This window comes from Cololabis saira, chromosome 20, assembly GCF_033807715.1.
Source record: "Cololabis saira isolate AMF1-May2022 chromosome 20, fColSai1.1, whole genome shotgun sequence".
Classification (NCBI taxonomy): domain Eukaryota; kingdom Metazoa; phylum Chordata; class Actinopteri; order Beloniformes; family Belonidae; genus Cololabis; species Cololabis saira.
Genome location: NC_084606.1, coordinates 17,235,574 through 17,379,752, shown reverse-complemented (window position 1 = coordinate 17,379,752; position 144,179 = coordinate 17,235,574). Strand labels below are relative to the sequence as shown.

The window sequence follows — 144,179 nt, the reverse complement described above, 5'->3', positions numbered from 1 at the left end:
AGTCACTCCAAAATCTTTTTTCCACTGATATCCAGAAGTCTAACTTGTCTTCAATTGTCCATGGTAACCAGTAACAACGCATTAGACTCTCTTCAGGGCCGGTGTTTGGTTCTGCTCTTCAGGGAAACTGAAAATACGAGGCAATGCAGAATGGGAGACTCAGAGAAGGAGGGGTTTCACCAACTGTAGATATAAGCTGCAAATTCTGAGGTAAGGAGAACAACACGATTCCAGCAGACACATGAAAGCAGCGATAGATAGCACCTGTGCTAATAACTCTGCTTTTGAAGGGAAATATGTCACACTATGGAGACTGGATGAGTCAACTCTGATCTGGACCTGTGATGTCACAGTGCCCTGCTAATTCATACAGCTCATTAAAGGATTCTCAGCCTGAAATTGTTTCACATGAAGTGACAAAGGTGTGTTTTCATGTAAATATATCATATATATGGAGCAACACTGACTAAAACAGTAACTTTGTATTGATTTACTCATAATGTAATCGAGTCTGTGATTTTCTTGGAAGTCATAAAAAATGTGGATCACTCTTCCATTTCTTTTTTGGCTTCCCATAATATCTGTTTCCAAACATCCGTGGACCTGATGCACGATGCTAACCGTTGCCTCCTCAGGCCAGCGGCAGTGGCCAATGGAAGCACACTTTGTGGGAGGGACAATCTCCACAGCTTCAACCTCAGATGTGCTGAAGTGATTTATACTTGGATAGCAGTTTGATGTGAACGATTTTTGGTATCAAACATGCTCAACTTTGTTTGGACTTTAGAAATTCATGCAGCCAGACTGAGATGACTAAATACAATTTATATTGAGAAAGTAGTATACTTTGTTTATTGTTCTTGAGATGACCTTTAGTTCAATGCATTTCAGCTATATGCTAAATGCTTCAGCTATTCTTTTTCATGAGCTACTTCATTGATACTGATCACTAAAAAAGCTTTAAGTGTACAACGTACATTCATTTATTTTGCTCCCTCAACACCTTCACTGCCTCCTACCTTTTAAAGGGGAAATATTATAACCTACTCCCAAAAGCAGAAACAGTTTCCTCAGATTTAGATGAAATGTCCATCACATATTTTTATCAAAAACACATTATAAAAGGTCCTTCTTTAACCATGTCTTTACAGCTCTGGTGATAGAAGATGGTTTTGGGAGGTGGAGTCAGTCAGACTCAATGTCACCCCCCTAGGAGGTATTGTTTTGATGTCAGTGTTACAGTTGTGTGTGAAGTGAAATAAAGGGAGCATTGATGGAGGTGGGTGAAGGTAAAGACCTGTTTTTTTGAAATTGCCCCTTTAATGGGTATTGATTAGTCTCCTTATTATAGCACTTTGTAATAAGATCAATATCATGACTAATCTATTATAACTGACATATATGTGTTTTCTGGCAGTGATAACTTCCTCTTGGGTTTGGATCTTACAGGGTTTTTTTCTGCTAAATCAGGCATGATGCAAACCAAATCCCCAAATATGAGCAAGTGTCATTTTTTGTGTCCCCACCCTGTTCACCGCAGTTGCATCCTCACACCTTCAGGGCTGTTCCACACATCCAGCGCTACACCCACCCTTCCCTCTTTTATGTCTCATTTTCACTCTATATTCCTTCTAATCTTTTCTCCGTTGCACCTTGTTTCTCTTTATCTGTTTTTGTTAAATGTATAAGCCGAGGGATAAAACCAAAATACTGTAGGAATTAATCTTTCTTTTGATACAAACACACACTCCTCCCTTCTATGTTTTTATTTATTCATTTTTATGTGAATAGTGTTGTGCGTGACTCACCCGACGCGATAAGAATACAGATGAAAAGCGGGTGCGTGTATTTTCATTGACTCCCTCGTCATGTCCAACTTCATTCATCTTTTGAGCAAAGCACCCTGGGTAATTGTAAGCTGTTACATCATCTTGCTATTTTGTCTTACTTTGCAGCAGAAAAGACGCTCCGTCTCACTCTGCGCCCCTCTGTCTGTCTTCATCCGACTCCGTTTCTGCGGCACACACACTTTGCTGTTTTTAGTACAGTGATGACAAAGCACACCAAAGTCAAACTGCATTACATCATCGATGCATTCCAGCACGAGCCTCCGTTCTGTTCCTCCTTGACTCCACCGGGATGAAAGTCACAGGAGGACAGACAGTTTACCTTGAGGAAACGGAGTGGCATGGCCCTTTCATATTTAGGGCAGTGTCGCATGATTATGCCGACGTCTCATGTCATCGTGATGCGTCTTCAGCTGCTGTGAGGATACGTACAAAGAGACAGAGAAAGCGGCATTGACAGTATATATGTGGGCTGGATGGTGCTGTAAAGAAGATGATGAGTCGGCTGAGTTAAATCCCTCACACACACTGCTGGAAACATCCAGCAGTGAGAGTGGATGACTAATACTACTCCTACCCTTTCAACCCCCACTTACCACGCACTTCCATGTATATCTGTCACACCCACTTGTCTCTCTCACAGAAGAGCCATACAAACATGTAAAGATAAGTTATCTATTGCAGTTATGATGAAGGATTTTTAATTTCTGCCATCATGGCATCATGGCATCTATGGAATGCAGGATGCAGGAGATTCCAGGCGGGAGTTTGTGAGTAAACATGTTTTAATAAATCAAAAATGATGCAACAGGCAGGAAATCTGGAGAGAAAACTCAACCAAAACATCAGATTCAGGCTAACAAAGAAACTGAACCAAAAGAACAGCAAGCAGGGCAGGACACAGTTCGGAGTAGCAGGGAGGAGAGAGAGATCAGACCACGCGTTCTGGTGGGTACTTGTTCTTGTGTTCTTATAAAACGCCCTCATCTGCAGCCAAAGTACTATTTCAATTCTCCAGAAGCGCCAACCTTCTAACTTCTGGGTTGAGTCTCACATGGAACCAAGATTCATTGCAGTTCCTCGACTGGCCACTGAAATAAACACGTACAGCCTGGTTCTGAAAAAAAACCCCTTTTAGTCTCAATTGTTTGATTTCACACCCAATTTGTTTTTCACCACACCAGGAGAGTTTATATGGGGCAATAAATTCCTGTCTAATATGATTGATCAACAATCGGCTAACCCGGGGTCAGCGTAGCACGGCAGTATCTTTTGATTTCATCACCAAGTCAACATGTTAAACACAGTGTTCTGCTATAAACGCCTGCTGGCAGCTCCAGAGATATTTGGGCAGGGATCAGCTGAAAGGGCCGGTGGCCAAAGCTAACTTTGATTTGCTTACAGTGGGCGTGTTCGTCATGGCTTCCCGAGCAGCATGGCTGCGCCCCGCATGAAGAGAAATGGGCTTCAAAACCACATGAACTTATGTGTCATCCATTGTTCTTTACAGCCTATGATCTGATCAAGAACAGAAGAAATACCATAGAAATACCAGAAGAAATGCATTCAGTGGAGGCTTGAGACAGCAAGGTGTCCCAGAATGCATTTCATACCAACAAGCAAAAGTAATAGAAAAGGAGAGAGGAGTAAATATAAATGTATACATTTATTTTTGCTTTACAGAATATAGTTTTAAGATGTTTTCATGCATGTTTATAGTTTTTATAACCTTATATTTGTGGTAGAGTTAAAGGATCTATCGTAAAATTTCCTCTGATGCTTCAGTTTTTCCTGCTTTTACCTCAACAAAACCTTTTTGATAATACTGCTGGCTTACAAAGGTGCAAAATCACATAATATAAAATAATGGTTATAAACACTTAAGCCAGAGCAATATATGGCCCATTCTCGGTTGTTTTAATGTTTATGGCGTTTAGTTTTATAACCAATCAAACTGCAGACGTCACGCATACAGCGCAATATTTGTTAGGCTCTTACCTGAGCTGTAACTTCATGAAGAAAGCAAATACCCTGCTATTTTAATTACAGAGAGAGAGATTTCCTCCAAAGTACGTTTCCCTGACTTGTACTTACCAAGTACAGACTGGGAAGTGAGAAAAAGCACAACATAGTGCACTTACAATGTACTGCAAACGTGACTGGCTGCTGTTAGTATGTACTATTCCTCCGTAAAAACACTCCAACTGGCTCCATCTGTAGTAACATTTACAGATGTTTACCTTTGTACGTTCAACCAACTGTACAGTTGCATCACAGATGGGTTATTAGATGCAGAAACTGATATAATGGCAACATGGAAAGCAAGATATCAACAACAAGAAAAAAGGCGAGAGACCCTTGGAGAACATAATATTAGAACTATGTTTTTGTTTTGTTCATACATTTTTGCTGCAAGCATTAATCAATGTTTTGGTACTGAATTCCTGTTGCACATTTTAGACGATCAAAGGCGATGAAAACAAAAGCAGTGAGGAATAAAATCACAGAACTCTAACTAGAGTTAATGGTCTGAAGCTGCTGAATCACTGGCCTGATAAACTAGAGCCATGACGCATATTTTGTCACACTGAGAGGCTTCCAGCATCATTTACAAGCTTTTAGTTTGTGTTTTTTACTTGTTTGCTCTTGTTGCAACACAAATTACTCAAAATTGAAGTGGATGATGCTGAATCACTATGAATCACTGGTGGCTCTGTGGTCCCTTTCCCATGAGGAAAAACAACGCCATGCATTATTCAGCAGGCAGCTGAAGGATTAAGACGTATATGGAGACTTTTCACCACCAAATCACTGCAGCACCGGTCAAGACGTGTGATTCGGTTGTTAGCAATAACTCCAGGGAGCCATAACTGTTCTGCCATTAAAGGTCAGTGAAAGGTCAAGAGGGACAGGAGGCTGGAGGAGTGCGAGAGAGCAAATGGAGGGACTAGACAGAGCGTTTGGTTGATGTAAATGTCACTCTTTCCTGTCAAAGCAAAGCTTGAAATAAACAGACACACTGCTGTAATCTTCTGATTCAAACTGAGTGGTCTGGTCTGAAGGGTTTGAAATTGTTGTTTTTTCAACCTTCACTTTCTAAAATGTCTAAGAGTTTTGTCTTGTTCAATCAAAGCAAACAGCTAACATGAAGACGCTGTAATCTCAGGCGTTTGCCTCGGACTTCCCGGCCTCTTTATTCCCATTTTCTTCAGACTTTTCACTTCTAGTTATGATGTTGTGTTTGCGCAGCCATCATATAGAGCTGGATAACCGGGTATACATAATAAGAGACTACACGACTGTGTTCTTTGTTTGACTGGGAGAACTGGCACAGAGGAAGCCATCCATAGACATATATAAAGGCTAGATGACTCGTCCGCGCTGCTGCGACGTCGTCACACGGCGGCCATCTTGCCACAGGAGAGCTCGCTCACTTTAACATTGTGTTTAATGGTGCCTGTACTGCAAAACAACCATAACTTGCTCAATTCTCAACAGATTTTCAAACAGTTTGGTTTGTTATAAACGTCAGAGATGTATGCATACTTGTGAATAACTATAAACATTGAAAAACGTACTTTTATATGAAAATAACCAAAACAGATAGCTATGACATGGTATTTATATTTAATCAATATTTCTATAGTATTCTAAGTAACATTTATATTTACATTATAACATATATACATATATATATATTATTACCATATAACATGTATATATATATATATATATATATATATATATATATATATATATATATATATATATATATATATATATATATATATATATATATATATATATATATATACACAGATGTCATAATGTCATGATATAAATACATCATAATGTAATAATATATAAACATGTTATGTCATATAAATACATGTTATAATGTAATAATAATAATATATATATATATATATATATATATATATATATATATATATATATGTATATATATATATATATATATATATATATATATATATATATATATATATATATATATATATGTTATATGGTAATAATATATATGTATATATGTTATAATGTAAATATAAATATTACTAAGAATACTATGGAAATATTGATTTAATATAAATACCATGTCATAGCTATCTGTTTCTGGTTATTTTCATATAAAAGTACGTTTTACAATGTTTATAATTATTCACAAGTATGCAGTGTCATACCAACATCTCTGACGTTCATAACAAACCAAACTGTTAGAAAATCTGTTGAGAATTGAGCAAGTTAAGGTTGTTTAAGCAGTACAGGCACCATTAAACACAATGTTATGAGTGGCGAGCTCTCCTGTGGCAAGATGGCCGCCGTGTGACGACGTCGCTCTCCATTGGCAGCAGCGCGGACGAGTCATCTAGCCTTTATATATGTCTATGAAGCCAACAGTCATTTATTGTGATGAGGTGATTAGCTTCACCTGGTGCACTGGTGTCAGCATGGGGCACATTCAAGAGCAGTAGAAGACATTCTGCAACAGTTTAACATGTTGTATGATGTTTGATGATGGTCTTGTAGTGTGAACACCACGAAGACTCCAAGATCAGCACAGGGATTCAGAGTGCGGTTCAGATTTAAAGGGTACCTCCCAGTTCAGAGTATAGTCTTCAGGCATGTTTATCCACATCTCCAGGTGATCTTGAGCCACAACTTCTAATCATGCTGCATTTGCTGTACCTCACAAGTGGAAAGGTCTTTGTGTCTGGTCTTCAGTGGAAAGCTTATTTCTGGATCTGTCTGCCCTTTTTTCCCCCATTTCATCCAGCTCAGAGTCATGGGGGGGCTGGAGCCTAGTCCTGCTTCCACCCATGCAGAAGGTAGGGTGAACCCTGGACAGGTCAGGGGTGCATTACAGGTTCGTTACTATGTTAGACGCTAACATGCACCATGCAGGCTCACTGTGAATTGAATTTAAGTTTAAAAAAAAAAGAGCTATTGAAGCTTCAACAGTACTTTCCAAAATGATTCACGGGGAAGTTAAATCTTCTGTTGGCATTATTTTTATACTTTTTTCTAACAGTTGGAGGTTGTTACCTTGTTTACGGTCCTTTTTGAGTTTTATTTCAGACACTGAAATAGATGCTCTCAAGGCCAGATGTTTTGTTTTTGTTTTTTCACTCCATCCTATGTCCACTTTGATTTATGTCCTTGTTTTTTGGTGAATAAGTAGTTTGAGTCATGACAGTGATGCTGCTCTGCTCTTGTGCCTTCCATCGCCGCACCGTCTGACTAAATAATAGTCTGTTTTAAAGACATTACATTTAAAATTCAAACCAGCTCTTGTTTACTACTTTGTTTTTTTCTTAGACTGTAAATTGTCATTTTACGTTAACTGCTTTGATTTGATGAGTCATCGTGTAAATGTGCAAAATGTTACCGGTCGTTGGGGTTATAAGCTGATCTGCTGCAGCAGGTACCAGTGAGTGCTTCTGATCTTTTATACGCTGTTCCCCTGCTTGGTGCAAGAGAGCTATGAACCTAACGTTCATTACCTCCTAGCATTAGTAAAAAATGATTCAATTAAAGGTAGAAATTATAGAAGAAAAAGAAGACGGCCATTTTTTTAATCAGAGAATGAGCTGTGGATCAAAGTCACATTTTTCATCTTATCCAATCAATTTCCCATGACAAATCTGGACAGATTGCTCGTTACTGATGAGACAGCTGGCTGTTGAGAGAACTGCAGTCGAGCAGTCGGCTGTTGCTTACATGTGCTCGTGCTGCGTAGGTAGAGTCGTGGGGAAAGAACACATCCTCTTTCAGTTCTTACATTTTTACGCAGCCGGGTTTCATAACAATAAAAGATCTGGAATTTAGAGGAAAACAATCCCAAATGCACAACACTCAACACATTGTGTCATCATTTCTGTTAATAGCAGTGTGTGAAAAGATAAACACAACCCATGATTCAATAGCTTATTGAACCACCATTGAATGGTATTGCTTTGAAATATCAATAGTATTTGAGTATTTGAGAGTGTTTGACATTGTTGTTAAGGGGTTTTGCACCGCTCTTATTTAAAATGTTGCTTCGGTTCATTGAGTCCTTCACTCGCAGAAGGGTTATAAAACTCTGGAGTCCATTGTTTCATGGGAGGAAGACTATTCTCAGGTGGAAGCTCCTGGGAAGTCCAATCAAGTTCACCCCAAAAATCAGACTGTACAGTATTGAGAGGAACTCGAGATATCACAAGAACCACTTCTTAGACTCAAAAGACTTCAGATAACGTGTTGAATGTTCAAGTTCATGAATGCATGTGTAGAAAATCAATGCTGAAAGAGTTTGTTAAGACTGCAAAAAGAACTCTTTTGACACAAATGAACATGGAAACACATCGTAAGTATGGAAAGTTACTTCTGAACAAGTCCCAGAGATTTTTGACCATATTACGCAGCATATTAACACAAACTCCTCATTTCCGTTGTAAAGTACACTAGTATTGCTGCCGAAGGACCTTGCAGTCACCGAGTCCAATAAGAACGTATATCCCAGTCTAATGTGAGGTTTCAGACAGGTAAGACTTACAACAGCACAATGATCCAAGCTAATCAGCAAGTCTGGGCATCAGCTCAGTTCATGTTAGTTTTTTTGCACCGACTCTACATTTTGGCTTAGGATTTGTCAAATAAATACAATCCAGCTCTGTTCTGTGTTCCCATGTTCATTTATGGTTGTATTTAATTAACTTTAAGCTAAGGTAAAGACCAGATTTATTATTGTTATAACATTTGTTTTCAGATTTACAGAGGATGTACTTCCCTCTTCACATGACTTTGGTTATCAGAGAGCAAATCTGGGCATAAAAAAGTCGTGTGTGTGATTTCCTCCATCATGGACACGGATGAGATGACTAAAGTTAGATTGTTTGATTTGGCAGCAAATTAGGAAATGAGCTATTTTTAACTCTTAAAAAATATATTTTAAATAGAAAGTCCCCTACTGATGCTGATTTCCATTTGGCCAGAGGGGCATCAGAGGAGTTTCCTTTTTTTGGGGCTTGGGTTATATGTGAGAGTTGACTTTGAAGTTATTCTCAGTCACACTCCTATCTTTTGGCACCCTCGCCCATGCAGCATACCCTCTGTTCTTGGCCCACGGCCTCTTCCTGTTCCCCCGCATGTATCCCCTCCATCGGCCCCGTCATTCCTTAGTCAAAGCAGTTGGGCTTCAACCCGGGCATGTCAGCGCCTGCCCTCCAGTTTCTGGCAGAGCTCCTCTGGATGGAGCCCAGGAGCCGCGGGGGGGGCAGATGCTGCTAAGCTGCAGCAGCTCATGTCTGCGCTGCTCAGGCACAGATGGCCTTTAACCTCTGGACAAATGTTGCCTTCAACATCAGCCCAGCTATCCAGGACTTTTATTGGGCTGATTATTTTCCGCCCATGTGCTGTTACCGTATTACGCAACGCAACAAACATATATTTATATTTTAATCTGAGTCATAATACCTAAAAAATGAGTAACAACTATCAGTGTTTAATACAGCAGCTAAAAGGTATAAACTGATCCAAGTTGTATCATTTGTATCAACTGCTGAAAATGTCATATCTGTCTTTTTTTACCAAAGACACTTTGGTTTAAAAATTAGTTATTCAGTATGCTCTAACTTTAAAAGCTTACTATAATCTCAGACGGGGAATTTAAAGGTTCTCTTTCACCTTTGATGTCGTACAGTCTTAATTCTGTCGCTAATCTTAGTCTTTTGGAGGGTGTCCTGAAATAGGAACGTCTCTTTATTTTCATGCATACACTTGCAGATTGTGGTGCAGAAATATTGTGTGTTGCTGCATTTTGCAAAACGTGAACAAAATCAAAGCATATTAGATTAAATAGACCACAAAGTCAAAAACAGTTTGGTAGTGTGGAGTGGCACACATGACTAACTAGCAGCAGATCCAAGTTTCTCTTCCCTACGACCCTCTTTGTCCTCTAAACTTAAGCTGTTTTAATTCCCAGCCTGGGATTTGTTTTCAGTTGAACATTTCTGCATGAAAACTGCATCACTTTAATGTTGGTACAAAGACAGAAACATCTTCACTCTTTAAAAGGCAAGGCCAGTTTATTTTTATAGCACAGTTCAACAACAAGGTGATTCATACAACCTGGTGGTCAGATTAAACATCTGATTGAAGAAGTTGTGAAATCTGACATTTTCTAGTGACATGTTTTTTTATATACATTTATAAGAGTATAAAGAATTATTCAACCTGAAACTCCAATTTTTTTCAGATTTTAAGTCAATAAAGACTTAAGGAGGAGCTACTTTTTCTGTAATTTACATCACACCACGGCTCAAAGTGAACAAAACCCTATATGACTACACTGTACTGACAGAAACGGCATTAAAAACTAATTTCTGCAACGTCTTCGAATCCTACAGAGGCCCAGAGAGGCCCATTTTATAAAAATAGAGAGTAATTAAATCGGCATCTTAGCAGTTCTGACTAAACTACACAACAGACCTCTTAGTTCCAGGAGTCACTCCCATAAACGAACAAGCAATTCCTAATAAAAGTCAGGAAGAGTAGTGTTCATGAACTATCCTCCAGCCTGGGGGTGCCACTATTCCCACTGCTTCCTTGTGGTGGAACAGAGCCTGTCAGAGATGTGTCCAAAAGAGCTGTCCTGCAGAGGTGTCTTGTCGCCTGCTGAGGAACCCGACAATGTGTGTGGGTTAGCGAGGCAGTGAAGGTGTGAAACACTGATAAAAGGAGGAAAGGGTTGTTGAGGGGAATATGGCTCTGAGCAAACCTCTTTTTCTTGTCAGTCTTCTGTCACCAGGCCCTGACATGTACCTCAGGCCTTTGGGTGTGTGTGTGTGTGTGCACACCAAACAGTCCCAGACCCCTTCGAACGGTGGATTTCAGTTCCCTTCCAAATGAATGAAATCATCTTTCCAATCAGGTTGTGACCTTTTTCTACCCTAACCCCTAACCCTCTGGTGTGGATTATGATCCATCCAAGGCTGAAAGTCCAATGCCAAATGTTCCAGAAAGTTTGACCAAACCAAACTAAATATATAATTTTTGTCTTTGGTCCAAAGTATTGGACCAACCCTTGAATCAACCCTTGGATAAAAAGACCGTTCTTTGTCCCTATGTTCTAGTCAGTTACAGACCCCGTGTTTAGCCTTTTTAATCCCATATATCTCTCTGTAATGTCTACATAGTGCATATAAAGTAATAACCACATTTTTTAAACATAACCTCTCTACTATTCCCCTAATTTTCCTCACTCATCCATTGCTGTGTGTGGTCTTAAGACTCGCATCCTCTGCCAGGGACCCGAGAGCTTAAGGGTTCTACACAATATCGTGGCTGTTCCTAGGACTACACTTTCTATGTTGTTTCTGGAGTCACCTGGAGACAGTCTTCCAGTCATTTGGCAGAAGGGAAAGGACTCAGATGCAAGACTGCAGTGACAAAACTCAATAAACCTTCAATACAGTCCAGGGTCGGTACACAAAGTAGGTTTCAGGGCTGAGGTATCCAAAAAGAGAGGCAAGTCCACAATACAAGCTGGGTCAAGGATCACTGGAAGATAAAGAACGAAGGCCAAACTGCTTGGCACAAGGGATAAAGATGAACTGGCAAAGGGAAGCTGCGTGTGGTGAGTTAATAAATAGACACAGGCTATAAGACACAGTTGGATAACATTAAGGTGTGGCAGAGGTTGATTGAATGAGGGAATCTCCAGGAGGGAAGTTGTCAGTGCTGCACATGACACTCCCAGTCTGGAAGATTCACAGCCCTGAGTCATCCAATTACCACTGTTTTCCTTCCTTTTTCAACCTTTGGTAATACTTGGTAATGCTCTTTATGTTGCCTTTCCCTGGAGTCTGTCGACCACTACGAAGTTCAGTTGGTTGGTTATGACCAATTTATCGGTCTGGATTGTGAAATTCTACAGGATCTCCGGTCTGTTCTTCTCTAACATCCTTCAGTTAATGCCAGTCGTGGTTTTAGTAGATGCCAGCCAACATCACTCTTGTGCTCAGGGCCTCGTCTCTCAGACAAGCCTTTTCTATCCACTGTAGGACTTCCTGATATCAGCCGTATCTATAGTCTGCTGCTGGTACAGATGATGGAGGTGCTTTTACTCCCTTGATGGTTCCTCTGGTTTCTATTGTTTTGCATTGGGTTTCTGATCCCTAAGATATTTATTTAGCAGTTTATCATTTGGAGTCATCTTACAGATTTATTTCTGAATCGTTGTTGCGTCCCAGTGAGGTGGAATAGGAAATCAATGTCCTGCTTGTTCTTAGCATGCAGTTTTCCGTCCATCCATGTTGAGGAGGTGGTTGATGATTGCTCCACTTTAGAACCTGTATCCCTTGCCATGATCTGGCTTGAGGGAACAGCAGTGGAGATGGAACATTTCTTATAGATCTCATTACTATTAATTTGTTGATGCCAAGCCACATCCTCTCCATGTTGTAAAAACCCAGTCCACAATATGAAATGCATATCCATCCTCAGTACACATGAGCACACAGATGTCTCGATTAATATTGTTCTTCTTATCCTTGTTGGCAATTACAGAAATACAGACTCTGGCTGCATAACAGCTGCTGTTTAAGACAACAAGGTCAGTGGCGCTCGCTGCTCTGTCTCAACAGTATTGTTTACACCATCATTAAGATGCATCTTTGTGTTATTTTCAAGAGTTGGTCAAATGATACATGCTTGACGTATTAAGGAAGGATACATAATGACCCTAAAAATGAAACCATGAAATGATTCAGTGCTGCTACGCTGTCGTTTGTTGTCCCACGTTAGACTGAAAACACCTGCGACTACAAACTGAAACAGAGTTTACGGCGGATTGTTTTCAGAGGTCCAGTTTGCCTGAGATGTGTGGATGATGATGATGATGATGATGATGATGATGATGATGATGATGATGATGATGATGATGATGATGATGATGATGATGATGATGATGATGATGATGATGATTAGTCATTCTACAATGAAATTTCATTCAAATACAGCCCGTCCAAAGCGAAAACATTGGTAGACAGGTGCATGAGGCTGCAGCCGATGGGTCAGTACCACCATTTCATTAGGTGAGAAAAAAGGGTGACACTAGGAAAGAGGAGAGAAAAAAAAGGAACATCTTCACACCGTATAAATAGAGTGTGATGGTGCAGAAAAACCCCTCAGCACAAAAAGCAACATACTTAAACAGTTTAACAACATCATGACAAAGACACACGCCGACAGGCCTCGTAAATTGCATGCTGGGGGGGGGGGGGGGGGGGGGGGGATGACCAGTGAAGGCGGTGGAGGATGTTTAAAGGGTGTGTGTTTATAGTTGTTAACATGTGTGTGTGTGGGTCAGTACTCATAGTTCAGTTCTTTCAGCCAGGTCTAACATTAAAAATTATACATGTTAAAATAAAAACATACTGATATGAACGCAGTCTGGGTTTCACATTCACACCTAAGGACTGTCTATGGTGTGCAGAGTCTGTAGGATGCCCCTTACTGGAGGGCCGTTGGTTTAATTGCCACATTTTCAGTCATTTCTGCTGAAGCTCATCGTCACTTTGGCTGAGTGTCTGGTTTAGTTTACTTCTTTTTTACAGATAAACTTAATATGACCACACAGTCTAGGTAGCTACACAGCTTGGTTGGGTTTAGTCATGACAAACTACTTGGTTAAGTTTAGGATAAGATAGACTCCCTCAAAACTTCTATAGCGCGTTAAAAGTCCATATTAACTTATCGTAGTTGTCTTGCCTAGTACATGTACAAGAAAAAGAGAGATAAATGAAATAGGAACGTGTGCGATGAATAGCAGTTACTGAGACAAATAAACAGTTTGTTGTTTTGTCTCTGCTTATTGATTTTACCACCTCGCTGGTTGCTGTTTTCTTTTCTTTTCAGTTTTATCTATAAAAATGAAGGCTATCACAGCCTGAAGTAACTTTTTAAGTCCTCAAAAGAAAGTAAAAAAAGTCTTCACTGAAAATATGATTAATTTAGATTCAAATATGGCTTTTCAATCTTCCATTCTTCTGAATCATTGAGATTTTTTTCAGAAAGACTAAAAGTTCAAATGCAGTGAGCTAATGACATTGTGATGAATTGTGGACAAAACTTATGATTGAATGAGAAAGGTTGATGTTAGACACATTTCTTTCTTCTTCATTTTTTGAGCCACCCCTTCTTGGACACCAGTATGTTGCACCTCTGACTCAGCTTCCTTTTTTCAGGCTTATGTTTTAGCCTGTGGTTTCAAGGCTTCTCTGATATGTACTCTCATTTAAGCTGTCCTTTACTCTCCACCATCTCTTCAGGGAAATATCTTTCTGTTCAGCCCCTCAAAGCCCTGTTATGGTCACCAGCTTATCACTAGCATTGTCTCTCTGCTGGGAAAGCTAAATAGTGTATATATTAAAGGGATACAAAGAAGTTCTCTGGGATCTTTGGGGAACGGCAAACTGACTGTTATTAAAGGAGCTTTACACAGCCTTAGTTGAAGCTAGTGGCTGAGCCAGTCGGCACATAAGCTGGTTATAGACGAAACCTATGGTGCTACCTTTAATCGTAGGATTTTATATCACACACATAACTTAATTATATAACTTATATAACTTAAATAACTCAACTTTGAATCACAGAGCGCATAAGCTCCTAAAAGATGGAAGGAGATGCAAATAGGGAAAGTTTTCATAAATGTGGACCGATGTTTCGATCAGGCTGCTGTCACTCTGAGCAGCTGTAGGTTGGGACCCCACTGTGGCTCACTGCTGCTTTTAAACACACACACACACACACACACACACACATGCACGCACACGCACGCACACGCACACACACACACACACACACACACAGGCCCCTGTCAGTCCATATTACTGTTAGCATGTGTGACTTGAGAGCCACACCGGGGTGTCAGATGGAAATAGCTCCCTCTTTTTATTCATAGAATGAACAGCTTTGATGGTGATTGAAAAGGGCAGCGGACGCTCGTGTCGGTTTGCGGGAGTATGCGTGGGCATTCGTGGCTTTTCAAAATCATAGTTACCCGCATGTCTGTTGCCCAAACTTTGTGTCACAGCTCTGAATGGCATGACAAGGATCCTAAAAAAAGTGACAGGCTTTGTTTACGAGGACTGATATCACAGCAGGAGGTTTTGACGCCTTTTAATGGAAAGTGTGTAATTAAAAAAATTAACTATTTCAAACTGTTAACTAAAATGCAAAGAAAAATGATGTGTTAAAGTATTTTCAACATATCAATGTAGTCTATAAAGTACGGTAATAACAAGGCCCTTTGTCTTTGCCTGTTGCAAATTATTTACATACATATTACAAAAATGCTTTACAAAAAAAGTAATAATAGTTTTTGAGACAATTTTATTTTAAGCCATTGGCCATGCCATTGAAAAGGGCATTACCTTATTAAAAAAAGGTAACACATCTTTCTGATGTCATTACTTAAAATCTCACAAAGATACAGTAAAACTCCCTTTCCAACAATGTGTTTACTGCTCTCTCCATAGCAGCTGGCTGCAGGTTGTGGGTCATCCACTTGACTCCACTCCACCTCACCTCTTTTGAACCTGCTGTACACTTCTGGGGGAAAGTGAATGCAGCATGATGGGAAAGCTGGATACTTCTGCGCTGATCTGGGTCAAGTACTCTGCAAATTTGATGCATCCATTTAAAGAAAGAAGCGTCAAGATGGAAGACCGAAGCTTTTGAAAAAGGGCTGGGATAAATGACAGGCAACCTGTCCAGGGTGTACCACTCGCGTAAAGAGATATGTGCCATCAGGGTCAAGGTAATAACCAAAGGCTTGAAGCAAGGCACCTGGGCTTCCTTTTCTTGGTTCTTGAAGCTGTTTCGTCTCCCATCGAGAATGCATCATCTTTTTAGAATTTTAGTGGGTTGAAGTTTCAAGATTATGAGCTGTTGGAGCCTTATGTCCTCTCTAAGTTTTGACCTGGTTTTGGTCACATGAATTGAGGTGCAAGCAGAGCCGGATTAAATAAATGGACTACACTTGGCAGACTGTGATTTTTGGGCCCCCCTCCATCGATGTTATTTATGAAATCTTAAACTTACCAAAGTTACTAATAAAACTTAATTCACATTTTACATAGCATAGTCATAGTCAAGTTGGTTCTTTGTATTCCAAAATAAGTCATGTGTTGTATATTAAACAGTCTATCAGACTATTTTTAGATTTTTATTATTTATACGTTATTACAACGCTCTATTAAATGCTATTAAATTATCCTTATCTTATCGATTGTAAGCATTTTGCAGAAAATCTTAATTAAATGTGTTGATTAAATTGAATAGTTAAATAAGAAGTCAAATCTACAAAGACCAATACAATTTGCAGTAAGACAAAAAGTGTGCTGTAGTATGTATGTCTGTATGTGTATATGTATGTATGTGTATGCAGAGCCGTTTGGGAGATTTGCAAGGCCCTGTGTGAAATGGCTAGGAGGGCCCTCGTGCGTGAGCGTAGCGAGCGCGCGCAAAATTTTTGGGTTTTTCGGGTCGGATCAGGTGTCTATATGCGCAATTTTAACTCTCCAATTAGCAAAATACTGGATACCTTCCCCTGCCTCATCATCATCATCTCTTGCCTCGACGCGGGGCCCCACGGCTGCTTGAGACCCGGGCGGATCGGTGATTTTTGTAACAAATTTATCAAACGTGCCTTTCAGAGAGGCATTACACTCTTCCATTTTCTTTCGTCTTTTTTCATCCCCTGATGGAAATTTCCTGAATCTGTCTCGTTCTCTCGACATTGTGTGACAGTTTGTTCCAACTCCACCGTCTGGATCAGACTAGCTTGTGTCCGCGCTTGGTCTGATCAGTTGTATTGAACAACAGACACGCGTCATCATTGCACATATATTTATTGATATGCACAGACTAGTACATATTTAGGTCTGTAATGGAACGTGACTGTTGATATTTATAAGGGAAAAAACGAAAAAAAAAAAAAAAAAAAAATTATGGAAAAAAAAAAAAAGGGCCCATAGCGCCAGACCCCTAGGGGCGCGAGGCCCTTTGGGGCATGTTATCAGCCATTAATATGTGTGCAGACAAAAAAAAAAAAAAAAAAAAAAATTGATTGACAGGGCCCCCCCTGTCAATCGGGCCCTAGGCACATGCCTAGTTTGCCTTGCGTTAATCCGGCTCTGGGTGCAAGTAGTTCTGAAACCAGTTGAAACCTGTCCATCTTCTTTCAAACCATCTGTTTTCTCTGTCCAAATGCAAACACTGTTGTCCTCAAAAGAGTGTCCCTTATCCTAGAGAACCAAGTGATACATCTTGACCTAGTGAGCTGGCTCTCCTGTGTTGTCCCATGCTGTTGTTGAGATGTTGTATAGCTTCACCAATGTAAAGATCTGCGCTGCTGCGCTGGACTGCGCTGGACTGCGTATACAACACCACTTCATTTATTTTTGGGTGATAAGATGAATCAGTTTTTGTCTGAGGATGGTGTCGTTGGGTTTGGAGTTTCTCAAACACTCATTTTTGCCCTTCTGTTACCTTGCTCTCTGTTTAGTGCCGTGGTATTTTCCCCAGACTCTTGGCTGATTTGAAAAAGGCCTAGAGTGGATATTTACAGGTTTGGAAAGCTTTATTGGTATACCAGTGTACTGTATTTCCACAGCACACCAGTGGGAGTGCCCCAGTTCACGGGCCTAGGTATACGTAGTATACTGTAGGTACTTACACTTCAATGGAACATAATTTAAATTGGTGAACCTCTGGCCATCTTTACTTTTTAGAAACTGTCTCTTTAAGACGGTCTTTTGGCAACATTAGAGGCAGTCTTAACCAGAGCGACTGTAGTCCTAGAAACAGTTGCTCTCAGATCATTGGTAGAGGACCTGAGTCTGAAAAGGCCTTATCTAATACAGGAAGTACCCCAGTCTTTCCCTCAAGGAAAGGTATTATAGGCTCCAGCAGATCCCTGTGACCCTAAATCAGACTTCCTTGTCAACAAATAATGGGTTAATGGATATTAAAGCCATATTTTATTCACAATAGAGAATAAGAACATATCAAATGTTGAACTAACAAAAAAAGAAGATAACATTTGATGCTATTTAGAAACAGTTGGGATAAGGCCATGTTTACTTCTATGTAACACAGCCACTTCCTTTAACTATGGTCCACATACATCTGGGAACAACGAAGACCTCTTACTGGAGTGTTGGGAGAGGGATGCAATCAAACAGGAATGTGATTCTCGTCTGATTTGAGATTTGAGCTGCTGGGTCATCGTCATATTTTCATTCTATGATGTGCCAGAGTTTTAAACTGGTTGATTGTTTCCAGCTGCCCAATTCAGCATCCAGATTCTTTTACTATGAAGTCGTGCTTTCGTAACCATATATGTTTTGCAGTACAGCACCATTGTCATGCTGAAATATTCAAGGCCTTCCCTGAAAGAGAGGTTGTTTAGATTGGGAGCCATGTTTTCACAAAAGTACTCAAAATGTTGATTCCTCTGACCACAGGATAGCTTTCCATTTTGTTCCATCGCATTTCAAATTTGGCTCTGAGAAGCCTGCAGACATTCACATGTGGCTTCTTCTGTGTATGTTAGACCGCTACCCTTCATTTGTGGATTGCCTTGTGAACTGTGTTCTTAGAAGAGTGAATTCCAGTAGTATTCCTATTCTTGTTCCTATTCAACATCCTACTTTTTTTTTTTAACGACGTGCTGCATCAAGGCCAAAGGTCACATTATTCTTTGTCCTGTGAATACAGATCGGATTCTTGGATTCCTTCCATGATGTTATGTCATATAGATGAGATATGCAAAGTCTTTAATGCTGACGAACATTATTCTTCAATTATTTGACAATTATTAAAAGCCAGTTTTGATAAAGTACTTCTGAGAGACTTAACTTCTTTAGAATGGCCTTTCTACATCCAGTCATGTCACTCACTCATGTGATGTCACCTGCTTATTAACAACATGTTCTTTCAAGTGTTTCTTTTTAGAACTATTTACTATCCAGCCTTTTGTTGCCCCATGAATCTGGGTTGTTTTTAGATGTTTTCAAGATTTGCAAGTCGTTTCATTGTTTTAATTTTCATTTTACAAATTTTTCTTTAAAGTGGGGTTGTACATAGAGCGTAATAAAAGACATATTTCAGAGGGGATCTCACATTTTGCCTGGCATAACCAGCAGTGAACTAATTAACCTCTGTGAAAGCAGAAAAGCCATCGAAGTTATGGTCTTGTGGTGTTTAGTAAGGATGCAAACTCTCCGTACTCCTCATTTTTTCTTCCAAAGCAGCAAACAGCGAGCGGATTTAGCTGGCTGGGAGCTAGTGGCTGAGTCAGTCTGGCTGTGGTCTGCATTTTAGACTGGTGACAAATGAAAGGAGAAAATCTTGACCCCGGAGGACACGCAGCGGCTCTCTTTCGATGTTGGGGGGTGTTTTTTTAGGGCATCGCTTTGGTCCATTTGCCCCCTAAGGTGGAAGGATCACCACGAATCAAAACAAAGTTACTCTGAGTGATCATATTTATAATTGGATAAAACATTTGTGTCCTGATGTGAGTGGTCTCGTCCGGGATGGCGAGCATCGTTCCTTAATAAAAAAGATGAACTAATTCATACAGTAACTCATTATCTCCTCAAGCTCAGCCATGTCAACAACATTTAGAACTCGTATGGACCTACATGCACTCTCCACATCACAAAAGCACGGCATAAGGAGAGTCTTTCTTCCGTAAGAATTTTGTTAAACAATCATTTTCCCAGCTTGGAAGTCATTTGTCAGAATGATAACTTTGCTTTAAGGTGAACATTGTTCAGGGAAAAACCTTTAAAACCTTCACACAAGGAGATGGATGATAGCAAATGTCTTCCAGAAGAAGAATATTGTCTGATTCCATGTGTACTTGTAACAGATAATCTCACAAATTAATTTATCCAGTGATGTCATAGGTCTACAGTTGCACTTTTAAACCCAAACACCTGGCAAAACGCCTTTGAATGACATGTCTTTGGCAGGAAGGCTCTTATTTTGATCTGTACAATCCAGCACCCCAAATCTGTTGATTGATATATACCAGCACAAGAAATCCACCAACAGTTTTGATCAAACAAAAATAAAACTTTCATCGCCACGCATTAAGTTTTTGTACCCAACAAATGATCTCAATAAGTGTTTTCTTCTCTTTCTGTTTGAGTTCACTCATGAGTGTGTGTGTGTGTGTGCGTGCGTGCGTGCGTGCGTGCGTGCGTGCGTGCGTGCGTGCGTGCGTGCGTGCGTGCGTGCGTGCGTGCGTGCGTGTGTGTGTGTAGGAAGGTGTTTTCTGCAGTTCTTCACTGGTTTGTGTCACGCATGCCTCACACACACAGACACACTCAAAACATCCTAAAATATTGCTTATATAATAGGCCAGATGTTCCCACAGTGGTTGTGGTATATGAGTATTGTTGTTTTAATTACCAGTTCCCTTAATTAGTGCGTAACATGAACACACACAAACACAATAACTCAATTGTCCACGGTTACGTAACCAGATGCATCAACCACACAGCACACCTACTGTACCACTGTGTCTCTCTTGTATAACACAAACTTGTTTTGCTTCAAACACAAGTTTCACCCCGCTGCAGTGACCCCACAACTTTTAAATGCAGATGACTAATCATACGCAATGATGTTGTTGTTGTTGTAGTTCGGTTAAATTGCTTGCCCGTTTGGGGTCAAGGGCGCAGGCTCAGAGTGAGCCTGGTTCACCGCGGGCATTTAACGGTGCAGGATGGAGATGATGTCCTGCTCTCAAGTGCAGGGCTCTTGTTGCCATGACACTGGAGGCCAGTTGTTGTCCAAAGTGCTGCTCGTTGTGGGTTTTTTTCAAAAGTAAAACTGCAATCTGAGGTCAGAGAAACCATTGACAGGGTGCAATCTGCAAAGCATCTACAGTGACTTTTGTGTCATTGCAAAAAGGTAAAATCAACGATTTATCAGAGTGTGAGTGGAGCCTATTATGCAAAAAACAACATAGCTTTACAAGCTCCAAACGCTAGAGAGAGTTCGGATGGAAAAATCTGACACGTTTCTTTGTCACGCTTCAAATTAGAAGCAAACAGACTGGATTACAACAAAAATGTTGGAGACAATGTGGAAGCTATGATGCCAACTACAGTCATATTTTCTGGTCATGTGTCGAATTACAATCTTTCTGGGATGACAGTATTGGGCTTTAGGTCATTTTAAATAATAAGATTCCCAGGGAGCCACGGGTTCTGTATCTGGGATTGATCCCAGAAGGAGTTGTTAGGAAAGAAGAAAGGTACCTCTTCAAAATAATGACTGTTGCCTATAAGAAGGCTATTACAAGAAACTGGTTGAAAAGTGACGCTCCACTAACAGGACATTGGATGGACATTATGGAGGAGATCTACGCAATGGAAAAAAATGACCTTTCATCTGAGAATCAAAGCAGGTGACTTTACACAAAACTGGAGAAAATGGACATTATTCAAAGACAAAGACAAAGACAATGCTCACTCAACTTAATGAGAATTGGTATGCCCCCTCTTGTACTATTTTACTTTATTTTATTTTATGTTATGTACTGTTACATGTGTACATATACAAAAATAACTAAATAAAGAGTTTTTAAAAAAAATCAACGATTTTATGTTTCGTCTCATACTTTCCCTCTGTGCATTGCTGGCCTCCAGAAACCTTGCAAAACAGTTAGAAAAGGCCCGATTGAGCCGTCTTTGCAGTATTTGGTGTTTTTATACCAAACCTATGTTATTCGGCTCTCTTTAGCTTGACGTCTGGGAAGATGGATTGCGTTACTATTTTGAGCTCGTGAGTCTCATTAGAATTCAACTACACTGCAAGCAAAACAATACGCCGCCTTGAACCCCTAATTCAGCTGCTAACCTCAAACAGACATGAGGAATGTGTTGCAGGGGTGTCATCAGATGATGCCGCTGGAAGCAATAAACAGACTCACTTTTCTTTGGAAAGACTATTGCTTTCCCTGATTTCGTTTTTCTTTTAAATGTTAGAATTACTTCCAGTATTTTCTGCGAAACTTCAACAGTCTGTCAACCAAGTTCCACTTTAAACCTTGCATACGTCAATGATCTTGCTTACAGTGTGAAACTTTGCTTTTCAGACTCACAAGGGTTTTATCCAAAGCAGCTAAGTGATTAGTGACACAGTCCTCGATTTAATTCCCTACATCCTTAAAGATTTACTTGAGTGTCATACGAGACACTTAAAGCCCGGTGGCTGCAGGGACGCTGTTCTGTCGTCAATCAGCAGAGTGTTTACATTGGAACGAGGAACTGAACAATATTCAGTAACAAATCATCGTGTGGGCTTGTTTTATCCTGGCATTTTAAGCGATTCTCTTCACGAAAAGCCTGAAGGGAAGTTTTATTTCCACGGACAGATTGTGAGTGACTGTGAGTGACGATGTAAGTGGTGATATTCAATGTGAACCGAGGCCACTGACACATCTAATTGATTGCATGTTTAGATCAATGTCAGCCAGTTTATTAGCCACCAATCGACATGTTATAAAGCGAGGAAATGAGGGAGATGTCAATGAATTTGAGATCGGAGAGAACAGGGAAAGGCAGTCAGGGAATTTACAGACACGGTATCCAGAGAGGGAAAACAAACTGTTGCCTGATAGGCAAAACAACTTGATGGCTTCGAACAATGGAAATACCCGGACTGCTGTCGCTCCTGCTCATAAATATTTGAGCTACTTGTTAAGAATTATACTCCTCAATTATAACTCCCCAATCAGTTTTTGGAAACAGTTTTGCATTTTGTCAATACTACATTTTGAGTTGATTCATCATTTATACTTTTCATTTTTCTTTCTGCGTATCGTCTCAGCATCCTGCCGCTGGTGGGAGACGAGTGGCGGCCGTGGATCAGCAGAGTGGGCCGTTCTCCAACTGGAAGGTCGGCGGTTTGCTTCCTACCATGTGTTGAGGTGTCCTTTGTACGCGATAACTCCCACCTTGGTCCTGACATGCTCATCGGTGTGTGGTTATAGGAAAAAAAAAGGTGCGACAGGCTCGCTCTCTCTCTCTCTCTCTCTCTCTCTCTCTCTCTCTCTCTCTCTCTCTCTCTCGGTAAAAGCCAGTAAATTAGAATATTTTGAAAAACTTGATTTATTTTAGTAATTGCAGTCAAAAGGTGTAACTTGTACATTATATGTATTCATTGCACACAGACTGATGCATTCAAATGTTTATTTCATTTAATTGTGATGATTTGAAGTGGCAACAAATGAAAATCCAAAATTCCGTGTGTCACAAAATTAGAATATTACTTAAGGCAAATACAAAAAAGGGATTTTTAGAAATGTTGGCCAACTGAAAAGTACAAAAATGAAAAATATGAGCATGTACAATACTCAATACTTGGTTGGAGCTCCTTTTGCCTCAATTACTGCATTAATGCGGAGTGGCATGGAGTCGATGAGTTTCTGGCACTGCTCAGGTGTTATGAGAGCCCAGGTTGCTCTGATAGTGGCCTTCAACTCTTCTGTGTTTTTGGGTCTGGCATTCTGCATCTTCCTTTTCACAATACCCCACAGATCTTCTATGGGGCTAAGGTCAGGGGAGTTGGCTGGCCAATTTAGAACAGAAATACCATGGTCCGTAAATCAGGCACGGGTAGATTTTGCGCTGTGTGCAGGCGCCAAGTCCTGTTGGAACTTGAAATCTCCATCTCCATAGAGCAGGTCAGCAGCAGGAAGCATGAAGTGCTCTAAAACTTGCTGGTAGACTGCTGCCTGCGTTGACCCTGGATCTCAGGAAACAGAGTGGACCGACACCAGCAGATGACATGGCACCCCAAACCATCACTGATGGTGGAAACTTTACACTAGACTTCAGGCAACGTGGATCCTGTGCCTCTCCTGTCCTCCTCCAGACTCTGGGACCTCGATTTCCAAAGGAGATGCAAAATTTGCTTTCGTCAGAAAACATGACTTTGGACCACTCAGCAGCAGTCCAGCTCTTTTTTTCATTAGCCCAGGTGAGACGCTTTTCGCGCTGTTTCTTGGTCAACAGTGGCTTGACACGAGGTATGCGGCAGTTGAAACCCATGTCCTTCAAGCGTCTCTTGGTGGTGGATCTTGAAGCACTGACTCCAGCAGCTGTCCACTCCTTGTGAATCTCCCCCACATTTTTGAATGGGGTTTTTTTCACAATCTTGACCAGGGCGCGGTGATCACTATCGCTTGTACACTTTTTCTTACTACAGTTTTTCCTTCCCTTTGCCTCTCCATTAATGTGTTTGGACACAGGGCTCTGAGAACAGCCAGCCTCTTCAGCAATAACCTTTTGTGTCTTGCCCTCCTTGTGCAATGTGTCGATGGTCGCCTTTTGGACAGCTGTCAAATCTGAAGTCTTCCCCATGTTTGTGTAGGCTTCAGAACTGGACTGAGAGACCATTTAAAGCCCTTTGCAGGTGTTTTAAGTTAATCAGCTGATTAGTTTGTGGCACCAGGTGTCTTCAAAATGTAACCCTTACACAATATTCTAATTTTGTGACACACGTAATTTTGGATTTTCATTTATTGCCACTTCTAATAATCAAAATTAAATGAAATAAACATTTGAATGCATCAGTCTGTGTGCAATGAATACATATAATGTACAAGTTACACCTTTTGACTGCATTCACTGAAATAAATCAAGTTTTTCAAGATATTCTAATTTACTGGCTTTTACCTGTATATATATATATATATATATATATATATATATATATATATATATATATATATATATATATATATATATATAGTGGTGGACAGTAACGGAGTAAATTTACTTGAGTACTGTACTTAAGTACATATCCAGAGGATTTGTACGTACTTTACTTGAGTATTAGATTTCTTTGGTACTTATTACTCTTACTTGAATACATTTCCAAGACAAATATTTTTACTTTTACTCGAGTAAATTTCTAGGAAGGCTGAAAAGTACTCGTTACTTTCAGGTCTGCTCTTTTTTCTTCTTCCCTAAATCCTATTGGATACAAGCTGTTTTTGTCAAAGGAGGAGACCTATCACAGTGCACGCTCTCCACTGGGATGTACGTAAAGCGGAAATACATCAAGCCTCCTCAAAACGATACCGCCAAAGTAGCCTGCGTTTGTCAAGACAGAGCCGCAACAAGTCAAGACCGCAACAATGGCTACGCCTGCGTCAGGAGAAGAAAGACAAAATCAAAAAGACAATAGGATGGTGCAGGTTAATTTGGTTTCAGTTCATGATTGTTAATAAACTCTGCATCATCTGCTGTCCTCTTATGATCCCATTCATTTGATTTGTTTTTGGTGTTTCTGCAGGTTTTATATAACATTGTGGTTCTAAAAGCAGCACATCAGTGCAGCTGGTTTCAAAGAGTTAATTCTCAGAAACAAGAGTTAAAGATCCTTAAATTAATTTAGAAAAAATATAGTAATTTAAATGTGGAAAATAAGAAATTTACTCTTACTCTTACTCTTACTTTTACTTAAAGTAAACTTAAAAGCATTTACTTTTGGATACTTAAGTACCTTTAAAAGCAAGTACTTTTCTACTCTTACTCGAGTAATATTTTGACTGAGCTACATTAACTTGTAACGGAGTAAATTTTGACCAGTAGTATTTGTACTCTTACTCAAGTACTGGGGTCGAGTACTCCGTCCACCTCTGTATATATATATATAGAAGTGCTGTGTGGATGTGTGAATGACAAACACATTGCAAGGAACCTACACAAGGTTAAAATGGCACAATATACGTGTGGATCATTCCTACTGTATATTGTGATGGAAGATGTATTTTTGTGCACCCCTCACAGCACGATGCTTCATTAGCAACTGCGTATTTGCACGGCACGTATGAAGCCTGATTGCAAAAGGTAGCAGAATGTGCTCCTGTGCTCTTTGAGGTTACCACCTGTTTGCTCGCTCGGCCTCGTGTTCTCATGGAAACCAGAAATGGTGAAGAGCTGGACCAATCAAACGCACAATGGCCTCTTTGTTTTTGCCGTTGCGTGCGTCTGTGTGTGAATGGGTCACGTGACTCACGTCCATCTCTGATGTGTTTTTCTCCTTGTTTTTTGCGCTTATGCTTGCACCACATACTGCATAATTACACTTCCTCTCTTTTTCTGATGCGTCAGACTATAAGTCAAAAGGCAGGTGACTCAAATGTACCCGAACAACGTATTTCACAGAAGCCTCAATAGATCAAAGAGGGATGGAGAAACCTATTTTCCCGGTTTCTATCCATATCCTCTTTGTTTCCTACCCTAGATCCAGTCTACGCCATGTTTGTTGTGTTGCTTTTTCTTCATTCTTTAGCCTTTGGTAACGGTTCTTTTCTGCAGCCAATTATCATTCAGCGTAATTGGCATTTCAATATCCTGTGTCATTGAAGCTAGCACACCTGTTAGACATCCTTCTGAACTGGCTGACATAGATGGCAACATTTCAGACTGAAAAACACGGGTTATCTCCATTGTCACATAAAAACAAGCAAACTCTCCATTTTCACTCCCTCTCGAGCTGATTTATAACTTCAGCATTCATTCTTCAAATAGGGTATATCATGAACAAAAAAGATCACTTTTTCTGAGCTTGACACCATCTTTTTAGGTGCCTGAAGTCACTACCAACTAAAAATGCTGATACAACGCAGCCCTGCCGCTGCCTTTGTTTCCACCAAGCAGAAAGCTGCAAACCAATTTGAAGAGAGGCATAACCTTTGGAAGAGGGGGATTGAGTGGAACGAAAGGGTCTGATTTCACCTCTTGAGAAAACAGCTGTCATGAACGATCCAGTATAGACGTGGAAGAAAAGTAGGCTTTTGTATCTCTGGTATTTCGACCTAAGCATATCACAGACTCAGCTTTTGGAGAATATCCTAACATGCCTGCTTTAAACCAACGGTGAATCAGATTTATCTGATTTTATTTCTAACAATGCAGCAAAATGAGCACAAAAAAAGCAGTAAGGGGCTGTTATTTGTTATACAGGTTACCAAAAATAACCAAACAAATGGCTGTAACTGTCATCAGACAGATTCTGATGGTGGATATAGAGAGATTATTCTCCCTGTTTGTTGCCATCACCTCCGTGCCAGTTACTTGAAGGGACTCCTTCTCTCTCTCTGGCTTGTTTCGCTTATGTCTCTCCTTCTTCCGCTGCTCTGCTTCCCCCCGTTTCACCCATCCTCCCAGCCCCGTCCTCATTAGTGGTAATGATGATTATCCTATTCCAGAGATCAAAGGGAAAATTGCAGACTGCGCTTAAATAATTTATGCTCTTAAAAAGCTCCTGTTTGAATCCACCACCGCTTGTTATGCCTCCAACAACTGGTCATGCTGTCCCATTATCTCTTCTATTTGTCTTTCTTTCTCTCTTTTTTCCATTTCGTCTGCATGCCAGCTCTGTTCCTGCACACTCCGAACCCATTTTCTTGATCATTTCTTTTAATGGAACAAATCACTAGGTGGCAGCACAGTTACACGTGCAGCATGCAGCAGCAGCACAGCCGACTACACACCCTTAATGACCTTCACTCGTATCATGGAAACCGCGGATAACCTCGGATACAGCTTTTACTCTGACCACGTTGAATTCACATTAATGAAGATCTTTAGAAACTGCTGTGCCATTTGTCTTCTTAATTCATCTCCTGCGGTCCTCTAATTACATGATCAATACGGCCGGCATTGATTCGGGATCAATTGAGATAACGTTCCCTTAACCCATTAACTACCTTTTATGACCTTTCAAAAGTATCCTGGCGCTTTGCCAAGTGTGTTAACCGCCTGATGTGTCGTGAATCAGAAAGAAATGCGTTAAAACAGATAAAACTGAAGGAATTGTATTAAAAGGCCATTTGTGTTTGTCTGTTTTAGAATTTTGAACGATGAAGGGAGCCAGGAAGGAGACGTGTTATCTCTGTGATGTCACTGACGTTATCATTTTAATCAGCTGCTTCCTCCGCCACCAGTCTGACGTGACTCATTAAACACTGGACGAGTCTTCACAAATGAGCAACTACTGGCCCCGGTGCTTAATTGGCAATGAAACTGTCTGAGAACAGACTGGTGAAGAGAATGAGTGTTCTTTTTCTTCTTTTTGTACATATGTTTTATGCCTTCTGAAGATATTTTTGGAGTACCGGTACACTTTAGAGGAGATTCAAACAAGTAGAACACAAAAAAAGGTTCAAAGGTGGAACATGTTTCATAGGAATGGGTATTTTAAATAAATCTACTAATGCTCTGTTACAGGTATAGGTCCTCCATAAATAAAATCTAAATAAAATCTAAATTTAATTTAAATTATTTTTCAAAGTATATATATATATATATATATATATATATATATATATGTATATATATATGTATATATATATGTATATATATATGTATATATATATGTATATATATATATATATATATATATATATATATATATATATATATATATATATATATATATATATATATATATATATATATATATATATATATATATATATATATATATATATATATTATTTATATATATATATATATAAACATTTTTTTAAGTATTTATAAATATATATAGATACTTAAACATATATATGTGTGTATATATATATATAATGTGTAACAATGTATGTTATTATGATATAGCATGAAGTTTAATTTAAACTCCTGAGATGTGGTGCGTTGCAGTATAATTTACATTTTTACGGTAATTTTTTTAAAATGAATAGATATGTTTTTGGTTTTAAAGCAATAAAACTGTGTTCTTCCCCCTCTTTACTGGCGTCTTTGTTCATCTGTAAATTAGTAGTTTTTGTCTGATTTGAACTTGTGCACTCAACGTGCGCGTGGGGGCTTTTGGTTTAGCTGTAGGTGGTAACAACGCGAATGGTGGTGGGATTAGGACTGGGATTATGGCATTCCCCACCTGAGACGTGCACCACCACATATGTCTAAACCATCAAACAGGCTTTGCTGATGATGATGATTCTCGTGTTAATTTAACAATCATCGTAGAAAGAATGAAGTATTTCGGCTGTTGGACAAAACCGATGCCGAACAGTGTTTTCCCTGCAAATAGATTGTAGCCATGAATAAAAATAGCTCGATAGAGGGTATCCAGATAACTGCAAGTGAAAGATTAGCACAGGATGTGCGATTTAAATGTGTATTTGTGTGATGTTAATGACAGTGCCGTGATTTGCTCTCAGTTTGATATGTAAAAGGAGAGCCACTAATTATCTCTCCGTTAGAAGTTTCTTTAATTGCACAGCTCTAGTTTCCTCTCATGCTGCGCCGCAGTTGGATGGGGAAGAGAGGAAATCTGACAGCCTGTAAGCAGCTCCCCAGGAGAACCTGAAGGACGTCAGCACGTGCCTGCGTGAGCTAGAGTGTTTCATGTGTGCTGAAGTCGGGAGGATCTCATCTACTTCCTTATTTTTATACCTTTCCAAACCCTCTAAAATCCTAGTCAGGGTCATGGAGGGTCATTGAGGTCCTGGAGACCATCCCACTTGTCATCAGGCAAGAAGCAAGATGCCTTCTGGGAACTTTATGGAAAATTAAGAGGATTTTATTTATTTATTTTTCTTCACTTGGATGCCCTTGTGCAATGCTTGGAGAAACTAAAAGCTGCATGCCAGCCCCGACCAGCCTCACTGAGCATTTTAAATGTTAAAAGTTCTTGACAAGACAATCAGAAAAACATGAAACAAGTACGCTTTGGCTTGAAATTAAACTTTTCTTCCATCTTTAAAAAATCTCAGCTGAGATTTACTGAACTGCATCTGAAAAAACTGCAAGACTTCGATTCACAGATGAGTTGTTTGGTGAAAATCCAACGGCAGCTCAACAGAAATACCTTATAGGCACGGTAGTGGAGGGGGAATGATCTGGACTTGTTTTGCTGCCACAGGATGTGGGCTGTGACCCTGTAGTCTTTGCGTGAGCATCAACTCTTTGTTTAAACCAAAAATATTTGAGAGCCAAATGAGTCACACTGTCCAGCATCTACAGTTTGCTCGATCCTCTGTCACGCACCAGGACCACGCATGCCAGCAGATCTGCTCAAACAGGAAAACAGGACAAAAAAAAAGAAGGCGGCTGAAATGCAGTAGCAAGAGCTTACGAGAGCTGTCCGTAAACAAGTGCCCTCAAACCTCAAAGAACTGAAGCTGTGTCGTATAATGCTCCAAGTCATGAACTCACAGACGCGTTATTTCATGTTACCGATTGCTAAAGGTGGTCTTAAAAGCTTTTGAATCGTGGGGTTGACTTTTACACAATGCTTCTGCAGTTCAGCTTGGTTTTTATTCAATAAATAATTAAATGATGCAAAGTGTTTTGTGGTTGACTTTTACTAAGTAAAGAAGGACTTGCTGTCTTTTTTTGTGTTAGTGGATGAAGATGGATGGATGGTATTAGTTTGATGTATAAAACCTTTGGGATTCTGTGAGGAGTGCTTTCTTTATTAATCTTTTAAAAGGTTGGACTCTTGAATTTAGGATATTGTAGGAGACCGGTTCAATTATGATTATAATTACTGATATTGCTTATTGGTTGTTTGTGTTGTATTTATTTATTTTTTGTTATTTTGTCTTTTTCCTTTCTTTTCTTTTCTTTTCTTCTCTTTCTTTTCTTTTAATTTTATTTAATTGTTATAGGTTATATATGATATGATATTGTGAGGAAGGGACAGGACTAAATAAGCGTTCTGCTTCCTCCTGTTCCCTCTCGAACACATTGTTTTGCTGTGTGTTTTATTTTTGAATGAGACTGTTAAATTGTTTTGATTTTTTTAAATATTTTGATGTTTTTAATTTGATTGGGTTTTGTTGTGTTCGAAACAAAGCCAATAAAATAAAAAAAATAAAAAATAAAAGTAGCTTTTCTAGTGTGATTATGTACAAAACAGACTGCACACAGCAAGGCCTGTGACATGCAGGTCCTCACATTTCAGGAACAGTTTGATTGTGAAAGTAATCATAGGTGATAATGTACTAATGATCATTGGTCCCCCCCTGTGGCATGGTTCCCCTCCCTCGTCTCTCCAGTCTCTCTCACTTCCCTCCGTTGCCAGGGGGAACCGGAGGGAGGGGGCGAACACAGCTGCAGCATCACCTGCCTGTCAGGCGGGTCCCTCAGGTGTGACTTGGAGCCTGTCGGGACGCACGTGTCAGCCTCTTCAAGGCTACTTACAGACAGGTACAAAACAAACAATCAATCAATAATTACATAAATATCAGCAACCAGACACAGGTGGGAGAGGGAGGCTGGGGAGTTCACACACACACACACACACACACACACACACACATAGGGTGTAAATGAAGTGGCTGTTGGCAGGCTCACAGCTAATTCAGCATGAATATTTAATCAACTGTAAACAAATTACTGTTGCACTGATTGGTGCCACTATCCGTGTTGTGTCAGTGCATGTGTGTGAGTGTGTGTGTGTTTCTGCCTGCCTGCGTCTGCGCCAGTGCGCTTGCGTCTTTGTTTGGTGTTAGGACGTCGCTCACACTCATTAATGCCATCGAGTCTCGTGGAGCTCGAGTTCTCTGTTGTAAATATCAGCTCTATTGATTGAGATGAAATTTAATCTCCAATCAGCCGAAGAAAAACAGACCAAACAGTATCAGGGCCACCAGAGAGTTACGGGGACTGATGAACGTGTGCACTGACAACATCATGTTTGTCTCTCTCTTCTGTACATTTTTTTTTTCATTTCTTTCTTTTTCTTTGCAGCAATGGATCCTGAAGCTGTGTGTGTTGGGTCATCCAGTGAGCCGATGAGAGCGGTTCTGTGAACTAGATGTGTGCAGACTGAGACCCTTCACAAGGACCGTGAAAAGTTTCCTGCTGTAGGAAGACACGTTATGAACACGGTGAGAGTTTCTCCAGCATTTCTTAGTAACAGGAAGGCCAGCAACTGGACATTTTTTTTTCCCTCTCTATTATTCTAATGTAGTTGCTTGTGATTTCTGCACAACCTATGGTTAGAGGTTGCACATGCAAGTTATGTTTATTATGTGGTTTTCAGGTTTTTAGGAGGCCTGAAAGAGAGATGCTGGTGGTAGACATACTACTTAATTGTATATGACATTTAATTGTATGTTTTGTGTAGGATTTCTTACATAATTAAAACTTTATGAAACAAGAAAATGTAACCTTTTTTCCCTTTGATTTATTTATTTAGTCACAGTGGACAAAACGCAACAATTGTGTGGGCAATACTAAGTAGTCCCGCCTATTGCTTCCAATGGATTTAAGAGGGTAGTTAATGTTTCCAAAACAAGCAAGGTTATTGTTACTAGGACATTGAAAATAAGACATTTGTGATTATATGTTAGTTAATAACTTAGTGTCATTATTTTTTTCTGTATTATGATTTCATCAGAGAGAATGAAGAACAGAGAGAGGAGAGACACAGACACACTGTCAGCAGTCATTGGTGGATCCATCAATCGTCAGCATGTGTCCTTGATTAAAGGAGATATTTTGGCTTTGGTCTGTAGTATTTAGGTGTTTATTAGAAAAAAAAACCAAGAGGGAAGCACATAATAAAAAAAGATTATAAGACGATTTTTGGCCATCTTTCCCAAATGTCCCAAAAGTGAATATGAATGTCCCCATGTGAATGTCACAAAAGATTTAACCCAAAATATATATATATATATATATATATATATATATATATATATATATATATATATATATATATATATATATATATATATATCATCACTTTTTACTTTTCTACTTATTACTTATTTCTCAATTATTTTACATTACATGTCAAATAAGTGAGGATGTATGTCCACACACATACATCATTTGATTGAAAGGGTGAGTACTAACGTTTGCAGGTGATAAATATCTCAAACCATATATCAATCACATTGTTTAAACATAAATATCAATCAAACACTGGAGGAGGTATGATGCATGATATTTGAAGGCCTTGCAGGACTGAAAACAGCAGAGCAGCTGGCCAGCACGTGTTCAGCCAACTACAACCCACCCTGCCTCTTCCGGTAGCTTGTAAATCCACTTGTCAATAACTGTATTGATTTAATTGAATTTGACTATAAATCCTCTCGCGGCACACTAATCCACTGGATCGTGTGCTACTCTCCTACACTCGGGGGGACTTTGTCCACATGTGTGCAGCATCACGCGCATGTTCCTTTTTCCATTCACGACCCTGTCATATACACACACCTGCACTGAAAAAAATAAATCTAAGCGCAGGTAAATATAACATACTTAAATCTGTGATATTAACATTTAAAAATGAAGTTTGTTGCTTTACATGAATACATCTAGTTTTGAACTTAATCTTCATTTGTTCAAAAAACAAGACATTGTGCATTTTTTCCTTAACAAGCAGTATTTATGTAATCCCAGGCAATCTTTTCATTTACACACAAACAACAAGCAATGGTCTTGTTGTATTTACTTTTCCTTTAACAACTTTAATCTATTGGGCAGATTGGCCCACGTTTAGATGAAACATGCTTTATTTGTTTAAGTAGAACACCACAGTAAAAAATATCTTGCTTGATCTACTTTTAAAAAATTAAGGCAACTTTTTCGCATGAGATTTTTATGTAGATCAAGAAAGACTAGTCTTTGTATAAACTACTTAATTTTTAGTATGTACAAAATTAATTTGCAAATAAAGTGCACTTAATTTTGATAAATAAAGTACACAATTAAGTTGACTGTACTTGCAAAATGTATTATTTACATACAAAAAATTAAGTAGTTTATAGACTATTCTTGATCTACATAATAATCTCATGCAAAAAGTTGACTTATTTTTTTTATGTAGATCAAGCACAATATTTGTATCAGTGTGTGATAAAGAGCTGATCTGATCGTGCATCAGTATTAACAGTCCATTTCAGCCCAACTTCAATGTGACCACCCCCCCCAGTTTTTACCCTCCACCTCATATTACATGTTAATGGTGTCTCCATGCGGCCCGTCGCTGTCCTGTTATTTGCTCTCCACTTAACCTCGGTTAAAGGCTGATTTATGGTTCCGCGTTACACCAACGCAGACCCTACGGCGTCCCCTACGGCGTAGGCCTGCGTCGATTTAACGCGGAACCATAATTCAGGTTTAAGTCTCGAGGCGACTCCACACGGCAGCTTTCAAATCTCTCTCTCTCTCTTTCTGTCTCTCTCTCTTTCTGTCTCTCTCTTTCTCTTTCTCTCTCTCTGTCTCTCTCTCTTTCTCTTTCTCTCTCCCTCCTCCTCCTCCTCCTCCCTCCTCCTACCTGATTCAGAGCAGCGCTCCGACGCTATGCGCAGGCTATGACCGCGCGTCTCCCTGCGAGGCGAGCAGCACCGGAGAGGGACCAGATTGCCGACCCGCCGGCCCCCCACTCCCCCTCCAGCCCCCCCCAGTCCCTCCAGCCTCCAGCCCGCCTGCGACCGACGCCACGCCGCGGAGCAGCTGGCCCAGGCCGGGCAACAGGAGCGCAGCGCCGCCACTTCCCTTCAGCGAGCCGCGGAGGAGCAGCCGGCGGCTGAGGAGCGGAGGTAAATATTAGGATTTATTTATATAAATATATATATAAAGAGAGAGACTATATATATATTTGATATCGAGAGCGGGGGCTTTTTTATTTTTATTATTATTATTATTATTATCATCATCGGTGCGCGCGTCGCCGGGTCTCTGATGAACGCGGTCTCGTCTGTGACAAGAGCCGGTCCGAGCCGTGCAGGCGCACCGCCGGTGCGTCCTGCAGCAACATGGACGGGATGGATGGATGGATGGAAGGAAGGATGACCGGGCAGCCTGTTGTGCATCGGCGTCCGATTATCCCGCTTCACAATAATAATAATAATAAAAAAAAGGAAAAAAGAAAAACCCCACACACGTGAGCCGCAGATCTCCGCTGTTACTGTCACATTGAAACCCTGCACGCATCAGCGCCCAGTGTGTCTGTTATTTGTGCGTGTAGTGTGTTTCTACTGAAGAGAGTCATAAACATATGTGCGGTCAAGTTCGCTGTCACCTCACCGCCTTAGGGGGGGGGGGGGGGGGGGGGGTCTTTTTATAACGTCAACCAACCGATGTGCACGTTTTTATAATCTTTCCACCGAAAAGACAAACAAACAAAAACTGTGTCTGAAGTAGGAATGGGCGGTATGGACTAAAAAATGTATCACGATCATTTCTGGCATTTATCCCGATAATGATAAAAATGACGATTAAAAAAACCTAAACTAACTAAACTACACCAATTCAATTGAATTAATAAAAAACAATTAAATTAGTACACCTGTACTGCAAAACTTCTTTCTTTCTTTCTTTCACGCTCATTTCTTTCTTTCTTTCTCTCTCTCTTTCTTTCTTTCTTTCTTGCTCCTTCCTTCCTTCCTTCCTTCCCTCCCTCCCTCCTTCCGTCCTTCCTTCCTTCCATCCATAAATCCGGCTTTACACAAAAACTTCATCAACAGGAATTTATCGTTTTTTATCGCAAGACGACAAATTTTTATCGTGGGGAATTTTTTTGACGGTTTATCGTGAACAGTAAAATATCGCCCATTCCTAGTCTGAAGGTTGAAAGAGACATGAGGCATGAGGACTCTCCCACATCTCCCTGTGAGGAACACTTTATCACGCAGAGTTGTCTGTCTGTAATGAGCCATATCATCCTCATCCTCATCATCGTCATCATCATCATTATCATCATCATCATCATTATCATCATCATCATACTTGCACAGTCATCATCACGCTTCCCATCGCTTTCATTTGACTTTTTTACCGTCTATCATGGCTGGATCTTGTGCCTGTACAACAGGCATCAGCGAAGCTGTTTGAGAAACACAAGGTGGGCTGCAACCGCATCACGCTTTTACTCGAACTCGGGAGGAAGTGAAGAGGAACTGAGAAAGAGAAGTGCCTCTGGTGGAGTTTGTATCTCCAACTGAAAGAGAGCAGTGGTGGACGACAGTTGTTTATATGTTTTGAACTTTCAGCGAAAGGAGGTGTCTCCAGAGAGAGGGGGGGGGGGGGGTCTCCAGAGGGATTTTCACTTCTAATCAATAATTCATCCCTCCATCTTTTTCAGAGTTGGACTCAAATAGAGAGATTGGGACGAGGAGGAGTGTGGTGTCCCGATCACGATCCTTTACTCTCCTTCTGTACCAAGCTTCCTCCTCCCCATCCTCCGTCCCCCTCTTTTCTCCAGACCTCCTGCTCTCTCACACCCCGGACCCATCTCCTTCCTTTCACCTGTCTGACTGTTCTCCCTCTCCTCTGCCGTCCGGCTCCAGACTCATCATGGCGTCCAAACTGAACACCAACATGCTGTACGTGTCGGGGCCCGGGGAGCCGCTGGGGTCACCGCAGGGGAGCTCTGAGAGGACTCACATCGTGAGTATCCGTTCGCCTCAGCACTTGCAAGCAAAACTGTCTCTCCTTCGTGTTTCAGCAGCTTCCCCGTACGATACACAGTTTATGTTGGATAAAATGGAACTGCTTAATTTATCCCTTTAAGTGCAGGAGGCAGAGAAAACACGCTGAATCAAAGCTGTAATTATTTTGAATGTGCTTAAGTTTAGTACGCACAGGATGCAGTGAGTTCACATGATGTCATCAGCGATGAACCTAGATGACCTGAAATATAACTAGCTACATCTGTCTGTCACTTTTTCCCCACAACTGCTCATAATATCTTTCCAGATGAACGTGAATGATGAAAATGGCGTGTTTTGCAGAGATTATTAAAGCTAAAACCAGCAGAAATAGGGTGCCTCTATGTGTCCTTGCGTTATAAGCAGCCAAACCCTCTCAAACAGGAAGTGATGAAATCTGACCACGCCTGTGCTGACGCAAGTATCAGGAAGTAGAATCGAAGACGGGTCCATTAATTTCCGGTGAAATCAGTCAATCAGCGTGAGAGAATGACGTTAGCAAAGATATTTTACATCATATTTCTGGGCAATTTAAAAAAAATCCTGTCATTTTAAATGTTTACTCTCATCCTAACTGTTAAACACCAAGGACAGAATATTCATGCATGTAAAATGTAGAGATAATTTAGAGACAGGCCTGTAGTTCCTTCTGCAGAAAGAAAAAAAAACACGTTCATTATTTGCTAGAAGTGAGAGCAGAAAAAAGTGTGAATTTCACGTAGTGTTGTGACACTACAAACATCAAACTAATGGAAAGTCGGTTAGCAGCTTTGCAGCTGGCACATGCAAATTCCTTCATTTATATAAAGCAAGAAAAGTATGCACAGAAGTCAAAATTTGGCCTCATTATTGAGTATTTTTTAAACTATATGTCTTTTTTTCTGCTTGGCAATTTTAAAGCACCAGGTCTGCTAGGTTAGGTTTGGGAAAAGATCATTGTTCGGGCCATTCGAATGACGACTGATTTATTTTGTTGGTTGTGGAACTGATGTGTGTCCAAAATCTTGGATGGGACTCGTCGCCCTGGTAACCAACCCAGTGCAGGAAACGTAATCTTCTTCTAGGGTTTTCGGTGCGTAGTTTTACAAAAAAAAAGCAGAGTAATCGATGCATTTGATGCAGCAGATCTGTAAACACTCAGCTTCATCACGTCAACAAGGGAGCTACCGTACGTCTGCTCCATTTCAGTATGAAAAACCTGCTACTTTTGTCTTCCTAAATGATTTTCTAGTAATTTCCCCCCATTTTTTTATTTTATCACCTGATCCAGACTGGAGAAGCAGGAGAAGAGTCATCGGACAGCGAGGGGGAACAAGAAGAGACGTCACACAAGTTGATCCGCAAAGTGTCCACCTCGGGACAGATGAGGGCCAAGGTAAGAACGTTATCTTTCACAAAGGCCTTCCCTTACGTTACCGCATTTCTAGACCATAGTTCAGTTCTGAGAGGGTGATACTAAACATAGATAAAAGGTTGATATCCGTGTATTCATTTGCCTTTTGGACGTGTATTTAATTGAATGCGCTTTCCTGAACACTTTACATACGAAATCCTGACTTCTCGAGTGTTAGAGGTTTTATGATCAAACCGCCACCGGGGAGCCATAAACTGTTCAGATTGAGGAAATGCTCCTCACTTAGTCGGGGAATCTGTGTCCAGTTTTGATGTGAAACATTTCCTGGTTAGTTATGTAATTGAAAAAAATTGAAACACCTGGCCGAGGCTTTAATGTGCTCAGGTGGATTAGATACTGGCTGCCAGAAGGTGTTTGAGGTTTGCATGTTCTCCCTGTGGTGGTGGAGGTTTTCCCCGACTACTCCGGCTTCCTCCCACAGTCCAAAAAATGATTTTTTTTGGTTATTTGAGGATGTATGATCAAGTATGTGTGTGGTTGTTTGTCTATATCCAGTCCTGTGATGGACTGGTGACCTGTCCAGGCTGCATCCCTGCCTCACCCCTACCCCACCTTGTGTGGTTTGCATTTCTGGTAGCTGCTTATCGGCCTGTGGAGTCCGGTATTGATTGTTTAATATGAGGTTCTTACTGGAACATGAGCACACACTCATGTTTCTCATTCTGTATATGAGCTCATATCCAGGATGTGATGTTCGTTACTTTAAAAGCAACTACACACCTTATAAATGTCCAAAATATGATTGTATATACTGCATGTATCTTCTTCTTCTGTCTTTCTGAGTTACTAAAGTTGTTGTCCTTCAACTCTTGACAGCTTTTATGGGGTCTGAAATGCTTGAAGCTGAAAGTTTTTTAAAACACACTTTAACATTTTTAAGTTAAAATGTTGTTTTAGAGTCTAAACTCTTAGGAAGGATCACGTTTTGGTGGTAGATATCATTTCTTACCTTTTTAAAAATTCAACATTCATATATCCAAATAAAAACAACGTGATCAAGTAAATAAAAAATGATCATGAGAATGTATATCATATATTTTGCAATCCATCGTTGCAAAGAGACATGAGCCGAGTAATAAAGTTAAATATCCGTCTATGGAAACGTAAAATGTGTGTGTTTGCATTTAAATCATTATCCACCGCCTGCACTTACTGTCAACTGTAAACTCTGATCAATGGGAGACACAGGATACCTGGCAACCCCCGTTGTCATGGGGACAGCATCCCATAATGCCTCGTTTACTCCTGTGGAGATAATGGTCGTGGATTTTAGTCTAGTATTGATCAGCTAATCTCATTGGAGGCCGACACAATGTGGTGTGTGAATGCAAACACGAGAGAGGGTTGCCAGGGTTATAAGGTCAGAATTACGGGAGCAGCTTACGCCCTGATCATGTCGCCTCTATTGATCTTCTGGCAACATGAAGTTATGCAGTATCTAATGATGAACTGCTTTTATTTAATCGATAAAGTGATTCTTGGTATAAATGACAGGACATATGGAATAAAGGACAGATTATGAATGTTTAGAGTGACACACAAATGTCAAAGAAATGTCTTTCCATGAATGATCCAGGAGGAAAATTCAAAGGTAGAAACTTGAGCCTCAGAAATGACCGTGGCAGAGTGGGAGTACGTCTCAGAGTACCCAGAACCTCCGAGGGGAGGTTTGGTGGGGTTGAACATCTCTGATTGGAGGATGTGTTCACTGCATCTTTTTTCTGATTCAGCTCATGAAGTCTGTTGGCTTTCAAGGGGAGATATTATGGATGCAAAAGAAAAGTTTGAGTTTCTAGAGTCAGCATAAGCATTATCGGAAAAAATTACTTAGTAAATTACTTCGTTTGCGAATATCTACGTGTGAAAACACGTCAGTTTAATATTAAATCAACCAGCTTCCCCATCTTTATCTCCACCCACAACTTTCCGTCATGCTGAATTCTCTGCACCCCAGAAGTGGGAAGTTGAAACTCTTTTACTTTACATACATTTGATCAAATGTCTCAAGTCCTGCCAGGAGATCCGTGTCACTGTTACCATTCTTTAGTTTTGCAGGTTCAACATTTGTTATTGAGTGCAGCATCCGTATGAACCTGAACCTGAACCTGCACCTGCAGCAGTTCCAAACGTTCACTTCTAAACCTGTAAGATGCAAAAAAGAAAGCAAGAAAAAAAGAAAGGAAGAAAGAGAAAGAAAGGACTCAGTGAAGTCTGAGGGTAATGTAACTGATATGTCAACAAAAAAATGTCCGACCTAGTTTGGAGCATCAGCATTCCTGTCTGCGGTCTGGGGTTTCAGAAGCTGGTGCCCGTTAATGACGTGACTCATTTGAGCCTGAAAACAGGAAGTATCAACTGTCCAAACTGTGGACTCGAGAAGTCGAAGTTTGTGAAAATGAAACCCCGTTGGGTGGTTTCCGTGCAGCGAAGCCCCTCTGCGGCTCCCCTCTGGTCCAGGAGAAGCTCCGTCTCCTGGCGTGTTTGATGAATGAGGACTCGCCAGACTTTGAGTACGCGTTGATTAGACTGCGCGTACGGTCATGTGACGTAGCTTAAGCTAGTCATCAACCTCAGGATTATACTCGTGTCAAAACAATGTCTTGAGCTGATTAGCGTGCTCATATGTCCTTTTGGTTTGTGTGTGAACACATGTGCACATATCTTTGTGCTGTAAGTGGATTAGTTTTACTGTGTGTTGTTTACTGAGCAGCACTGACTGCCGGACCTATTAGAGGTGCAGTCTGTTATCAGAGCCATTAAGGAGATGCTGCCTCTGATCAGGTGTGACACATCATCAGGGCACCGTTAGACTGTTCCTCAGTCATGAGCCTCTAAACGGTTATGCAGGTCCTGTGATGCTAGACGCAACATCTTAACGTCACACAGTTTCTCCAGATACATTTGTCTGGATTAACCAAAGTGCCTTTTGAGTTGGTCATATTAGTGTATAAAATGTTGCTTTTATCATGTCATAGTGCTCTATAATGAAAGGACTGACCTCTGACTCTTTACAGCCAATCACTCAAAATCTCATGGCTCCATTATGTTTTAGGAATACAGCTTGGCTTTGTTGCACAAGTCTTGTTGGTGGGGTCCCTATTTCATCTTTGGACCTTAGTCTTGCACAAGTTTCAGAAATGCCTTTTTTTTATTACCTTTTTTTTTTTAAGGAAAGGATCTTAACTTGTCACAGTGGCTTGAGTGCTAAGACGTGCACCTCATAACCCACACTGATCCACAGCTCAAGGCCGAGTTGCACGTCGTGTTTACTTCATATTTTTTTAAATAATGTGAATTATGTCTGTATTAAACTGAATTTTAAAAGAGTTTAATCTTCATTCACAGATATATTAGGTCTTTGTTGTTTTTGAATTGAATATTTGCCGTAAAAGTGGAAAAAAAAACTGAAAAAAACTGTCTGTCACTATTGATCCCCAGTACCCCTTCTGGATCGAACTGGTTCCGTTTCCAGTTAGTGGGCCTCCTGTGTGCTTCCCTGGGTAGAGGTTTTGGGCAGGTCCAACCTGGGAGAGGGCTGGGGGAAACCCAGGACACTCTGGAGAGATTATATCTCTCAGTTGGTCCGGGAACACTTTGGTATTCCCCCCGAGGAGCTGGAGGAGCTGGCTGGAGAGAAGGAGGTCTATGTGTGAAAATCCCATTTATGTGTATACTGTTATATCAAATTCTCTTTAAAAAAAATAGAGAAATACTAATCCAAAAGGCTGGGAACTCTGTACCGACTATTTTATTGGTATTTTTTTCTTCACTGTATGCTGCTTCAACCTCGCTTTTTTGCCTCCCGTGGTCAGGCTGCAGCAGCCTGACTGTGAGCTCTGGATGTGAATTGTTCATGTGCTGACATGAGACGCGACATTGTTACATATCGTCTTTTTGGATTGTCTTTATAGTTACTGTTTATAGCGTAATAATAAAAGATTTGACATTATTCTATAATGGATGACGGCCCAGGCTTGTCTGACTGTTGATCACCAATCAGTGGCATAAATAGTGTTGATGTACATGAAGCATCACTGTAGAATAGACAGCATGATTACGTTATTGGAATATTCCGATGCATCTTTGAGCAATTAAAAAGTTGCATTTTTGCAGTTCTCAATCTACCATTTACACGTCTTTCCCATGTTTAATTTGTGTAAATCAAGCAAGCTGGTTTGCAGAACACTGCAGGAACTGTTCTCGTCACATTTCAGCGACAGCAGCCCATGCATTCATGCAGCCTTACAGTATCTTGCTTGGACATCTTTGCTTCGCGTTCGTGCCGACGACGATCTGCTCAGCTATGCTGATTACCTTGATAAGCTGTGACAAAAAAAAAACTATTGCCAGTAAAGGTTTATTAACTGTCATTATCTCTGACAGTAGATGTGTCACTCTTCTCTGCTGCCGTCCCTATAGAAGAAAATGTATAAACAACAGCGTCTCAAGTCAAACTGTCTCCCATGCACCGTGCCCACATGTCACCTCTGACCAGAGCTGAAGTGACGTAAGTCGTCTACAGGAAGTGACTTTGTAAACTGTGAAATGTCTGCCAAAAACAATAACTGCTAAAGGATTTTCCCAGTAAACGTCCATCCATCCATCCATCGTCCGCCGCTTTATCCATTCCCGGGTCGTGGGGGCAGCAGCCTCAGCAGAGATGCCCAGACTTCCTTCACCCCAGACACTTCCTCCAGCTCCTCCGGGGGGAGTCCGAGGCGTTCCCAGGCCAGCCGAGAGACATAGTCTCTCCAGCGTGTCCTGGGTCTGCCCCGGGGTCTCCTCCCGGTGGGACATGCCTGGAACACCTCCCTAGGGAGGCGTCCAGGAGGCATCCGGTACAGATGCCCAAGCCACCTCAGCTGACTCCTCTCAATGTGAAGGAGCAGCCGCTCGACTCCGAGCTCCTCCCGGGTAATAAAAATTATGAACAGGACCGGTGACAAAGGGCAGCCCTGCCGGAGTCCAACATGCACCGGGAACAAGTCTGACTTACTGCCGGCAATGCGAACCAGACTCCTACTCCGATCATACAGAGACCGGACAGCCCTTAATAGAGGGCCCCGGACTCCATACTCACTGAGCACCCCCCACAGGACGGCACGAGGGACACGGTCAAATGCCTTCTCCAGATCCACAAAGCACATGTAGACTGGTTGGGCAAACTCCCATGAACCCTCGAGCACCCTGCGGAGGGTATAGAGCTGGTCCAGTGTTCCGCGACCTGGACGAAAACCGCATTGTTCCTCCTGAATCCGAGGTTCAACTATCGGCCGTAATCTCCTCTCCAGTACCCTGGAGTAGACTTTCCCCGGGAGGCTGAGAAGTGTGATCCCCCTATAGTTGGAACACACTCTCCGGTCCCCCTTTTTAAACAGAGGGACCACCACCCCGGTTTGCCACTCCAGCGGTACTGTCCCCTTCCTCCATGCGATGTCGCAGAGGCGTGTCAGCCAAGACAGCCCTACGACATCCAGAGACTTGAGGTACTCAGGGCGAACGGTGCCGGCAGAGTATTGCTTCCCCCTTCTGAGGCGCCGAACGGTCCTCCAGAATTTCCTCGAGGCCGACCGAAAGTCTTCCTCCATGGCCTCACCAAACTCCTCCCAGACCCGGGTTTTTGCCTCCAGGACCGCCCGAGCCGCGGCTCGCTTGGCCTGCCGGTACCCATCTACTGCGTCAGGAGTCCCACCGGCCACCATAGCCCGGTAGGACTCCTTCTTCAGTCTGACGGCATCCTGTACTTCCGGTGTCCACCACTGGGTTCTAGGATTGCCGCCACTACAGGCACCGGAGACCTTGCGACCACAACTTCGAGCCACCGCGTCGACAATGGAGGCAGAGAACATGGTCCACTCGGACTCAATGTCCCCCGCCCCCCCCAGGATCTGAGAGAAGCTCTCCCGGAGGTGGGAGTTGAAGATGTCCCTGACAGAGGGCTCAGCCAGACGTTCCCAACAGACCCTCAAAATCCGTTTGGGTCTGCCCGGTCTGTCCAACCTCCTCCTCCACCAGCGCATCCAACTCACCACCAGGTGGTGATCAGTTGACAGCTCAGCCCCTCTCTTCACCCGAGTGTCCAAGACATGCGGCCGAAGGTCAGATGAAACGACAACGAAGTCGATCATTGACCTCCGGGCTAGGGTGTCCTGGTGCCATGTGCACTGATGGACACCCTCATGCCTGAACATGGTGTTCGTTATGGACAGACTGTGACCAGCACAGAAGTCCAACAACAAAACACCGCTCGGGCTCAGATCGGGGAGGCCGTTCCTCCCAATCACGCCTCTCCAGGTATCACTGTCATTGCCCACGTGAGTGTTGAAGTCCCCCAGTAGAACAATGGAGTCCCCAGTTGGAGCACTATCAAGTACTCCTCCCAGGGACCCCAAGAAGGCCGGGTACTCTGCACTGCTGTTTGGCCCGTAGGCACAAACAACAGTGAGAGACCTTTCCCCGACCCGAAGGCGCAGGGAAGCGACCCTCTCGTTCACCGGGGTGAACTCCAACACATGGCGGCTGAGCTGGGGGGCTATAACCAAGCCCACACCAGCCCGCCGCCTCTCACCCTGGGCAACTCCAGAGTAGTGGAGGGTCCAGCCCCTTTCAAGGAGCTGGGTTCCAGAGCCCAAGCTATGTGTGGAGGTGCCCATTCAAATTAGCATGCAACGTAGCTCCTCCTGGATCTTGAATGGGTAGCCATAGCAACAGGGATGCATTCAAATCTGTTGACAGTTATTGGCGATACATTTGGGATTTACGACAGCGTTGTTCCTTCTCCAGACACCACTGGGCGGTAGCCGCAGACACTCCTCACAAAAAATCAGTCAACGTGAGATTTGGCTTTGGTTTTCTAAAATTCTGAATCAAAGAGTTTTCGGTTGCATTTTTAAACCGTTTTTGTCAGTTTTGGAAAGTTGGCGTAACATGCGCGTCTTCTGGCCTCCTCGCTGATTAATGGTGGCGTTATCAGGGTGACAGAATGTCAGTCTGCTGCTGCTAAAATTAGCACTCAGAGTTTAGATATTGTAAAGCTTGTTTCACACACTTGGACTTTACCCTCCGTCTCTTTCTCTTTCTCTTTCTCTCTCTCTCTCTCCCTTTCTCTTTCTCTCTCTCTTACTATCTCTTTCTGTCTCGCTCACACACACACACACACACACACACACACACACACACACACACACACACACACACACAAGAAGAACTGAAACATGATCGTCTAGCCAGATTAAGTTAGATTTTAGTCAGTTGTGGCAACTTTTTTTTTTTTTTCCAAAAAAAGCTCAGATCAAAAGTCTGGTGACCTTATCCACAGAAGGTAGCTACAAAAAAAGCTAAAAAGAAACATAAGCGTTTGTATAAAATGTAATCAAACATTTAATCTTACAGTCTAAAAGAAACCAGAAACATTTAATGAAATTGATCTTTTGTAACACTTTTTTTAGTGTTTTTCGGGTTATGCAAAAAAAAGAAGAATATATGGACTGCGCCAAGTCGTGGAAATCACAATGTTCTCGTTTATTATGAAAAACAAACAGAAATGGTCTTTTCAACTGTTCACTTCTGTGTCCCACTAGAAAAAAAAAACAGTGTGACTGAAGAAAAAAGAAAGAAAAAATTAAAAAGAATAATGCACAAAAGTAAAGCGCTCTCACAAAATGCTGCTCCGTTCCCGCGTGAGCCAGATGTAAGAGAGAGAGCTACGCGGCAGGCGCTGCCCGATGACATCACACAGTCACCAAGGTCTGCCATTCATACGGCTGTTACACTCTGAACAAAAGTCTAGTGACCTTATCCACAGAAGTTCGCTACTAAAAAAAGCCTTTGTAGAAATTGTAACTGTCCAATCAAAGGTTTAATCTCTCTAAAAGGAGCCAGAAACATTGAATTAAATGAATATTTGAAAGGTCCTCAGGAAGAATGAGATAAGACCCGTTAAACACGTCGTATTTTTATTGTATACCGCAGGAAGATGTAGATCCACTAACGTTTTATTTCAGCGCTTTTGCAAGCGAATGGCAGATAAATGGGAGGTTGGCCTTTGAGGTGTCCATAATGAGAAGTTAATGAACTCGCAACAAGCAGCTGGACTCCCACCTCCACGCCGTACTCTAATAACAGATATTTCATTGCCCATTAAACCTTTTAATTTGTCGTTTTAATCTCGTCAAAGCCTGCATGTCAGATGGACGTTCCTGTGCTTTGTTTACAGCTAAAGTCCTCTGTGTTTCGTCACAAACTCGGGGTGTTGTGCTTTGCCTAAACCAATAAAGAACATCTTTCAGGGGGGAGATTAATAGGAGAAAAGGCTTCTGCAGTTATCACCTAACAGCAGAGGTGGACAGAGTACTCGACCCCAGTACTTGAGTAAGAGTACAAATACTACTGGTCAAAATTTACTCCGTTACAAGTAAAAGTAGCTCAGTCAAAATATTACTCGAGTAAGAGTGGAAAAGTACTTGCTTTTAAAGGTACTTAAGTATCCAAAAGTAAATGCTTTTAAATTTACTTTAAGTAAAAGTAAGAGTAAGAGTAAATTTCTTATTTTCCACATCAGTAAATTACTTTATTTTTTCTAAATTAATTTAAGGATCTTTTAACTCTTGTTTCTGGGAATTAACTCTTTGAAACCAGCTGCACTGATGTGCTGCTTTTAGAACCACAATGTTATATAAAACCTGCAGAAACACCAAAAACAAATCAAATGAATGGGATCATAAGAGGACAGCAGATGATGCAGAGTTTATTAACAATCATGAACTGAAACCAAATGAACCTGCACCATCCTATTGTCTTTTTGATTTTGTCTTTCTTCTCCTGACGCAGGCGTAGCCATTGTTGCGGCTCTGTCTTGACAAACGCAGGCTACTTTGGCGGTATCGTTTTGAGGAGGCTTGACGTATTTCCGCTTTACGTACATTCCAGTGGAGAGCGTGCACTGTGATAGGTCTCCTCCTTTGACAAAAACAGCTTGTGTCCAATAGGATTTTAGGGAAGAAGAAAAAAAAGCAGACCTGAAAGTAACGAGTACTTTTCAGCCTTCCTAGAAATTTACTCGAGTAAAAGTAAAAATATTTGTCTTGGAAATGTATTCAAGTAAGAGTAATAAGTACCAAAGAAATCTAATACTCAAGTAAAGTACAAATCCTCTGGATATGTACTTAAGTACAGTACTCAAGTACATTTACTCCGTTACTGTCCACCGCTGCCTAACAGTGAGGGGATGGAAAAGAGGAAGAGGACGGAGCGGGACGCCCCGTGTAACCGAAACAGAGGAACTGGAGACGGCTGGTGAACAGAGAGGATCGTGTGAACTTGTTCAATATCGGGGACAATGCTATCAAGTTTGATGACGTAGCCAGTGAGCTCACGCTCCTTTTCTTTCTGCCTTCTCACTGAAATATTCATCGCTCATTGAAGTCGAGCTTCTACCTGGCTTCGTTTCATCCATGGAACTGGCGTGGCTGTGATTGGCTCTGGTGGCCGTGGCCGGCGTTGAGCTTCCACGCTGCCGTGAGCAGGTTTCTGCTTCTCTAAGCGTTTGGCTGGCCTGTTTGCCACAGGAGGTGGCTGATTGTGGCAAATAAAGAGATGTTGGACTAAATTTGAGGGGAAAAGTAACTGCTCAGTATGGCTCTGAGATGTTTCATCTTTAAGGGCGAATGTCAGCGGCATCGCTTGTTGCAGCAGAGATCTGGAGGCTGTTGTTGCAGCTCCATGTGCTTCTAGGCAGTTCATTCGGATGACCTCTGATTTTTATTCTCTCTCTCTCTCTTTCTCTACCTCCAGGCTCAATTATGTAAGGTTTCTCACTTCTCTTTTTTCCCCATCCTATTCTCCTCCTCCTCCTCCTCCTGCTGTTTGCCTTGCTCTCATTTACTGTGTGGAAAATAAAGTAACCCAGGAAGAGAATGAGGCAGAAGAGCAAACAGCTTCTGTGTGTGTGTGTGTGTGTGTGTGTGTGTGTGTGTGTGTGTGTGTGTGTGTGTGTGTGTGTGTGTGTGTGTGTGTGTGTGTGTGTGTGTGTGTGTGTGTGTGTGTGTGTGTGTGTGTGTGTGTGTGTGTGTGTGTGTGGCACAACCACCGTGGCCTTGAATGGTTTGATCATGCAAACTGTAGAACATGCTTCTTTCCTCCCTTTAGACTCCCCCCTGCAACCTCCCTCCCGTGCATTTTTTCCTCTTCATCTATTTATGTTTTTAAAACTGAAGAAGTCTTGTCTTGCCTGCTTCAGATTGTTATTGTTGTTTAGCTGTGAACATGCAGACTTTCCTCCGATCCGAGCCGTTCACGCTGTAAACCAGCGGCGCAGCCTCGGGTTACGTAACACGCTGTATTTCTGGCTTTTTTGAGCGGCAACCAACAGGTAACACGTCCTTTTTTCTCCTTTTTTTTCTTTTCTCTTCCTTCTCCTCTTCCCGTTCCGGTGGATTTTCCTGTGCAGAGCTCTGTCGGGATCAAAGCCAGCCATGTTCTTTATCTGCATCTCGCTCCCAGTGCAGAAATCTGTGTGGGTGTTCACTGCAATAGAGATGAGGACAAGTTAGAGATGTGTGTGTGTGTGTGTGTGTGTGTGTGTGTGTGTGTGTGTGTGGTGGGAGCGAGGCTGATAGAAACAGCTTGAGGAGAGCGCACAAGTGTGTGGGATGGCTACCGCTGTGTGTGCGCGCGTGTGCGCTTTGATTTACGTCCTGGGCTTGATGCGCTACAGCTGCAGCCGTGTGCGGGTCAATACCAGGGAGATGGAAAAAGATGAGGGGAGAGGGATGAAGATGGACAAGGGGGAAACTATTAGTAAGTGGAAGGGGGGGAAGAGGGGCGAGGGATGGCTCCAGAGTCGGTTATGTAACAACTCCGCACAACAAGCAGAACACTTTAATAGCCATATTTACCATCACAACAGGTTGGCGGGACTGGTGCGGAGGCGGCGCTCTGCTTGAGATGCGACACTCACTTTCCAGTACAAACTTGTTGTATCTTTGAGGCTGAACAAACATGGCCGCAGCTTTTACCGCCTCAGCATTTCATATGTCAGACCTGAATTCATCCGAGGAGTTTATTTCACGGTGCGTTGGATCTCCGTTAGTTTAAACTACTCTGTTGAGAAGCTAAATTAGTTTCTGTGATTAATATCAGTAGATTGCTCCCGTTTCTAAGTCTGTATGCAAACATGTTTAACTTTACATACATTTCCTGCAGCGCCAAAGCAAACAAGTCCCCATGGCAACGCCTGCGGCTTGCTTTACTGTAAGAGGTTCAGTGTAGCAATGTGAAATCCAGATCCTTGGGTGTATTTGTGTGCTCAGCTGGATCTGTATGGATGAACGAAGGTTAACACCCTTCAGGTGAAACAGGAGCTCATCGTCTCCCATTATAAATACATGTATGCAAAATAGATAGATAATATGTATCTATAGCAAAGGGATTTATTTGATTTGGGGTTTTTTCTTCAAAAGCACTCGCTAAGAGAGTCTTCTATTTTGTCAAAACTGTTAGAGAATTAAAAAAGAAATGCAGGAATGTGTATCTGTAGCCTTCATCGTCCAATGGAGGGAAGTCTCAAAGACTGTTATTGTTTTTTTTTTCTCTCAAAAGACATCTTGCAATGTGTTTCCATTAATGAGGTCCAAGGAAGTTTAATGGGACTTCAATCGTTGACGCATCTTTGTTGCCAGGAATGGCTCCACAACGGGGATTCTTGGGAATGTTCAGAAGCATGTTCCTGCTGTGGGTTTGATACTCAGAGCGGCCTTGGATCTGGTTGGGGGGTGGGGGGGGACAGAAACGCAGCAATCGTCGCGGCTCCCTCCGTGTTGATCTTGTCGTTCCAGTTTGTTTTTCCTCTATTATTTATTGCTGGTTTACGAACAGTGAAAGTGGTTCATGATCGCCACTGCTTGGTATTGATTAGTACTTTAACTCAGCGGCTCTGGCCAAGACACGACGGCTGAGAGGTGCGAGGAGCCCCCACCGACCCTGGGCTTTACTTGGGGTCCCCTCTATGGGAAATGCACCTGTAGACACACCAAAACATTGAAAACCTGAGACGTTGGCGTTGACTTTTGCTCCCCTCCAGCTCTTCAACAATGTTACTGCACAGTGGCGTCAATTCAGTGGAAGCTAAGGTATGGCAAGGTTACGAGTCACAGAACTGAACTAGAGTATCAATCAACACGTCCAGCAAATACTCATCACAGAAGTCTGCTATGGAGCTTATCTGTGTGGTCAAGAAAATTGGAACTTTTTCAAATGCAGTCTCACTCACTGCAAAAACTCAAAATCTTACCAGGAATATTTGTCTTATTTCTAGTTAAAATGTCTCATTTTTAGTCAAAACATCTCATTACACTTAAAACAAGAGTCATTACCAGAAAAATAACTTGTTATTTGACCATTTTCACCTGTTTCAAGTAAATTTTCACTTGAAATAAGTAGAAAAATCTGCCAGTGGGACAAGATTTATCTTCTGATTACAAGCAAAACAATCTTGTTCCATTGGCAGATTTTTCCACTTATTTTAAGTGAAAATCTACTTGAAACAGGTGAAAATGGTTGTTTTTGAGTCTTGTCTTAAATGTAATGAGATTTTTTTTTAAAAAGAGACTAAAAATTAGACATTTTAACTAGAAATAAGACAAATATTCTTGTTAAGATTTTGAGTTTTTGCAGTGTATAATAACTAGTGAAATCGATCATGTTGTTCTTATTTGCATTTGTAGTTATTCCATAAATGTATTTAAAAAAACAAACATTTACATTTAACCCTTGAAACAAAGGTGTGGCGGCTGCCGTACCTTGCCATACCCAATTGACGCCCCTGTTACTGCAGGTTAAGTCCCTTCTGACATTGTCTCCAAGGCCTCATCCAAACTAAAGAAAGCCCAAACCGTTGTGTTTATTTCCTCTTGCATGCTGTCTATGATGTTTGTTTACATTAAAATAAGAGTTGGACTCATGTTCAGCACACAACTGGAACCGGAAACCAGTTCTTTGATCAAGACGTAAACATTCTGTCGTCCCTTAAAAACAGCAGCTTTAGTATCAGTCAAAGCATTTCGACATTAGTGTGTGTAATTTATTTACTCGCCACCATTGCAGTGATGAACTGGCTTACTGTACACTGATGTAAACTTCCCTTCTACAAGTCTACTGGGCTGCGTGAGTCTAGAGTCTAGTCTCTGCTCGACCCGTCCGGCAACCCGGCTTCCGCTGAGCTCACCTCGGGCTTCCTATAAATGTCGTGCCGTCCACCTCTTCAGAGGAAACAATCAAAGAAACCAGGAAGTCCTTCAAGAAACACGGCTTTCTGTTCACGGAAAGTAGGAAATCCTTGAAAAGTCTCAAATGGAGGCTCATTGTGGGTCTTTTGGGCAGAGGATTGAGATTTAAACTTTAGAAAACTGTGTGAAAACTGTGTTTCTGCACATATTTAAATAGAAGTGACTCGTGTAAAACAGATCAAATGGTAATATTGATGTAAAAATAACAGTAGAGACAAAATAAGATTTTGAGTTGCAGAAATAAATGATATGCACTAAAGCGAAACCTCATTTTTAGATTCTTTCTGCATCATTTTTAGAATGAGGAAACCAGTTGGGTGTCACGCTTCACTTCCTGTCTTTATTTCTGCTGCTCGTCTTTTGTGTCCATTCTTGCATCGATTCCCCTCTTGTCATTACCGCCACCTGCTTGTGCTTTATTCCTCCCGCCTTGATCTCCGCACACGCCCTCTCCTCTCCGACCTGCATCGCTCATCACGCCACACTTCCTTTCCTTTCATCTCATTTTTTTTTTTCATCTCTTCATCAGTCTCGTTCTTATTGTTTCCTTTGAAGCGTTTTCTTGCAGCGTCTCACTTTCAAAATGTGATCACTTTTATACTTTCAAAAGGATCATTGCACAAGGAAAACTAGTTTTATATATGTTGAAACCTGCAGATTGCTGGTTGTTTTCATGTCATTTATTATCAACTAAACCAATTAACGGAGCACAAAGTGCAACCGGAAAATCCTCCATGTAACTAAAATAACTTTTAGAAAAATCTGAAGGAAGTGGGTTCTTCATTGATACGCAGTTATTTGATTAGGTGCAGAAATATCAAAGACATCTGAAACCGAAGTGCTGGGTGATGCTTGCGGTATGGAGATGAATCTGAATCCTTGTCTCCGGTATCTACAGGTTTTTTTGGGGGGGGGGGAATCTATGATTTTGCAAATGTTTTGTGTTATATCACCCAGTGGTTTAATGTTAGACTGAGAGCCACGGTGACGAGGATTGTGGGCAGACCTGTGAGTCAGGATTGTGCAAAGTTCTCCAGTAGAAAAACAGCAGCCTCCGTGTTTCTAACGTTGGAGAAGTTTGGAGTCATGATTTTCTTCTTTTTTTATTTTAGATGCCACTTAGAGACTTCAAAGATATTTATATGTGTGTTTTTCTTTTTTAAACTTCCCTTTTTCTGTGCTTTAACGCATTTATTTCCGTCGAGGGGATGACTCCATCCCATAAAACTCGCTGCCATTTCTCATTAATAAGCTTACTGAATTCATCAAGACACCTGAATGACTCTTCAGATAGAATTATCCTCTGAGGACGAGTGGAAAGCAGCAAACAGGCCAGGGAGCGTTAGAAAACGGGTTTTACTTATTGTTAATCTTTTTGTAGGGAGTAGTTTCACCTTTTCCTCCCTTTCTTTTCCTGTATCTGCTAATTCTGAGCCACTGTTGTCTTTAAGACCAAGTTCACGAGTAAGTCAAACAAAGTGAAGCCGACTTTGAAAACGGACTAAAGATGAAGAAACCATGCGGATGCGTCAGTTTCTGCTCCTGTTTATTTATTTAAGCCATGATTTTAAAAATAAGCTCCTAATCAGCATGTGTGGAGCTGCTAATGTGCTGAACATGTGCTATCAATCAGGGCATCTGCTTATCTGCTTGTGCTGGCTGCGTGCGCGAGGCTACTGTACATCACTTCCTCGTCCTTCTCTCACTGCTATCGACTCATTGATGCAGACCCAACGCGCTAAACTTGGATTCGGTTTTGCTCAGGCATCCCAAGATGCTCCAGTGATTGATTACCACCATTATTTCATCACACAGGACAGCGCAGTGTTTCTGTCAGCGCCTACTTTGTTCTTTTACGCATGGATCTTAATGTGGCGCTGATGGCATTTAACAGTCTCAGATAGCTCTGTGACTTATGGGTAAATTTAGTGAACAGAAGCTTAACCGTTAGTCTTTGCGCAGTCTTAGCCAATTCAAGCATCCTCGATCAAGTCTCACCATTATTTGATCCCACAGGTCACTTTTACATCAGTATTAAGGCAGGAAGAGAGCTACCACGCTCTTTTCTCTCTCCTGGACAGATAAAGTTCACGTGTATGTGCAGGGTCCGTTACAAAGTGCACAACTGATCAAGACATGCCAGAAAAACGATCAATAAACTGCAGAGGAATCAGGATCAGTCTGTTTGTTTTTTCGGGGGGGATTAGTTATTTACCATTTATCTTCAGCAGCTGATTTTTTTCTTGGAGAGCTTATTGTTTTATTCTTCAGCTTATATTTTCCTTTTTATCTGAATATTTGAGTGTGTTTGATTGTAAATAGTTTGGTTGTATACAGATGCAGTTACTGTACATGAAAACAATCTTTCAGCAGCTAGACCATAATTATGGCCCATTGAGCCATTACAACTGTGGGCGAGCAGAGACAGGGAACCTTTGAAGGTGCATGTTCTCAGTTATCATATTTATGTCTTTAAAATGACTCCTGCTGCTGCGTGTTTAATATATTAGTGAAATGTAAGTAAAAAAAGTTTCAGGCTCCTTTTATATCCAAATCTCTTTTTTTGTCTTTTTTCCTTTCACTCCAGTGTACAATTTCATCAGAATAAATAAGGTTCTTGAAACAATCATCAAAATGTGATGAAATTCACAATTTACAAAAAATCTGCCAGGAAACAAGGGATTGGTGCATTTCTACTTAAATATCCTCTAAGATGTCGGAAAACATCCCATATGTGTGGAGCAATGAGGAGATTCATGTACATATAAAGCAACATAACTGAGATCTCCGTTCCTCCTGACCGTGTTCGGACTGTTTTTCTCACTTTGAGTATTTGAGGTTATATCCTTTTTTTTGTTCTCTTTTTTTTCCTTCCACCTCCTTTTTCAAGGTAACCTGCTCTGATGAGAATCGTGTCACTTATTTTAAGCTGCTTCGACACTTTCTTCACCACTGCGCGTCGTGCACGTTGGATCCCGTCGGTCACACGTTTCTATTAATGAGACACGGAGGCCGCAGCGCTTCCTCTGACGCTCTGCTGCCGTCCCTGGTACGCTCCGTCCCAGAGGGGAGTTGTCCTCTGAAGCAGGAGGACATGTTAAACTGTATTTTGTCCTCCTTTCCTTCATTCTCCTCCCTTTTCTTATTTTTCTTTTTACAAATTCATTTTACTTTCTCATTCTGTTTCTTCTTGTTTCGTGTTTACGCTTCGCCGCACTTCTTGTTGGGTTTGTTTTTTTTAACCCTCCTATCTCTTCATCTTCCTTTCTCTCATCTCTGTGTCCAAAAATAGAGTCTCTTGAAACCTCTTCAACAGGAAGCAAGAGACAGTCACCACAACCCACACTCGCACAGAGGCGCGCACGTACAAACGAACATGCTGCTCTTGCAGCGCAGCTGTCCCGAGGAATCAAACAGATTTTCTGATTTACTTTATTCTCTTTGACTGCTGTCTGCGTTGCAGAAAAGTGCTTGTGCGTGAGAACGAGCGAGTTTCCATGCACGTGCGCAAGAAAAACCGTCTGGGTCAGGCATTGTCGCAAGGCCTGACTCAAAGAAGCACATGGAGGGAAACGGTCTGATTCAGCAGCTTGAAATGACAGAAAACCTCATCCGTTAATGACAGCTAAAATAAAGAGTGTATGTGTGTGTGTTCTTGTTTTTGTTGCCGCAGGATCCTAATGTAGCAGTGGTTGAGCTATAAATCGATCTCCAATTTTTGGGCTTGTGAGCTGCTTAAATAGAATCAAAGTTAATGCAACAAGTCGAGCTGTGCAAATGTGTTTGTTCGGATGATTCAGTAACAGTAAGAGTGCTGCACTTTCCTACAGTTACATTCATCTAAATGTCCAACTGCCGCCGCCTGCTGTGTTAAAGTACATCTGTCATTGTTCCACGAGATGCACAGAACCCAAGACCACTCACGTTTCCTCTCAGCTCAGAGGACAAGCAGTTGTCGTAGTGTGTAACAAAACTACATGATAGGCTGCAGGGTTTTGTGGCTAAATTGGTAGCAAGGCAGGAAAGCGTTACTTGATCTCTGTGACGACATGCATTTGTGCATCTGTTCCACCTTCTGATTGAACAGTTAAAAAACATCGGATTTCCTCTTAGTTACTCTTCGACTTTATTGCCAGATAGAAACTACTGGAGACTCCTTCCCCAAGTGTGGTTTCGAGTAAATGTAGAGGAAAACATTTAAGCTTTTTTTTTTTGCTACAAAAAAAGAATAAAAGCCTGAATCTTGACTTCTTAGACTTCAAAGTTATAAGAAAATGTCATGGTGCAATAATTAATACAATTTTAAAGGCAGAGTATATAATTATACAAGATTTCCAACTAAACATACTTTTCGTCACATCCAGCGTTTATGTTCTTGCCATCTGCTTGCTGCCCACCTTGTTTTTTGTTTTTTTGAGATTCTTGGGCTGTAAGTCTGGTTGTATGAATGTTATGAAACCCTGTGCTTTACTTCCTGCACACTGTTGCTCAGAAGGGCTTGTCTTGCATTGCTAGTTGTTAAAACTGCAGCTTTTGGTATCGATACTGATTCCTAGAGATAAGCGTCGAAGTAAAAATGTTGATTTTCTATTCCCTCGCTACAGTCGTGGCCAAAGGTTTAAGCAACGATGCAAATTTGGCCCGTGGTGGTATTGCAGAGAGCTTCAGCGACATGAAAATGTGCTTAATCTCTGGCACATCACGAACAATTAAAATCATTTCAGCAATGCACGGATCACCACAGGACTACGACTTAACCGAAGCCCGTCCAATTGAAGAATCAGAACAGACTGTTTGCAGTGACGAAGGGATTGTTCTCTCGCGTTAGAGATGGCTTTCATTAAAATAGCCTCACACGGAAGGAAGTTGGTGCTTAAAATATTTAACCTTAGAAAGAAAGCATTTAGCACATTATAAAGAACTTCAAAGAGGGAGGTTTAATTGCAGAGAAGAAAGCCTGGGGATGTCCAAGCGTGCCCAGCGAGCGCCAGGATCCCTTCCTGGTGGGGATTCAAAATGAAAGGAGAACATCCTGCATTCGTGCAGACTAATTTACATTCCAACGCCCAAAAAAGGTGTCATGAATAAAGAATACTATCAAAATCTTCTCCAACCGCAACCTCTGTCAGCAGTTCAGGAGCAGTTTCCAGCATGATGCATGGATGGAGGTGTTCACATGATGGAACAATAAGGCTGTATTCATTTTCCTTATGATATTTGAGGTCTTCAGGCAACAAATGATTATCTAATAATACGAACCAAAAAGCTTACATTTCACTGAAGTATATGATCTTTGACTACAAAATGCATGTTGTAATGTCTTTACTCAGGTTAATGTCCAAACGATGTGTCCAAGGGTTATTTCAGACCTTCCTGGCAGCTGTCTGAGTGAAGCTGAACGAGACAGGAAGCTGGAGTAAATAGTTGCCCTCAGTCGTGCTGACTGTACTGCAAGGCTGGAAGGATGTGGCTTCACCTCTAAAACTGGCTGCCTTCATTTTTACGCAGACACGTACGATGTTTAAGAGGGAGATTCTCAACTCTGTAAAAGCTCAAAGTGGCAGAGATGGTGACAACAATGGATTCATTGATTGAATGTGGATGGGTGAATATTTAATAAACAGCTAATGAAACGTGAAAAGAAGAAAGAATTACACATTCAGTCGCGAGTCTATTGAGGATTGCCTCGCTTCTTATTCTTCTCCTTCTCCTTCTCCTATGTAACATCACTTGTTTTTGTATTTTTTATGTTTTTTACCCTGTTGTAGTGCAGAATGACTCAGTTGCCCGAGAGCCAAACACTTGCTCCGAAGCTGATGTCGTGTAACTTTGAAGATAAAGATGTAGACATGTGGCCCTCGGGATTCCTCGTCAAGTGAATTTAAGCAGAGATGAGTCGGTTCTGCCAGCCCCAAGTCAAGGACCCCGAACTAACTTCTTCAGAGGATCTCAGCTTATCAAGCTACTTTCTTTCACAGTTATCGTTACGGTTCATTTATTAATCAAAGTTTAGTCTTGTCTTCAGAAATATGGATGACCAAAAGTGACAAAATTACAAATAAAAGCAGAAATATATATATTTAGTTTTTCCTTTTCCTTATACGGGAAGGATCCTGCTTCTTCCTGTTTATTGACCAATAGTAGAGGAGCTGGACCAAGAAGGGCCGCCCTCCTCATTTGCATAATGAGGCAGCAATGCATAAGGTAAAGTAAAATAGGAGACGAGGTAAAAACAAGGAATGCACGTACAGTATAAGGAAAAGCGATATATATATATATATATATATATATATATATATATATATATATATATATATATATATATATATATATATTTAACAACCTTGCATGAGGAACATATGACTGGAAAAAATTTTCTTTTATTTGAAAGACACAAAATACCAAACAATGCTGTGCGTTTGCCCTATTGTTACAGTTTGTAATGCTTTATAACTGTTTAAGTTTTAAAGAGAAAGCCAGGCCAACCATTTTCCACAAACTGAACTAAAAGTAAATGTCAGGTTTGCATTATGCATCTTCAGTTTCAGACAAGTAAAAATATCATGAAACATCAAAATATCTCATGTAGGATTTGACTTTTTTTCTTTCCCAGAAATTTAACAACTAAAATTAAATAAATAAATAAAAGTAAATAAATACATACAATTTTACATCATAAAAAAGATTGATTCATGCTCACCTTATAAGTTTATTTAAGTGTAAGAGGAGATTTATTTTTGTTAAGAAGGTTATTTTGGTAATTCAGAGTTCATTATTTTATAAATATATTCTTTATATTCTGATGTAAATCAGGGACTATAATGACACTAGTAAGTTTATCTGTAGTGCTTAGTATGTTTTAGATTGGGCGGAGTGATACAGTGTTGATGTTCTAAAATCCTACACTGTTGAGCGGAAAGTACACTGGAACTCAGCAGAAGTTGTCCCCGTGTTTATCCTACTCACGACCCGAAAAAGGTTTAATTTAATAAGGTAAGTCTTAACTCTACACCAGCCTTACATAAGTAAAAGTTCGGAGCTCAAAACCCCCCAAGAGTCCCGTGATCGGGCCCGCAAAACAGTACTAGATTCTTCTGAGCGGAGTAAGATTTTCGTCCACGGGTCGAGGCGCGGTCGAACAACACCTTCTTCATGATGTCTATAGGTTTTTGACTGTTTTAACCTCTGAAGTCTTCAATGGACAAACAAGTGGGCACAACCTAAAAACCTTCATCGCTTGTAGAACCCGACAGAACCTGTGTCTGGGTTCTGGGACCATGAATGGGTTCCACAAATTAAAAATGATTTTCTGTAAACATGCAGTCAGTGACAAACGGCCTGTTCAGACTGCAGGGAAAAGTGACCCAAATCTGATTTTTTGGGGGTCAAGTGATCAGGTCAGACTCCTTCAGGAGTAGTTTGAACACTCAAATCTGGCCCAGACTTGTTTATTTATTTTTTAATCAGATCACTTCCATGTGTGGTCCTGAATCAGACCCAGGTCTGATTTTTTTCAATGTGGCTGCAGTGTGAACAAGCAGGGAATGTAATCGACTTTTACGTCAATCTACGTCAACATTTGTCACTGTTTATCTCTTTCATAGTAGGGCTGCACGATTAATCGTTAAAAAATCGCGATCTCGATTTATGCTTGAACGCAATCTCATTTCCAAACGACGACGATTTAAAAAAAAAAAAAAAAAAAAAAAAAAAAAAAAATTAAAGATGGCTGCATAAAAAAAGGTCTAGGCCTATGTTCTAGGTTGTTGTAGTCCTGTCATGGTCAACTATGTTGTCATGTTTGTTATATTTTGTTAATGATTGTGGATTACATTTGGAGAAACATCTACCTTTCTCATCACCTGACACATATTGCACATACATATTGTTAAAATTGTTATTGTTAAAATTATTTAAAGAGAAGAGAGATGTTTATTGTTTTTATGTTCAATGTCAGCTGTTACAGCAAAAAGCAGCCAGAGGAATAATTTGTTGCGTCAGAACTACAGGATCTGTTACAAGTCCCCTTTCTGAAAGGGTTTTCAACTCAGGGAGGAACAAATATTGTTAAATTGTTATTATTGTTTAAATTATTCAAAGGTTTGTGTAAAGAAGACAAGAGATGTTTATTGTTATTATATTTTTGTTCAGCTGTTGCAAAGTTAAAGTAATAAGTGCAATAAATTTTATATTGGAAAAAAATCGTGAGAGAATCGTGATCTCAATTCTAAGCAAAAAAATCGTGATTCTCATTTTGTCCAGAATCGTGCAGCCCTATTTCATAGTTCCAATCCGTTGCCTTTGCCCTCTTTGTTATTGTTCTTATGCATATGGGTTAGTTCACACTGAAATCTGATACACGCCACATTTTAAAAGATAATGTGAACAGCAAAACACAAAAAATAATAATAATAAATAAAATAAAAATAAATAATACAATTATAATATTTGACTCCGAAAGCAGAATAAGTTATAATCACAAAACATGAAGATGTTTGAGAGTTTATGTGAAGTGTTTTTTTTGTTGTAATCATTTTGACCACAGGAGGGAAGAGGGAATCCTCAACGTTGTCCGACATCTTCCAGATTTCAGTCTCTTTCAAACGTCTTTACAGCTCAGGCCTACTTGAGTTTCACCTCCTCTCTCAGCTTTTTTCACCTTTTTGCTTCTGTTCTTCCTGACGGTTGCTGTTCACAGCCCCTTCATTTCATTTAAGCACATGCGGCAAGATCTACGACGTCTCAATCAGGGATGATGCGACGCCAGCTGATGAGGCAGAAAGATTTTATCACTCAAACTCTGCTTAGCGCAGCTTTTAGATGCAGTATTTCCTTTAATTGCCGTGTTTTCATTCACCAAAGTGTCCTTATAACCTAACTCAGCATTGCTTCCTCTTCATTTTTTTTTTTTGGGACTATAGGCACTTAGCTCAATTCGCCTGCAAAGGGTTTCCAAGTTCGGGATGAGGCTTCCTCCCGCCGTAACTCAAACTAGGGACACACCTGGCACAGGAACGATGAGGACACCAACGCCAAGTTCTCTCCGTTTCCATCACCGCCCCGGCCCCCGATTGTACTTTTTTATGTTTCGTGGCCTCGGACGCTCTTTTTCCTTAGTCACCGAGCTTGAGCCGGAGCCAGACGCTAAATCATATCAGAGTTGGGAGCGTTGCCAAGTTATCAAAAAGAAAGCAAAAAGCCCCAATTCTTTTGCTGTTGTTGTTGTTTATTCACTTTTAAGCTTTAAAGTCTCGGCGATGAAGCCTTCGCAAACCAGCTGACAAAAGCCGTCCTTTTCATATGCGCGAGCACACCCAAATTACATGCAATAACCTTCTAATGTGCGCCGACACGCGCTCGGAGACGAACCCAAAACTCTTGATGTGCACAAAGGGTTTCGCCGGGAGAGAAACGGGTGTTTGCGAGAGAAGAAAGAGAAATAAAACCCACATCCTTTGAAAGGCAGAGCAGGGTTGGGGGATCTTCCTGCCTGAACAAAGACCTTCTTGAATGTCACAGCTAACAATAGAGAAGAATGAGTTGATACAGTGCAGAGAGAGACGAAGAGGTAAGGACGAAGAGGAGCAGAGAGGAGGAGAAGTAAATGTATGTGTAAAAAAGAAATGGGGTTTTAATAGATGTAAAGGTGGGACCCCCTCTTAGTCCAGGTTCCTCTGTGCAACACCTCTGTATGTGTGGGACAGATGAGATGAAAAATAACTGCTCAAACAGGATTTTCTGCTCTCACGAGCCCCGTAATGCATAAAAAAACCTGGCATATACATTTACATGACAAGATCACTTGTAAAACCTGCAGGAAAAGTGCTCTGATACTGGAACTCAATTAAAAAAAGGCACCAAAAAAAGAAAAGATCCCATATCACGATTCAACCCGCATGTTCACATTGAAGGTGTGTATGCAAATAAGCGTGCACACATGCAAATGCCGCAATGACTTATTCCTCTGTGTGAAGTGTATAAATAGCAGCAGAACAAATTATATAAAGTTCTAATGTCAACATCAGCACACAGGTTGTTTATAGTTACGTCAAAAAAGGGAAACAAAAAGCAGAAATGTCATTGCTCAAATTTAAGACCAAATTTAAGGCTTCTTTTGTTTTTGTTTTTGGCCTAAAGTTACCTTTTTCTTGTTGCTGTAGAAGTTGGTGAAGGATTTTAAACCTCACACATTCTCAGGCCTCAACAACTACCACGATCTAACAAATGAAAAACAAAGATTTAAGATGTAAGTGAATTATAGTCCATTTATTGACACTGAAAAGCAGGATTCCTACCGTGCCACATGATTATTTTCATGTATTTAAAGACAAAGAGATGATCAGGGCTTTAAATGTGGCTGAAAAATGCATCTGGATCTGGAATATTCCTTTAACCGACTGATGAGGTCGAGAGTGAACACGAGCTGCTGCTTAGTTTGGTGAAAGCTGCTGAAACCAGGAGGAGAAGCTACCTGATGTGCTCTGACCTCATTCAGAGATGTTAAAATGGGTTAATTGTACCTGGAGACACCTGGTGTCCCATCAGAAACTGGTCTACGGGACACAGGAGAGTTATTCATTATATTATAGAGTTTAAAAATATATCTGGAGGACACTGAAGTAGGAGCAGAGGTTTGTTTGTTCTCTTGCTCTTAACTGTTTTTCTCCTGTATTCAGTTTTTATTTTGTTGTCTATTTGGGGTTTTCCTGCATATTTACAAAAAAAAACAGCATTTAGATACTGATTATTGTGGCAGTTCTTGGGGTCTGGGCTTAGTCACTGGCGTTATTGCGGCGTGTTTTGCGAGTGGAAAGTTTCAGTTGCTCATAATTAGTAAAGAAAAACAAAACAGAAACAAAAAAACATTTTTTTAAAGTCCAGTTTCACTCCGAACTCAGAACCGTAGGGGGCATGTCCTCCATTTCAAGGCTTTAGTCTATCTGCAAGATACAAAGGAAAGGACAGTGAGAAGAGGTAAACTCTAAATAGTGAGGGAGGAAATAAAACACACAACCCAGACGAAGTCATTGAAGAGTCCAGATTTACGGTGTTTAAACTTGGAGGTGGGAGGTGAGTGGCAGGGGAGCAGGCTGGCGTAGGGTGGAGCCTTTCTGGGGCCTGACCACCGCCATGGACCCATGACACAGTCCTGCTGCTGCGTGACATCAGAAACAGCCTCAACTTTGCATGAGAATAAAGTTTTATTCACGTTAAACTTGCGCAAGACTGTTTCCGTACTCGTAAAGACCTATGTGTTAAAGTTTCTCTGTGTAAAATAAATCTGGGGTTACAGCACATAAGTGGCAACATGAGACACACGTGTGTTCCCTGGTTGTGCAGCAAGTCTGCAGATGAATAAATATGTGCTCGAGATAAGATCATGAAATCCCGCATATGGCCTGTGTGTGTGTGTGTGTGTGTGTGTGTGTGTGTGTGTGTGTGTGTGTGTGTGTGTGTGTGTGTGTGTGTGTGTGTGTGTGTGTGTGTGTGTGTGTGTGTGTGTGTGTGTGTGTGTGTGTGTGTGTGTGTGTGTGTGTGTGTGTGCGTGCGTGTGCGTGTGTGTGTGTGCGTAACGCAGGATTCCTCCAGTCTGAGGAGAATCAGCGCCACGGAGAGAGCCGGCTTTTCTGCGTCTGAGAAAACCACACACACACACACACTGGCGCACACACGCAGAGGCACACACCCATGTTTGTCATGCTTTCTGCACCGCCGCTAACCGCTCAGCAAACACTTAGAAAGAGTCTATTTTTGTCCTGACATGTCTATGTTTGAGAAACGGAGCCTATTCTAGAAACAGTTACTATAGACGGTAAATCCCCAACTGTCCTCTTTCTTTGTTTATGCACCAACTTCCTTTTCTTTTTACATCTCTTTCATGGTGTTTTCTGTTCCTTGTTGTGCCTTTTTGGCTGTTTTGTTGCATTTTTCTTGCCTCCTTTTGTTGTTAATGTTCCTCTTATTCCTCCCCCTCTTGCCCACTCTCTCGTCTCTTTTGGGTCATCTCTCCGTCTCTGGTCACTGCAGAAGTCTATCAGTGTGAGTGTACGGGCGTGCTGCGCAGCAATCTGCTGCTCCTTCGAGCAGGGCACACACACACACACACACACACACACACACACCAGGCAGTGCGCAAACACCCACACTGGTACAAACGCACACATATGCACCCAATTGTTATGCAAGTAAAAACAGGGAGGAGGCTGTTTTGGTACCGGAGACATTTCAGCACACCTCTCCATCTGCCTGGATCTGCTTCTTTCTCTCCTGCGGTTCAACACATCTCAGTGTTTCTTCTTCTTTCTCTTTTTGTTCCTCTTCCTCTCTTTCCCCCTTTCTCCAAGTTCTAATTTAAAATAATTTTGCATAACTTATTTGCTCCGCTCGCTGTGTTTGCTGCTTCTGGGACATGTGTTACTTAAGTTACATAGGTCTGTGTTCAAGGACGAAATTCTAATTGATCTAATAAATGTACTCACAATATGTATTCTTTTATGACTTGATAGGAGCTATTAAGCTGGTAAAACTGTGACAGAAATAGTCTAACAGAAAGGATTACGGTTAAAATTTAACAATTCGATTTAGGGCTGGGCGATATATCGAGATTTTAATATATATCGATATATTTTCAAACACGATATAGTACGAGACAATATCGTTTATATCGATTTTAAATTATTTATTTATTTTTTTTTTTTAATGATTTTGATATAGCTTATTTTGTGACAAATTGACTTGAATGTTTTATTTGAGATTTTCACAAATGTTTTGTTATTTGCACAACTGTCAACCTCAGTGGAAAAGTCTGCCTGTTACTGTCTACATTGTATTAATTGTACAGTGTATTTTAATTTAATTGTTATGCAGGAAAGGGATATTTGTTTTATTTTATTCAAGAAGCATTTTTATTCTATATATGCAGGCAGTTTATTTTTATTTCATTTGTTTTATACATTTTGATATTGTGCAGACCTCTGTTAATAAAGGAACCTGTGTGACATTTGGCACGAGGGATTGTATTAAAACTGACTGTTTTTTTAAGGGTTTGCCTCAGAAAAAAATGAAGCTAACAGAGATGCTATCCTATAATGCTTTGGGGGAAACCCCAATTAAGGCACAGAAAAAATATCGATATATATCGAGTATCGCCATTCAGCTAGAAAATATCGAGATATGACTTTTGGTCCATATCGCCCAGCCCTAATTCGATTACATTTCTGTGTTAAAACCACACTGAGGTGATCATGGTTAGCATTGTGTTGTAAAAAACTACATCTGCTTTCATAAATAGAAATAAAAGAATATTATTGCACCTATGCACCTGTTCTTATGTCTACACTTGAAATGAAATGAAGTCATCACGATTGAGTGCAGCTGAACCAGCATCACCTCGGTCTGAGGTCGGATGACACGATTCAAACCCGGCCGTGCACTTCCAGGAAGACGTGTGTTGACGCTGCTGAGAAATCTGCTTTCATGTGACGCTCAAACCGGTGAAAAGTTTAACCCGAGTCCGTCTAGGCTGGTGTACAGGTTCACGTTACTAAGCGCTGCGTGAGGAAGAAACTAGGGCTGTTCGATTAATCGATTTTAAATCGTAATCGCGATTATGTAATTAGAACGATGTTAAAACGTGAAAATCGTAAAATCAATTTTTCACTTTTTTTTTTTTTACCTTGATACCATATTAATGATTGATGGAAATACCTCTCAATACCTGCGACAAGTGCCCCATCGGAGAGGCTCTTTAGTGTAGGAGGGGGCGTTGTAACATGCCACCGGGCATCCCTCAAGCCAGATGCGGTAGACCGGCTCGTGTTCCTTGCAAAAAACTTGCAAATGTGAATAGCAAATGTAATGACTGACATTCCACACCTCTACCTCCTTCATGGGTTGCATTATTATTTAGCATGCAAAGACCCAGTTTAGTTTAATTAGAAAATGTCTTGTTTTATTTAATTGGAAATATAACTTACTGTATGTTTGCAAGTGCTGATTTGCTGATTTTTTTTTTCAGAGATAAAACTTTATATTTTATTATATTTTTTTAAACTTTTTTTCAACTTATTTTACAGAGTTTTGCACTTTATTCATTCATTTTTGGTTTAATAAGAGCAAAGTTTGCACTTAAAGCCCAATGGGGCAAATGTTCAATAAAAAAAACCAGCATATTTGAAATCATTTCTTTGCCTTTTGTCAATTCACAAAATAATCGTAATCGAAAATCGGATTTTGAGAGAAAAAAATCAAGATTTTATTTTTGGGCAAAATCGAACAGCCCTACTAACTTATATAACTCTCAGTTATAGGTGGTAGTCTACGATGCAGATGGTGCTATTCTGGTCATTTGGAGGCTTCTATCACAAAAAAAACAAAAGAACTAAATGAATTGTCTGTTGCATTTCCCATTGTGAGAGACAACATGTTTAAAAACTCAGTTTAAAAGAAAATAAAAACCATCTTAAAAGCTAAAGTAGCCACATGCCACAAGTTAATAGAGGCTGATTTTCGACCAACTTCTCCTTCCCACCTGGTTTTGGTTAAATTCAGACTATTATAAAGTATAAGAGTGGTAGAACTGGTTTGGAAGAACATTTAAACTACATTGTTCTTGAATAGTAAAAATTCATATCTAAAGTATTTATAATCAGAAAATCTGCCGTACGGTGCTGGAGGCAAGCGTAGCAGTCGAGGAAGTCATTTGACATTGTACATAGCTGGGTAAAGTATAGAAGTCACAATTTCCTGTGAACATTTATCTGAAGTTCATTTAGTAAACAGAATATCTCTTTTTATTCTTTAATTCAAAACGAACTGAGAATTTTAAGCATTTTCTTTGGCCTTGTTAAGATATTGTTCATTTTTCATAAACAGTAGAACACACGACCCCAGTCACCGTTCCAGCGAGCGGGTCATCGAGGCACAGGATCCGCTCCCCGAGGCCGAACGGCGTTCACCTATTGTTTCATTCCTTGCACCAGTATGGAGGGAGATTATGTGTGCATTAGCAATCCTACCAATTATGTGATGCAGCTATGAAAAGCTGTAATCATCCCACTTAAAGTCGAGCAGCCACCCACCTAAACAGGGAATAATCCGCCCACATACTGTACGAGCATGTAATCCTCCCGCCGCTGCACATCCACTTGGCCGGCGGTCGCACCTGAGTTGGTGGTGGGACGAAAATAGAGATGATAGGCAACGTTTTCAGCTCCTTCGGGTGCATTTGGCACCGAACGCCCATTCTCATGCTCTCCTGAGTAAACTGTGGCCCTTTTCTGCTCTTTTACCGTCAGATAGTTGACCACAGACGCTGCTCATGATTTCCTCTTTTACCGAAAACACTCCAAACCAAAAGAATTCCTGCTTTTGCCAAAGTATTGAGACATGTAGAGGAAAGGTTTTCGCTCAGTCTCATGTTATAAAAAAAACCTGCACACTCTCAGCGGGGCTTGTATCCATTTTTAGAGCGTGTGTGGGGATGTGGTTTCTAAATTTAGAGGGTCATTATGTTAAACAAATACAGAATCGGCACGTTGGAAGATTGTCAAAACACTCCGGCCATGTGTCTCCGCCAACGCGTGCGCGCTTGTCCGTGCCTCTGTCTTTCTGCGAACACTTCATGTGTGTGCAGAGTGAGGTTATTTTAACTTTGTGCACTTTCTGTAAACAGTTAAAACCAACTGGTGAGTAATGGAGAGAGAGAGAGGAGGTCGGGGAGAGCGAGTGTAGTAGCGAGAAGGAAAAGCGCGCAGAGATGGAGAGATGTAGGAGGAGTTCATTTTCATTAGCATGACAGATAGGAGTGAAGGTCTCTTAAGGCCACACACACACACACACACACACACACACACACACACACACACACACACACACACACACACACACACACACACACACACACACACACACACACACACACACACACACACACACACACACACACACACACACACACACGTTTACATGATTACGCATGGGTTTTGCAATAGCGACTACCCTACTTGTGCAAGTCTCTTTAGTGTAATTTGTCCTCACGCTTCAATATTTCAACACTTGGATTTTCCAGCTCTGTTTACCAACCTGGTCCAAGGCCGTCATTTCTGTAATTGTTCTCCCCGCGCGGCGTTTATGGCGAAAGAGCGTAAGTTAGAGCAACCTGAACTTTACCCTCCCCCGTCGCTGCCAAGCGTTAATTCATGCATCTCGAGTCTTGGTGCTCGCAGTGGTTTTCATGACGTCAACGTAGTCAGGTTGACGGGAGCTAACGCAGATCCCCCAGCAGACATCTGCATGCAGTCCAGGACTTAGACACACACACACACACACACACACAGCAAACGCTGAGGCGGATACCGAAGCACACGCAGAGGTCCTCACCTCAGGTTTATTTCTTGTCCTTTATCTGCTTCGTCTCATTAATCAATAAAAGAGAAGCCTGGCAGGGTTTTTGTTGTTCTGACATAAACAACGAGCCCAGGAGCAGCTTCTTCCATTGTTGAAGTCACCTTGTTCCTTCCTAATGTGCATCCGCGGAATTCCTTGACATCACAGTCTCGTGTGTCGCAACAAAAACAATAAATCCCTTCCTGTTGTTTTAACTTGTTTCTCCCTTTTAAGCACTCGCCACTGAGGTCTGCAGTATTTGTTGTTGTCTAAATATTTTAGATTTATAACTAGGGCTGTTCGATTTTGCCCAAAAATAAAATCTCGATTTTTTTTCTCTCAAAATCCGATTTTCGATTACGATTACGATTACGATTATTTTGTGAATTGACAAAAGGCAAAGAAATGATTTCAAATATGCTGTTTTTTTATTGAAATTTTGCCCCATTGGGATTTAAGTGCAAACTTTGCTCTTATTAAACAAAAAATTAATGAACAAAGTGCAAAACTCTGTAAAATATGTGTGCAGACAAGGTAAAAAAAAAAAAAAAAAAAAGTGAAAAATCGATTTTACGATTTTCACGTTTTAACATCGTTCTAATTACATAATCGCGATTACGATTTAAAATCGATTAATCAAACAGCCCTATTTATAACTGGACATACAGAAGCTGCATGTGTTGCGTGTGTGTGTGGCGACGCTGGCCCGCCATCCTCATCCATTTCCTCTTCAATACCAGGAATTAGTCTGGTTCCGCCGGATTGCCCTTTGATGTGGAGGGGGCAGAAAAGCATACTGTACCTCTGGATGACATGGGGAAGACGTAACACTATTCAGAGAATCAAAGCATGTGATGTGCGACAACCAGACTAGCATAAAAGAACAGACCCGAAACATGGACTGGGGGTAAGAAACACTACGAACCGTTGACCCGAGACAGTGTTTATCAATGCTGCAGGCATCTTTGGATGTTATTCAATAGTGGTTCTCTGCATGCGTCGTTGCGTAAAGCCCGCCTCCGTTCTGTATCTGTGAAAATAGCTCTGAAGGGGGGGTACCAGACCCAGACATGACCCTGGATGCTGAAATACACACACACACAAGCTTGTTTTTAACAGTTTACAGGGAAGACTGGTCAGTACTGAGCGTATTCAGGCCTTTACAACATCGAGAGCTCAAGTTGTTGTTTGCTGCTTCCAGCTGTTCACCTGAGTCTTTTGTCTGACTTTAATGAAATGAGAGTTCAGTCGTGACATTTCGGCTCGGAGAACTGGCTAGTCATATGTGGAGATAAGGCTCAGTCCAAAATAGTTGTATTTGTGCGTTCTTTGTTGCAACACGAATGTCAGCAACTGCTGAACTTTCTTTAATAGTCAGGTGACTTTGTGGAGGATAAAGACCTTTATGAGAAACTCCATGCTCTGAACAGAGGAGAAGTTTGTGTTATTTCATGCAGACGGATGGAAGAGCAAAACTGCTCAGATGAATGGAAAAGAAGCCTTCTGTTTAGTTTTTTTATCAGCTACTGTCTCTCAGCTTCCTTTTATGTATCAACTCAGATATATTTGGAATAAAATAAAAGGAAGATAACTTCCCTCACCACTTGGAAAGTTTCCATGACGTATAAAAAGTTGATTGTGGTGAAATCTTGCAGCAGTAACCAACTGCTGACCCCAGCTAACCCTAACCTCTATTACAAAGCTCAGATGGGGGATAATCATTTAGGTCAAGCCATTCAGGCAACCAGACAGAATGAGTTTTAGAGGACAAATCACCACAGTGCGAAAGAAGATTATACAGCATAGGCTTGTTGAGAGAATAAAGCACACATAAGTGTCATGACACCACTGAAGTTACGCCTGTGCTGCATTTGAGCTGGTGTAGAAAAATGAAAAGGTCATAACAGATTTGCTGATTGACCGAGGAGACACACAAGAGGAGTGGAAAGACAAAAAGAGGAAAAGCATGGACGGAGGGTTGTAGGTATGAATACAAGAGAGGGCGAGCGTCACGGTGGTTGCTGGGAAGATAAATTGTAATCGACCGAGAACAGTAGGCAACAACGAACAGAGAGAGGGTTGAAAGAGAGAGATGAGCAGAGGAGTTGTAGGAGGTATAAAAAGGAAATCATATGGGGATTAAAAAAAAGGAAGGAGGGATGGGAAGAGGTATCGATCTGGGTGGTGAATAGAAAGCCCGGCTAGAGGAGGCCTGGTTGAGGGGGATGAGTTGGAGGAGTGGAATCGATCCAAGACCAAGAATAAGAGTTAATGGGGGAGTTAGAGGAGGGGAAAAGGGAAGGAAAGCACCGACGAAAGCAGAAGAAAGAAATTAAGAGGTCAGAAGACCAATGGATTAAATCAAGAGGGAGAGAAGATGTGTTTCGCATTAACTACCTCTACACACAAACAGGCTTCTGCTGGACTGAAATGAACAGGAAATCACATCCAAAATGCTGTAGATGGTGCACAAGAAATTCATAGCATGCTCTGGTGCTGCCCGTGTGTTAGATTAGGATCCCGGCACAGCTTAACATTCCTCAAAATGTTTAAGTATTCGGTTCAGTGACATTTTTTCATCAACATTTTCTCACAGTTTTCCCTCATATGTGTTAGAATGATGCAATTTCATCATTCTCCATGGAAACTGTGGTCATACGTGGTAGCATTATCCACCTGCTCATAAAAGCTATCAGTGAGGGCACATGACTCGAAGGGGCAGCATGTTCCAGAGTTTAGGCCCAGCGACCGCAACAAAAAGAACCCGCTCCTCCTTTTCCACCTCGTCCATGGAACTTCAAACAAGTGTTGGCCAGCTCAACATAAAATTCTGCTCGGTTGATGAAAACGTAAAACCTCCCTTAGGTATGAAGGAGCAAGTCTGTTTATAGTACTAAAAACAAACAAGAGCTTAAAATGGATTCTGAACTCAACTGGGAGCCAGCGTGGAGATGGACAGATGTAATGTGGTCGTGGTTCCAAGTACTTCTCACCAAATGAGCAGCAATAATTCTGAACGAGTTGCAAATGATGCAATAAAGCATAACAATAATCGCGCTGGGAACTAATGAGTGGCTGAGAATGAGTCGAAGCTGCCAGAAGCTCGACCTGACAACGGAGTCAATCTGTTTCTCACATTTAAACCGTCACTAAGATTTCTGACTACATAGTTAAAGTGAGGGGCAAAGGCATCAAGTCCTGGGACAAGTGAAGATACTGTCTTACTGGAGGGCTTGGAAGGAACAAATACATGCACTTAGTTTAACTTTCACTGGATGTTTGGTAGGGGTGGGCAAAAATATCGATATGGCAATATATCGCGATACTTTTCCAGCTGATTCAATATCGATATTCAAAATTTGAATATCGATTTTATTTTTATTTTTTTAAATATTTTTTATCCCCGATTTTTTCCCATTATATCACCCAGTCCTCCTACCTAAGTGACAGTCCTGGGCATTACCACTCTCTACCAACCCCGGGAGGGCCCTGCACTGAGCTCAGGTTTTATTTCACGTTTTATTTCATTTTATAATTTATTTCTTATATAACACAATTGCCTGTCCTTAAAAAATGAAAAATAATGGACAGAGGTTTATTTATTTATGGATTTATATCTATACTGACTGATCACTGTGCCTGTCCTTGGTTTTAGTACCCATCTTTCTTGTGTTTATTATCATTTGCCACATAATTAAAGCAACCTCATACTAAATTTAATGTTAATTTCATATGATGTAAGTAATATGAAAAACATATACAAATATGTTGTAACTTTAGCTTGTATAGTTATAATAAAACATTGTTTTGACTCAGTTTGTCCTATGAATTGTCACTATAATCTGATGAACGTGCAACTTGGATTTTAAGATCCATCACTATCATCTGATGTACATATATACAACTTGGATTTTAAGATGTGTAATGCATTTTTTTGTTTTGATATTTTTTATTAGGGGGTAAGGCACAGTTGAACAGGAATAAACAAAAAAGATATACAGTCTACCTCCTTTTTTTTTTTTTTTGGATTAAGAACAGAACAAAAAAATCCACACAAAACAATGACAAATACATGAAAATTATTATATTCTTATATATAAGCAATATTTAAGTATTAAAGCTAAACAGTATGAATTAAAAAATAGATGAATAAAAAGGGGTAGAAAAAAAGAAAAAAAAAAAAAAAAACCCCAAAGCAAAAAAAAAAAAAAAAGAAAAAAAACAAACAAACCCCAAAGCAAAAAAAAAAAAAAAAGAAAAAAAACAAACAAACCCCAAAGCAAAAAAAAAAAGAAAAGTAAATAAAAAGGAGGAAGAAAGAGAGGAATAAGAGAAGAGAGGGAAGGGGGGGGGGGGGGATCCGTCAATCAGGAGGCAGGGACGCGAGAGAGTGGAAGAATGTAAGAAAGGGAAGCCACTTATAATAAAATTTGTTGCAACTGTGTAATGCATTTTTAAATTTTTCGGTGAACTATGTAGAATATAATAATCGGGATATCGCATAATCGGGATATCGCAATGCGTATCGTATCGTGGCTCAAGTATCGTGATGCGTATCGTATCGTGAGGTCCTTCCCAATACCCACCCCTAATGTTTGGAGACAGCCAGACTTTAATGTTGTCCAAGCGTCTTTGGATGCATCCCAGTGTGCTTGATAAACTTGGCATTACTGGCAGATAGATTTGAACATCATCTGCATATGCATGAAAGGGGATGTTATGATGGGAAATTATTGACCCGTAATGGCAGCAGGTATAAAGAAAATAGGGCCTGAAATGGATCCCTGTGGCGCGCCGGTGGTCAAACAGGCTTAAGTAAAGGAGAGCTCCTTAATCACAAAGGAGAAACTTAAATAGGGGCTGAACCACTGTAGCACAGACCCCTGCAGGCCAGCCTGTTGTCCCAGATGTTTCAGAAGGACTGAGTGGTCCAGCATCCCTAGCAGCACTGGTTTATTAGAATCCAGGGACATGAGGATGCCATTCTGGACGGAGCAGATCCAGTGCTGTGATGGGTTATAAATCCTGAATCCTGTATTTCTGAAATTCCTGAAAATAGAGGAACTGGGTGAGAACAACTTTTTCTAAAACTGTGGATAAAAAGGTAAATGAGACACTGGTCTAAGAGGCCTCACAGCAGCATGCTTAAAAACAGTTACACACCCTGAGCTAGGACAGCCCCTAATGAATGAGAGCAGACCAGGGCCTACAGTAGTTGAGATGCAAAAGGGTCATTCGGTCAGTCTCAACCGCTGAACCCCTTCAGAGAGTTGATTAACAAGTTGAGGGTCACACATCTCTGAAAACTGCATACTTTTTCTGCTTAAAACCCTCAAACCGCCTAAGCAGACCTTGAGATGAATTTGTGCCCTGAGCCAAGTAAAATAATCCTTTTTTATTTTTTTTACAGCTTGAAAGTCTCTAAACATCACCCTCCAGCACCTAGTACTGTAAGCTCATTTCTTCAAAGTGATATATTTCTTCACAAGTGCAGCGAACACTACAGGCAGTGGTGTTGTTTACCTCCACCAGCGAGCTGACCTACTCACTGACACGTTCTAATTATTTGATAAGCCTGTTTTTCCGCCTCTTTTTCTTTCACAAATTGTTATCTCAGAGTAAAAACACACCGATTCTGAGAACCCTTCAGTGAAGCGTACAATCATTAAAGTGTTGTTTTGTTTCTTGCTATGTAAATGGGTTTCCACTGGGGATTATTGTGTCGTTTAAAAAAAACCTAAAAGTTACTGAAACTACTAATCTGACAGCAGCTTTCTATTTTAACATCATGCCAGTTCGTCATCCGTGCCAGATGTGAGCCTTTATCGTTGGCTGGACAGGAGCGCGTCGTGAAACCACACCCACCCAGCACCCACATGTGTAATCCACCGTCTGGTTTTCGACTGTTGAGTTTCCCGAAACTTGAGCAAATGTGAAAAATAATATTGAACTCTGAGCTTCGTAAAGAGAGCGTCCGTGAGACTCTGGCGGTGCCCAGGGCTACAGCTCTTCACCCAGAGGCGCACAGTGGCATCACGACGGAGGTACAGCAGTTTTCATCAGCTATGATTTGTGGAATTTGTTATTTCTGGTTATGGATCTATAAAACTGACTTATTTTTTTTTTTAATATCTTTTTATTTCACAATAATTTTCACAATTCACATTTTCACATGCATGATTTCTATTATACCCACATTCCTACCCTCCCCATAATTACCCTAGGGAAAAAAAAAAAAAAAAAAAAAACATACATTAATGGAGAACAAAATTAAATAAATATTAAAAAATAAATAAAAAAATAAAAAAATATATAATGGCAGCAACAGCGATATCAAACTATATATATATATATATATATATACCCATATATACATACAAACATACATACATATAAGGCACAAGTTCGAAAATAAAGATACTCATTGGTCCCCTTTGGAAAAATTATCCAGTTTTGAGAATAATGGGAACCAAAATTCTTGAAAAATATGAGCACGGTTGTATTTTTCTAAAGTTAATTTTTCCAATGGTAAAAAAACTGAAATTTGATCCCAAAAAAACTTGAAAGTTGGAGGGGAATCATCTTTCCAAAATAAAAGTATGCATTTCTTAGCGAAGTATGTGATCATAATTAATATCCGGCTTTTTTCCGGTCTAACTGAAGATCCAGTGTGTCATTTAATAAATACAAATTGGAGCTTAACTCAAAATTAATTTCTAATACTGATTGTGTGAAGGAATGAATTGATTTCCAGAAACTTATTAAAAGATCACATTCCCAAAACATATGTACAAATGTTCCATCGATTCTTTTACATCTTGGACATTTTGAAGAGATATCCTTTGAAATTTTGTGCATTTTAATTGGAGTTAAATAAAATTTGTGAATAAATTTAAAATTAGCCTCTCTAATTTTATTACTAGTAAAAGGAAAATGTATATTTTCACATATATTTAACCAAGTCTAAAACTGACTTATTAATGCTGTTTGATAACAAGAACAGTGGATTTTGTTCCGCGTAAACATCACGAGAAAAATTGAATAAAGGTCAAACGCTAGAAACGACAATGTATTTATTTTTACACTGTACATCAGCATTTTCAGAGGCAGCAATGTTCCCCATTTGTATGCCTGTGGTGATTAAATTTCTCCACTAAATGGTCCTCCACCCTGCGCCAGTGTGAGTGCATTAGCGTGAGTGAGCATGTTAACGGCGTGATCCACTCTAGACGATCTCCGGGGATAAACGGCGCGCTACTGTAAAGGCAGCTGCTTTGGTTTCTGCGTTATTGTTCAAAAATTCAAATGCCTGCATCAACTGCTCTGCGTATCAGGAAAAAAATGAAGCGGTTCTAAAATGCACAGAGGTAAACAAAGTAAAAAAAGAGACAGTTGTTTTTACTCCTGCGGTGCAGGTACAGCAGCAGGAATGAGACGCTAATGACCGCCATCTGCTGCAACTATGCATCACAACTGTATTTAATTAGACGGGGAAGGAGCAGACTCGCTGTGATAATGGCTCCAGTTGGGATGCCAAAGGAAAGCGGGCGTCCTTTTTTTAGAAAGTGGGTGAATCCCTACCAGCTGCAGAGACTTGAGGCGCATGTCGCAGCGAGGAAACAAATCCTCTGAGTCATGTTGTTTGACTTGATCTGTGGCGACTGCACCCTGGTCCACCGGCACAGAAACCCGTCCAGAGGCTCCGAGCTCCTCCCGCGCGTTCAGGGGCATTAAATGGGCTGGTGCGCCATCAGCCACGGGGTTTTCTGTCTTTCTTTTTTCAGTGGAAGTTGAGTTGGAAATGCAGAGGACAAACATAAGCTTTTGGCTTGTCTAATCTCCAGAGACTTAAGATCACAGCTAAATATAATTAATACGTTATTCCTTTTGTGTTCTTTCACCAAACTATGATATTGAACCGACACGCCAAAAAGTCTGCTGTGAAAAAGAGTCAGCCACTCAAACGCCATGACAACCTCCTCTTCTGGAGGATGTGCTTCTTTGGTGTTGCAGCTTTATGATATCCACTTCCACAGTACATCGGTATGATATGAAGTTGGGTTGAAGTTGTACAAGGCACACAACCAGATGCTCCCACACTGTATCCTGGAGTTGTTCCAGGTGAGGGAAAGCAGGCATAACCTAAGGGGCTATGGCATTTTTGAGCAGAAATGGCCAAGAACAAAAAAAATGTCAAGGTGTATCAGTGTCGAAGGGGTGAAACTGTGGAACCGCCTGGATGAGGAACTAAAAAAAAGTAGCTCAATTTATAAATTTAAAAAAAATTATAAATCTAAAATAATGGATAAATATAGAACACAAATATAAATTATCTTCATATTAAACTGTCTAAATTATGCAACTTTCCTCCTGCAGCTATCCTCAAATCGTGAGTGACCACATTTATTTTCTTCTCTTCTTTGTTTATTTTCTTGTTTTGTTCGTTCGTTTCGTTTTCTTCTTATTAGTATCTTTTGTTTCTGAAGTCTGCCTTTGTTGAAAAGGATAGGCAAAATAAGCCATGAGGCTTCAGCCTATACCTTTTTGGTCAAAAAAAAAAAAAAAAAAAAAAAAAAAAAAAGGAAATGTGTACATATATAATATATATATTTATACCTGTGTGTATACTGTGCATATACAGTGTGTATATGCAAACATCTTAAAATGTAAATGACCAAAACAAAATAAACTAAACTAAACTAAGTTGGCTCAGACCTCTGAAACCATTCCTTTTTCTGTTTTGTCTTTTGTCAGTAAACGCATCATGGCTATGGAGGACCAAAACTGATATAATTCAAAAATAAAAGCAGAAATATATTTATTTTCTTTTTCTTTTTCCTTATATGTGCATTCCTTGTTTTTGCATTCCCTCCCGTCGTATTTTTACTTTACCTTATAGATAGATAGATCGATAGATAGATATTAAGTCCATATTAGGTCTGACTTCAGTTTTTGAAAAGCTATGTGATAATGCGAATACAATATTTGAAAGAAATACAAGCTTTATGTCTATGAAACAAGCATCTTTAACCTTCAGTCGTAACAAGGGATCATGCAGTTTTCATAGGAAGATTGTATGTTTAATTATTCATTATTCTTTGAAACTTGCAGCCAACACAGGTATTTCTCCTGTTCCTCGGGTCTGGAAATGTTGGCACATTAAGGGGAAAAAATGATAACAATCAGCTTTATTTCCAGCTCAGTGGGCTTCACTTTACTGTAGCAATTATGATCTCAATGAGTGAACGAGTGGAGAGGGTGGGAAAAGCCTCCGTGGGTTGCCATGGAAATCCCTCATCTCATATGAAGAGAGTAAGGGAGGCAGGTTTGTCTTTGTCCACTTGCTGATCTGTAAGTGACATTTCTGGCAACTATGGACCCTTTTTTTTGTGTTTTTCAGTCTTTATGTCTATTTTTCACAACAGTTTATTGTGGCGCTGATCCGAGATGCAACAAATGTGCAAATGTAGAATAGTTGACCTTGCAGAAGAGTTAGATGATCGGTGTTTAAACTTGAAACGACAAACCGAGCAACAATACAACAGGACGTGTGTGTGTGTGTGTGTGCGCTTGTGAGTGTTTGTATAATCCGTGTATTCATTCCCATCCATTAACTGCTACTTATCCGGGTTGTGTAGAGAGCCCAAGCAGACAGCCGGGTCTTTTCTCCCAGCTCCTCTGGGAGGATGCTGAGGTGTCCCTGACCCGCTCAGGTGTGTGAGTGTGTCCCAGTGGGTCCTGTGTCTGCCACCGGGCCTCTCGTTGGTTTGACATGCCCCAAATCCCTCCCGGGGGAGGCGTCCATGAGGCAGATAGAGATAGAGATGCTCTGACCGCCTCGGCTCCTCTAAAAGTGCAGGAGCAGCGGCTCGAGTCCATGATCCCTGGTCGATCTCTTTCCATCCCCATCTCCCCTTCTCTACCTCCCTGCTCCTCCCAGACGTAATAGCTCCTCCATCTCCACTGCATATGCAAGAGCTTTTATTGGTGTGAAGGCTCTCCAGCAGTGCAGGAACCCGCCGATGTAATTAACAACACAAATTACAGAAACAAAAGGGCCGACGTGCTAATTGCATCAGCACGTTGAGAGACCTTCCACCTTTCTTCCGCCATCCATCGCTTTCTGGCTGACGGAATTATTTGTTCATGCGAGTGCGTGTGTGTGGGTGTGTGTGTGTGTGTGTGTGTGTGTGTGTGTGTGTGTGTGTGTATGGGAGGATTATTCAGCTTCAGAGCCAGATTTATTCCGTATGCTCCCAGGCAACACCCCCCACCAGCAGCAGCAGATTACGTGTCCTTCAGTGCTCAAAATGTTTTGAAAATGCACTAATTTAAACTTAAATTTAAACTTGAAGAAGTACGTGTGTGTGTGTGTGTGTGTGTGTGTGTGTGTGTGTGTGTGTGTGTGTGTGTGTGTGTGTGTGTGTGTGTGTGTGTGTGTGTGTGTGTGTGTGTGTGTGTGTGTGTGTGTGTGTGTGTGTGTGTGTGTGTGTGTGTGTGTGTGTGTGTGTGTGTGTGCGGCCGTCCCCGCCCATCTGTCCATCTGAAGAGCAACTGGTGTCATCAGTTTCTGCTTTTTTTCACATATCACTGCTGCATGTGTGTGTCTATTACATGAGACAGGATGTGGTCGCCATGGTGCAAAGTCCTCCCACGCCTTGTTCTGACTGTGTGTGTGTGTGTGTGTGTGCGTCCGTGTGTGTGTGTGTGGCCGATGTTTTGTTTATGCATAACTGAGAACACAAGCTGTTTGTGCATCAAATGATCTGTCTCTGCATGTTTTATGTTTTTTTCCTCCCTCATATTATTTATTTTTGCATAGTTTAATATGATTGTGGTGGTGATCAGAGCAGTGAGGTCGCTGCACGCACACACAGGTGTGCATGAGTCAGGCGAAGGTTGGTTATTTATTGTGTAATTAAACATTTAAAAAAAAAAAAAAAAAAAAAGCCCAGGTGAGAAAAAAGAAATAATTTCTCCTTTATTTTATTTTTGCACGTATTTTATTAAATGTCCAAGCTGAAGGATGATTTGTAAGTCAGACTGTTACCATGGTAACCCCACATGCCTTTGCATTACCAACTTTAAATGTCAGAAAGCAAAAGGAGGTGATGTGTGTGTGATGATCACCTGCAGACACAGGGCATGTCACCTGCAGACGGTCCACCGCGTTCGTTTTAGCCACCCTGAGCGCCACGTGGGCGGGTCTTACATCCTCTGCACACTCCAGGGGGCATCTGCAGAGAATGGCACCGCACACATGTCCGCAGATAGTTTCCGTGTTGCAGAGAAAGCTGTGAATGTCTCGATGGCCATGTAGGACCACTACAGAAATGTAGATTTGTGGTGTGTGTGTGTGTGTGTGTGTGTGTGTTTCACTCGGCAACCAATGTGCACAGCTGGAAAGCTGTGAAGACTTGAAGCCCTGCCAGATCCGATACAACTTACCGCCTCTCACCTTATCTTCCTCTGCTATTTTTAACCATCCTCTTTCAGGTTTGGGTTTTTTCTTTCCCGTTATTTTCTGTCCTCTCAAAAAAAGGCTCATTTCATCCTCTGCCATGCTGTGTCACTCCCCGTGCACCCCATCACCTCTATCTTCTATGTTTTTTCCTTTATCTCCTCCACCCCCTTCTCTTGATCAGTCCGCCATCTACTGGAGGGAGAAAGCAGCTGCAACATCCCGTCAGCCGGTGGCACCGGTCGCTTCCTCGTTGGCCAAGCGTGAAGAGCGCGGCCTCGTGATTGCAGAAGCACCGCTGTATTCACAAAGGTCGGCTGGCGCGCGTCTGCTTGCACCATTTAGGAAAAACAGCCAGTTTAAAATCTGGAAATGAAGGCAACAAGTTCTGAGTTGTTTTTAATGTTCTGTCTGAACATCATCAGATGTTGATGTGAGTTGCCAGAAAGCTGCAAACAGCAAATTCTGACCTTGGAGTTCACCTTGAATCATACCTGTCAAGTTTTAGATTTAAAAATAAGAGAAGTTTTCCAGCACCCGCTGTCCCACCAGCCCAGCCAAGGTTATATTTTAAGACAGGTTTACAAGAAATCTAAAATAACTGCCTCATGTGGCTCTCTGGCCTTCACTGACTGATGACACGGACGCATGTTTCTGAGCCTCCAGCTGCTGCTGCTGACGGACATCGCTCCTTCCCCCCATGAGAGACACTAACATTGCAGTTACACGTCTTTCAGAACGCGTAACTAAGCCCCATCCTGCTCCTCCTTAGGAAAGTACATTTTCTATCCCATTTTTAGAGATATTTACATGAATTCTTGGCTTTTTTGGCAGAAATGTCTTCTCTCTCATTACATCCATCCATCTCTCTGAATTTTTGTTCCGAGTTTGCTCCCGTTGTTGCCATTAACCTCGCAAAGAACTGCCATCCTGGCTGCAGCAGGTGGCCATGGACATTTCAGTTTGGAGAGGCAGAGGAATTTTTTTAATTATTATATTATGAATGAATGAATGAATGAATGAATGAATGAATGAATGAATGAATGAATGAATGAATGAATGAATGAATGAATGAATCTTTATTTCGGCTTGTACAGAACAAGATGAAAAGGCAGACAAAAAAAAAACAAACAATACATAAAGAAGAAAAAAATAAGTAAGACAAAATATAAAATTTAAATTTCACATCCTAGAATGTTTTTGATAGTATACTTTATAATTATAGTGTTTTATATTTATTTACAATATTTTCTTTAAACAATTTCTTAAACTTAACGATAGAGTGACACATTTTTAGGTTGTTATTACAACTATTCCAAATTTCTCTGGCCTTAATTGATGTACATCTCTTTTTAATATTAGTTCTTGCTGTCGTCATCTCAAACATGAGTCTCCCCCTCAGGTCATAGCGGGTTTCTTTTATCTGGAACAGGTCCTGAATGTAGTTTGGAAGCAGTTTCTGCTGGGCTTTAAAGGCAAATAAAACAGTTTTCTGCTCTACTATATCATGGAATTTTAAGGTATTATATTTAATAAAAAGATTATTTGTTGGTTGATCATAAAACGGGAAATTTACAGGAAAATACTAATACGGGAGGACGGCGGGAAAGAGGGGGAAAAATACGGCCAAAACGGGACACTGGTATGCCTTGAGTCTCTGGAAGTTTTGCTCACCGTTTGTAAAATCCACCTCTTGAAGTCTTCATCAGTTTTTTTAGTTTCTTTGAATATTACATTCTATTTTCTATTTTTCTCTTTCATAAAACAGTCTGGTTCACGCTAATGGAGGAAACATTTAGAGTAAACACTGAAGCCCTGGTGGGTGATGAAGCTGCAGTGCCGCTACGAGAGTCTCTTCAGCCACGAGTGGAGCTAATAAATGACAAAACAACTGATAGCTGTTTACAACCCTGTCGAGGCAGTCGTGTCTTTCATCTCAGGGACTCGGACACTCACCAGGCCGACTGTGTTTGCTCACGCCTCCCATTGCTCAACCAGATGCTCTTGCGTAGTCACAGGTTTCTTTGGTACTGGGTCACCACATAACGCCGCGCGTCATGCCTGCAGTCTTTCTCTGGCGCTTCTAAGTGGGCCGTTTCATAGAAATAAGTGCGTACTGAGAAATGAGAAGAGTCAGAAGTGAGGAGGGCTGTAATGTCAACTAGGAATGGGCGATATTTTACCGTTCACGATAAACCGCCAAAAAAATTCCCCACGATAAGAATTTGTCATCTCGCGGTAAAAACGATAAATTCCCGTTGATGACGTTTTTGTGTAAAGTCGAATTCTGCGTTACGTACGTGAAGGAAGGAAGGAAGGAAGGAAGGAAGGAAGGAAGGAAGGAAGGAAGGAAGGAAGGAAGGAAGGAAGGAAGGAAGGAAGGAAGGAAGGAAGGAAGGAAGGAAGGAAGGAAGGAAGGAAGGAAGGAAGGAAGGAAGGAAGGAAGGAAGGAAGGAAGGAAGGAAGGAAAGGAGGAAGAAAGGGAGAAAGAGGAAGGGGAGAAGGAAGGAGAGAGCAGGAGGAAAGAAGGAAGGAAGGGAAGAAGGAAGGAAGGAAGGAAGGAAGGAAGGAAGGAAGGAAGGAAGGAAGGAAGGAAGGAAGGAAGGAAGGAAGGAAGGAAGGAAGGAAGGAAGGAAGGAAGGAAGGAAGGAAGGAAGGAAGGAAGGAAATAAATGAGCATGAAAGAAAGAAAGAAAGAAAGAAAGAAAGAAAGAAAGAAAGAAAGAAAGAAAGAAAGAAAGAAAGAAAGAAAGAAAGAAAGAAAGAAAGAAAGAAAGAAAGAAAGAAAGAAAGAAAGAAAGAAAGAAAGAAAGAAAGAAAGAAAGAAAGAAAAATTCCCGTTGATGACGTTTTTGTGTAACAAACATGGCGGATCTGAGAGCGAGATATTATAGTTACAAAGGTGGAGTTGAATTGGTATTTTTTTTATCGTTATCGGGATAAATGCCAGAAATTATCGTGATACATTTTTTATTCCATACCGCCCATCCCTAATGTCAACACAGCGTCATAACCTTTGATGGCCTACTAGTCCAAAAGTCAACGTTCACCTCCTAAAGCAACTCCAACATCTTTAATTTCTAAGCAGCGGGGACCAGAGATGGCAGATGTGACTGATTGTCTTCTCAGCTCATCATAAAGAGCCTTCATGCTCGTGACATGACGTTTGTGCCCGTCGGACTCACTGATCGGTGCATCGGTGTATCCCCACAGTTTTATTGTACAATCTTGCGTCAGATGATAAAAAAATCATGTGATGAATTGTTAATGTTCATTTCCGGCCCAACATCTGTCAAAAGAAAAGTGGCACGGCTCAGACAGACGGAGCTGACGGTTAGTCACCAACGAAGTTCTGAGACCTGATTCAGATCCGGCTTAATCCTGATTGATTTGGGTTTTGAACTTTTTTTTGTTTTGCAATGAAAACAGCACGGAGGAAGCTGTCGCATGGTGCGGCGAGCACAGAGACGACAGAGGAAAGCTGGTGTCAGTGAACGAGTCTGCAGGGAGCAGCATGTTTCTGCTCATTAAAGAGAGAGCGACACGCCGCCCGGCACGCACACACATGCATATGCGCTGGTTTGACGCCGTGAGCAGTCTGATGACAGCTTGTAGGCAGCAAAGCAGCCATGAGTGCAGATGGAGTCCGTTTGGAGCCGGCAGAAGCGTTTCAGATCGTCGCGGGGGGACATTTCCAGCTCTGCTAGACAGAAGCCCTCCATCATGTAGATGTCTGCATGCAAATGTTTATGCTAATCACCTTTTTCTTTCTCTTTTGTTTCTCCTTTAGTCAGTGGTGTGCACCTGTATCACACCTTTTTAACCTGGTTCGGGTTACTTTACTAAGTCTTTCTTTTTTAACCCTAAACCTCTCACATAAACATTCATGCAGCTTTTTTTGTGGTTGGTTTTACAGCCACAACTGACATACAGGGAAGTATTATGGAGTTTGAGAGTTTTTCCTGCAAATGCAACCTTTGCAGGAAAGATTTTTTTCTTCTTTTGTATATTCAGTTGCCTTTCAGGGGCGTTTCAGGGGCCAGTAGGCCTCGAGGGTCCAGGAGCCCGCTGCTAATGAAGCAGAACATTGCTGCAGTCCTGGCCAGAGGTGTCAGCTGAGTTTAGGTCAGCGTAAGTCGCAAAGTAGTAAAAAAAGAGAATGAATGAATGAATGAATGAATGCAATCCTCTTAAGGGTGACTACACCAGCTTGTGTTGTTTGTGTGTGTGTGGGGGGGCTCATTGCCAGCCAGACAGGTTTGTCCAGTTCTATTTATAGCCTGGAGGAAGTAGGCCTGCTCTTACACAAGCACTCAGGTGTGTGTCCACAAGGGGCTGGGCATTTGCATGCCCCTCCTTATCTCCAGGTGCGTGTGTGTGTGTGTGTGTGTAACACAGACGGCAAAGGGAATGGGGTGCATTCACACTAAAGGTGCGTGTGTAGCGCACACCTGAGGGGGCGTGGCTACCTAAGCAGGGAAGTTTGAGAGAGGAAGTAGACCTGTATTATCCACAGAGCCGCTGGAGCGAGACGAGTTCCAGCAGGGCGAGGGTGTGTGCGTTTGGGAGCAACTCAGAGACGGCCGGGTGAAGAATTTCACCTAGAAAAAACAGAGAGGAAGGTTTTTCACAGTTGTACTCGAACAAAAAGAAGGGGAGAAACCCCAAACGGCACCCAGGAAAGAGCTTGAGTTGAGAGAGCAACTTGTGAAGCCGCCTCGCAGCAGCAGCAGCAGCAGCACCGCCCCGGTGACAAACTCTGTTACCATTGATTTTTTCACCGTTCTCAAGTTTCTAGCGTAGGAAGTGAGGTCAGCGGCGCACAGATGCCGGGCTTGTGTCGGATGAGCGGGTGCTGCGTAGCACCCCTGTTTGGGAGGAGGCGGCTGGACGAGGACCGGCTCAGCCACGAGGAGCATCTGGGGTCCAGCTGCAGCGACAGGTCTCAGGAGAGTCCCCCCCTGGAAGAGGTCAGTGCGGAGGAGAAAACATTGTGCCAACAGGCAGGTTGATCGCGCAGAGGATTCAAACACGGGGTCAGATTGAGCAGATTTGTTTTATTTCCCTACATTTGAATGGTTGACGGCCTTCACGCTGCAGGTGAGGCGTTTGATCGCGGTCTGTTGGGTCTTTCATTTCTCATTTTCTCAGTCACTTTGAAAAAAAAAAAGCGTAAATCCATAATTAAAATTAAAAGCTTTTCAATATTTTTATTACCTCTCAAATCTTTAAAACAAGACTAAAATCTCTGCTTTAGTTGTCAAAATAAGACCAGTCCAGCTGGTCCAGCCGTGTCCAGTCCTGAGACTCTCAACCTCGAGCTCATGAGCTCCTACAAAGACATAATTTCATATTTTTTTATTTTTTTTTATTGTATTTTTATATTTTCAGCCACAAAAAGAGGGGTATACCTTAGATACATAGAACACAAACCCCCACAACTCAATTTCCAAAAAAAGAAAGAAAAAAAAAGTCAAAGTCCATACATACCAAAACATATTTCATAGTGCTATAATCTTGCCAAATATACTAACCATAAATTCTACTCAATGCACTAATTGAGAATACCAGATAGTACTACCCTATCTGTTCTATCAATGACTCTGAAATAATAATTAAATAGTTAAATAATATTCCTACCTACTTCTTGATGAAGGGGACTTATCAAAAAAAAAAAGAAAAAAAGTAGGAAACACTTAATGTCATACTTTCTTATCCTAAGTTGGGGCTGGTCCGTTAAAGAACCAAAATGATATCCAAATATGTACCCTCAAAACACAACGAAAACAAAACCAAAAAAAAAAACCTAACAAAACAAAACAGACATAAACGGTGGGAAAACCCCACTAGCACTCACATAATTTCATATTTGTGCTACACATCAGCAAGTACTTCATTGGCCACCCAGAAAGAACAAATACTATTTATTTTGACGTTTTCACAAGATTTTTGCCCCAATCCCAAAATGAAAGGGATCCGGAGCCACTTTAATCACCCCATCAACCCCAGCGCCGCTGAGACGTTACCTCCGTCCTCTGGAGGGTGAACAGGCGAGCTGTTAATCTGAGCTAGGAGCAACAGATGTTTCAATAGTTGCACTCATAATCTATTATCAGTTCCTGGTGTCAGGCAGGTCTCTGGGGGGGGGGGTTTGTCAGGTCCCGGTGATTTGTTACGCAAGCCCTTGCACAGAAGGTCAAGTTTTCATGCAGATGAGAGGCGTGCATGTGTTTGAATGTGTGCACCCGCTTGACTGGTAACATGTAGCTCCAAGGAGAATGAGACAACAAAAGGGGGGAAGAGAACTAATGGAGGGGCCAGTTTTTTGTGTGTCTGGCCTTCGGAGTGCCGAGTGGCCGTGTGCAGATATCTGTTAGACATCATCTCTCCAGAAGAGGAGCTTCAAGGTGTGTCTACAACGTGACCGTGAGCCGGTGGAGACGGCGACCTTTGTCTGTTGTGTTTATGTCCTACGTGCATGTATGCTTTTTTCTCTGCCGTGCCCATTTCAGCTAGATCCATTAAATATTCCTAATAACGAGCCAACCTTCAGGGCCTTTGTGACCTTAACAACATGAGACACTTGCATCCTCTCAAGCATGATCCATCAGAAAGACTCATGATTTCATACAAAAGTTGCATGAAAGAGGTTTTTGTGAAAAGGTTGATTTCATGCGTCATAATGTTGTTGTTACACGTAAAAGCAGGACGGCTTATTCCAACTCACAAGTCCCTGTAGTAATCCAGAGTTAGTTAAACGTATTTAGATGACCAAATGGTGGGAAGATGTTAATTCAAGTTCCCACTGCAGTTTCCCAACACTTACTTATACTCACAGGCCTACATTCATCCCCAACACACTACACTACACTACACACACGTCACACAGCAAATTTATTCAATGATAAATGGAATACCCCCCCCCCTTCTCTGTCCTCTCTTGTTTATAAATAGCTGTCTGTTTTATGTATCTCTCTTCTCAAACACGACACGTGATACATTTATTCACACACACACACACACACTACAACACATCACACTCTCACCAAACTGCACCCATCACTGTCTTGTCTTTTCTTTCCTACTTCTTCACGTTCCACTTTCGGTGATCTTTGTCCTCTTTGGCCCTTTTTTTCTTCCTTTTCTTAAGGGACCAATAAAATATAGTAGACTGTCAAGAGGGCTTGTGAAGGAAACACACTCACACACACATACACACAAAAAACAACCTTTGTTTGAAGATTAATATGCATATATATGCTTTAGGTTTAATTCATATATACAGTATGCAGAAAAGTGGATAAAAAGGTTTCCACTGCACAAACAATACTCTCTATAGTCAAGTTGTAGCACACAGGATCCCATTGAGGCTTATTTTTCATTGTCAGTATTGTTAAAAGTGGTATTTTAACCAAAAATATGATCTGAATGTAACCAAGCAGAGTGGTTGCCACACCAGACCAAGCTAAATCTAAAACGAAGAAACATTGATTTGACACGGAGTGTACTTCCAGGACCCACGACGGCCTTGAAACAGGAAACATTTCAGCATTTCACTGGACCATTATTGTAGAGATGTTTTTAGCCGTTCATAAAAACAACATGGGTACACATCCGTTCCTGATGTGCATCTTAAAGTTGTGCTTTAGGAAAACCGGGAAAACAGTCCACTTTAATCACTCACACGTTCTGTCAGGTGCTTCCGCCTCCAGACAACAAACCTGGACAGGATTTGCTGACTGGAGATAAACAGAACATCATCCAACTTATTAAAAACTTCCTGGGGCACATTTCTGTGTTTTCCTCTCTGAAAAGACCTGACTGGCTGCTTTTGCCTGCGTCTTCTTAATACTTTTGTTTCCAGGTAGTGACTACTTCTCTTGACATTATAATGTCTCATTTAGACCTTTAGTCTGCTTACAATGAACCCGACTGATTTGTGTTTCATCTGGTGCGAACACAACAGTCGGACTTGGGTGTGGCTCGAAACAGCAATCTGAGATAAACCAATAAAAGAGCTGGATCACTTGAATCATCTGGGGAACATCTGGTTCCGTCCTCCTGGTGGGCAATCGTGCAGAGCCCCAGAGGTTTGGGCATCAGAGTCTCCATATAGGTTATTTCTTGCTGCATTAATACCGAGTTAAGTTACGGTAACGTGAGGATGAATTCCAGACACGACCAACCTGCACGAGTTCACGCCAACATGTGCTTTTCTTCCAGTATTTATATTATTTTTTTGTTCCTGCAGCAGATGCATCTAATCAAAAGCAGCGAGGAGGTTCTTGCAGGAATTGATGTGTTTATGCTGGTAATTCTCTCCGTGTGGGACAGAAACTCAACGGAGGGAAAACACCACAAGTTTACAAACTCATGAAGGGATTGGGAGCGACGGCGAGCGAATGAGGGCGTGAAAGCACCCGCGACGGTTCGCTTCTGCCGAGCGTCTCGGTGTCGGGGTGATCAGGAGCTGCTGTGCCGTTCTGAGAGAGGATCTATGATCTATGACTGTTGATGTGAAAGGAATAAACAAATCACGTCCTGATGGTAGGATTATTACAAGATGGTTATTTCAGCTGGATGGAGCTGGTGAGGTTGGGCTCATTTAACATTCAATTCAATTTCAAGTCCGGTTGCTTGCTTTTTCAGCTCATCTTAGATGTTTTTCTGTTGGGTTTATTATATATTTATCCTTGTGTAATAAGGCAGAGAGCCTCTTTTTGCAGCTTTCTCTTCTCCGCCTGCCCTGAAGGTCGGGGCGTTGGTGCCAGAAGCCCCCTCTGCCTCTCAGTGCTGTTTCATGCATTCCCGCCGCGAATCTCTGACGTCATGACGACGCACCGCTTTAAAGTGCAGCCGCGGGTCTCCTGAAGTTGCACACGTCCTGTGCGTCGGCAGATCCTGCGTGGGGTTTAATTAACAGCTCCTACTTCAGCTCTATCAGCGGTTGCCAGGTCACATGCTGCTTTCATCAAACAAACACGCTGATTGGCTTCCCCACAGGCAGCTCAGGGTCATGTCACAATAATTCATAAACTTAATTGCTGAAACGGGCGACGTTATCTCTGAATGGTCAGGTGGTAAAGACCTTTACACCCTTCCTGTTTGTGTCTTCGTTCCTCTTCTTCCTCGAGAGGTTGCCACTTCTTTAGACGTCGTCTTTTCTAAAACAGCTTTCTGGAGGCGGTTTGTTGCAACTCCTGCATCTTATATCTCGTGTTTTTGCAATCTCTTTCTCTCTCTCTCTCTCGGCTGATGCCGTTTTTCTTTCCCATCTCCTCTCGCTAATGATGCATGTCATGAACCCATCGATCACTGTTGTGTCATTAGTCACTAACGTGGCGGAAACAGGACACACGTGCTCTCTTTCGGTCTGTAAAGGCATTTTTATTCGGAGAAAATATACTTACCCTATGACAGCACGAGCAGCCGTGTGTGCTGCTACAAGGCGGGACATCTCACGGTCACACACACACACACACACACACAGACACACTGAGAGAGGGAATGAGATAGTGGCGGAGTGATGAATTGGATTTATCGCTCCTTCGCTGGTGCCTCAGCCTCGTATCACGCCCGCTGCTCAGCCAGCCGAGGCCATTACGCCAGAGACGGGCAGAGAAAGTGGGACAGAAATGCAAAAGATGAAGCGGGAAGTGGACAAAAACAATGAGTGACATTTGGATCATCACACTGGAACTGAGATAATAAACAGAAGTACCGAAGCGAAAAGAGAAGCCAAAGCAAAGAGAATCGTTTGCAGATAGAAAGATGGTGGGATTAAGGACATTTGGTTCTGTCCTGCTGAAATAACCAGTCTTAGGTGTTGAGTTACCTGCTTTTTCTAATGATTGCTCCTTTTATATCGAACACCGACACCCTCAGCATTCCCCAAATTAACCTGCAAGCTGCACAATCTTCCAGAGCGATGTTGATATCAGCAGCTCTGCACCCGTCTGCTCCCGGTAGCCTCCTGTCGGGATTGAAATGTGCTGCTTTTTGTTTTTATTTTTTACACGAGTGCAGTTTTGGAGTCCCCCCCTGCAGCTCGGGACACTCCCATCCCAGCTGATTTGAATTCCAGCAGCTCACACACATACTTGCGGGCTGTGTTGTAGTTGTCATGCGGCTCCTCTCTCCCCTCGGGCCAGAGTTCCAGGTCTGCTGTGGAGACCCTGCCAAGCCGGCGCTGAGTCAACCGCCCTCCGGCATATCCGCTTGACTAGAAAAAACATTGTAGTGAATTGTAGAGAAACAAAATACCTGTGTGATGGAAAGTTGAGGCTCGTGCAGCCCCTACTAAGCTCTTCGTGAGCTGCATCAGTCACATTATTTAAGGTGACCACTGCAGTTTATGAGATTATTAGTATTACTAATAATAAGGGAGTTAATCTGTGGAACAACTGCAAAGATGAAATGAAATCATGCAAATCACTAAGTAAGTGTAAACAAATCTTTAAAATCAATACTCTTTATGGATACAAAACGGAAATGGACACATGAACTGACAGCCAGTGACCAAAGTGCCTTGCTCAGCTGAACCACTTTTTCTTTTCTTTTATGCTTTTCTTTTAGAAGTTCTGTGAAATGAAGAAATTGTAAAAACAGAACATTAGAAGGGGTAGGACTAGAAAAGTTTTTTGAAACTTCATCCTACACAATTTCAAACAGGAAATATTTATCTACATATAGATTTGTCTCTTTAATTTGCTTTGTTTTGCTTATGTTTTTTTTTTTTTTTTTTCGGTATATACATTTTATGTATTCTGATTATTTTTTTGTTTTTGTTTTAAATGAAATGAAATATTACAACAGTAAATGAGACTCATAAACATTTAGCTTTTATCTCTTCATAATGTAACCTCAGAAAATGTTTACGTGCTGAAGCCCCGGTTCCTCTTCGTCCGCAGGCCCGACTGGCAGCACCGGTAGAGCGAGCTTGTGGCTAACGGCTGAAAATAAAAACGAGTGTTCGTTTGTCTGTTTAATATCATTAGATTTTCTTAACAGGAAAACATTTTAAACTGGTGCTTTTCATTGATAAATTGATGGTTTGAAACACTGTGATGCGGCCGGAGGCCTCATGCAGCCATCTGCCTGCATGAGGGACACCGTCCCGGTTGGTAACGTGAGCTCATTTAAAAGGCAAATGGAGTCTGTTTACATAGCGCTGCTCGAGTCTTGTCGACCGCTCAGAGTGCTTTTACACTCCAGGCCACGTGCACTCATCCACACACACATACGGCGTTCTCTCTGTGCTCACTAGTGCTTCTATTCACTCCATGCAGGACTCTTATGTCCTACGCATTGTGGTCGCCCAGTTTGGTGGGTTCTTTTCCTACCCGAACCCTCAGATCTACAAACCGCTCGCTCCTCCAGGTTCCCAACACCAAGCTCCACATGGGCGAGCGGGCCTTCTGCTCAGTAGCGCTCGCTTATGGAACTGTCTCCCTGACCATCGGAGGGCGGCACAGGCACTGGACTCTTTTAAGACTCGCCTAAAAACCGCTTTATTCAGGAAGGTGTTTTTGAGTTGAGTTTTATATCTTATTATTGTTGTATTATTGCATGTAAAGTGCGTTACAAGTTAAATTAATTATTATTATTATTATTATTATTATTATTATTATTATTATTATTATTATTATTATTAGTTTAACTATGTACTGGCTAGGCCTGTGTTGAAAAAATCAATTTTCCGATTCTTTTTTTTGATCAAGGTATTTTTATTTAGTTTTACAAGTTATAGTTTACAGTTTAACATAAGTTCAACAGGACACACAAGAAGAAAACAAAAAAAAAAACCCATCACCCCCCCCCCCCCCCCCCCCCCCTCCCAAATACCAGACATATAGAGTTCACAGTATGAAATACATAGTTCAGCATTCAGTGCTCATATAGCCAGATAACAAAATACAAACAAATAGCAACAAAAGAGATACAATAGTAAAAGATGACTGAGGACAGCAACAGAGGTTTAGTGTACTATACTGTCTGCCTCCATATCTTCAACAAACATTAAGAAAGGCTGCCAAATGTTGTAAAATTTTCTAGTAGACCCCCTTATTGTGTATCTGATCTTCTCCAACTTGATATGGTACATGATTTCCCGAACCCAATGACTGTATGTTGGAGGTGCTGGGTCTTTCCATTTCAGTAATATCAGTCTCCTAGCTAGGAGAGAGCAGAAAGCCACCATCATTCTTTCCCACATCTCTAGCTGGGAGTCTATCTGAGGTACACCAAAAAGTGCAATGAATGGAGACGGTGCAAGCCTTTTTGCAAAGATCTTAGAAAAGGTCTCAAAGATGGGCTGCCAGAAAGCGCAGAGCTTTGGACACGTCCAGAACATGTGTAGGAGAGTGGCTGGATCACGCCCGCACCTATCACAAGTGGGGTCGATATCAGCACTGATCTTAGAGAGCCTAACTTTAGACCAGTGCAGACGATGTACAATTTTAAACTGAATGACAGCATGTCTAAGACAGATGGAAGATGAAAAAATTCCCTGTATTATTTTGTGCCAAGTGTCGTCCGTAATTTGCTGATTTAAATCTGTCTCCCATTTATTTTTGAGGAGGTCCAAAGGCATCAAGTTATGAGAATATAGTATTTCGTATATTGTGCTAATAGTTCGTTTTCTGACTAGTTTACAATCAAAAATTGAATCCAATAGGCCAGTTGGAGGACGTAAGGGAGAGCATACAAAGTTTGAGAATACAAAATTCCGGAGCTGCAGATATCTATAAAAATGTGATTTGGGAATGTGATATCTTTGTACCAACTGTTCAAAGGAGGCAAAGCTGCCATCAATATACAGATCAGACAGTGATACCATACCTCTTCTGGACCACATATCAAAGACCCCATCTATTAACGATGGGACAAACATATGATTCAGTGTAATTGGGGCGGCCTGAGAAAGCTCTGTAAGTGCAAAGGATCTTCTGAATTGGTTCCAGATCTTGATTGAATGCAAAACAACCGGGTTGGAGGTAAAGTTTGAAATGGGCTGTGGAAATGGCAACTTAGAACACAGTAAGGCTTTTAAAGATGTGGAATTTACAGATGCCCCCTCTAGATTTAGCCATCCAGTGTCAATGTTATCATTATTGTTATCCATCCAATATAACAGTACCCGAATGTTAACAGCCCAATAGTAATACAAGAAATTAGGGAGTGCCATTCCTCCCATTGAGCGAGGTCTCTGAAGTACACTTCTTTTTATCCGGGGCGGTTTTTTGTTCCAAATAAAACTGGATATCTGATTATTTAATTTAGTAAAAAAAGATTTAGTTAAGAAGATGGGAAGACACTGAAATATATATAAAAATTTGGGCAGTATATTCATTTTTACTGTATTAATTCTTCCACCTAGAGATAAAGGCAGAGGATCCCATCGTTCAATATCCTGATTTAAGTTTGATAACAGGGGCTGATAGTTAACAGCATAAAGATCTTTATGTTTATCTGTAATCCATATGCCGAGATATTTGAATTTTTTGGGGCTAATTTTAAAGGGGAGTGAGTTTAAGGATGTATTACTAGTGCCAACAGGCATCAACTCACTTTTTTGAACATTGACCCTGTAGCCAGATAGTTTTGCCAAATTCTTTTAGTAAGCTCATTAATTTAGGGATACTCAAAAGGGGTTGTGATATATATAGGAGCATGTCATCCGCATAAAGCGAGACTTTGTGCTCCTCCCCTGCTCGGTGAATTCCTCTGATATCCGCATTTTGCCTCAGAGCTAAAGCTAGTGGTTCCATTGCGACCGCAAAGAGAAGCGGTGACATGGGGCATCCCTGTCTTGTACCACGTTTAAGCTCGAAGAAAAGGGACAGATTATTATTAGTACGAACAGCAGCCGTTGGAGAAGTATATAAAAGTCTGATCCATGATATGAATTTATTGCCAAATCCAAATCTCTCCAGTGTGCTGAAAAGATAGTCCCACTCCACCCGGTCAAACGCCTTTTCAGCATCAAGTGAGAGGACGACCTCTGGCACACCAGGGGGAGAGGGGCTATAAAGGATGTTAAAAAGGCGTCGGACATTGAAAAAAGAGTAACGGTTCTTAATAAAGCCTGTTTGGTCAGGTGATATAATGGAAGGCAGAACCCCCTCTAGTCGACGTGCCAGAACCTTGGCAAGGATTTTTGCATCCGTGTTAAGGAGAGAAATCGGGCGGAATGAATTACACTCTAGAGGGTTTTTTCCTTTTTTGAGAATAACAGAGATCACTGCTTGGCGCATGGTCAGAGGTAACACCTTATGTGAAAGTGATTCTTCAAAAACAGACAATAGTAAAGGGGCAAGTTGGTCTGAGAATTTTTTGAAGAAATCTGTCGGATACCCGTCTGGTCCTGGGGACTTGCCGCTTTGCATAGATCTGATTGCAGATATTATTTCCAGGGCCGAGAAGTCTTTCTCCAATGAATCAGCCATGTCTGGGTCTACTGATGGAGCATGTAGGGATCTTAAAAAATCCTCCAACATTGAGGGTTCAGTTGGACATTCCGATGTGTATAATACTTGATAGAAATTTTTAAAACAGGCGTTAATTTTGAGGCTATCTGTACACTTTGAATCTTGTTCATCATTGATCGCAGGTATAGTCTGATTGGCAGTTCTTTGTCGTAACTGATGCGCGAGAATACGTCCAATTTTCTCCCCATGCTCATAGCATCCGTGTCTAGATTTGGAGAGGAGATATTCCGCCTGTTGCGTTGATAAGATATCAAATTCGGTCTGCAAAGACAAACGTTTTTTCACCATGTCAGGAGATGGTTGACAGCTATATAACATATCTAGTTCCAGGATTTGATCTGTTAATTCTTTAAGGCGCACTGTATTTGTTTTCTTCTTATTTGCACAATAAGAAATTATTTGGCCTCGTAGATAAGCTTTTAAAGATTCCCATATAGTGGAATATGACATTCCTGGTGTTTGATTAGTGTCAAGAAAAAATTGTATTTCAGATGAAATGAAGTTGGTAAAAGACTCTTCTGATAAGAGAAGAGGATTGAGTCTCCAAGGGCGGTAACTATTTTTCAATTTTCCGATTCTAAATCGATTCTCATATTAATTCCTAAAAATCGATTCCTATGTCTAAAGATCGATTTTTTTTTTATTTATTTTTTTTTTCATCATTACATTACAACTTTTGGTATTTTTTTGTTTATGCCCAAAAAAAGAAATATTTTGTTGGACACGGGAATAACTGGTGCCATGTTTTTGCCTTTAAATATGTTTAATGGTATTAAAACATTAAAGCTTTCAGTTATAATTGCATAAATTGTCTATATTTCTTTGCTTTATATACTGTCTTGGGGTTACATTTGCAAAAAATGCTAAAAACCAAATTCTCAAAAATTTCATAGGGCCTCTATTTGCTGCCCTGGATCTGTTTGGTAATTCTGCCACACAATGTTTCTGAAAGCAGTTCTATCAGCATTCTGGGAGGTGATTGGTCCTTACAGCATCATTAACTGCCAATACTTGCTGTTGAATCTCAATATAATACTAGTGTTAATATGTTGCATAACTACACAGTCATATAATGCATGCAACAGCTCAAAAAACTGTTTTAATAACACTAACCCAAATCAATATCGGAATCAAATCGAATCAAATCGTGATCAAATCAAATCAAATCAGATTTATTTATATAGCACATTTCATATGACAAGCATAAACTCAATGTGCTAACACACATAAAAACACATAAAAAGTACAATAAAACACATAAAACACAAAAACATAAAACATGATAAAAGAGATGATGGAAATTAAAAGATATTAAAATTAAGATTATAGTACTGATTCCAACATGATGATTGATTCTGAATCTTAAGAATCGGAATCGAATCGATTCTTGACATTTGAATCGATCCCCAACCCTAGTACTGGCTCTGTGGCACTCTGAGATTATTGGATGAAGGGTGTCTTACAAATAGAATGCATTATTATTATTTTCCACATGCAGACTGTTAGGCCAGGAATCAGCCCCCCGACCCGGCCGACGGAGCACAACTCCACCTCCGACATCACAGCCCCAGACAAGCGATAGGTGCAGGAATGTGTCTGTAACGGGTCAGTGGGGTCGTGAGGTCTGTGTGCGTCTTTGTTGCGACAACGCTATCATCTCAGGACGAGTTCCTGTGAACAGAAGTGCACGGCGATCAGCAGGTCAGACACGTTTGAAGGACAGTAACAGCCACCGCAGTAAAGTCGGGGGTGAAGTTCACCTCAGCGGGGTCATAAATCACACCTCCTGATACTAACGTTTCTAATCGGTGCATCGATGCGGCTGCTTCACCCTGGGTCCGTGTACTTTGCGGCCATCCGTTTTTTGTTTTGAAATGACAAAATAAAAATAGAAAAATAATCAAAAATAATCAGTTTCCTATCTTTTGTTTTGATAATAAAAAACGGATTTTGTCATTTCAAAACAAAAAACTGATGGCCGCGAAGTACACGGGTCACCCTGACCCTGAAATAGTGGCCTCCGAGTGAACGCCGGTCCGTGTGCCGCCAGATTCACGCAGCGCAGCGTCTGAGCCTCCATTCACGTGTGACGAGGAATAGCTGTCACACTCATTCATCAGAACGTCTACAGGTGCTAACAACTGCTGCTTTTTCTTTGTCTCCCTTCTCTTTTTATCCCCACCCTTTCTCTCTAAATATAGAAAAGTGTGAAGGAGGGGATCCTTTTAAAGCAGACCAGCTCTTTCCAGAGATGGAAGAGGAGGTACTTCAAGCTGAGAGGGAGGACCCTTTACTACGCCAAAGACTGCAAGGTACAGAAACGTGTCTCACGTGATCAAAGGGTGGCGTAAAATAAGCAAATGATCATCACTGGATATGGTTTTAAAAAAAAAGGTTTTGTTTTCACCCACCAGTCACTGATTTTCGATGAAGTGGACCTGTCGGATGCCAGCGTGGCCGAGACCAGCACCAAGAACATCAACAACAGCTTCACCGTAAGAGAACGACAGGCTTGTTTATTCTGCCTTGATTCATTTTAAGGCTTTGGATCCAGTGCAGGCATTTATCTGCGGCTGGCAGTCCAGGCTAGATGATGTCATAGACCAGGGGTATTCAACTAGATTCGGCCGGGGGCCACATTTGCAAAAGGACTGTATGGAGAGGGCCGCACAATTTGAAAATGTGGGGGTTTTCAAAATGTATTTTGCACTCAAAGACGAAGACTTATGTAAATATAATACATTTGTATTATACATTTGAATATATCTAGTTTACATATGAATTATGTATTAATTGTCTCCAGATTTAGTAATTGTGAATGTTAAATATAATATTCAGATAAAGAAATATTATTTTAAATGCAAGTTCATTTTGAAACCATGCATTGTGCAAACTTAATGAAGTTGATATCGACCTACTTTTAATAAAACACGCCATAATGACAAAGCACCACTTTCCACCAAGATTTCCTTATTTGAATATTATATTAAGCATTGAGCACAACCATTTTAGTCCATAGTAGCCAGTTATAAAAATATTATTTAAAAAAAAAAAAAAAAAAGATTTTTTTTTTTTTTTCAACAAACACCCACTTTTTTGAAATATGACCAGGGGCCACATAAAAGCTCCTGGCGGGCCGCATGTGGCCCGCGGGCCCCCAAATGAATATCCCTCTCATAGACTGTAAATAGGTGTAGGCACCATGATATTAGCCAGGGGTTATGTCAAAAAAGTGCTTTTAAAGCCACAAATTCAGCATTTTGACCTTTTCTCGCTGTTGTCTTCTATTGAAAGAGACCAGGATCAAACTAACCCAGTTAAAGCATCCATGTCTGGCTTCCTTTGGTCTGTTTTACTCAACAAAGAAGATGTTAACATGCTGAATTTATAAAAAAAAAACTATTTGACTTAATAACAGGTGACTTTCACTACAGATTATTAGTTTATCAGGTAACCAAAACTCAATCTACAGTCAGTGGTGATCAATAACAGTCAGTCTCTCCAAAAACTCCAGACATGAATATCCTGACTTCAACACTACTGTAGGTTTGGAAAATGCAGGTACATTGAGTTTCTGTCATACTTTGTGTCGAGTACTCGGCTCCGATGGAAGTCGGCTCCAGCGTTTAGTCGAGACGATCCCTGAAGATCCTCACAAAGTTGCGAAGCTCGGACTCTCACTTCCCCCTCGTTCCCATCTTCCTCAGGTGATAACGCCGTTCCGCAAGTTGATGCTATGTGCCGAGAACAGGAAGGAAATGGAGGACTGGATCACCGCACTCAAGTCCGTCCAAAAATGGGAAACCTACGAGGTGGGTGTTCCTCATCTCTCCCCCAGTGTCTGGTTTGTATCGTTGTTTGACCCGTCGGCTGGAGGAAGCCGGGCCGAACGCCTGAGCATCTGATAAGAAGCCAGAATGTGGGGAGTCTTTCTCGCTCCGTCGTCTTTACTTAGTGGAAATAAATGCCTCCATCTCACTTCCTTTCAGTCTTTCTCCCTTTTTCTTATCTGCGTCTTATTTCTGGCAGATTGATTTTGCACATAAAGCTTAAGCCTTTGTTTTAATAGACCATAAAGGGAGGTGAGGAGTGTAAACGGCTGTTCAAGCTGGCCCCAAGTCCTCACATTTACTTCTCACAGTAGCGGATTTAGGTTTTAGCTTTTATCTGAGTCCCGGTTATTCACTTCATGTGAATGCAAAGCTACAGATTATGGCACATTTTGAAAAATGAACTCACGCTTGAGCACTTTCTGACGTACATTTAGTTTTTCCTGCAGTCTAGTCCGACTGTAGCAGTAATATCCACTTTATTTCACAAGATGATACAATTGTCAGATGTTTTAAGGGCTCTTATGTAACGTGGATGGTTAAATTACTCCAGAAACACTACGACAGTTTATGTTTCAGCAATATCTTCATCACAACTTTGTTTCACTCTCCCTGCTTTTCATTAGGGTGTGTGTGATTTGAGATTAGTCCTACGGCTTTGTGCTTCCAATCCAAGGACATTATGACCATATGACAGATCTTCCAGGACGAGCGCTCAGACAAGCGCACACAAGCAAGCTTAGCTCATAAAACTCAAAGAAACATACTTATTTGGCAGTTTATTCTCAACTACTTATATTTTCCAGCCCGCTGGCTGCTCAGACTCTCATAGTATACTCTTAATAAAGCATATGTTCATCTTTAATCACTAGTTTCATTTTTGAATAAGTGTGCTTTAGTAAGAGGAGCGTTTAATAACGTTTACAATTTATGAGTTTCCCAAGTCAACCATGACAAAATCAAACGTCTGTAGGAGGACGATGTTCTCTTAGAGCATTATTATCTCATTTAGTTCTCCAGCGAGGTATAAAGCTGATACACAAAATACATCTTCTCTCGACCGAGGTGCGTTGAATGTTTTGTAGTTGTGTGTGACGACCCAACGACACCCAAATATACTCTTATGCCTGCTGCATGTGCGCCTGCTCCCTCTGGCTGTGGAGTTCAGCGTGACACAAAAACCTATCCTGCTAATCCCAGCCCGGGATGCCTCTCCTCCCGGAGGAGAGGATATTTGAGTGCAGCGCTCTGATGAGTCCCGTTCCGTCCTCTGAAGTGCCTCGCTTCTCTATCTCTCCCGTCCCAGGCCAGCCAGTTCAACATGGAGCACTTCTCCGGGATGCACAACTGGTACGCCTGCTCGCACGCCAGACCGACCTTCTGCAACGTTTGCAGGGAGGCGCTGCCGGGCGTCACCTCCCACGGCCTGTCCTGTGAAGGTACACACACACACACACACACACACACACACACACACACACACACATGTGCATGCACAGAGCGGGCTACATCTGTGCTCTTGAAGTGGCACATTTGAAAACACTGGAAACCTCCAACTAAGTATTAAGCATGACTGGTTGTTATACTGTATCATTTATTGTGTTTACACCTCTTAAACAACAATAGCTAAGTCAAGAAGTGTGTTTATGGCTCCTTTTTGCAGGTTGGGGCTGGATTTATTGCAGGTTTGACAGACTGGAACAGTTATGTAAAAGCACTAAAAGCTCTATTTCACCTCTCATACCAGTTATAAAAAAAGAAAAGTAAAGACACACCCAGGCAGGGTGTTGTTTCATTTTTCAACGTGTCTCTTCTGAGTGATAATAAACTGAAGAGAAGGATAATAATAATAATACGAATGGAAACCCAAGAGATTAAAGGTGAACCCCGAGGTCGAGGTGCATGGGTGTTGGATCACACCATCCATCAATGTTGGAGCCAAAGTTGACGACAGATGAGGAATAAAGCAGTTCATCACAAAATTAACCTCTGATTTTCATTAGTCCTCTATTAGTAAAACATTATTTATTTAGGTTCAAGTTATTTCAGCGAGCTTTGTAAACTTTTCTCTCAGCAAACAAGTTTTTCCGCAGCTGTTTGGTTAGTTTAGTTAGTTTAAGTTTATTTCAATCATATAGACCTTTCAAGGCAACAAAGAAGAGACACATTTTACAATTTGACTGAAAAAGGGTCAGGCAGAAGCAGAGCTTATTAATGCTAACGCCTACTACACAACTTAAGCTACACAATACATGGTGTCAAGTGTAAAGAAAAAAACAACAAAAAACAAACATATAATATATACATATACTGTACATACACTTGCATACATACATGTACACACATAGATGCATATACATACACACACATATCTCTTTTCCCCTTTTTTCAATTACAGCCATAACTCCCAAATATAATTGCACGCATAATGATTTTTTGAACATAACAAAGGCAGTACATTGCTTAAGTTTGAGATCAACACTATTCCACAGCTGGACCTCTTTAAAAGAAATACATCTTCTTTTAACTTCTTTTATTGCTTTTGGTAACAAAATTCTGTATCCATCTCTTATGAAAAACCTCTGCACACTGTCTGTTAGTGTTTTATTTTTTGCTTTAAACATGATTTGCATTGTTCTATAATAAACCAAGTCTCTAAACTTCAGAATATGAGAATTTAAAAATAATGGATTAGTATGATCATAATATCCCGCTTTATTTATGATGCGTATAGCTCGTTTTTGTAGTAAAACAATTTTATCAGTTATGGTTTTCAACGTAGATCCACATAGTTCCACACAGTAAGTTAAATAAGGAAGTTCCAGCTTGGTTTACAAATTAATTATCTTTCTTTATATTAAGAGATAATTTATTAACATCAAACCAAGTTTTGAGCACTCCAAGCTCTTCAACAGTGTCCCTGTTTGGTCTACGTGTGAATCCGTGCAACGTTACGACAGGTTAAGGAGCTACACACCCACAGCTGCACGTGGATGAGCTAACAACGTCCTTGCCATTTGAACGCTGTTCACTTGTGGCGACACGAGCGGAAATCTCCAGCTGAGTCACTCAGTCAGTTACTGTTACAGCTCAAAATGCAAATAAACGATAAGATCCTTTCAGCTCATGAGTAAATACACAAACGCCCGGGATCCACGTGGGTGCGGTGGTTCAAACATGCGTCTATGTCAGGGGTCGGCAACCCCCGGCTCTAGAGCCGCATGCGGCTCTTTAGCGCCGCCCTAGTGGCTCCTGGAGCTTTTTCAAAAATGTATGACCTTTTTTTCCTTTTTTTCTTCTCTTTGTTTTCTCTTTTTTTCTTCTTTTTTTCTTTTCTTTTTTTCTTCTTTTTTCTCTTTTTTTCTTCCTTTTTCATTTCCTTTTTAATCTCGACATTTTGACTTTTTCCTCGACATTTTGACTTTTTTCTGAAAATTGTACTTCAACATTAATCTCGACATTTCGACTTTTTTCTCGACATTTCAACTTTTTCCTCGACATTTTGACTTTTTTCTCAACATTTCGACTTTTTTCTCGACATTTCGCCATTTGCCTTCATTCTAAGGCTTATACAAAACTTTTCATTTTTTGCGGCTCCAGACATATTTGTTTTTTGTATTTTTTGTCCAATATGGCTCTTTCAACATTTTGGGTTGCTGACCCCTGGTCTATGTCCACCAGTATAACTCTGTTAAGGAACTGGATCATTACCTCCAATTATCATCCAGACCTACTTCATATGACTTCTTCAAGTCTTGCAACTAAATCTGTGATTAAAAACCAATGTCTTTACAGTTTCTCTGGGTTCGGATCCTCTTTCTTAGAGTCGCACCTGAAATGCATGTTGATGCTCGGCATGTTTGAATGACGTTTCTTTCTCCATCTCTTGCAGTTTGTAAGTTCAAGGCCCACAAGCGCTGCGCCGTCCGCTCCACCAACACCTGCAAATGGACCACGCTGGCCTCCATAGGGAACGATATCATAGAGGACGAGGATGGGGTGAGCGTGAAACTTTCTCTCCTTCTTACTCACTCACTGGGTGCAGTTTCCCAGGGAACTGTCAGGGAACATCAGCTTCAGCCACACCTGCAGCCGCTGTTCATGAGTCATCGTTGGAGAAACTGCAGTAGACGCAAACATTTGTCCTCATAAACATTTGTATGGTTCTCGTTTGTTTCAGGTGTCTATGCCGCACCAGTGGCTGGAGGGCAACCTGCCCGTCAGTGCCAAATGTGTGATGTGCGACAGGAACTGTGGCAGCGTGCGGCGGCTGCAGGACTGGCGCTGCCTCTGGTGCAAAGCTATTGTAAGTGGGGTCGGTTTTTAGTCTGTCATGTCAGAAACTCTCTCGTCAGCCTGTTTAGGACGTTGCTACGAGCTGAAAGTTATTTTCATTGAGGTTTCACTTTCAAAATCTAAAGTTGTCATGCTGAGTGACACAGAACCGTCTGTAAAGTGCTCGCTCAGTTTGAAGTGTGTTTGGCTGGAGGGACGGCGAGGGGACAGCTCTCTCTCTTTGTGCGAGCTCTCAAGGCCCGGGAGGTTCTGGGAGGTTCGTTTGAGTCGTGGGAGTAATGGGCCGGCACTCCAGGTGGCAGATCCCCGCGGGGACGAGCACCAGGGGAGCAGTGACTGATGAGATCAGGCCAATGTCTGCTATATTTAGATTCTCCATTACAGGTTAATTAAATCTTTTACATATATAGCAGCAGCAGAGTTATTAGGGCGCTGTAACGAGACCGCTGGTGTCGGGACTTTAACTGCAATAATTAATTAAGTCAGGCAGCAGCACGAAGGGAAGAGGAGTGAATGATAGAGATGTCACGTGTTAAAAATGATATCATACTTGTATCTAAAACTTGTAGGCCGACTTCAGTTCCAGACTGTTGAGTGTAAACCGTATTAAGGCTAAACTGAAGTACATGAGGAGGAGAGTCCAGGGGGAACATCCTCGTATGTGCGTCCGGTTGCAGAGACACTCCTTCATCCTTTCACTTGGTTTCAGTTACACCTCGCTGAGGTTGTTCCTCTTTAACGTACAGGACAAACTGACACGCGACGGCAAGTCTCCTCCCCTCTGCTCTCAGACACGAAGCCGTCTGCACGAATGAATCAGAATTTGTAAAGGTTATAGAAGTGGCATTTGGTGGATTTCAGAGGGAGGCAACGACCTTTCGGCTTCTGCTGAAATATAGAATTGCTATGGAGACCAAAAACTGTGTGTGTGTGTGTGTGTGTGTGTGTGTGTGTGTGTGTGTGTGTGTGTGTGTGTGTGTGTGTGTGTGTGTGTGTGTGTGTGTGTGTGTGTACGCTTGCAGGTCCACAGCAGCTGCAAAGAACAAATGGGGAAGGTGTGTCCACTGGGTCAATGTCGCGTCTCAATCATCCCACCTACTGCACTTAACAGCATCGACTCCGACGGTAACACACACACACACACACACACACACACACACACACACACACACACACACACACACACACACACACACACACTAAGAAGCTCAAAGTTCAGAAATGTCACTCTTCAGCTCTAATTCAGTGTCTAATTCCAAGTTAGTCATCTTTGTCTCTTAAATTCACCACACCAGGAAAGAGCTGTGATTTCAGATTTGAGCGTACGTCCATCTCTGTTTCCTACAGGAAGTTCAAGTAGACAAGGGCTGGCGATATGGACCAAAAGTCATATCTCGATATTTTCTAGTTAAATGGCGATACTCGATATATATCGATATTTTTTCTGTGCCATAATTGGGGTTTCCCCCAAAGCATTATAGCATAGCATCTCTGTTAGCTTCATTTTTTTCTGAGGCAAACCCTTAAAAAAACAGTCAGTTTTAATACAAAGCCTCGTGCCAAATGTCACACAGGTACATTTATTAACAGAGGTTTGCACAATATCAAAATGTATGAAACAAATGAAATAAAAATAAACTGCGTGCATATATAGAATAAAAATGCTTCTTGAATAAAATAAAACAAATATCACTTTCCTGCATATCAATTAAATTAAAATACACTGTGCAATTAATACAATGTAGACAGTAACAGGCAGACTTTTCCACTGAGGTTGACAGTTGTGCAAATAACAAAACATTTGTGCAAATCTCAAATAAAACATTCAAGTCAATTTGTCACAAAATAAGCTATATCAAAATCATTAAAAAAAAAAAAGTTAAAAAAAAAAAAAAAAAAAATTTTAAATCGATATAAACGATATTGTCTCGTACCATATCGTGTTTGAAAATATATCGATATATATTAAAATCTCGATATATCGCCCAGCCCTAAAGTAGACTGAAGGAAAACAAGGATATTCTGAGGATTTATTGATCTCTTTTCTAAAAACCTTTAAAACTCGTCCCGTGTTTCCAAGCAAACAGTTCTTCTCTTCTCCCACCCCTGGTTTCAGGCTTCTGGAAGGCCACCTCTGCGTCGTGCTCCAGTCCCCTCCTGGTCCTCGTCAACTCCAAGAGCGGCGACAACCAGGGGGTCAAGTTCCTCCGCAAGTTCAAGCAGCTGCTCAACCCTGCTCAAGTGTTCGACCTGATGAACGGAGGTCCAGAGCTCGGGTACTTTCTTTTTTTTTCTGTTTTTTAAATGTTGAATCCTGGCTGAAATGAAGGACGACGCTGCTCGTGGGAGTCGTGGGCCTCCTAACATGTAGTCTCTCTCTCTCCCGCCCAAGCCTGCGGCTCTTCCACAAGTTTGCAACGTTCCGCGTCCTGGTGTGCGGGGGAGACGGCAGCGTGGGCTGGGTGCTCTCCGAGCTGGATAAACTCAACCTCCACAAACAGGTGAGAGGGGGAGGAGGAGGAGGAGGAGGAGGAGGGGGGGAGGAGGAGGAGGAGGAGCAGGAGGAGGGGGAGGGGGAGGAGAAGAGGAGGAGGAGGAAGAGGAGGAGGAAAAGGAGGAGGAGGAGCAGGAGAAGAAGCAGGAGGAGGAGGAGGAGGAGGAGGAAGAGGGAGAGGAGGAAGAGGAAGAGGAGGAAGAGGAGGAGGAGGAAGAGGAGGAGGAGGAGGAGGAGGAGGAGCAGGGGGAGGAGAAGAAGCAGGAGGAGGAGGAGGAGCAGGAGGAGAAGAAGCAGGAGGAGGAGCAGGGGAGGAGAAGAAGCAGGAGGAGGAGGAGGAGGGGGGGGAGGAGGGGGAGGAGAAGGGGAGGAGGAGGAGGAGGAGGAGCAGGAGGAAGGGGAGGAGGAGGAGAAGGAGCAGAAGGAGGAGGAGGAAGAGGAGCAGGAAGAGGAGCAGGAAGCGGAGGAAGGGGAGAAGGAGGAGGAGGAGGAGGAAGAAGAGGAGGAGGAGCACGGGGAGGAGAAGGAGGAGGAGGAGGAGCAGGCGGAGGAGAAGAAGCAGGAGGAGGAAGAGGAGGAAGAGGAGGAGGAGGAGAAGAAGCAGGAGGAGGAAGAGGAGGAAGAGGAGGAGGAGGAGCAGGGGGAGGGGGAGGAGGAGGAGGAGGAGGAAGATGAGGAGGAGCAGGAGGAGGAGGAGCAGGAGGAGGAAGAGGAGGAGGAGGAAGATGAGGAGGAGCAGGGGGAGGAGAAGAAGCAGGAGGAGGAGGAGGAGGAGGGGCTGATGGCATAATCCTGACATCAGTGCTGAGCGCTAATGGGGGGAAAGAAAGCAGCAGAATGCATGCTGGGATAGACAGAGCCACAGCTGTTATCCATCACACACGTCAACATTTTAATGTCTTTTTTACCTTGTCTGCATATATATTAATGGTTAATACCAAGTTTGGTAAAACTTAAAGCATATATATGCATTTTAATCTTAATCTCTTTAATCTTTTTGTTTGTTTTTTAGTTTTTTGTTGTTTTTTTTTACATTTTAATTTAAGGCTACTTCAGTTTATTTTATTTCTTGAAATATCAAATGAAAATCAACAAACCTGCAACAAAATGTTGCACTGTTGATCCTGCACTTAAACCAGACTAGTTGATGTGGAGAGAAGGGCTGAATCTAAAATCCCACACTGCTTAACTTAATTTAACTCATTCATGGCGTGGAGTTAATTCATAGAAATGATGACTCCATTAACGTGGTTTTCATCTAATATAGTTATCAAGCACCACATCAAACCAGTTTTCAACCAGTCTGACTTTAGCTCATGTTGATCTAAACACATTAAGACATCGGCTGTGTGGTCCAAATTAGTGAAAAATGACTTGCTTGGTTGGGAGAGGAGTCGGCAGGGTGCCGTTCAGACAGAAGAGAATTAGTTCAATAAATGTGAGATAAATCCTCTGTTTCTGCAGCTGCCGGTGCTTTCATAACTCTCCGTTAATCTGCGCAGTGTCAGCTGGGCGTGCTCCCTCTGGGCACGGGGAACGACCTGGCCCGGGTCCTGGGCTGGGGAGGCCTCTGCGACGACGACGCTCAGCTCCTGCAGATCCTGGAGAAACTGGAGAGGGCCACCACCAAGATGCTGGACAGGTAAGGCGAGGAGGGAAGAGGGGGGGTGAGTGATGTGGGCAACACGCGGTTAGAACAAGCGGGTTCACTGGAACGTAAAATCGACTTCACTCTCTGATGGTTTTAACTTCCTGTCTCGTTCCTCGGTCTGGATGAATCACCGCTCCGAGGAGCTCAGAGGACTGAAACAGTTTCAGCTGCAGCGGCTCGTCGCTCTGTTTCACTGGCATCTCTTCAGAGAGGTTGTTAGAGGGGCTTCTGAATCTGTAGAGGGGATGCACATGGATGATTTTTCATATGAACATAACTCTGACCACCAAAACATTCAGTTCAACACAAGAACCGGGACTAAAACAAGTAAATATCATCTCAGATCAAAGGTCTCAGCGGAGGAAGATGAATCTGTCAACCACATACATGAACATGTGGCCAGAAATAAAGTTTCACGATATCTATATTGATGTGATTTCTGCACCAGAAAAATTCACGAGTCAGCGTGAAGACCAGCTCTCACTTGTAAAAACAGGTTAGAGCTGCAATTCAGCCGTCCATAGAAATGGTATTGGTAAAAACGGTTATCTTAATTGAACATATTTGGAACAAACTTCAAGAAATAAGTGACTTTCTTTGCAAATTATACCTCACACCTGTTAATGTTCCACAGATGTTGCTAATATCTAATCCACGTGATCAATTCAGATGAAAATCAGCATTACTGTTACTGTTTTTGATTATAATAATAATACATTTTATTTATAGGTGTCTTTCAAGACACTCAAGGTCCCCGTACGGATAAAAGCAGAATGCACAATATAAACAATCAAATAAAAACACAATATAGATAAAATAATAGAGAATAAACAGAAAATGATAAATGGACAAACATGGATAATGGTCTATTGGTTTCAAATTCTAAAAAGGAAAAGATAAAAAGGACAATAGATAAAACCCTTCTCTGCTATATAAAATCTAAAATATTGTAATATTCCTTTGATATGCCAACGCGACATAATTAACTTTTTCAGAAATAAGGTTTTATATTTAATCTCTGCTCTCCTGTAATGATGCATCATAGTTTTAAAGGTGCTTGAAACACCTGCAGGAATGTGAAAGTGGTGTAACGTGTCACACATACCTGCGTGAGGCGGTCACAAGTGTCATCTCTTCCTCATTCTGAGACAGTTTCTTCTCTACACGGATGACTCAAACAGCAGATACAGTTTCTGTCAGGTTGAGGCCGACTCTGTAGAAGGAAACGTTGCAGTTCCCTGAGCGACCACCGGGGGCGGGCTGCAGACAGGAGTCAATCTCCATCTCTCACATGCTCAGATGTTCATCTTTGCAGCACAAACAGTGGTTCGTTTCATCCGTTTGCACGAGGAAAAAAAGAGCTTTCAAGAGCACTCTTCAGAAATCTATGACATCACAGGTGCTTTGTCCAGTTCTTCAGATCAGATTAAATAATACTTCATTAATCCCACAACATGGAAATGTCCTTGTTACAGCAGCAATGAGTAAAAAAAAAAAACACAATACACTTTACTCTATACAAGCAACCATTAAACATTTTTAACAATAAACCTCTGAGTGAAATAAGAGATATGTCCATAAGTATGCACAGCAGATGTGCAAATATGCAAAAAGATGCAACAGCAACAGGTAGGGCTGGGCGATATGGACCAAAAGTCATATCTCGATATTTTCTAGCTAAATGGCGATACTCGATATATATCTCAATATTTTTTCTGTGCCATAATTGGGGTTTCCCCCTGGGCATTATAGCATAGCATCTCTGTTAGCATCTCTGTTAGCATCTCTGTTAGCATCTCTGTCAGCTTCATTTTTTTCTGAGGCAAACCCTTAAAAAAACAGTCAGTTTTAATACAAAGCCTCGTGCCAAATGTCACACAGGTTCCTTTATTAACAGAGGTCTGCACAATATCAAAATGTATAAAACAAATGAAATAAAAATAAACTGCCTGCATGTATAGAATAAAAATGCGTCTTGAATAAAATAAAACAAATATCCCTTTCCTGCATAACAATTAAATTAAAATACACTGTGCAATTAATACAATGTAGACAGTAACAGGCAGACTTTTCCACTGAGGTTGACAGTTGTGCAAATAACAAAACATTTGTGCAAATCTCAAATAAAACATTCAAGTCAATTTGTCACAAAATAAGCTATATCAAAATCGTAAAAAAAAAAAAAAAAAAAAAATAATAATTAATAATCGATATAAACGATATAGTCTCGTACCATATCGCGCTTGAAAATATATCGATATATATTAAAATCTCGATATATCGCCCAGCCCTAGCAACAGGTATGGAGACAAAAGAAAGCACTGGGAGTATATGACGGGTTAGGTAGAGGTTATGGATGAAATATTACATAATTTTGTACGTGATAAGAACAGTTTTTATATGTAAACAAAAATAATTGGTGTGAATAGTACAGGTGGAGACAGGAAACACTACAAAATGTCGACGGTGTCAACGATGGAGAAATTGCTCTGCAGTAAATCCGTTGATGTTGGATTCAAGTAACTGAAATGATGGTCCTTATGAATGGAGTCAGGTCTGTCGGAGAAAACTGGATGTTTGATAACGTCTTTGATCAATCTTAGACAGAACAAGGACAGAAAGGCTGCAGGTGACCTCGCTCTCTGATCTGAAGCTGAGTATCTGCTGACAGCTTTTTTGATTTGAACCCCTGCGTTCTCCAGATGGAGCGTGATGACATACGAGGTGCCCACCACAAACAAACACACCCCGATAGTGAAGGAAGACGACGGCCTCGACTCTCCTCTCCAGGTGAGTCTCCCTGCAGAACTTTCCAGGAGGCTGCAGTCGTATTATTATTATTATTAACATCCACCGGGAATGAGTGGAGTTCTCATCCACACGGAGCAGTGTACATATTGACGAAGGGCCGCTCTGTGTTTGGAGTAAAGGCTGGACGCAACCTCTCCAGATGGAAAACATGGTTTCTTGATTTTTGCTTCTTTTTCACTCCAACTTTGACGTTCGTTTTTTTACATCCAAAAGAGTTTTCATGCATCCATCTCCAGTAAACAGGAACCGGCTCATCCAAGTTTGGAAGAACAGTAACAGTTATCAGGGAACTGCGTGTAGGATTAGTTAAAAGGTGATTAAAAACAAGCATTTAACTACAAAAGGTAGATTAGACTCTCGGAGTCTAAATCCCAACAAGCCCGATGCATTTTGGAAACAAACCTTCACTGCAGCTGGTAACAGCAGTTTTTTAACCCAACAAAGAGTTAAATCCCCTTTCATCCCTGAAGACGGCCCTAAAATGCACACCTGAAAATGTAAACTGGATGATCTCAACAGGATGAAGGCTTTTTTTTCATGTGCAGATTTATGAGCACATGCCAGAAATGTTGCTGAAAGAAAATCCCCCCAAACAAGAACTGACATGCTCTCACAATCACATCATAAATAGCAGCTGTGATAGTCACTGCTGACAAATCCATGTGGTTGTTTTACATAAAGTGAGTTTACTGTTTAATGTTTTACTTTTCTGTTGTAACCTCAAAATGAATCATTGAATTCTTTTGGTGAGCGTCGTCTTGTTGACACCTTGGCTAGAATAAAGCAAAAAAAAACTCTCCAAGGATTAAAGCATTAATTCATAGCACAGAAAGATGCAAATGAGAGCTTATGTGTATTTCCTTATACATGCAGCCTCTCTTTCTGAACGCCACAGGTCCATATCACTCAGTATGCCGACTCCGTGGCTTCTCATCTCGCCAAGATCCTGGACTCAGACAAGCACAGCGACGTCATCTCCTCCGCCAAGTAAGTACCATGAACGCCTTCAAACACAGGAACGGGCCGGAAGCAAAGCGAGGAGGAAGCTGGTGAAGGAGGAGAGTAGGGGGAGGAGAGCGATTTAAGGAGGATAAATGCAGAGAGGGCCGAGGGTTTTGGTCGGCAGGTATTTAACGCTTGAGGCTCATATTCTGCACACACACTTGAAAGTGTGGGAGCGTGCACACCAGCCTGCGAGGGAGAGAGATAAAAAGGTATTTAGGGGTCATCGTGAGTGCTCTGGTACATTAGCAGCCGTCCTCTGGGACAGGTGCAGCGGCCATTAAAGAGCACTTTTGTCCGCTGCCTTGCGTGGGCTTTATACTGACACTAATCTGCACCCAGACCTGCAGCACATCCACCCCCCCACCCCCGGGGGAGGGCAGGACGCAGGCAGAGTGCATCATCACGGAAAATAGAGCTCGTCCTGTCAGATTTTTTTTATTTTTTTTTTTAAGTGTGTATGTGTCGCGTTTAAAACACAGATTTATAGATCAGACGCAACATTTTTAACAGATGTGACAAGATTTTGGTCAAGACACTTAAAGTACTCTGAGATATAAAAGACACGATGGCTCGTATGTTGAGTTTGATTTTTATGGCACTGCAGGAAATATGGACTCAGTATATTTTATGGTTTGTCTCATAAAGTGAACTGTGAGTGTTAATGTCCATCCAGGTTTGCAACACATCCCAAAAAAGTGGATCAATAAAGCTTTTATCACTTTGTAACATTAAAATACTCTGGTCCCGAGAAGCGAAAAGTGATAAAATACCACATTTTACTTGTTAGTGTTTCACTTTTCTTTCCAAAAAGTCTTCACACATTTATTAATACTATTATTATTATTATTATTATTATTATTATTATTGTTGTTGTTTTTATTATTATTATTTTATGCCTTATACCAGATGTATGTTACTTGATTCCTACATTTCTGAGACTTAATGTTACACAGAAAATGATCTAGAAACTGTTATTGACAAAGTTTGGGATGGGTTTAAATTTAAATTTATAATGAAAGTAAAAAAAATAAAACAAAAAAATTAAAAGGTTAAATGAGTATAATGCATATAAGGGTGCGTATTAACAAATTGTATCAAATTCACTTGAAAAAACATCAAATATCCGTCTGTCCTTCCGTTCAAACTGACGTCAAGTTTGTATTTTGTAAAACTACAACTAATTTTAGGAGGAAATGTGCAATGAAATACTTGTAACTTTAGTTAGGAATAAAAGAGAAGTGTTGTTGCTCAGGGAGACGAGAGTATCAAACTAAGTTTGGATTCCTGCAGCAGCCCTGCAGTATTTACTGAGCCGTGTCCAACCCTGCTAGAAGTGCTGTGGGTTTGGACGAACCTCTGGGCTGAGTCACGCAGCCGTGATGTAACAGTGGTGACTGTTCTGAGGTGAGGGTGATGACAGGCAGGTAGGCGGAAATGAAGCAGCGGCGCAGGAGTGTAATCTCCATCCTCAGCAGGGCTGCTGTTCTTTAACGTGTTGGGTTTTCCTGTCAGCCTCCCTCCCCTGCAGCAGCATCACCTCCTCGCTCTCCCCTGCAGGTTCCTGTGTGGGACGGTGAACGACTTTGTTACCGAGGTGGGGAAGGCGTACGAGAGAGCCACGGAGAACAAGGAGGAGGCAGACGCCATGGCCAAGAAGGTGAGAAGCTCTTGTGTAACGCCGCCCAGTGGGGATCTGTGTGTGTGTGTGTGTGTGTGTGTGGTCGGTACACATGTATTTTTATCCTTTTCCATCCTTAAAAAGACAATTTGAGACTACTGCCAGGAGGAGTTATGTAAGCTACAGGCACCCCATGTTTTCTGCAACAAATGGTTTCTTCTTGGGTTTGTTGGTAGTTTTTTAATTTTAAAAAAGTCACTAAGAGATGTTAAAAATGAATAAACTCTGAAAGAGTCTTGGCTCATGAGACCGATCATACAAAAGTGTTGGTGCATTTCATTTAAGAAAGAAAAACCTCTGAAATAACACAAAACTGACACGGGCAATAATAAATTACAATTTACGGAAAACTGACAACCGAAAAACAGAAAAGGTGATAATAATGTAACCATGGAGACATGTTTGGCTAAAGCGTGTCTGAAATAAAACTCTGTTTTTGGTCTTCAGTCTGACTATTTAAGGGGTCAAAAGTTGCCACTCTGCTGTTTGGTATCATGGTGTTGGCCACACTCAACGTGGACCAGAGGAAGCAGAGGAGATGTTAGAGGTGTTTCCAAGCAGTCTGATGGTCCTGTGACTACAGCTCCAAAGTTCATTCAGACGTTTTGGGTCCACGAATGTAGTTAATATTCCTGGATGTGAACACAAGAGGAAAAAAGATGACGAAAAGAAACTGAGCTCCAGATACAACCATGTCAGACCAAAGTAGACTTAATGAAAGACGCTCGAAGAGGAATCAACAACTGAAGGCAAATCATAAATGAGTGGTAGAGAAAACTGGAGCTTTTTGGAAAGTTACATGAGCTCCATGTCCACAGACGCATAAACGAAGCCTTCAAAGACACGAAGACCGTCGCCCCTGGGAAACACGGAGGAGGCTCAGTTATGTTTGGGTCCCGTGTCCGGTACGGGGAGTCTTGAATCTGTGCAGGGGCAATGAAACCTCAAGACCATGGAGACATTCTGGACCGAAATGTGTCCGCATCAGAAAGCTTGGTGTCAGTCGGAGGTCATGGGTCCTCCAACAGGATGATGACCCAGAATGCTCGGTTAAAAACACGGCACTTATTGTTACATGAGCCCATGAACGTTAATTTCAGTGGCCACTGTGGGTTTTTCTTTCTTTAGTGAAAAGTTACCAGCACATCTCTCCACATGTGGACACATGTGTGTATCAGGGATGGGCGGTATGGACTAAAAAATGTATCACGATAATTCCTGGCATTTATCCCGATAACGATAAAAATGACGGTAAAAAAAATACCAATTCGACTCCACCTTTGTAACTATAAATCTATCTCGCTCTCAGATCTGCCATGTTTGTTACACAAAAACGTATCAACGGGAATCTTCCTTCCTTCCTTCCTTCCTTCCTTCCTTCCTTCCTTCCTTCCTTCCTTCCTTCCTTCCTTCCTTCCTTCCTTCCTTCCTTCCTTCCTTCCTTCCTTCCTTCCTTCCTTCCTTCCTTCCTTCCTTCCTTCCTTCCTTCCTTCCTTCCTTCCTTCCTTCCTTCCTTCCTTCCTTCCTTCCTTCCTTCCTTCCTTCCTTCCTTCCTTCCTTCCTTCCTTCCTTCCTTCCTTCCTTCCTTCCTTCCTTCCTTCCTTCCTTCCTTCCTTCCTTCCTTCCTTCCTTCCTTCCGCCCGCCCGCCCGCCCGCCCGCCCGCCCGCCCGCCCGCCCGCCCGGATTTAACACAGAACCATAAATCAGCTTTACACAAAAACATCATCAACGGGAATTTATCATTTTAACCGCGAAATGACAAATTCTTACCGTGGGGAATTTTTTTGACGGTTTATCGTGAACGGTAAAATATCACCCATTCCTAGTGTGTATATGAAGAAGAAACTTGCTATTTATTTACCAACATGGCAGATTCTCCTCATTATACCACCAATCTATAACGCTGCAGAGTTTTGTAACTGCTCCAAGCCGATACGTCAAAAGTTATGACTAAGACAAACTAAACTGAGCTGCATCCCAATCTGAGCCTCGTGAGCGTGAGCATCACACCTGCTTTCATCCAGAGACAGATCACCGCTTAGCAACAAGTGTTCAAGGGTTCGAGACCAAGTCCACGTCAGTGTTTGAACTTCAGTCCATTATGAAGCCGTTGTTATCAGGAACTTCAGGAGAGTCTGATTTGGTCCACAAACAAGCAAAGACTTCACACAAAGGAGTCGTGATCATGACGGTGTGATCGTGACAAAACACGGCCTTGTGTGTTGAAGACAAATACTGAATAGACGCTGCACAGACTCATCTGTGCTGAATGTGACATCTCCAAACATCTGAGCCTGCTCGTCTCCCCCGTCTCTTCAGTCCCGAGTCCCGATCCGAGCCGCTCACGGACCTGCGGGAGCGGGTGCCGTCTGGATCAGGAGCTGGGTCAACAAGCACATGTGTGAAAACACGTCCAGCTCTCATGTTTACCGAGTCAACAGGGGGCAGAGACAGAGTCTGTTCCTCCTTGTTTGGCTCCATCCCCCACTGCTACTGAGAATAATGGTCGGTTTTAGCCGGGATCTTATTGAAGAAAAGGGTTTTGTGAGACGATCCCAGAAAAGTAAGAATCTCCTGAGCTGAAGAGAGCTGATAGCACTTATCGGCCCTTTCACAATAATGTGATGCTCCACTGGAGCCTGGCAGGAAATCTGCCCATTACTTCTCCAAATAGCGGTCCTTTACTCCCTCATCAAGAGCCTGTATTGATTTCAAGCGGATTTTCGATGTCACTGCAGCCCTGCAGGATAAGCATCTAAGAAGCTGTGCACCACTTTGATCTGTGCACTTATCCGGAGCATACACACCCCTCCGTGTGATGTTTGAAGTGGCCGGGAGAGCAATAAAAAATATTAAACCTCTTCGTCTGAGCAACTCTCTCTCTCTGTCTTTCTCCAGTGTTCGCTGCTGAACGAGAAACTGGATTCACTGGTCAAGGCGCTGAGCGAGGAAGCAGAAGCTCAGGCAAGTCCACATGTCATCTTACATGTTTATTAACAGCACAAAGAAGAACATATCTGGTGTTTGGCATAAAAAAAGAGCTTTAAACACCTGAAAAAGTGACAAAACCTGCTTGTTTACAGACATCTGCTACAGTACATCTGAGGGGCCAGAGGAAAAACTTGTTTCAGACACTTACAGTAGTTCACAAAAGTGACCCAAATCCACTTTTTTGGGGTTTATTTAGTCCATATCTAAATTCATTTTTGTCAGTCTGAACAACACCAATTACAAGGTATCCTGGGTAACTTTCATATGCTGCTAAATCAGATACGTCGCTGATGTCTGATCAGTCTGGACCGTCACGTCACATCTCATCCGTCCTTGACATCAATGTGATGTTTGTCATAATTCTGCACCAGTGGGATGGGTTTTTTTTTATTTTTTTAATTAAATCTACTTCAGTGAATCCGGTCGCGTCACGGTCCACCACTCCTGTCTCCCATCCCTCGTCATCCACACATCTGTACAGATGTTGAAGCTCCATGCATGGCCAGCGTTAAATATTTTGCTCTTCTTTTCCTCAGGTGTCTTCTCATTCAATTAAATCAATCAGTGTTATTGATTGAGTTAGCGGCCCGACGAAACAAAATTGTTTCAAGAGAACAAAAAGAAACACAACAAAAGACAACACAGGACATACTTAGACAGGTGATGAGGCTGCAGCCCGTAGGCGCCGCCCTCATCATTAGCTGAGAAAGGATGACACTGGGAAAGAGGGGGGGGATACATATTCCAAAAATCACTTCATTAGTTTATAAATTCGTCCAGTCCCACAGCACAGAAACTTCAAAACTAAATCATGCAGGCTCCGTGATGCTGCACGTTCTTCTCCACGTGAGCGACCGACAAACTGCGTTTAACGCATGTTCTTCTGACTGCACGTGCAGCTCGTTTAAAAAACAGACCTGTTCACAACCAAAACGCTTTAAAACACTGATGTGAAGTAAAGTGAAGAGTTGTCTGAGGAACGCAGGGAGAAATGGATCAAGGGAGGAGTTGGAGCTCAGTCGTAGGTGGCAGGAAGCAGAGCAGTGGAGTCCAGAGTCCCAACCCGAGGCAGCTACAGCAGTTTGTTGGTGTGGAGTCACGACAGCTGTCAAGCAGGTGCAGGAGTCTCGCTGAGGTCCAGAAACCGCTTGTAGAAAAACATTACTTCAACACTTCACCCTCGATGCAGTCGAGATGGAAATCAGAGATCTGAAGATAAAACTGCTTCTTGAGGAAACGGGACGTTCACTGACCAGAGCTCCTGGTCATGAATGAATAAGTCAGAAACGAGGCAGTAAGTGGAGGTCACCACCTCCAGAGCAGGACACACTGAGCCACCAGGACATGTTCTTGTCACGCTGTTGCCATGGTGATGCTTGTGACTAGGGCTGGGGATGGATTCAAATGTCAAGAATCGATTCGATTCCGATTCTTAAGATTCAGAATCGACTATCAAGATTTGATTCGATCCGATTCGATTCCGAAAACTGTTTTTTGAGCTGTTGCATGAATTATATGACTGTAGTTATGCAAAATATTACTACTAGTATTATATTGAGATTCAACAGCAAGTATTGCAGCTAATGATGCTGTAAGGACCAATCAGCTCCCAGAATGCTGATAGAACTGCTTTAGGAAACATCATGTGGGTCAGAATTACCAAACAGATCCAGGGAGGAAACAGAGACGGATGAAATCGGTTTTAATTTTTCCCACATTCCGTTTTTATTTGTTCCATTTTCGGTCTATTTTGGTTTTTAATTTTTGAGAATTTGGTTTTTAACATTTTTTGCAAATGTAACCCCAAGACAGTATATAAAGTAATGAAATATAGACAATTTATGCAATTATAACTGAACACTTTAATGTTTTAAATATGCCTTTAAACATTTAAAGGCAAAAACATGGAAATCGATTTTTTCAACACAGGCCTACTTGTGACGTGTGAAGAATCCCCCCCCATAAAAAAACAGTGTTTATTCGCAGGTGGTGCCGGCGGGTTCGGAGCCGAGCCAGGAGAGCGGCGACTCCAGCCCCGGCGAGAGCGGCGGCGAGTCCGGGTCGGAGGGCAAAACGTACCGGTCCAAGGAGCAGCTGATGCTGCGGGCCAACAGCCTGAAGAAGGCCCTGAGGCAGATCATCGAGCAGGCCGAGAAAGGTACCGCCGTCTGCCGCCGCCTGAAACCGTAGCAGCGCGTCACGCGCCGCTCACTGACCGCCTGTCGTCGTTGCAGTGGTGGACGAGCAGAACCGGCACACGCAGGTCCAGAGGACGTCGTCCTCGTCCTGCATGAAGCGAGAGAACAGCGAGGAGCTGAAGGAGGCGGAAGCACGTACGTGTGCTTGAACCCTGACAGGTGAAGGTGAACGTGGGTGAGCGGGTCTCGTCAACATGTCCCTCTCTGCCCAGGTCCGGGAGGCTTGAGTCCCTCGTCCCCCATCGTCCTGGAGACGGCGGAGAGCATCAGCACCGTCAGCTTCAGCGAGGACTCCGTGTAAGTGTGTGTCTGCCGGCCGTCTGTCTGCTCCGCTCGCGTCGCCGCGCTCTAATAACCGTCTCCGTGACCCTGAAGGCAGTGCACGGAGAAGTGCGTGATGAACAACTACTTCGGCATCGGCCTGGACGCAAAGATCTCCCTGGAGTTCAACAACAAGCGAGATGAGCACCCCAAGAAATGCAGGTACGAAAACACACACTTATACACAAAACTTACAGACTCGGGTCACCTTCTCGCAGAATAGAGGTTTTTAAGTACACGCAAGGTAAACTTTTCATTTTTAGAGCAGAATTAGTTCTGATCTAACGCATATTTGAATTTGGAAGCTATAAAACCGTGTTCGAAGTGTTCAAAGTGAAGGTAAGACTTTTCTCTTTCAGTGTTTCTTTATTCGGGGGGGGGTCTAAATTGGAATTTCCTTTAAATATCCAGCGCCGGTCAAACTTTTGAACTACTAACTACTCTTTATGAAAACCAGTACCAAGTGTTGGATTCGAAAACCTTGAGCATCACCTTTTAAAGCCTCGATCATCATGAATTCATAGGGATGGGACTCGGGAACCGGTTCTTGATCAGAACCGGTTCCCAGTGTTTCAATTCCTTGGATACGTTTGTAAATTTTGCAAACGATTTTCTTTTTGATTCCGTGCGTAAGCCGGCAGTCAATAGTAACCACGGCGCCAAAGCAATACAAACGCTCAAAAGTCTGGTTACATTTCAGTAAAAAAGCGACAACAGGGCAACTTTCAATACTTGCCAAGTGGATATTTTCTCAAAGGGAGGAAATACTAACAACATGCAAGGACATTTGCGAACAGAGCATGAAATAACAATCAATGAATGTTGCGTTTCTGATCCGCCCCAGACCAACTTCAGTTATTCTCCACCCAGCAGCAGCAACGTTAGTATGTCCTTGGTTAATAATACTGCAGGTAACTAATTAACTAACGAACACTTCCCATACTATTAGCACCATTTGCCTCATTGTTGTCTTTTTTTCGATTAAAGAACCGAATCGTTAAGCAGAATCATAAACAGAGTTGGAATCATAAAAATCTTATCAATTCCAATCCCTATTGATCATTGAGAGTTTTGGGGGGAACAGCTCGTGGAAGTATCATCACCAAACACGCGCCAGACATTTCTGAGTCTGTGTTCCCTCAGAATAAAAATGACATGAGTAAACCCTTAAATCCAGATTCATGAGCAAACCAGTTGACACATTACAATAAACACACATTTACTTCCTGCCAAGTCTTCGGCTTTTTGGAGGAAAAACTCTTGAACTTGTAAGATGTTGGCGTCTGGACTCAGAGGAGCTTATGAAAAAAAAACATCTATCTAAAGCTTAAATATTGAATAGAGGTAAAAATATTTCTATAATATTTTTGCAAGAGCTGTTAACTGCTATCAAATAAACAATAATGTCACATTTCAGTCAAATGTGTGATCTGCCAGTTCTTTCATCTCAGTGCATCACTCCGGATGAATCAAACGTTGTGACACAGACTCTCCGGCTGATGTCTGACAAAATAATGAGTAGATCAATGGCAATAATCTGAACCTGAGGCCTGACATGGAGCTGAAATCTGACATTTATCTCTATTTAAATGAGCAGGACACAGTTACGTCCCTTTGAACTCCTGGAAACTGCAGAAAAAAAAATGTTTTGAACACATTTATTGAACAAAAAAAATCTCATTTAAACTCATATTTCAAAGCAGCAGGGTTTGAGTGCCAGTCACGTAAATGAAAACAACTGTTGAGTATCAGCGCCTGAGCGTTGGCTGATTGCTGATCAAAGGAGTTTTAACCTGAAGGGATGCTGGATGGATGGGAGGTGATGCTTGTCTCTCCCGTGTCCGTCTGCAGCAGTCGCACCAAGAACATGATGTGGTACGGCGTTCTGGGCACCAAAGAGCTGGTCCAGAAGACCTACAAGAACCTGGAGCAAAGAGTTCAGCTGGAGGTGAGACGCACATGCAAGCACACGCACACGTGCACGGTGACCTCCGCCACGGCTGACCCCCTCTCCTCTGCCTCCTCTGCCTCCTCTGCCTCCGCAGTGCGACGGCGTTCCCATGTCCCTGCCGAGCCTGCAGGGTTTGGCCGTCCTCAACATCCCCAGCTATGCCGGCGGCATCAACTTCTGGGGCGGCACAAAGGAGGACAACGTGAGCGCCTCTCGTTTTAAAGCTTGATTGTTGGAAGCCGTCGGCTCGGCGGTGACGTTTTCTCACATGAACTCGTTCCCTCCAGAATTTCGGCGCGCCGTCGTTTGATGATAAGAAGCTGGAGGTGGTGGCGGTGTTCGGCAGCATGCAGATGGCCATGTCCAGAGTCATCAACCTGCAGCACCACCGCATCGCACAGGTAACACACACACACACACACACACACACACACACACACACACACACACACACACACACACACTAGGCTTCTGGTTCTCCAGTGTTGAAGGCTGGTTATTTTGCTAGATGACTTTGGGACTAGTTAGTAGTCGTGTCAATCCTTAAAAGCACTGGAGTCAATCCTCCAATAGTGTAGAAATAGCGGTAGTGCAGTCGCCACACATATCTGATCTCAGCTGATTGATGAAAACATTTCTAGTGAGTTCAACATCAGACATCCACTTCTCTGTGTTATTGTACTGCAGTTACAACCTCATATGGAAACTAGCTGAACCAAGATGGTGCTGATGTTCTACAACTCACGCAAGATGAGGAAATAACTAGGCTTTTTTGGTCTGTCTTGCACTGCAAAAACTCAAAATCTTAACAAGAATATTTGTCTTATTTCTAGTTAAAATGTCTAATTTTTAGTCAAAAAAATCTAATTACACTTAAAACAAGACTCATCACTGGAAAAAACAACAATTTTCACCTGTTTCAAGTAGATTTTCACATAAATTAAGTAGAAAAATCTGCCAGTGGAACAAGATTTTTTTGCTTGTAATGAGAAGATAAATCTTCAGATTTTTCTACTTATTTCAAGTGAAAATTTTTACTTGAAACAGGTGAAAATTGTCAAATAACAAGTTATTTTTCTGGTAATGACTCTTGTTTTAAGTGTAATGAGATTTTTTGACAAAAAATTAGATATGTTAACTAGAAATAAGACAAATATTCCTGGTAAGATTTTGAGTTTTTGCAGTGTGGTCGTGAGCTGAACTAGTCTTGGTCTTGTCTTGGTCTTGATACTCTCTGGTCTTGGTCTGTCTTTGTCTTGGTTTAGGCGTTCTTGACTACAAGTCTAACACACACACACACACACACGGACTGATGACAGGAGTGTGGAGGTGTGTTTCCGATCTCTGACAGCCTTCTTGTCACCTTCCTAGTGCCGGCAGGTGAAGATCACCATCCTGGGGGAGGAGGGCGTTCCCGTGCAGGTGGACGGCGAGGCCTGGATCCAGCCCCCCGGCATCGTGGAGATCGTGCACAAGAACCGCGCTCAGATGCTCACCAGAGACAGAGTGAGCTTCCGGCACAAATCTCCACAAAGTCCTGCTTCGTATTGACACTGCAAACGTTTGAGAAACTACCGACGGGGAAAGAAAAGCCTCCGATCCCCCCCGGCTGCCCGGCTCAGGGCTCGCCTCGTTTGCTCTCTATTTCAGGAGTTCTTAAATCAAATCCGTCCCCGCCGTGTTTGTTCTCTGCTCACGCTGCTCAAATGTTTGAGAGCCTCCTCCAGCCAAGCGGTGTCGTGCACTTTGTTGCCATGGTTTCCACCATCGAGCATTGTTTTCTAAAATGTGGCTTGTATCGGGTAAATAATAACAGCTTTATCTGCCCCGGGTGTATCCCAGCATGCTTTTCCACTCACATGCTGATGCAATAAAGCGTCTCTCTCTTTCTCCGCGGCTTCGGTCGGCTCGGGTTAAAAACATTTTCTCTCAGTTCATGTTTTCCTCCTGTGTGATGCGTCATCAGGCCTTCGAGAGCACGCTCAAGTCGTGGGAGGACAAGAGGAAGATTGACAGCTACCGTTCGGCCAGGCCCCGCCTCAACTCCCAGCAGTCCATGGAGTACCTGACGGAGGAGGAGTGCGCTCAGGTCCAGCAGCTGGGCATCGTGGCCGACACGCTCATCAACAAGTGCGTGAGACTTTGCTTTGACTTGTGTCGTCTCAGCGAGTCGGCGCCAGTACTCGAGTTGAGGGGGGATGAGGGGGGATGGCATCCCCCCTGAAATAAAAACGGTCAAAATCATCCCCCCTTTCCATCCCTTATGTCATTTCATCAATGAATGTGCTATTTCAACATTTACAGTCATTACCAGAAAAATAACTTATTTGACAATTTTCACCTGTTTCAAGTACATTTTCACTTGAAATAAGTAGGAAAATCTGCCAGTGGGACAAGATTTATCTTCTCATTACAAGCAATAAAATCTTGTTCCACATGCAGATTTTTCTACTTATTTTAAGTGAAAATCTACTTGAAACAGATGAAAATTGTTGTTTTTTCCAGTGATGAGTCTTGTTTTAAGTGTAATGAGATTTTTTTACTAAAACAAGACATTTTAACTAGAAATAAGACAAATATTCTTGTTAAGATTTTGAGTTTTTGCAGTGATCCATTTTACTTATCCTGTGAAGGACAGAGTCATATTGATAAGTTCAGAAAACTGTTTTTTATTCTTGTGTTTTGATGTATTTGATGTAAGCCCAGTGGATATTTAAAGCTTACAGAAGGCTGCATTTAACTGCTGCTATGTCATTCCTACAGTATTTCTGTAGGTGTTTTGGTCACTGCTATTATTTGTAATATATTATAATATTTGTAATCAGCACAAATTATCTGTCCCCATATGATAAAATCCACCATCCCCCCTGATCTTTTTTTACAACTCGAGTACTGGTCGGCGCTGATCAAGTTTGTGAGATGAGGGACTTATTAGGGAGTTATTAATGTTCCCTGCAAAGATAATGGTGTTATTGTTCTTCCATTCATTTCTAAATGATCTATTAAGGCCATATTTCTATTATTGTTCTTATAGTTTAAAGATTTTGTGCAGTGAAACAGTTTATTCCCATGATCCAAGACGTAAAATGTCGTTTCTGAATGACAAAAATCTAGAAGCAGTGCATGAAAACAAAGTACCCCGTCACTTTTTCTGTGGGATTTAAGAGTTTAAGTTTTTTTTTTTTTTTTTTTAAATAAAAAAATTTAAAAAATTAAAAATAAAATAAAAAAATAAAATAAAAAAAATAAAAAAGAGTTTAAGTGTCGAAAGAAGTTGATTTAAAAGGACAAAAAATTAATAAACGCCACAAAATCTACCAGATACGAAGATAATAACCAGACCTAAGGTCTGTTCTGCGACCTTAAGGGAGGTGTGGAGGGTCAAATTCAGGCAAACCGATGAGCCACTTTCCTTAAACGTTTCTGTCCACAGCTGTGTCTTTTGCAGCTCTTTGAAGTGTTTAATCTCCTCCTCCGTCCTCAGGATCCGGGAGGCAGCCAAGACCCACAAGCTGGTGGAGCAGGAGCTGGCTCACGCCGTCAACGCCACCGCCCTGGTGCTCACGGAGGCCAAACTGTCCAGCCCCGAGGTAAGACGGGGAGGCAGCGAGGAGGGAAACGCTCCAGATGGCCGGCCAGATGGCCGCTTTGGCCGACGACACGGAGAAGTGAAGCGGGGCAGATTTTCAGCAATATGTTGATACGTCGGGGGGTCGGGGGTCACGTGTCGGCTCACTGGCTGCAAATCTGGCTCCTGGTCCAACGCTGGTCAGAGATCCGGTTTGTGTCGCCCTGAGTAAATGGTGTGTGTGTTTGCAGTTTCTGAGTCGGAGCACGGCGGTGGAGATCGTCAACAGCAGTAAAGTCCTCCAGGCCGAGACCAGGATGCTGCTGGACGGGAAACTGCTGGTACAGCTTTTCTGTGACTTCACTGACCTCGTCTGCAGAAACACAGATTTTCAACACCTTAGAGTTGTTCAAATAAGCATCAATGTCCAAGAACGGCCTGTGCTTTTGTTTCTTTTTTTTTTTTAACAATATCTTTATTGATTTTTTTATTCACACACAAGATATTATTATAAAGGACATTTCACAACAACTTTTGACTTAACAATCTTAACCCCCCCCCCCCCATCCCATCCCACATCCATTCTCTCTTTACATCTCTCTTGGTATAAGACTAATAAAATTAGTACAAAATAACAAATGACAGTATTGTAAGTACAGTCCAACGGTACCTCTAGCCAATTAAAGATATACAGTACATAATCAAAACTTACACATAAACAAAAATTACACTTTATCCTGCTCTGCATTTTCCTCCCGTAGAAGCACCCCCATTTCTCCTTTTTTAATGAATTGATTAAACGGTTTCCAGATTTCCTCGTACATCCCGAGTTTGTTTTTTAATGTATATGTTATTCTCTCCATTGACATACATTGTGCCATAATCTTGATCCAAGCACCTACTGTAGGTGCATCCGTTTTCTTCCAGTTAAGAGGAATAATCATTTTTGCCTGCAATACAGCAAAATCAATAACTTTACGTTCTTGGGGTTTCAAATGGAGATCTGCTGGATATCGATGCAGCAATAACACTGTAGGGTCCAGGGGAATATTCATACAGGACAGGATAAACATGCTTTCATTAATTACTCCCTCCAGAATGTCTTAATTTCGTCACATTTAGTCTGATCTTGTATCTATTTTCATCTGCTCTGACAACATATTCTGCTTCTGGTTTTAAAAAAAAACAACTTATCTCTTCTTCAGTCGGCCTCTCCGGAGGAGGAGGAGCTCCGCTCCACTCTGAACAGCCTCAGCGCCGAGCTCCACAAGCTGGACGACATCCACTGGATCTGTCCGCTCATGCAGTGCTCCGGAGAGGTGAGGCGAGGCGGCCGTCCGTCAGCACCCGCCCGCGGCCCGCAGCCGCCGCCATAACGTCTGTGTGTGTGTGTGTCAGGACTCTGTGAGGAGCAGCAGTAAGAGCAGCAGCACAATGAAGCTGAAGATCATACCCAAGGTGAAGAAGGACAAGGAGAAGCTGCACAAGCAGAAGTCCAATAGCTCTCTCTCAGGTGAGCTGTTTTTAAAATGCATCTGCGAAAGATAAAACTTTTTTTATTTTGACACTTAAACAATAACATTGAACTTTTTTTAACCCCATCTTTATTTATTTAAGAAAAATTAAGCTCAAAAGGAAAGAAAAACTAATGTGGACAGTACCAAGTACCCCCTTAGGGTAAACTGCATCCAGGTCATCAGTTCTTGGTGTGCTGATCTTTATAAAAGCAGATGTTTGCTCAGTTTGCTGCATCTTTCAGGTGTGTGTACACAATGCCATGGAGGAAAGACATAAGCAATGGTCTTGGATATGAAGCTACTGCTCAATCTGGATTCAGAAAGTTTTAAAGGAGCATGAGGCTCATTTTAAGAAATGAGACTCTCTAGCGCCACCCTTCGCCACGACGGCCGTTGGGGGTACTGCAGCCAACAGCGAAGCCGGCACGGGAGAACGGGGAGAACGTGCATGCAGCGTCATGTGACGTCACATCCGCAGCCCAGCGCGGGAAATTCCGGTCACAATTGCAGCACATTTTGCAGCACACAGCCTGTTCAAGGCAAAGGAGAGATTCACTAGAGGGCTCATTCTTTTTGATTTGGAACGCTTCATCTGACATTATTACTAGAAAACTTAAAACGTATACGAATTTTTTTCATAAATCCTGCCTCAATCCTGCCTCATGCTCCTTTAAGCATATTCACGAGTGGGAAGTATTTAAGTAGATTGCTAGTCTTCCAAGGAGTGTAAATTTACCCATGCTGGTTGTTGCAACTAACATCATAACTGATTAGCAGCAAGACTTTAGCCTGTTTACCAGACGCTCTGCAACATAGTTCATCCTTTTATTTGCTAAAATGAAGAAAAGTTGCTTCCTATTAGAACTGTATTAAAGATGCGTTGTAAACTCTACGAACATAAAAGCACTGAAATAAAGTCGGTCAGGGAGGAAACGACCACTTCAAATTACTGCTGCTGGAGGACGTACAAGCTGTTGAATCACTGGTGGAGGTTTTTAATTCTCTACACATGTTTTTGCTTCTTTTTCTTCCTGTTTTGTCTCCATCTTTGTTAAATATAGACGGTGGTTCTTCTTAATATGTTTATTTATGCTGATAAACAGGTGAACCTCATCTCCATTTTCTTCTGGCTCTCCCGCAGGAACGTGGGACATCAAAGGTGCCGCTGCCGAAGCCGATTCGTCAGGCAACTGAACTCCTGCCTGAGATGCTTTATTTCCATGACAACCAGAGATGAGGGGCGCCCATCCCCGTCAAACAGCCCGCCCCCGTGGCCTGAACAGAGGTGTTGGAATGAAGTCAAACCTTCCTCCCAACTTCCACCCTCGCTTCTCTCCGTTTGACTTCTTTGTTATCCTTGTTTTTTTTTTGTTTGTTCTGGCAATGAGGAGGAGGATTTTTGTTCTCTCCATGTTCTTGCAGATTTTTTCTTTTGTGACGGGGGCCCGGCTTTGCACCGCGTAGCTTCACTGCCGGCGCTCTGCTCTCGGGTTCTGTCGTCCACACGGCCAGCTGCAGATCTGAAGACTGAAACCCAGAACAACGGCATTTTAAGAAGTGTTTCTACATGGTGCTGACCTTGCGTATCGTGGCAACCGTTTTATTTTATACGTGTGTATATATATATATATATATATATACACGTTGTACAATCTCCTAACTCGTATTTCTTTAACGCCTTCAGACTGCGTATTTATTTTGTGTTGCTACTGTCGTGACGACTCCAATGGCAGCAAATCAACAAAATGAACAAACTGAGACGTATCTCAGCGTTATCGTCTACAGAACTGCAGAATATCTTAAATGTTGCAAAAAATATACAGATGAATGTACTTGTGTGGACTTGTATTAACCTGTGAATACCGATAATAATGTTGATTTGACCGAGGTTCTATTGTCGTGGTCCTAAAGTGGTTCTTAATTGTGCGACTTGTGCAGTCCGAGGCTTTGCAGTCAGTGACCTTTACCTGCCAGTCGTTTCATCCAGAGTGAGACGATCCGCCTGCAGGATTTTAAAAAAGTGCATCTCGTAGTTTAACAATGTGACTTAAGGGGGAGTTTTAAAAAAAAAAAAAAAAAAAAAAAAAAACAGAAAAATCTCACCCCACTGTGCATTTTGTCCTCCGCTTGAATCGTGACGTGTCCTGATGTGCAGCATCAGATGAAAGGATCCGGCTTCTGCTGCAGATGTTTACAGAAGACGAAGCATCAGTGACACATCAACTCTTGATTTCTCATGCTACATGGGTGCACAGGTCATTCGTGGGGTTTCTTCTGCCTTATCCGTGCTTAAAAACTACTATTACAAATATAGATTTTTTTCTATGTCCTACTTTCCTCACGGGAAGCGGCGCCGCCGTGCAAGCTCTGCTGCCGTTTTCCTTTCCCAGCTTCCTTCGCCTCGCCGTGGAAACGGCCTCGGAGATGCTCGGTTTAGGTTATCCATCCCGACCAGGGACTTTTATCAGCATCAACTTAGTTTAAACATGTTTACAGGACCTCAGTGATGAGAGAAAAAGCCCCAAGACAATAAGACAAACTTTAAAACTCCAAAACAAACTACAGGGTACAAAACTTTATCAATCAGAACATGGTCAAAACATTCAGTAGAAGGAAATACATGCAAATTCCTGTACTTGAATTTTAAAAGGCACTTCAAGTGATAAAAAAAACAACTCTTTAGCCTAAATTCAGCGGTAAAATTCACCTTCAAGCAACACCAAAGTTAATTATATATGTTTTTTTATTAATTGGATGCAAATGATGTTTGATAAAGAGAAGATTGACCTTAAAGTGAGGTCAGTCTCTTTGACAGAAGCTCAAATCTCGTGAAGGACCCTTTTTTTCCTCCTTAAGGGAACCGATGCATCCTTTCTGTGACTCTGGACCTCGCCGAGCGCTCGGCTGGGGTCGGATTGTATTTCTGCGTCTGCAGTGGGACGGCTTCACGCTCTTCACCCCCGTGGCTTTAGTCGCGTCGTGCCAAGGCTGCACTCTGGGTCTGACATGACGGTGCGCTCGCGTTTGCAAACTTAAGATATGCTTCATAGGCAACAGCTGTGTGTGCGTGTGTGTACATTTCAGAGTTTACTGTATCTCGCCTTGCACTTTACAAAAGAAGCAAACTTAAAAAGGTTTAAAATATACATATGTATATTTATATATACATATATATCTATATATATATAAATATATATAAATATATGTATATAAACATTTGCGCGTGTGTATGAATGTGTAAAGATATTGAGTGTTTACATGTATTTCTCAATTGATTTGGTGACAAATTTATTTTATTTATGACAAATATGTGCTGGTAAAATGTAATATAGGTAACCAATTGTAAAAGAATAACTATATGAATATGTAGAAACATATGTTTATTGCAATTGTGGCTTTAAAGCGACTCCCAGTTGTGTGTGATTACGCGTGGCGGGCCTTTAAACCGCCACGGTGACTTCATTAGATGAACGTTATTCAAACTATAAGCCGACATGTGGACATTTTCAAGCTTATTTATTGACTACTGATGAATCGTTTACATGTGAGATGTTCAGCCAACGTTTTTGAGTGAAATCCTTATGCATTGCTTTTAATTTAAAAATGTTGTGCTATAATGAAAAGGACCACAGAGATGTTGGGGAGACTTATGTGAAAGCCATTTAATGATAACTCTTTACATGTTTTTACAGATTTCTTTGTATTTTCTCTTAAAGGCACCATGATACCTGTTTTTTTCATGCTATATTTTGTGTATTTTTAAGTTTCTTTTGGGGGGGGGTAGGGGTCAAACTGCCAAGATGTAATTTTGGACTGAAACTCTTCCAAGGAGCGGAGAAGTGACGTCACGGACGGAGCGCGCCGTGACGTCACGTGGAGGACGCGAGCGGGAAGCCACACTAGATGTTGCACGACCTTGTACGTCGCGAGGTGTTCTGTGTTATCATGTGTAGTGTGTAACAAAAAGACAAACGTCAATGCAAACCCTCTGAAAATTAAAGAAGTCTTGAAGTGTGTGGGTCGAGTCGCTTTTGTCGTATGGCCTATGTTCCCGCCGAGCCTCGGGTCTCCAGCTGGAGGGAGGAGGAGAGGCCCTGATGGACACGATGACCTTCCCAGTAAGATCTCATCACATTAAGACGGAATTAGTCTGGAGACTGGAGGTGAAACGTAAATTTATAGAAAACTTAATGTCCAGATTGTACAGAAAAGTCACATTGGAGTAAAACCATTGATGCTGTAAACTCAGATCAAAAGAAAAAACATTGAATTGTGGAGACTTTTCTTCTTAAAAGGCTTAAAAACAACCAACCAAACGTGCTTGTCCCAGTAAAGGAATACATGTTTAGAAAAAAAAGATAAATTAAAGAAGTTCTGTTCAAATGTAAATATTCATGAACACAGGTAGCTCGGTAGCACACATGCGCAATGGATGTAGTATTTCTGCATACAGAGGTGTCAAAAGTATTCACATTCCTTACTCAGGTAGAAGTATAGATACTAGAGTTTAAAAATACTCCGGTAGAAGTTGAAGTATCAACTCAAGTTTGTTACTCAAGTAAAAGTATAAAAGTACTGGTTTCAAAACTACTTAAACTATAAAAGTAAAAGTAATGTAAGGGGGAAAAAAGCCATTAAGGACAAAAGCCATTGAAAATGAATGCATCTTAGTATAATGCAAATATATTAAAGAACCATATATGTGTACTATTGAGCATTAACATGTGTTTCAGAGAGCAGGAGATATGATGACTAGTTGCCTATAAGTATTGTAATGGTGCAAAAAGTCAAACTTCAGAGGCATGTTATCATTTATCCTAACCTTTATTGGAATGTACATCCAAGTTTAGTTGCAGGAATCTGAGGGAACGGATGTAAGAACAAAACTGGACAAGAACATCTGAAACAACCACAACCAAATTCACTCTATCCGGATGGAGCAATTTAACTGGATAGTTTTTTTTTAAAGGCCGAAATGAAACAGAGTAACAAGGCTGTTTTTAAAATGTAAGGAGTAAAAAGTACAGATAATTGTGGAGTAAACGTAAAAAGTCGTCTGAAAAATAATTACTCCAGTGAAGTATAGATAACCAAACTTTCTACTTGGCACCTCTGTTTACATATACTTGCATAATGTTTATTGGCACCAAACCTATCGTTGATATCAGTGTTTCACGTTAAGTTTTTCTTCTTATAACTGCACCCACATTTTCAGGTCACCATGGAAACATAAAACCGACCTCAGCTGCTGCTGTAGGAGTGTTTGACTCATGGGACGAGGGTTAGGGGTGAGGGCTGTGGACAGGATGAGACGGTTTCATCACCTGGAATCACTGACGAGGAGCTTTTCATGAGCCGATCTCAGCTGCTGCTCATCAAACGTTACACGAGAACGTTCAGACAGAAACTCAGCCGCGGGAATAGACATAGAAAAGTTTATTTATTTTGATCAAGCTGAAAAATAGCAACATTCACGTGTGCATATGGAGAGTAGAGCGGTCATTTCACAGGTAACTTGTTTCTGATCACTTCCTGATGGCTGTTAAATTGTTTATGAAGGACTTTCAAAGTAAGCAGGAGGCAGCAGGAACCACGTTTGTGCTTCAAAAACTATTACTCCACCTCAGCATCATCCTCCAGCTCCGGCATGTCTTCATATCCTTCCTGGTCTTCCTGCTTCCTCTGCTCCTCCAGCTTCCTCCTCTCCTCCTCTGCCCTCTTCTTCTCCTCCATCGCCCTCTTCATCTCCTCCTCCACCTCCTTCCTCTTTAGGTTCTGGGCTTCCATCTCTTTGTCCTCCCCCCCGTCGCCGGCCTTCTGCCCTCTCTTCCTATTCTCCGGAGTGTCGTAGGCCCATTCCTCGTCCGAGTCGCTGATGTCGTCGTCGTCGATTTCCCAGTCGGGCGGATGGGGCTCGTTGTCCTCGGCGACGGTGTCGTCGACAGGCTCCGGCTCGGGTACGTAGGTGGGGTCCTCCAGCTTGCCCCAGGCCACCTGGTCGGCCTTTCGGAGCGTGACCTCCACCTTGGACGGGACCATGTTGACGGAGCTCTGCTTGACGTTGATCACCTGAAACGGCAGGAGTCGCAGAGCTTATCGACTTCATTCAAATCAAACTTAAATAGGCCGGTTTAGGCCATAAAGCCGGCCCTCCCCCTCGGTGGGGTTCTGTCACATCCTACATAAAGCTGGGGAGCAGCAGAGGTGGGTAGTAACGAGTTACATTTACTCTGTTACATTTACCTGAGTAAGTTTTGGGAAATTTTGTACTTTCAGGAGTATTTTTGAATCACTATACTTTTTACTTTTACTTGAGTAGATTTGTGAAGAAGAAACTGTTCCTCTTACTCCACTACATTAGGCTACGTTGAGCTGTTACTTTTCTTTTATCCCTTTTATCCGCTTACGCGTCAATCTCATGACATCACTGCGTGATTCTTTGGGAGAAATATTTGTTTTTGCATGTTTTGTCACATTTACACAGACTCAAACACACACAGAGTTTCTATGAGTTAATGGGCTTGTTCTAGTTCTGCCTGGTTAAAAAAGAAAAGTACAAAGGCTTGAAAATGTATGCTACTTGTGCTTAATTTATTTTTTTATTCTGTTATTATTTTATTTATTAAAGTACTTGAATTTACTTTAAGATTATTTTGATTTAAGCTATTTTTTATTAATTTTAATTCATTATTTTTATTTTATATATTATTTTATTGATTTAATTTGCCTGAAGATGATTATTTTGAACTTTTTTTTCGTTTTGAATGGTTTTGTTAAAAAAACTCAACAGTTACTCAGTACTTGAGTAGTTTTTTCACCAAGTACTTTTTTACTTTTACTCAAGTAATTATTTGGATGACTACTTTTTACTTCTACTTGAGTCATATTATTCTGAAGTAACAGTACTTTTACTTGAGTACAATTTTTGTCTCCTCTACCCAGCTCTGGGAGCAGCAGAGGTTAACGTAGGTAACTGGAAGACTTTTATCAGACTCACCCCCCAGAGGTGGAACTCTCTCTTGAAGATGTGATTGTTGTCAAACTGGATTAGACACGAGAGCTGAAGAAGAGACACGACAGAAGTTCACCCAGTTGATTAAGTTGTAGAAGACGAATCAGGACGTAAAAAAAAAAACATTTTTAAGGTGGACTTGTTAATACTCACCACCGTCTGGTTGGCCTCGATGGTGCAAAGTTCCGGGTTCGAGTTCTTGGCGTAAATTGTTACGACGACGTTGTTCCCAGTTTGGTGCCAGTCGTGTCGACACGCCACCTTCTTTTTGTCCTGCGGATACCAGTCACGGAGAAAACAAATGCACATTTGGATAAACGTTTCTAAAGTTCAACATGGAAAAAAGTCAATCAGACTTGCAAATGACGTCAATCATCTGTCTTTCATTTATGAGACTCTCTGTCTACATGGGGGGGTCTCTCCCTGCAGGACTGCCTGGCACGGATGGAGAGCTGTGCAGGGGGGGGGTCACGTACCTTCTTGGGGACCCAGCGGTGCTTCCCCGTGCTGCAGCCCTTTTGATCCAGGAAAGCGTTGAAGTCTGTCGTCCTGATGCAGCAGCAGCTCCAGTATTTATATCTGAGCGAGAAACCACTGTCAGGTTCTTCTGCCCAGTCTAACACCAACCTAACCCATAACCCCGCGCCCCTTGTGTCGCTCGCACGGCCTTCACATTTCTTCTGTTTACAACAGGGGTCGGCAACCCGCGGCTCTAGAGCCGCCCTAGTGGCTCCCTGGAGCTTTTTCAAAAATGTTTGACCTTTTTTTTTTCCTTTTTTTCCTCTTCTTTTTTTCATTTTTTTCTTCTTTTTTTAATTTTTTTCTCTTTTTTTCTTCTTTTTTCCCCTTTTCCTTTTTTCTCTTTATTCCTTTTTCCTTTCCTTTTTAATCTCGACATTTCGACTTTTTTCTCGAAATGTTGACTTTTTTTGACATTTCGACGTTTTTCTCGACATTTCAACTTTTTTCTCGACATTTCGACTTTTTCTCGAGATTGTACTTCAACATTAATCTCGACATTTTGACTTTTTCTCAACATTTTGACTTTTTTCTCGACATTTCAACTTTTTTCTCGAAGTGCATAATGAAAAAAAAAATCTTCCCCCAGTTATAACTAATATAGATACAGGCAGCATGTGTTGCCTTCATTGGCTTATACAAGACTTAATGTTTTGTGGCTCCAGACATATTTGTTTTTTGTGTTTTTGGCTCTTTCATCATTTTGGTTTGCCAACCCCTGGTTTACACATTCCTCTTTTACAGGGCCTACTGTGCTGAAGCCAGAACCATCCGGGTCCAGGCTGCAATTATATCATGAGAATGATTCCTACTTTCTGTTGCAGGAACCTGCAGCGGTAAAGTCGTTCTTCTTACCCCTCGTGGAAGACGGGGCCTCCGGCGTGGTGGGTGCAGACCTCCATGTCCGTCTCTGGGCCTTGGTAGACCTGAACACAGGGACAGGAGGCTCCTGATCGCAGTGCAAAGATAATCGGATCAATAAAGACGACATTGGAAGTTCCCCGGTCAGAGTCGGTCTGCATGTGGAGGTCACGAAGTCTAGAGACTCGATACTAGAAACTCAAGTGTAGACCCAGTCCCAACAACTTGGTCCTGATTTAGAAGCTGATATTATATCTGCATGGGGCATCATTATGAATTAATAACTGTAGAATAAGGGGAAAAAGTGGAAGGTAGAAGCTGATACCTCCAGTCTCCACTAGATGGAGCTCTTTATAAACTTTACAGAGGGAGGATGATGGACGTGTTTGTGGAGACCAGGTGAGAGAGGACATTTTATTGGACGGCGCTGTCAAAGAGCTGTTTCAGGGGCATAAAACAATATTTCCTTTTCTTGGAGAGGACTTGTGTGAAGCAGCTATGAGCTGACTCGCTGGCCGTTGATAAAATAAAGGAGCGATTTATGACGAATGAGTCGAGCCAACAGACACACAGGAGCATCATTTTTGGAGTTTCATCCTGCGTCCGTTTGGGTAAACACTTCGACTCCCGTCGGGACTTTTAGTTTGAGCGGTTTTAGACGGTGAATGTTGGCTCTTCTCTCCCCCCAGAGCAGATATGAGGTCCGTCTGACTCAGAAATCCTCCCTGATTCTCGGTAAGATGCACACACTGCAACAAAATGAAATATTCCTTTTGAATATTTATTCTCTGAGATTTTAGCCAAAGAGAAATACGTCTGCATCAACAACTCAGCGTGAAGTCTGAGGCCTATTTCTGGAGCTGAATGACTAAAACCCCCGCAGCTGGCAGTGAGGGAGTTTTTAGTGGGAGGAGTCGAATTTAAACTGTCTGATCGTGATTGTGGAACAACTTTTATGGAAAAAAGATTATAAAGAAGACGGTGATAGATTGACACAGCTCTTGTTGTCTTGAATGAGGTCAAAGTTCATGACTTCTGAGTCTCATTCTGGATTAATTCCAGTCTGCAGCATCCTGACTGATGATGAATCCTTTGGCCTTTGCTGATGTCAGATCTAATTTAGACTTTTGCAGAAACACCCCAGAATATTCCCGCGCACACACGTGCACGCACGTGCACGCACGTGCACGCCCTGAGCACTCACTGTCTTGCAGCCTGGGTTCTTGCAGCGGGTCCCGACCATGACCGCCTCACTCTCTGCAGGACAAGAAAGAAAACCAGGTGAAGCCTGAATCATCAGTTCACGTACACGTGCACACATCTATCAGACATTATTGTCCACCTCATTATGACGGATAAGAACCAATTACATGTAAACATGAAGGTGTATTTATTCTGGGAACGCAAAGGCGTGAAAAAGTGCAGTTTACACATTCAAATACAACAGTAGAGGTTTATTTCAGTGCAGCAGGCAGCCGGGGCACAGAGGAGGTTAATCACCCCTGCGTGAGCGTTTGTTTTAGCTCCGGCGAGGTAATTTACACGCTACAGAAGCAATTAATCATGTTTTACAAGACGCTCGGAAATCTTAGCAACGCTTTTGCTGTTTGCAGTATTTTATCTATTTGATCAGAGTTAGACAGAATCACTTAAGTTCTCCACTTGTTTTTTTTATTTTCTCCGTTTTTGCTAAGATTGGATTTGAATATTTCAAAAATGATGCAAACAAGACTAAAAGGACACCGCTATTAGAGCGGAAATTAAAGGAAGAACAGAAAACTAATGATTTCAAAAGGGCAAAGCATGTTTCTGGGCTCAGCGATTATACAAAATTAAGCTGATTTTGCTCATTTATATGCAAGAAAACCTTCATTTATTATTGATTAGTTTAAGCAGGTGAATCCCAAACACCGTGAACACATCCAGGGACCCGGCCTGACCTTTCTTCTCCATGTCGGCGTTCATGTTGATGTCCAGCTTCTCCAGCACCTGAACCAGCGACGCCGACACCTTGTGAGGCAGCTTGGTCCTGGGCTCTTCAGAACTGCACACACACACACACACGTTAACACGGTAACGGGTGAAATGAAAGCTTGTATCACACTTGTCATCCGCTGCATGATTCACTCCAGCGCCGCTGCATCCAGCCTCCTCCTGACCTCTCCAACGCGCCAGCTGCTGCTCACTTCAAGAAGAAATAGATAAATAAAAACACCTGACAAGAGGAGAGGAAGCGCGTACCTGGGCCTCTCTCTCTGCAGCGTCTCAGCAGATTTGGGGCCTTGGTAGATGATCTCCTGGTCTGCCGTGTGTTTAATCCCCCCCTTATCTGACGACACCGCCGGCCTCAGGGGCTCCTGGGGCTGCACGTTGTCATGGCGCCCGCGGCTGCAGCCCTGCATACCAACCGCCGGAGGTGGGGTTAGATTAGGATGAACTCGTGTAGATAAAGGCCAGAAAAAAACCTAAATATTTACTACGTTACCCCTAAAGAGAAGTAAAACTGCAGCACCCGGATTAACACTAACTGTGGGATTACTGATTTATGTCATAATTCAGTTTAGCTCTTTAACTGTTCTTACATTTCCATGCTATTCTGAAATCTTGTGTAATTTAAAGCAGCAAATGCTTTTGAACTCGACCAAACATCAACTAGTTCAACTGAGAGGCATCAAAATGCAGGTTAAATTAGAATCTATTAACACTCGCCAAAATATACTTCCTTTTTAATCACATTTTCATCCAAAAGACTTCAAAATCTATTTATTAACAATACATCTATTAACATCTATTAATAAAGTCACCTAAATATACTTCCTTTTTATCACATATTCATCCGAAGAACTTCAGAGAAGATGCAGAAAATCACTGTATTTCATACAAACTACAACATGTTCACACTCACATTTAATATTTGTATTTAGCTCTCACACAAATACAGATTTTAAACATCTGAGATGACTACATTGTTTCGGGCCGTTGAGGCTGTTCTGATCCGTGACAGTTCGGGTGTTCAGGTCCTGTGACATCACAAACCCGTCTGTCCAAGCCTCACCTCTCACCAACTTCACCTTATGCTGCGTTTGGCTGATATGAGGAAGTAGCATGAAGCTGCAATACTCAAGATGAATGAGTAACTCCAACCCCCCCCCCCCTAAAAGCAGTGGTGGACAGTAACGGAGTAAATTTACTTGAGTACTGTACTTAAGTACATATCCAGAGGATTTGTACTTTACTTGAGTATTAGATTTCTTTGGTACTTATTACTCTTACTTGAATACATTTCCAAGACAAATATTTTTACTTTTACTCGAGTAAATTTCTAGGAAGGCTGAAAAGTACTCGTTACTTTCAGGTCTGCTCTTTTCTCTTCTTCCCTAAAATCCTATTTTTAGACGGATATTGGGAGACAGGCACAGAGACAGACATTGGGAGACAGTTTGTTATGCTCTATATTGCTATATTGTACTGGTACATGTCCTTCCTGTAAAGTTAAGTGACTTCAACATTGAGTTATTGAAAGCAGAGATGTAGTTTTTTGTAAAGCAGTGGTCTTTGAGGGGGATCCAGACTTAGTTGGATGGTGCAGGTTCATTTGGTTTCAGTTCATGATTGTTAATAAACTCTGCATCATCTGCTGTCCTCTTATGATCCCATTCATTTGATTTGTTTTTGGTGTTTCAGCAGGTTTTATATAACATTGTGGTTCTAAAAGCAGCACATCAGTGCAGCTGGTTTCAAAGAGTTAATTCTCAGAAACAAGAGTTAAAAGATCCTTAAATTAATTTAGAAAAAATATAGTAATTTACTGATGTGGAAAATAAGAAATGTAGGCCTACTCTTACTCTTACTTTTACTTAAAGTAAATGTAAAAGCATTTACTTTTGGATACTTAAGTACCTTTAAAAGCAAGTACTTTTCTACTCTTACTCGAGTAATATTTTGACTGAGCTACTTTTACTTGTAACGGAGTAAATTTTGACCAGTAGTATTTGTACTCTTACTCAAGTACTGGGGTCGAGTACTCTGTCCACCTCTGCCTAAAAGCAGCTGCTGTGAACAGAGGTGTTAAACATGGTTGAGAAGGGAACTGTTGTACCGCATCTCTGCTGCATTTTCACGAAAACACGTCGGACTTCTGCCACAAAAACCTCAACCCCCCCTTGACTGAAGAATGTTTAAAAATAAATCCATCAAATATGTGTCATTACTAGTTTCCCATGAGGGTTTTTTCCCTCCACCCCTGGTTTCTACTTCCACTTGATGAAAGTTTAATCAAAGGCTCTGAATATTTTCACATCATCTCCAGAATGATCGGCGGCGCTCGGCCCCGCCGGGGCCGTTACCTTGATGGAGAGGAACTCTGAGAAGTCGGTCGTCCTCTTCTTGCAGCAGGACCAGCCCTGGATGCAAAACAAATGACAATCTGACCACTTGTTTTAGATCAGACCTGAATCAATAAATGTTTGTCAATCAGCTGACCTTCAGGGCGTCGTGGAAGATGGGAACTCCCGGATGGAAGAGACAGGAATCTGTTCAGAGGGGGGGGAGAAAAAAGACAACATGACTCTGCTTTTAGACCCTCTCTCACACACACACACACACACACACACACACACACACGGTGCACCAGCTGCTCAGTCACTGCAGCGTGGAGGAGCTGTCCGTCCCATATAAGGAGGCCACTAGTGCTCCAGCTCACACAGAGACCAACTTCCAAAGCAGCAAGTGCAACAATATGGAAACTAACAACTTGTTTATCCGGCGTCGGACCATAAATCTGATCCCCAGCGAGAGAAACTTCTCCAATCCGTGTATAATCACTCGCACCGTTACATATCTCCGTCTGTTTACAATGAATTTGCATATTTTATGTCCACAATTTACATCTCATTTGCACATCAAGGCCGAAACAGAGTACATGTGGTCACGAGCAAGTGCTTTGAAAATAAAAGGGAGCAGCCGCTTCAGAGGGGAAAGACTGTAAATCTGAACAAGAAAAAGAAAAATGACACTTTTTTTATGGACTTAGTTGTGGATATTGTTTGGAAAATAAGGAAATCAAAGCAAATCTGTGCCTGCAAACTGAATCAGGACCAACGAACAGGTTTTACCTCAGCGGGTGCTCTTATTTTAACCTAATCTGAAGATGAAGGTTCCTTGAAACTAAAAGATAAACCCAACAATAGTGTGAAGTGTTGAGAGGACAAGAACAGCAACGGGCAGTGAGGTCTTACCATCCTTGTTCTTGTCAGGGTCAAACTTCTCTCCGCAGCCTTTGTTGTAGCACAGCAGAGCCATGTCGGTCTGTTGCTCGTCCTCTATCTGGATCTCTCTGCTCACGTCTGGAAACCTTGCTCCCACCCGGCTGCGTCTCCGGGTCTTTATGTCTCGTCAGAGCTCCAGAAGTTTCTCCCGTCGGCCAGAAAGGGAAAGGAGATCCAGAAGGACTGATCACTTTCTGGAGAGAGGAAACGTGGTTTCTGCATCTGCTGCAGGCCTCTGTGGAAGGGAGATAAAAATAGCAGCTCTACTCCCTCCTCCCTCTCAACCTACAGCTGTCAAAACTTATCTGGAGGTGGGAGGTTGACATTCCACCCGGTGAGCTGCTGGTCAGCTGTTACAGACAGACCTACCGTGCCACCGCCAGCAGCCGCCACAATGAAGCCGACAGCTCCCGGATTCCTCTCACTTCCTGCTGCAGACAGACTCAGATCTGGAGACTGTGGAGGCCATTTGAGTAGTAAACTCATTGTCATGTTTAAGAAACGGTGTGGTTTTCTGCTGCTGAGCCACATCCGCCTCAAGGTCCGATGTGTTGTGTTCAGAGATGCTCAGAGGTGTCAAAAGTATTCACATTCATTACTCAGGTAGAAGTATAGATACTAGAGTTTAAAAATACTCCTGCAGAAGTTGAAGTATCAACTCAAGTTTTTTACTCAAGTAAAAGTATAAAAGTACTGGTTTCAAAACTACTTAAAGTATAAAAGTGAAAGTAATGTAAGGGGGAAAAAAGCCATTAAGGACAAAAGCCATTGAAAACGGATGCATCTTAGTATAATGCAAATATATTAAAGAACCATATATGTGTACTATTGAGCATTAACGTGTGTTTCAGAGAGCAGAAGATATGATGACTAGTTGCCTATAAGTATTGTAATGGTGCAAAAAGTCAAACTTCAGAGGCATGTTATCATTTATCCTAACCTTTATTGGAATGTACATCCAAGTTTAGTTGCAGGAATCTGAGGGAACGGATGTAAGAACAAAACTGGACAAGAACATCTGAAACAACCACAACCAAATTCACTCTATCCGGATGGAGCAATTTAACTGGATAGTTTTGTTTTAAAGGCCGAAATGAAATAGAGTAACAAGGCTGTTTTTAAAATGTAAGGAGTAAAAAGTACAGATAATTGCGTGAAAATGTAAGGAGTAAAAGTAAGAAGTTGTCTGAAAAATAATTACTCCAGTGAAGTATAGATAACCAAAATTTCTACTTAAGTAAGGTAACGAAGTATTTGTACTTCGTTACTTGACACCTCTGGAGATGCTCTTCTGCATACCTCGGTTGTAACGAGTGGTTATTTAAGTTACTGGTGCCTTTTTATCAGCTCCAACCAGTCTGGTCATTCTCCTCTGACCTCTGGCATCAACAAGGCATTTGCTCCCACAGAACTGCTCACTGGATATTTCCTCTTTCTCTGACCATTCTCTGTAAACCCTAGAGATGGTTGTGCATTAAAATCCCAGTAGATCAGCAGTTTCTGAAATACTCAGACCAGCCCGTCTGGCACCAACAACCATGCCACGTTCAGTCACTTAAATCACCTTTCTTATTTGAATGTGTTCTTTCACCCAAACCTAAATGTATTAGTTTTTTTGTAAAAAAAAAAAAAAAAAAAAAGTGTGTGTAACCAGCATTCGGACTGGGAGGAATTCAAAAAGATGATCACCAGGACAACAATAGCAGCTTCCTACCTGCATTTAGTTGGCATCTGCGCGCACGCACGCACGCACGCACGCACGTCTAAGGAGCCAAATGTAAAGTCTTAAAGGAACATCTCTACCAGTTGTGGGCATTTAGGGAGCAGGAAATATCCATATGGGACTCTTTGGGACATGAGGGGGTTGGGGGGGTGTTAAATAAAACAAAGGATCAACTCCCACTTGATACTTTCTTCTCAGACAGTGTCAGTATAAACGATATTGTATAATGTGAAGCAGAGAAACCTTCTTGATCACAAGTGCGACTGTTTCTACAGCTCAGTGGAAACGCCGGGTGTTGCTGCTGATGCAACACATTCGTTACCATGGTTACTTTCTCATCTTTTGCTTGGTTTGGCTAAGAAGTTTGACCAGCCTGATCAAATGCGGTGGTGAAAGGAAGAACTGAGGCATCTCCTAACAGGATTTACTCATTGCTTCACTTTTGATTTGAAAGTGTAGAAATGAAGACCATCACAACACGGAAATCATGCACTGGGATGTTTTCCATGAACACAGAATATGTTCATAAGCATCCAGTGACTTCCAGGCTCTGTGATGAAGAGTCATTCATTCATGCACAAGGTCACTTTCTTTCTTGGCAGCTCTATCTGTATTTTATTCAAATGTTAAGGTTCTTTCTCCTGAATGAACGTGTTTCTCATTTCAATCTCGTTTTATCGATTGTTGCTCCTTAAAAACACTTAACTTTCTCCATACTAAGCCAGTGACCTCACTACTTACCCTTATTTAGCGGTTCCCACCCAAGTTCACCGCTGCCAGCCGAACACATCGGAGCACATCAGGAGTCAAGTGCTGGAGGACTTTGGAGGGGAGCAGCTCCGAGTGAATTTACTTGCCTGACAACATATTCAACCTTTTATTTCATGTCTGTCAAATGGGATCATCCACCGTAGCTTGAGATAAAATGTAGTGGAGATGCCTTTTGAAGCTTTTCTACCAAATAATTCATGCTGAACAGACGAGGGGAAGTGGGAGCTGCTGCAGGGAGGAAATCTACATCACTCACTCAGGGACAAACGCTGCGGCTCGTCGGGCTGATTTTGACTGATGGACTTCCTGCTAAGGACCAGACAGACAAATTATTACACACAAAAAACAAACAGGAAAAAGGATAAGTGAATCCCCCCCGGAGCCGTTCAGAGCCCTGCGCTTTAAATCGAGGAACAAATGTATACAAACAGTCTCATTTGTCAGAGCTCTGCAAGTCGGGGGGGGGGTTGCTCTTAAAGCCCTCGCCGTGGGAGAGTTGATGGAACAACAGAGACACGGACTCGTCAGGCCAAAACCAGCAGATTATATACACAAAAGGAGAGAAAACTAAAAACAGCGGAGATGTGTGGCATTATAGGCGGTTTCACACAGATCTGTGACATTTTGGAAAAAGGTGCCATTTAAATTTGCAAGCAGCTCAGCAGAAAGGGTCGTATTTGACAAGCAACTAAAAGGTTCTGAAAGCCTTGAAAGTGTGAATTAGTGGTCGGATTTTACCATTTCACACTTTTAAATGTGTTCATTTAGCCATCAGGAGTAGGGGTGGGAATTGATAAGATATTTTTAGCCATCAGGAGTAGGAGTGGGAATTGATAAGGGCCGGGTTTCCCAGATCCGACCTCTCTTAAGGATTTAAGAAGGTTCCAAAGAAGGTTTCAACTAAGAAGGGGCCCTAAGATACGGGTGTTTCCCAGATTACTTCTTAACACCGTTTTCAGGACCGCTCTTTAGTTTCGCTCTTTTAGAAGCTCTTTGGAGGAGCTGTCCACCACCGCGGTTCTGAAAACAAATCAATCGATGCCAGGCAAATCGATCACCATCAGCGCATTTTCACACGCAGCACTGCTACCTAACGCACTAATTCCCTGTGTGTCATAATGAAAAACTTCAATGACCCTTTTTCATGATGAAAACAAGACTGCAACTAAATAGGAAGTAGTCTTGGTAAGAGAATAATGAGGAAATGTATTGTTTTTATTAAATGTGAAAGATGGACGAAAGGACAAATTAACTTAACGATCAGCATATAGGACCACATTGTATCCTCCTGACTAGTAAAACAGAATCCTTCACCTCAAAAAAATATTCTGAAGTGTATTTAGCTGCTTGACCTTTTTCACTATTAAGCAGAATATTGCATTCATCAACGTTGTATTTGCGGGTTTGTGGAGACACGCAGCGCTGCTCCTCAACACCAATCACCGGGGGGATCCCTTGGTGGATCTGGCGGATCTCCTCCCTTGTGGTGGCATCTTGTGTGCGCTCGGGCACGCAGGAGGATCGGTGTCACGGCTGCCGCACTGCGTGACACTGACGCCTTGCTCAGTCCGGTGCCGTCCCCCACCACCTCCAGGAAGCTCCCCACTGCGTAAAAACGCAGTGCAGCCAGTAACTTGACCTCCGGGCTCAGGGCGAAATTGCACCGGGTTGCCCTCTGGATATGTGGAGACACCAACGTGATGAGGCGTTGTATCTCAGCCCGTGGAAGCCGGTACCTCATCTGGACAGCCCGGTCCAACAGCACGTCCAGACGATTGAAGTGCTGAAGCACAAATGCGTTCATATAAACCGTTCTGCTTCGCGCACGGCGACGCGGTTGATTTGCGGCGAGAATATGCTGTATAGCAGCCATGGTATCTCACACGTGTGATGTGGCAACACCTTGAGCAGTGGATGAAGTCTCCCTTAATGAGGTTCCAGGTGAACTCAATTACACCTGTCAGTTGCCTGATGTGTTAAATGTGGCAGGTTTGGAGGGTGGATGTTTTTGATGTGCCCTGAAGCATTTTTGAGTGTGGTACATTATCTCAAATATGCACGCAGAATTGGGATGTGTGCAGACAAATGATAAATGATAGTCATGATGATCGTTTTATTTGTGCATAATGCATAAAACATATACAGGAACACACTTGTTATTCCTTATTTTTCTTCCCCCCCTTTGCTGTCACCAATGAATGCTAAACAATATAAATCTAAATAGATCCAAGTTTGTGCGGTGTGCATTGTTTTAATATCTCATTGCTTGGTGTGATATTGATTTGCCTGACACGCCTGGATCTGTGAGTCTTTGTTCACTAAGATGGTTGTAAAGACGGGGTCAGCAGCATCTTACATTTCCTTCTTAATGAAAGAGATTCTTAAAGGAGCTTGAGGCTCCTTTTAAGAAATGAGACTCTAGCGCCACCCTTCACCACGACGGCCGTCGGGGGTACTGCAGCCAACAGTGAAAACTGCACGGGAGAACGGGGAGAACGTGCATGCAGCGTCATGTGACGTCACATCCGCAGCCCAGCGCGGGAAATTCGGGACCGAATTGCAGCACATTTTGCAGCACACAGCCTGTTCAAGGCAAGGGAGAGATACACTAGAGGGCACATTCTTTTGGGTTTGGAACGCTTCATCTGACCTTATTACTAGAAAACTTAAAATGTATACGGATTTTTTTCATAAATCCTGCCACAATCCGGCCTCAAGCTCCTTTAAGCTAAGAGCGACTCTGGGAAATGCGTTTTTCTTTCACAGGCTCCTTAAGAAGGTCCTCCTTCAAAGAAGTCCTTTGCTGTTAAGAGCTTCTTAACTGATCTGGGAAACCGGGCCAAGATCTTTACTATTCCAACTCAATTTTCGATTCAGCTTAACGATTCGGTTTTTTATTGATTCTTATTTGGGAAAAAAAGACAACAATGAGGCAAATGGCGCTAATATGATAGGCAGTGTTACTTAGCTAATAATACTGCAGGTAACTAATTAACTAAGGACATGCTAACGTTGCTGCTGCTGGGGGGAGAATTACTGACGTTGGTCTGGAGCGGATCAAAAACATTCATTGATTGTTATTTTATGCTCCGTGTGCAAATGTTTCTGCATTTTGGTAGATATTTTGTCCCTTTGACGAAATATCCACTTGGCAAGTATTGAAAGTTGCCATGTTGTCTTTTTTTTAACGGAAATGTAACCAGACTTTGGAGCGTTTATATAGCTTGGGCACCATGTTTACTATTGACTGCTGGTTACGCAACGTACGTGATGATGTCATTCATGCCCACTGGAATCGAAAAAGGAATTGAAACACTGGGAACTGGTTCCAAACAAGAACCGGTTCTCGATTCCCATCCCTAACAAGGAGCTGGTGCCGAAAGGAAACGTGGAAGAAGACTGCAGATAATTTCCAACTGAACATGGTTTCAGTTCTGACCCATCAGTGCAATCACTCACACTCGCTTGCTCTTCAGTGCAGCAGCTTTCCCACAAATGTCACATGACTGAAAGGCAACGTGGAGGTCAGCACATGGAGATGTCTCAGACCACCCGTCTCAACTTGAAGTAAACCAACAGTTGATTCTCTAATGGTAGAAATATCCTTTTGAGCTTTGTTTCACTTAAAAAAAAAAAAAAAAAAAAAAAGCGCTCAGGACTGTGGGAGAATCCTGTAGTCTATCATCTGCCGTCATCTGCCCCCGTGGGTCTGTGTGTGACTGGATCCCAGTGGTGTGACTCAGAAGACGTGTTACTTATGGCCACGTTGTGATTAACATTTTTTTTAATTTTCATTTGCAAACCACCTCTGAAAATAACTAAACTGGAAGATTAAATCAAAAGGGATTCGATTCAGCTCAGGAAGTGATTAAGAAATCCTTTTAAGTCCGTATGCAATTAAAATTTGGTGCAAACATTCAAATATTGAAGCCGATTGTTTTTTAATTGCTTTTCAATAACGAATGCTTATTTTGCATTTGAAAAAAGGGCAAAAGAAGAGCCGACGAATGTGCCGAGAGTGGGACGATGACTCATGTTTCTCAACATAAAACTCCCAAGAAATCTCTGCAGACTGAAGATAAATATCACATTTGGTGATGTTCAGCTCCTCGGGCAGCTCTGCATCCACAAAGCAGGCAGGTTACGTTGAGATCACTCAAGAAAAGGTTTCTGAAAAATACAACTTACAAGAACCGACCTCACCAAATCAGAATTAGAAGCTAAAGGAGTGATTGAAGGTACAACCCTCGAACATGTTGGATCTGGTCTCGGGTTAGTACATGATAGGAAGTAGAGACTCGTCTAGTGGACCGACAAGAAACAAAAT

General features: G+C 41.8%; 2 protein-coding genes across 4 annotated transcripts; one reads left to right on the top strand and one right to left on the bottom strand.

Annotated features, from left to right (window-relative positions):
• Positions 1–34,247: 34,247 nt before the first annotated feature.
• On the top strand, positions 34,248–127,715 carry si:dkey-172j4.3 (diacylglycerol kinase delta). 3 transcript variants are annotated; one of them, XM_061710390.1, is made up of 31 exons: positions 34,248–34,464; positions 36,214–36,313; positions 37,625–37,729; positions 95,589–95,699; positions 95,802–95,882; positions 97,095–97,199; positions 98,524–98,656; positions 101,110–101,216; positions 101,398–101,523; positions 102,536–102,638; positions 103,630–103,789; positions 103,906–104,014; positions 105,510–105,649; positions 108,361–108,448; positions 109,365–109,456; positions 111,032–111,131; positions 114,052–114,117; positions 116,131–116,302; positions 116,379–116,477; positions 116,555–116,639; positions 116,718–116,825; positions 118,515–118,611; positions 118,709–118,816; positions 118,902–119,015; positions 119,986–120,120; positions 120,581–120,744; positions 122,099–122,204; positions 122,434–122,523; positions 123,388–123,501; positions 123,581–123,695; positions 124,841–127,715. In XM_061710390.1, the coding sequence occupies exons 2-31, from the start codon at positions 36,221–36,223 to the stop codon at positions 124,891–124,893; spliced, it is 3,279 nt and encodes a 1,092-aa protein (XP_061566374.1). In that variant the 5' UTR covers positions 34,248–34,464; positions 36,214–36,220; the 3' UTR covers positions 124,894–127,715. The 3 variants fall into 3 exon arrangements, with proteins under 3 accessions (XP_061566374.1, XP_061566376.1, XP_061566375.1); XM_061710392.1 differs by lacking the exons at positions 34,248–34,464; positions 36,214–36,313 and adding an exon at positions 83,690–83,868 and having other exon boundaries at positions 37,646–37,729; XM_061710391.1 differs by lacking the exons at positions 34,248–34,464; positions 36,214–36,313; positions 37,625–37,729 and adding an exon at positions 83,420–83,868.
• An 842-nt stretch (positions 127,716–128,557) lies between these two features.
• zgc:92429 (uncharacterized protein LOC445063 homolog) lies at positions 128,558–137,669 on the bottom strand. Its single transcript, XM_061710393.1, has 11 exons — positions 137,329–137,669; positions 136,574–136,623; positions 136,438–136,494; positions 134,333–134,487; positions 134,032–134,135; positions 133,296–133,348; positions 132,086–132,156; positions 131,188–131,290; positions 130,865–130,984; positions 130,697–130,759; positions 128,558–129,768 (listed from the first exon to the last, which is right to left on the bottom strand). The coding sequence occupies exons 1-11, from the start codon at positions 137,390–137,392 to the stop codon at positions 129,313–129,315; spliced, it is 1,296 nt and encodes a 431-aa protein (XP_061566377.1). The 5' UTR covers positions 137,393–137,669; the 3' UTR covers positions 128,558–129,312.
• Between the last annotated feature and the right edge of the window lie 6,510 nt (positions 137,670–144,179).

Coding starts and splice junctions, on each gene's coding strand:
- si:dkey-172j4.3 (XM_061710390.1), top strand. CDS start 36,221: ATGGCGTCCAAACTGAACACCAACATGCTGTACGTGTCGGGGCCCGGG. Junction 122,524..123,387: donor TGCTGGACGGGAAACTGCTG/GTACAGCTTTTC, acceptor TCTCTTCTTCAG/TCGGCCTCTCCGGAGGAGGA. Junction 123,696..124,840: donor GTCCAATAGCTCTCTCTCAG/GTGAGCTGTTTT, acceptor GCTCTCCCGCAG/GAACGTGGGACATCAAAGGT.
- zgc:92429 (XM_061710393.1), bottom strand. CDS start 137,392: ATGGCTCTGCTGTGCTACAACAAAGGCTGCGGAGAGAAGTTTGACCCT. Junction 136,624..137,328: donor CCCTGACAAGAACAAGGATG/GTAAGACCTCAC, acceptor CCCTCTGAACAG/ATTCCTGTCTCTTCCATCCG. Junction 131,291..132,085: donor GGCCCCGTCTTCCACGAGGG/GTAAGAAGAACG, acceptor TTTCTCGCTCAG/ATATAAATACTGGAGCTGCT.